General features: G+C 37.3%; 1 protein-coding gene and 3 long non-coding RNA genes across 4 annotated transcripts; 2 read left to right on the top strand and 2 right to left on the bottom strand.

Annotated features, from left to right (window-relative positions):
- Positions 1-3,442: 3,442 nt before the first annotated feature.
- LOC140002686 (uncharacterized) lies at positions 3,443-6,931 on the top strand. The gene is made up of 3 exons (XR_011809911.1): positions 3,443-3,665; positions 3,952-3,999; positions 5,089-6,931. It is a non-coding gene; the product is annotated as an uncharacterized lncRNA (long non-coding RNA).
- A 13,314-nt stretch (positions 6,932-20,245) lies between these two features.
- Positions 20,246-69,602, top strand: LOC140002680 (uncharacterized). The gene is made up of 8 exons (XR_011809901.1): positions 20,246-20,822; positions 22,639-22,780; positions 56,093-56,229; positions 57,410-57,495; positions 58,668-60,177; positions 63,942-64,052; positions 66,445-67,678; positions 68,290-69,602. It is a non-coding gene; the product is annotated as an uncharacterized lncRNA (long non-coding RNA).
- A 34,065-nt stretch (positions 69,603-103,667) lies between these two features.
- LOC140002688 (uncharacterized) lies at positions 103,668-106,538 on the bottom strand. Its single transcript, XR_011809913.1, has 2 exons — positions 106,160-106,538; positions 103,668-105,513 (listed from the first exon to the last, which is right to left on the bottom strand). It is a non-coding gene; the product is annotated as an uncharacterized lncRNA (long non-coding RNA).
- A 1,322-nt stretch (positions 106,539-107,860) lies between these two features.
- Positions 107,861-108,498, bottom strand: LOC140002607 (death-inducer obliterator 1-like; the record flags this gene model as incomplete). The annotated part of the gene is made up of 1 exon (XM_072038503.1): positions 107,861-108,498. A coding segment is annotated over one exon (576 nt), but the record flags the coding sequence as incomplete, so codon positions are not given.
- Positions 108,499-134,922: the final 26,424 nt, after the last annotated feature.

A 134,922-nucleotide genomic window follows, 5' to 3' on the forward strand; every position in this document is an offset into this window, starting at 1 on the left:
AAAAATATGGAATTTTGAGTCTAGGCAGCCAATGGTCCAGTAAAAGACTGCATGTAAGGACATGCTTTGATTTGCAACAGTACTCAGTTACTCAGTGGCGGAGGCTGCTTGACCTGTAACAAAAAAATTGAAATCTATATTTAATAAGTGTAAATTGAAACCTAGTTCAGCCTATTCCAAATCTTCTAAAATCTGATTGCTACATTTACTAATGAAGTTTTAATGCTCTACTCATCATATTTCACAAATAGTTATTGAATATTCAGAAGACTAGGTGATCAGAATTACAGTGTTTAATTCATTTTGCAGACAAGTAAATGAAACGGTCCTGATTGATTTTCTAGAGAAAAATACGTAAAACGTAATCTACGTTGTACTAATGAAACAGCAGCACTAGTCTTGGAAGACTAGTTCGGTTGTTAGCTGGGCCTTTTATTCTGTGGGTTGATTGTTTTTTGTCCAATAAGAACAGATATAAGTGGAGCGAACGAAACAGCATATGATGTGAATCTTAATTTATGTGACTGTGTTATTTCATGTTCTGAAAACAAATTTAGTGAGTATGAAAGAAGCTGGTAGGCCAAACAGCCAACACGTAAATATATGTATCTTACAAGCCTTTTGAGTTCTGTTTTACATAAGTATTTCTTGTCAGTGAGGCACAACTGATACAATTAATTTCTGCTGTTGAGAGGACTTAAGCTCAAGGTCTAGAAATTTGATCTTCAGTGCTTGAAAATCTTGACGAGTAAGCCTGCTCAATGGGCTGTCTCAGCTAGTAAAATAGATGTTGAATAGTTGAATAGATGTTGAATAGTAAAATAGATGTTGAAAGAGCAAACAGTAACAAAGCAGAGATTCTGACAGCAGTCAGAAGTTAATAGGTCATCCTGAGATCTCACTGTGAAAAAAAACTTTGGAGGAAGGTTTCTGTTTTGAGAGACATGGAACTTCACTGCGATGTTTTCACATTAGTGGAGTAGGAATCGTTATAACCTACAGATCCAGTGGAGTTCTCTGCAATTGTTTAGACAGTCATTTGTTTGCTACTTCGTAATCAGTGCATTCTTGATATGAACAGTTTTACACTTTCTGCAGCTGGAAAGAAAGCAGATGAATAAGCACTGATTTTTTTATTTTTTTTTCATCCCCAGTTATTGACTCTGTTAGTAGCTTTGACTTCCATCTTCATTCTTTTTTTTTTTTTATTTTTTTTTTTTATTTTTTTTTTTAATATTTTCATAGGCATGCGAAGGACTTGGAAGAGGTTTACTTGTATATATCTGTTTTCACTGATGTACCATTTAATCTGTTGTGAGCAAAAAGGCCAAATCCTGTCCAAATATTTATGGAGTTTTATGCATCAATTATTGTAAATATTGTCAACATGCAAGCATCCTGTGGTAATTTCAGGGCAGATTCTAGACTGAAATGTTTCTGTATATATACATTGAAATTATACTGTCACATATATTCTCTTTTAAAAAAACTTGTACGCAGAGAGGGGCTGTGTTTATTTTCTTTGAAAGATTCTCACTTTTTATAGAAAGGATTTTAAAATGCTTTAGAAACCCATTGAAACTGTCCAAAGTGGTATAAACCAGGCTTAAAAATGTTATATTCATGATCTTCTAAGGAATGAACTGTGTAAGGAAAAAAAAATTCCACTTAAAGGCAGAGAAAATGAGGAAAAAATATTGCACAGGGTGCAAAATGTAAAATGATTTGAGCTAGAACAGTAGTGAAATAATTTGCCTTGAATCTCATTTGTATTGTGCAAGAGGAGTGAAAGTTTTCTGGTACACCCTCTGTTGTCACTTATGTCTGAACTGTTTCAGGCAATGTTCACCTTAAAGTTTATAATATTTTCTGTATGTTCTGGAAGTCTCAAACCTGGCAGTGACATGTCTGTGGAGAGTGGAGCTCAGCCATGGCTTGTGCAGTTGGGATGCATATTTTGGGTATCTTACAGTAAGAAGTTAATCCGTGTTACGCTATTTCTGGTGTATTGCAGGCTGGATCTCAGGCTCCTGATGCTTACCTTACATAGGCAGTACTGAACGTCTATGAGACTTGCTGCTTCACCACTTTTGATCCATCTAGGGCATCTAATGATTTGTTTGTGGTCTTGATTTGACTAACGTGCCTGTAAATGTTAATGTAGTTTCCATGAACTTTTCTTTGAGGACCTGTTTGTAATTTACTGGGAAGTTCCAGCACAATGATTGGGAAGGGTTTTGCTAATTTACAAACTCAGCAGAGTTGGTTGCTAATTAAATTAAAATAGGACCTAATGGGACCTATTAAGATTGCTAATTAAAATAAACATTTGCTGTGGGGATTGATATGTCTATGAAATGCTTCCTGATAGCTTCCACAAACTGTGTTTCAGTTACTCAGTTTTAAAACTAATTGTCTATTTGCTTTTAAGAGTCAAATCTTGAGATGTTTGTCCAGGACAAAATACTATGTGCTGATGGCATGGCTTGAGACGATGACAAATTTCTGAAATCATTGCGTGTGTTTATTTGAATGGTCTTAGCCCGTCATATGCTTTTACTATGGAAAGGCTTCTGAATCTCTTGGCATGACTATATCATTATATTCTGTACTTTGGTGTGATTGTTCTGCTTTTGATCTGGTAGACTTTGGGGATTTGCATCCTTTCTCAAAGAGAAACTGTGGTGTTTTACTAGCTTCAAAACTGATAAACATTTGCAATGCTTTTTTCTGCATTCCTCTGGGACTGGTGGCCGTATGCTCATTAAAATACCGGTATTGGTTGTACTGCCATTGTCAATCAGAACGATCAGTTTTTGCCTGATAGTCTCTTCTAACATAGTCTTTTAATCATGTTAACTAGCAGAAGCAATATATCCATATTATATAATTCATCTTCTCAGTAGGTTTAGCTTTGTTCCCCAACCAGACCCTGTATTTCAGCATCAAAAATCCATGGCACATTTTATCAAAAAGATGCATTTCTTTTGAGCTGTTACTCTGTTTACAGTCCTTCCTAATTTAATTAACTCAGATTCATAATGCCTGTCACAAGTGACAAAAATAATTAATTCTGAAATTTGGACTGTGGGGCTTTATGTGGAATACTTACCTTCAGGGGATTGTCTCAAAAACATGTTGGGTCATCGTTTATTGTGTCTGAGTCTAATAGCGTGCCAAGTTTTGTGATCTTTCAGTTATGATATTTGAATGATGTAGGAAGCAAAAGAAAAGTAATGATTCCATTTGTATTATATTTTCAGTCAACAGTGAAGGAACACTTTGCACCGGGGGCTACAAACATGCTAATTACAATATGTACCATGAAGCCTGCTAAACAGAAATGGGTTACATTTCCAAAACTGGGTGAAAGTTGCTTATGCAAACAAGCAATTAAAGAAACCAATGAGACTGGCATGCTCAAATAGAATAAAGCCATACTTGCAAGTTGTTTTTTTTTCCTCTAATTCTGTATGAATTTTTCTGAGACCATTTGTGTATAAGGCTTGTGCGTTTTTCAGGTACTGATATTACCGTAATGCTTGAAATATGCGGCTAAAATGACGAAGTCCTTGTAAGCAAAAATGTGAGCATCTAATGTAAACCACTTGCTTCAGACACTGCTATCTGCTCTAAGTGCATCTCAGGAAAAAAGCAGTCTGCTGGTAATTTTCCTTCTCGCACTTCTCAGAAGTGGAACTGGTGTTTCCTACCTGTTTGTGCTTTGATCTGGAGTTCACATTACCTTGCTGTGTAATTGTGAATTCACTGTGAGGGTGCTATCTCACTAGGAGGGGTTTAGGACACCTTGTTCTTTTCTCTGCATTGGGATCACCAAGTGTGTTTGGGAATGCTGCAATATGACTGCAGTGCAATTTTTCTGCTTTTATTTGTTTTTAATAGCTGGTTTTAAATACTGATGGAATATAAAACCTGATTTATTTTCTTTAGGTAACAGTAATATAATATACAGATGTCTGGATTAATTGCTGACTGCAGGTGAGTATGAAACTGCAGATTATAGTTTGAGCCAGAGATTACCAGTGAAGCGTATTTCCTATGTGCAGCTTCTAAATCTGGAATAGCTGTCTGAAAACATCTTGCTTTGGATTCTGCCTTTAGAGTCTTCAATTTTGCTCATCTGCAATATTCAGTAGTTAGGGATTTATTTTTATTTTTATTTTTATTATGAGGATGACAGGAAAAATCCAAACTGCTATTATGTAAATGGTTATGCGTAATTAAATTAGTAACTTTGGGATGAATTTGGCCAGTAATATGCTTGAATGTGTGTCCGTGATTGCTTGTCTTTCTGGACACAATGTGCCAAAGTACTGTTTATTGTATCAAAATACACCATGGTTCATGAATTCCAGATCACAAATACTCTCATGTGAGAAATGCATAAGCTACTTGCTGTGGCTTCAAATGTAGTGTTGAAGTCAGAATATACTTCACAATTAATATCTATGGGAAGAAAAGAAAAGAGCTTCATTTAGATTACAGGTAACATTGTAAGTGAAGGGGAGGTTTGTAGATATTGAGAAATTATTTCGAGCCTTGCAGTAAATTAACTGGGCAAAGAGGAATTTATCTTGGGTTATTTGATGAGATGCTGTCTCTTTGGAGTATTAAAAATGAAACAAACAAACAAGCAAAGAGCAAAACAGCAAGCCCTGTGGAATTAGTTTTAAACAGAGCTTCACGTGAGGGAACGCACAAAATAATTACATGCTGATGATCATGGAGAGAATTTGCATTGGTTAAGTGGTCAAAAACTGGCTCCAGGCAAGGCTACCTGAAGTTCCTTTTTTTTTTTTTTTTTTTTTTTTTCTGAAGAATTATACCGAGGGTGTATACTTTGAGATGAGTAACTTTGGTTTAGGCAATTCCAAGATGAGAATGCCTGGGGCTAAGGCAGGGAAAGTCTCTCAGTGCCAGAATATTAATCTGCTGAAAGGGCTAACATCTTAACTGCTGCTTCTTCAAGGAGTTGTTCATGCATGTGCTTTGATTCTTTCTGTTCAGAGTAAACAAAAGCACGGTGCTAGAAAATATCTTGACTCTGCATCGCTGTTCTTCTTTCAGTTAACAGGAGAACTAGTTGAACCGCTGTGAAGGTGCAGCTGCACCAGCCACCACCATCCTCAGCAGTTTGTGAAGTTCCTGTGCCTCCTACTAAAGACTGAAGATAACTATGAGCTTCTGCCTAAAGGCAAGAAGCAAGTCACTTATGTTCTTATGAACTCCAACATATACCTGAGTATAAATTAGGTATTCTGTTTTCTTTGTGGGGTTTTATGAAATGATTATGGCCCTGTAAACGTATTTTTTGTTTTGCTTTGGGCCAGCTCTGTTGGCTGATAGAAACATTCTAGCTCCTTCCTTTTAGGAACTCTAATGCTATCCTAACCGGCTGTTGTTTGAATGGAGGGATGCCTTCCAATGGAGTTAGGGGAAAAACAAAGTTGCAGTTCCATTCCCTTGCCTACTATATATATACTTGTCCATGCTGAGCTAAGTGCAATTGATCCCATGGAGTCGTGTGGTAAAGTGAAAAATGACAGGGAGAAATCATTACTATGACAACCCCACAGTGAGCATAGGAAACATACGACTCACTGCAGCTTTTTGAGTTCAGTGAGTCAAATTCATAAGCAGCTGGCCTTTTTGGTTTGCTCTACGGGTGAAATGGAGTAACAGTCCATTTAAGCTCTGGAGACTGCCTTATGTGTTTATAGGAAAAAAATATCCAGTGTGTCTCTCAATTACTTTTTCTTCTTCTAAGCACATACAAGGAAAAATGACTGAAACCAGGTCATGGAATTTGTATTTATTTTTTTACCTTTTCTTTTTTCCTGAAGTGTTCTTTTTCTGTATTTTGGGGCATCTAGAACCTTTTCTCTCTGTTGTTATGTTTTATTTACAGCTCAAGTGATGGAGGCTATTAGCATTTGGCAGTGAGTAGCAGATGGTACACAAGGGGGCACCTGCAGACAGCTTACAACAGGAAGCTCTGAGGCAGCCTCCATTTCTTTGTTATTTGTACGGTAGAATTTCTAAGCATTGTGTGATGCAGATAAAATAATGACTGTGAAATGGGTTGTGTACTGCCTGCCGTAAAGAACTGCCACTTGATAGGTACTGGAATCCTGTGTCATTCCTTCCTATGTGTGAAACTTCTCCTTATGGAATGCATTATGATAAATAAGAAACTACCACACATGTAGATTCCTATAATTCAATTGTCACACCTAAAAGGTCAATAAGCACACTGTTACGGATGACAGCCCCTTAATTTTCATTCCTGAAAGTATACTTTGACCTCCTCTCAGGTGACCTTATCCTCAGCCAGAAGACAGGTTTTGTTCTGTTTGCTTTTAAACAATAAATAGAAACTTTAAAAGCACTTGATTACTGTTACAACTTGCCATTCACCTGACTTAGCTCTTTGTCATAACAGTCATTGTGGTTAATTTGCAATCAGCAAAGTACTCACTTTGAGATGCTACCTGCAGATTTACATTCCAGAGTGGTATGTCCTTGTGCAGAATAAAGGAACATGTAAATATATGTCAAGTTTTATTCATTCTCAACTACAGACCTGGGTTAAAACATGTTGATGGGATTGCTTTCTCCAATGCTCTCCCATGAATTAAGTTTATATGTGATTTTGTCTCAAGATGCAGACAATAGCCATTATATGAAGCAGTCCTTTGATAGGGAAACTTTCAGATATTTAATGACTCTTCTTATGTTCACAAGAGCACAACTACTTGCAAAGCAGGTTAAAATCATAATTGTGAATACAGAAGTTCTATGCAAAATCCTTAAATTTTAACATGCTGTAAAGAAAATATTAAACTGCAATGTTTATAACCAAAGTAAAATCAAATATGACTCTGCTAACACTCCTCATTTCCCATGCTGCTAAAATGCACGATATCTTGGCTCCTGTGCGTATCCCAATGCTATAGTGGCAGACATTACGTTATTACAATATTGGGAAACATTTAGGTGTCAGAGTTTCTGAGAGTGATTCATGCTGCTTGCGAATAAGTTCATAGTCCTCAATACACTTTGAATTAATAGAACTGAGAAGACTCATTCATTTGGAAGCATGTTTATAGACAGAAGCAAAGGCTGTTGTGCATAGATAGAATTACCTGGAGTTGTAGAGATGAGGAGCCAAATCTCCACTGTGACCAAGAGAAGTAAGAGGCTTTCCTCGATCCTAAGAAATCCTGAAAGGCTTTCTGTGGTTAGGTAAAGGCTAACTCCTTGGGGGACTGCGCTGATGACACTAAATGTTGCGCAGACTCTTAAAATGACAACCTCATCCACCTTTTGCTTTAATCTAGTAGGTATGGCACATCACAGGATGCCTGCTTTTAATGTAAAATCCTACTGAGAAATGTAAACTGAAGAAATTGTCAGTTAATTGTATCGTGACTGGCTGGGCTCCTGCTCTTGCCTCTGATGTTTCTGGCCAGATCACTGGAAGAGATGTGGAGTAGCTCACTCTAACACTTCATCCAGTTTGGTGATTGCTGTGAAAGCACACCAGGATGTCTGATGTGGTGCTAAGTTCTCTGTGGCTTTCCCTGGTGTATGCTGTAAAACTCTGTTTTGGGACAGGTTTAAAACAATGCTAATCTTGCATTACATGGAATGCTCTTCCATTTTACTTCTTTGTAGCTCTTTGAAAGTGAGTAAATGACTTGATAACATTAAATTTAGGAACAAAAGCATCAGAGAACTTGTCACCATTCCTTTTCCCTCACCGGAGTTATAAAAAGTGGTATTCAAATGTGATCTAATTATCCTTGTTTATTGTTTAATATGTTCTGCTGTCTGATTTTTGACAATCTTGCCTATGCAAGTATGCTTACTTAATAACAAAAAAAGCAAAGTCAGTGATGAAGAAGGCTTTTAGCAGTGTGATTCACACGTTTGGGATAAGGGGCTGAGATGCTTATGTCAGTTAATCCTTCATTGGGTGTTCAACAGGATGCCAAACAGGTATGCAGTGCAGTAGCCTAAATGGAAAATATTTTCTCCATTTACTATTCTGAAAGTAAATTAGTTGTTTTTCAGTGAATATGGGATTCATCTGAAATTTACATGCAAGGCCCTTTTTTGAATAAAGCAAGTCAAATCCTGAATTATTCATGGTTTTCTCTCTCTCTCTCAATCTCTCTCTCTTTTTTTTTTTTTTTTAACCCCAGTGTTTGGTTATCCTGGAAGGAAGGCAGCTAGTTTATTCCACAGGCGCACTCTTTTTGTTGCAATAACGGGAACATTGCACTGGTAATTATAGTTTTAGTAATTACATGTATTCATTTATTTAGTCCTCATCAGAAGAATATTTAAGTCTAGTTTGCTGTTTGTTGGTGTAGTTAGGTTATGAGCTGTAAGCAGGAAAGAGGTCAAGTCTGTTTGCATGATTTTGTCCTTGATTCTCTTTTAGTATTTTTGGGAAACCTTCTGGAGAAAGGCTCCGTCAATTTTAAAGAATTCAAAGTCTACAGACCATATGTTTGAACAGTGCTTGTACAGATATTCACATAACAGGGAGAAATTGTATGAAGAATTCTAGCCCTATGGTTGGTTGCAGCATGCTATCACAGTTATTGTTTTGTTTTATTGCTTCATTGATGATTTTAGTGCTTCATTAATGTCTTTCTGTCAAACTAATTCTCAGTGCTACACTTAGAGGACTGCCCTATTTTGTTCTACTTAGAGTTATTTTTGTTTGTTTGTTTGTTTGTTTTTTCCTACAGTAAGAGAAGGACTTGTTTTTTCTTCACAGAGAAAATAGAGACAGATTCAAAATGGTTTGAAAGGAAGAAGGCATATTCTTCACTCGTTTAAGCAGATCTGAGATCAGGCTTGTTACTATCAAACCTGAGAATTTGAACACATGAGCGATGTATTAATCCCAATTTCAGATTGTTATCTGACTGATGTGGATAGGTGAGTTAAATTATTTTACTCATGAAATATTGAACGCTGAACAAAATCCCTTCAAGTTCTTTAGGTTTATGTATATGCTTTTGACCTATTTGAAGAAACCTTCAAATATGCAAAAGTATGTGCAAGTATGTGCAAAAACAGAGTGGGTGACCATGAATAAGACAAAGGGCAAATAATTGTGCTACGTCATGACTAATTGTGTGAATTTTAATAATTTCTAAACACAAAGACCTAAAAGTACCTAACAAAGGTTCTGCTCAAATTGCCATTAATCATATACATAAAGACAAGAAGAGTTTCATTCATATAACATTGTTCATAGAAATCAAGTGACTGTTATAACTCATTGCCAACATTATTAATATTAAGTCTTTTATTGGATGACAGGAATTTATGCTGAGGCTGCATATAATTAGTTCCTGAACAGCCATTTAGCATAAGCAGTTTCAAATATGGCAACCACACATCAATTTCAGTGGTGACTTCTTAACCCTGAGAGCTTAATTTTGTATTTGAAAGTAACCAAAAGTTTTTAAAGGTCACTTGTTTATGTCTGGAATTAATATGAGCTCATAACATCATGGGCTGGATCTTTTATAGGAGTGACCTGGCAAGACTGCTGAAATTGGTGCTAGGATGCTAAGGCTTGCCATCTGACACTATAGGACCTGTGCTTCATAAGAATAAGACGCATATGACACTGTCATTACTCTGTTTACTCCCTATAGAAAAAAAATGCTTTATTGATGAAGGAAATTTTTGAAAACAAGAATAAGGAACCACGTCTCTTGATTGCTGTGGGTTGACAGTATTAATAGATGAACATCAGTCTACTCTTTTGGTGAAAGAAGACCAGAAAGTAAGTGCATACTTTATTACTTAACAAAGCACAATAGTCTCTTTCAAGAAGTCTTGAGGCTGATTCTCAAGGAGCTTGAATTCATCCACTGAATCTTTTCTCACGGAGAAGCTTGCCTCTCAAGGTAACAGGATGAATGAACACTGGATTGTTTGCTTTCTGCCAGTCGTAGTTCGCATCTTCCCCCAGTGGTGCATGTTATAGCAGTTATCTAATTGTCTGTTTTAAAATGGAGTATATTAGGCCTAAGATGTTAGTGGAAATACTTTGTGCACTGGTATTTGGGAATGTTCTCCCTTTACTTTCTTCATAAATGATTTATCAGCTGCATTACTGCTTGCATCGTCTTTATTATGCCTCCCAAAAATTTTTTACAGAACCCTGTTTTACTTAAGGGCCACAGAAAAGATGAATGAAGCTTAATATTTCACCATGAATTTACTTGAAATTTGTCAAGTAACTTTCTTATTTCGTAGCCACTGGCACATCCTTAATAGTACCAGAGGGAAAACAAAGAAGGTAGCTCATCTGAGTAGCATATGCATTTATCATCTTGCAGTATGCGCTGAAAAACAGAGGCAGAAAACCAAACACTTTTTCTAGGAAATCTTCAGAACGTGTAACAGCAGGGCTTAGACCTTCATTTAGCTTTGAGGCTCATGACCCTCAGATGCCTCTAACCCTCACTGGCTGGCGTATCTTTGGGTCCCGATTTGTTAAAGTTCCAATGTAACCTACATTTATCTCACTTTAACTCCTTCATGGTTGCTGTGCATGTATTTTTTGCCACCACAAGAAAGTACTACAAGCAGTGATGCTTCTAGGTCCTTCTGCATATTGAGAAGACCTCTGAGTGTGTGAAAAATTATGTATCTACTTAGAAGAGAGCCATTGTTTTCTCAAGACCTATCAAGTAACAATTAATCTGCATGTACTTCCTACTTCCCTTCTTATGGGGTAATTACTTCTGTTTTACCAGGAGAAAGCTGAAACATTTATTCATTATACCTTGTAGAACAGATTGGTGTCAGAACAATGCTTAAAATTTTGGATGTTTTGTCATTTGGATTGATAGGTGCCACCTCTCCTCACAGAAATCACACTGGAAATTGTGCTCAGCATGCCAAAATGTCATGGCCTCTGTCTTTGATGGTGATGTCTATGATGATGAGAGCTGGGGGGGGGGGGAACTGCAGGTTGTTAGGGGGAGTGATGTGAGCTGGAGGGGTTGTTGGGTTGCAGATTCGTGTTGTTGCCTCCACCAGACCTGCTGTATACACTGGAACACATCATTGTTTTCCCTTCTGCTGGAAGCAAGTCTGAAGTCCGGTTGCTGGTGTGCTGTTCAGGCTACCCTGCATGTAGGGTTGAATGAAGGCAGCAAACTCTTTGTGCAGGCACAGTGTGTGCATACGATTGGCAAGTGGTGTGAACTTCACAGTAGGTAAAGATATGTGACCATCAGAGAAGTGAGATAGTACCGCTTGGCATCAGACGCGTTTGCCTGAACTGTCATGCTGTGATTTGCCAGAGCATTTTCTTGTTGTAGACCATCCAGTGTAGTTTTAGGAGCTCTGAGAAAAAAGAGAAGGGTCAGTGGATTCAAAGGCCTGCTAGGATGTGAGAAAGGTAATGGAATCTAATAGAATCTTTCCTATTGTATAGTACGCATGATTTCTGAAGGACAAGCAAGGAATGCCCCTAGCTCTGTCCTGCTTACAGAATGTTCATCAAACAAAAAATCATTCCACTTGCAACCAACCAGCAATGTGAGGAAATATTCTTTATTATTGTCTAATGTTTCCACATTCCAAATTCAGATTTTTTTATTTTTTTTTAATATCTTCTACAATTCTGCTGCACTATGTTCTGGTACTCTGCCTCAGATTTCATCTGTGGTCCTCTTTTAATTTCCTACTTCTGTTTTTTTTGTATGCTCTAAGAGGAGATAACTTGTACATCATGGATGAGGCTCAGTACTAATTGTAAGTGGATAGGATCCTTTTGAACACCATTCCCTATCTAGATTTGCTAGCTTTTTCTCTTGTAGTAGGGATTTTGAGTGCTACACAAGCCTTAGAAGAAATTCTGCAATGAAGCATTTGAATTAAAAAGGATTATTAAGAATAACCCACCTAATGGATCATTAATGTTGATTACTTATCAGGACAGCTGAGACTAGAATTAAAGCAGTCAAGTAAACTGTGCAAGAAAGATAAAAGATCCAAAAGAATGAAATTAATGATATTAAAAATGAATAAATAAGAATTCCAGCTTGTTTCCGGTGTTTGCCCATAAACAAATTCTATCAATGAAACAAGAGGGTGGAAAAGGGTAGTGTTTCCAATATATCTGCTTGGATGGCTAGCAATGCTGCTGAATCCTGGGAGGGTAGAAACTATTTCTTTCACCCTGGACCTGTGGGCTCTGCTCTAGTGCGCCAGGATTACTGAGAGATTGGAGGTTTTTGGGTACCAAACAGCTTAGGAATCATTTCTGAGGTGCCCTTTAGAGGCCTCGATTACAAAATGCTTGACTGATAACATTCAAGAAAGAGAAACAAATGGGGCTTTCTAGACAACCCGTTAATAGTATATTGGTCATGCTTTCAGTCAGAGCTGTTCTAAGAGGAAGTACCTGATGATGTTGGTTTGGTTATCAGGTGTACAGCTGTACACCTATAAAAATCACAGCATCTGCTGCAATTCAAAAGCAAGGTATTATAAAATTAAATGGCATTAAAAGAATAAAGTGTCAAAATATTTTCATTTGATTACATTTAAAATGCCTCAAAATGGTTCATATTATATTTTTTGAGTATTTCAAAGGGGCTTTTAGGCAGGTAGATTTATCTTCTGTTTTTAGTTATATTTTGGGGACTGATGGATGGAAATGTGTATTTGTATGTCCAGTTTTCTGTGGTGCCAATTAATTGCGATTTCAGATTTAAGTACGTCTTTTCAAGTAGTTCATCTTTCATAAAATGGTAGAAAATGCTAGCTCTGTACTAATGAAAGTTACACATTTTATTATAGGTTTTCAAGAAAGTAAAATGTTAGTATTTTATATGGCTTTATTAAGGTGTAAAGTCAGATCTAACATAGCTGCAGCATAAGATCAGATTTTTTTAGCTGCATTTTTTAAAGTACTTGGAAGATTATCTGTCTTCATTCAATAAAACTGGGTTAGTATTGTGGAGGAAAAATAAATGTCTATAAATATTTAGGTTTATACAAGTGAGATTAATTATATATTGTAAATGTAGAGCAGCTGTTCTGAGTATCTTCTTGTACTTGATCTATATTGAGAACTACTTTTCCCATACTGACAGAACACCAGCATTTCCAATATCCAGCTAGTGCTCTCCATCTTTTCTGCTTCATTTTCATGGGCAGTTGAGTACACATAAGTATTATTATTATTATTATTATTTATTTATTTATTATTTATTATATGAGACTGCTAGGATGCAGACCCGAGACCTGAACTTTTCTACAAACATCTGTTTTGTGCACTCTTGGGAACTAAGTCTGTTATAAAAGCTTCTGTTATTAATGTTGCTTTAGAATATTTTAGAAACATCTCTTCATTGGAGCTGTATTAGAGTAAAATTGAGAAAGATTTTATTCAGTCAGTCAGCTACAGAATATGTACTAAATCTAATTAATTACTTAGATTTTATTGCATAATAAAAATATCTTAATGGCATAGTTTGTCTATACCTACTGTATCTGTAATGAAATCTAAAAATACTTGAAAGATTGTTTAGATCAGCATATTCTTTTGGAATATGAAGGAACTGTCTATACTGAAAGCTAAACTGATCATTGTTGCTTGAAATAATTTTTTCTGCTCTGTAGAAATTCAAAGGTGTTTGTATAGAAAGAGCACGGATTTTGGTATGAGCCTGTCTCCTGAAATTCTTGGTATCTTTTTTCCTGTCCTACTGAACTAGATATTTTTTCACCTTGCACCTTACCTCCACCAGCCTGCAGGCATGTGGTCTCTACACGACTTGTTTCTGAAGTAGTGTAGTCAGTGTTGCCTGTCCCAAAGGGTGTGTGAGGGGAAGGCAGTGAGGGCAATCTAAAACTGGTGGAGAGACAGGAAAAAGGGATTAACAATCTCTATAGCTCTGTTCCCATCAGTTTGACCCCCCTTCACCCTCATGATGCCCATTAGGTTGTTTAACCATTGAGAAATGTTGTCTGCTGAGTTTGTCTTTCCTAATGCACAAGAGCTGTTTTCTTTTTCCAAAGATATGCAGTGATTGTAGGAACTTGCTTTGTTTTTCAGATAGGCAGTGAGGAACTGAAGTCTCAATGAGCAATGGCATTTAGGCTGTTAGTGCAGTGTCCTGTAAAGGTACCAGAGTTAACTCAAAGCTGTCTTTTCTACTGATAGTAGTTGTGGTGTTTGTATGTCAGCATTTGAGCAAACTGTCCTAAGGAGAAACTTCCTTCGGGTGCCATGGTTGTTGGCTCTTCTGCTTCTAAAACCTGGCAAAGTATTTTGGAAGCATACCAGGAAGTTGGGGTACTTTGACAGATGGATTGAGTAAGTTAGTGGGAACAGTTTTGAATTTTGCTGTCGCTCTTTTGCATCCCAGTCCTTTGCTAGAAGGTTCTGCCCCAGAACAGTGAGTTGTGTGTCAGCACTTCTGCCAATCTCATTCACAGCTTAGTATTTAAATTGCTACTGATACATAAGCTGTGAACTTGAATAGTAGGGTTGCATGCATGTATGTTGCTATGCTCTGGAGTGGGGGCAGTAATTTCCTGCAAAGGAGTGAGATGGACAGCTAGGACACTTTCAATGTCCTTTGAAAGTGATACTTACCCACATCAGTTATTTAGTTGGAAAAACTTTACAAAATGTTTTCGAAGTAACTATATCATAGTGTTCCTTGTGTTTTCACTATTGCTGTCTTGTGGGTTAATAAAGAATAAAAGAGAGAAGAATTGGAGTGGGGGAAAAGATTGGGACAAGATAGAGACTGGAATGCTGGTAAGGACAAATGCTGCTGTTGGCAAAGAGGTGATATGTTGAGTGCATGTTGATAAGTGACATTTATGGGTTAAGAAATATCTGCAAAAAATGTCAAAAAAAAAAATTGAACCAGACATCTTCCAGTTCTGGTGATCTGTGAGCAAAACATCCCAAACCCTGTGATTTACAAAAATGAGTCCATGCTTCATTGCATGATACTGATCTAATGATGAGCTTTCAAATTATACAATGCACACTTCTGATATACAGCTGTGCAGACTGAGGGATTTTTATTCTGAATTTCAAATTTCTAGTAGCCTTTATTTCTTCCCATCCCTGTCCCTGTCTAATTTGTGTTCTTTCTTCCCCCATGGAGACTTATTCCTTATTAAAGAAGATGCAAAGCTCAGAAAGACTCACAGGACTAACTCCTTGGAGATGATGAAATAAGAACAAGGTAAGCGGAAGGATTTCTTTGTCCAACTGTAGCCAGTAGCCAGAGTCAAATTAGGAATTGGAAACTACTTTCTAGAAACTTGCTTTTATGAGCTGTTGGCAGTCTGACCCACAAGATCCTTCTCATGGCCAGTAATAGCAGCAGGAATTTGAGAATAATTATCATGAATGAAATGAATATTTATAACCAGTTACTGGAGAAGAATGGAAAAACACATGCCACTTTTCCATCTTCATTGTTTCTAACTCATTTGTTGTGTTGATATACCATTTCCATTTTATTTCATGGTAACATGAATTGTCTTTCCCTTCTCTGCTTATGATTTGTAGTTAATCCTGAAGTCATAATTATACTTCTTTTAAATGCCTCTAGAGAAATCATAGTGATTTGGATGAGGATCAAATGCAATTGTTGATGAACTTAGTCTGTGGGAGTATATAAGGTTTTATAATACATGCTTTACTGATAACAAACTTGATTATTTTTTTTTTCCGTGCTAATTGTATTTGAGGACAGCTAGCTGGCCAAGAGAAACACTGTTTCTCACCATTTTCAAGAATTGTAATCTACTTGTTTGCTAAGGGATGAAAATTATAATGATATGATAGGTCTTGAATATCGTTCTATGTGAAGTAAATTTGTACAAGGGAACTACAGAGTTGTGGACAAGCTTTTGTGAAGGCCATTTTATTCTATGCCATTCCTAGTTTCTGTGATATGTTTAAAAATAATGTGCATCTTCAGCCTTCTGTTCACTTAAGAAATTCACATACTTCTGTCCCAAAATCTGAATATGATCCAGAAAGCATGTGTTCCCTTCACAGACATAACAGCAGGAACTCATTGTAACATTTCTACTAGGGCATTCAGTATTGTTTTGGAAATGTAGAGGAATTATCTGGGTATGTGCCATTTTGATGATTATGCCATCTTGCTTGTATGGCATATGTCAATGTCTATCTTCCCTTGTTGTGGTTTCACTTTATTACTCTAATCATGAACCTTTCATTTTGCCCCCGACAGTGCTGAGAAATGCAAATACTCATACTTGATGTGTGAGCTTAGTTACCTTCGTGTTGCTGACATCTTAGGATACAGCCCAAAGGTCTGCCTGAATACTGAGAATAACAAGGGAGGTGGGGTAGAAATGCAGGTGTGTGGAGGGCACATCTGGAGAGTTCTGGAAGAGTCAGTACTGCCATTTGCCACTGCTTGCTGTAACTCAGTATATATTCACAATAACTTACTTTTTGTGTTTAAACCTTGCTCATGCTCTACAGCTTGGTAGCTGCTTTCCTTTACCCGAGAAAGCAGTTCAGCTTGACACTTTTCTTCTTCATGAAGTGATCCTTCTAATACTTCTAAGATATTTTTTCCTGCTTTTTCCTAAGCTCTTGAAAATTGATCCATCTCTACTTAGTGATCAGATCAATAGAATGGATTATAACTAAAACTGTATCTGGGTGTTCAGAACGGAGCCAGTTTATACGTTTTAAAGAGCTGCAAATATCTTCCATTGACTTCAGAATCATTGATCCTGATGCACTTCCGAGAAGAGTACTATCAGCTTCTTATTTTTTATGTAAATGACTATAGATAGTCAATATATGCTTATTTTGAGGTAAAGCCATGTGTGTTTTTTTTTTTTTAAGTGTCTGTGTTCTCAGAGTTTTTAGTCATAATTTTAGAGGAATGAAGGGCTAAGCACATTAGCTCTGTTTCTAAATATGTTAAAAGTTTGCCAGTGTGTGAAAGAAAGGGTAAGAGCAGTATAATCTTTGACATTAATTGGAATGATGGAAAAATATAATTTATTTGAATGTCACCAGATAGCAAGGTGCAAGACAAAGAGCATGCAATGTAATTCAATATCTAATGATCACAACAAGGCCACAACAGTACAGGAATTATAAGGATTGAATGAAATCATTTTTTATTTGAAGGAAATCATGTTTGTTCCTAGCACATGTTGCAAAATATACCTCCTCTGTTTTCCTGTTGATGTGGATCAGCAACCTGTGTCTCTGAACAGAATGGCAGCTCCTGCAGGCAGTGGTATAGCAAAATAGCTCAAATACTGTATAGTTTCTGGTTGCTTGCTTCAAAAATGATGTAGAAGAAAGCTACTGTCTACCAAAGCCAGTGAAAAGAGATGAAGCTTTCAGGAACTGTAAATACAAGTTTTAAAAAATTAGATTTCTGTGTTTTAAAGTGAGTAGATATTTCAAATCTCTTTGGTTTGCATGCCCTTGTGCTGATTAGTGATATTGTAAATGGGGAGAACAGGGAATGACCCAGCAATTCAAGTGAAGGATCGTGCAAAAGGTCACGGTAATAAAGTTTACTGCCATTCTTCAGAGGTAAATGAGGTATTAAAACACCGGCTCCTCTTCCTTGTGGCAAAGATAGAAACAAGTGCAGGATGTGCCTTTTCTTGTTCACATTTAATGTGAACAACACAAACTTAGTTCATTCTCGCCTTCTAATCATGTACTTATCAGTGACTTTTTAAAAAGAAAACTTTAGTTAAAAAAAATCATTTTTCTGTCCTTCAAGCTGTGAAACTGCTAAGACAAGAAAGACAAGGGAAAGCTGCTTAGATTTAAATTTATTCATGAAGGAAAAGCTAAAGAAACCTGGGACTAGGAAGTTGACTAAAGGAAACTAACACTTAGTTAAATATTCTTATGGCTCCTGCAGATTATTAAAAAGCATATGGCTTTATGAGCTAACAGTCTGGGTCCTGTGGATTTGTGCTATTAAGCAAAAGAGTTCTGGGAAAGGAAAGGGAAACTGAAGGCTCTTTTCCCAAGACTGCAGCTGCCTGCTACTGAGCCAAGCTTGATTTTATTCAGTCTGAGTGTTGTCGTAGATTTCTGAAAAGTAAATCTTGGAAGCCTGCCTAGTTCATCAAAAATAATTTAAGGTGCCATGACAGAGGCAAGGGAGCTTCTCATTATTGTTTCCTGTATTTTATGACGTTGGCACACTTCCTGAAATAATCTGAGAATTGCAGACAATAATATTTTGGAGTGCTGATAAATAGATCTCAACAATGAAATTCATTTCTTCTTTCCTGGGTTTTGGTAATATGCATTTTCCTCAGTAAATACCACTTTTTCTGGAAACTATCTCCTTACTCCTAACAATAACATCACTATTTCAAGCATTTCTGTACAAAGAGAAAATATACCAATTAGCAAGACATGGAAAAAAATGTTAATACTCTTAGAAACAGCTATGGACTGTCAGCCAGGGATTTTAAAAGCACAACCTACTGAGCTGTAGATTCTTAAAATAAATAATTTGAACATTTCTTTGTAGTAAACACATTTTTTTTGTTCCCTGCAGACACTTTCCAACTGAACTTGCCAGTGAGAACTACAGGAAATATTTAGGAAGTAGGCAGATTTGTAGCTTCATCCCTAGACACGTAGCTTCTTTGGGGAGAAGGAGTCTGAAGAATGCAGTCTTTTTAAGTGCTTCCTTTTCTGATTCTACAAACATGAATCATACTAAGAAATCTAATTTGATATTAAAAATTAAAAAAAATTTGCCGTGTACTCTGCAACCACCAGTACTTTGAAAATAATGCTATTTAACTTGATCACAATAGATCTGAATATTTTTGTTACAAGTGGTCATCACATAAAAGTAAAGCATGGAAAGTAACACACTTGAAATTCTTTAAGCTTAAGTGGTAAAATCATTGACTCTATCATCTCATTGAAAATGTCAACTGTTTAAAAATTGAGCTGAAACTAGAATTTTGGGAATTCAGGGAGTAAGGCACATGAAGATTACTCATTCAGAGGTTCTGTGATGACTCTTACAATAATAAGAGAGCAATATGTTCATTCTTTTTCTACATTGTTTAAGAAAATAAGAATGGCTCTGTTGCATGGGTCCATCCATGACCAGAGGAGGGATGTAAGAATAAAGAAAAGCTGTAATAATACCATCTCTGACTACTCTCCCTGTCTCCGGCAATTTGACCAGACTTAGATAATTTCAGTAATCTTCAGTTGTGTTCCATTTCAGGAATTTGTCTAATCTTATGGAAACCTTGTTCTGAACCTGTAATGTGCAGTATGTTTGCTAATTGTTGGCCATTATCTGAGGCTGATGGTATAAATGAGAAAGATTACGTTTTCATTTAAGTACTGCACCCCCTTACCTAAATAATAAGCTTTCTTCAGTGTTCGTAAAAGGATGATCAATCAAAAGAGATCAATCAAAATAGTTACTTTGACTTGAGAAGGCCACATCTGGCACCTGATGTAATCTTTCTGTAAATTACATGCTCTGGACCTGGTATGTTGACAAATCTGGAACTCTTTGTTTTGTGATTAATTGTACAGAAAATCAAGTAAAGCTCAGAAATTCTTCTGAGACAGAGTAAAACAAATTATCAAGAAATTGTTGCAGATATCTGTTTGGATCTCTGTTTTAATTTAGTTTTAAGTACCATGCTTACCAAGAATACTAAGGAGTCCTAGGTAACCACCTGGAAGTAGCTAACAGTGGCCCTCGTATTCTTTTTGGGTGAGGCAGTTTGCCAGTCTCCCATCTGTAATGGAGCCACAGACAAGGTCTGTCTCTAGAATTACTCTTCTCTCTTGCACTAATAGTGCTTTAATCTTTGTATGCATTACGAACCCTGTGACTGTCAGGTGTTGTGTTGAAATTACCTGGTTTAAATTTCATTTTTTTGCAGGTGACATTGTACCCATTGTCTTTCAGAGACTCAGAACTCACGTGCAGCTGTGTAGAAAGCTCTGTGGTGGCTAACTTATAAAGCTGTGTATGGTCAAGTGTTGAATTCTCATCGATTAATCTGTAGGTCTAGAGCAGTCAGCATTGTGGTGCAAAGCTCTGTGAAATCCCCTTGCTGGTATCTTTGTCAGAGAAGTGGGTCAGGCAGGGACAGAAAAAAGAGTATTACATATTTGAAGGATGTGAAGACCAGGGAGTGCAATTGTTTATTGCATTCACTTCGCAGTATACTGCAGGAAAACTTATACGGGAAATGTGGTTCAGCAGGGGAGTAAGGAGCACAGGGTAGTTGCCCACAGTGCTGTGCTCTAGAACGGAGTAAGTTCTGCCAAGTGGAAAAAAAGATTCACAGGAAACGCCTAAGTCTGCAGAAATACATTTAGAATGATGTTTGCGTCAACCAAAGTCATTTGCCATTTTGAGTCCACATCCAGCAAAAATGTTTATCATAACATAAACTATTTGTCAGTGTGCTTCCTGATCACTTGTTGTGGGTAGTTAGGGCCTGGCGGCCGGAAGATGTGGCGCTGTACGGAAAGGTGGAGCCCCTCCCTTGATGGACAGCAGCGTGTGGCCTGTGCTGTAAGCAAGCGGAGGTGACGCTCTGGGCCTCGGCTAGATAACCCCATGGGACTCGACAATAAACGCCATTTGCCATCCACCACATTGGTGTCTGTGAGCCGATGGACCGAGCGGCCTGGGGTTGGCCGCCCTGCCGTTCCTGAACCAGGTCGCCGCTGCCCCCTGAAGGCAACACTTGTGCAGGTTCTTCTACTGCTTCTTTCTTTGCATTTAATTCCTGTGCTTCATGTGTACAAAGATTTCCCAACCCATGAAATTTTAATACAAAGTTTTTTTTTTTTTAATAAAATAGGGAGAATTGTAAAGTTTTCAAGAGAAAACCATAACGGTACATTAATTAGATCTATCTCAAAAGCAAAACACATGCTTAGTTGTTTTTAAAAACTGAAATTAATGGCATAATTTATGTGTTTGACATTAGATTTCTAAGTAAAATAGTAATTCCTGGTCAGTCAGTTATATACTCTTGATGGAGTCAAAAAAAAGTGAAGAAAACAGCCACACACACCCCCCAAAAAATCAAAACAAATCTATTAGCTGTTATACAATCAAGCCATGTGGCATTAAATATGTCATTAAAGACTGATAACTTCTTGTATTTCATATATCAAGATTCCTACCTTCCTTTTCAGTGGCAGCCTCTGTTACCATTGCAGTGCTTAAAGAAATCTCTTCTACACCTCAGAGACATACGTGTAATTACATTTAGGCCTTGAGCCAGAGATAAGTCTGTGCCAGCAAAATGTTTCTTTGTATCCTGAAAACATAATATCAGAATGGTATTAACTGTGATGTGTTAACTGTGCTAACTACATGTGATAGAAGTAAATCTAGTAGCCTTATTCCTCCCCAAAGCAAATGGTTATCTGATTGATGCTCCAAAGAATTGTCAGATTTGATAACCAGAGAAGAAGATCTTGATGACAAAAGTAAATTACAAGTTCAAGCCACCAAACCAACGAAAGATGTTTAACATTTATAACTAAAATAAATGAGATGATTCCTATATTGTAAACTAGATTGAGGTCTAAAAGCTTAAGCTAAGTATTTTGGAAAGACATGGATTTTACTTCCCATTTACATAAGGATGAAATGCTTCTATCAGGGGAAAAGATGGAAGTGACCTTATTAACTTGGCCCTCTTGTGCATATATTAAACTCGCATATTTTGATTATTCTTGTCAACATTATAACAGTATATTGCTAATTAGTTTATAAAAATAAGACATCTCCTTGCTTAAGCTTTTGTTTCTGTTTTCATCAGGAAAGAAATTTTCTGTTTTCATCAGGAAAGAAATTGGGTTATAGTGAACTATACTGAGATTACAAATGTCAGCTATAGAGTTTCTTCTCTGAGTACTTACAGAAGTGATCAGACTTTCTGCGTGGACAGTTCTTTCCAAATACAACTTTTCCATCTTAGTTATAATAAAAGTGATGGATGGACATAATAGAGAAGAGAACACAGTTTTCTCCCATGTACTCACTGAGTTTTCTGTCCATCAGACCAGACGGAGGAAAAAAATAGTTCAGACCATCATTATGTGAGTGTTCCCAAAATGGAAGGTGGCACATGAAAGGGAAAGATGGACCACATAAAGCCTGCTCTGATTTTTGGATGCTATATAGTGGGAAGATGGGAGAGGGAGAAGAGTGGAAGGCAGAGAGCTTTGATTTTAGTTCTACCAAAAATAGGTAAACTTTAGGCACCTTGGCCTGACCTGTTTTCCTTGAATGTAGCCTAAAGACATAGTCTGGATGAATGTCACAGCCTTCAGCTAGGAATGTTATGAAGTTTCTGTTACCATAGTAACAAAATTTTTTAGGCAAAGAGAAGCATATTGATATAACTTAAGTACGCATATAAGTTCTTGTAAAATGTGTGTTTTTTGTTTTTTTTGCTTTTTGTTTTTTGTTTTCCTTTCATTGTGTTTCCCAACTAATATGGTAATACTTATCTGTTCCTTAAATTTAAAAAAAATACTTTATTTGCTTCTAGCTTAGCCTGGACTGTGTTTAGAGTGATTTCAGAACAACCGATCGAACCTGAAGTGTTCCACTCCTTCCGGAACTGACTAGTGTGACTATATTTTCTTGAGATGGCTGGCTCTCACGTTTCTCTTCCTCAGGACACCTGAATGGTAAGCAAAGCTATCTCCACATAGCTACCTGACTTACATGTGAAATTGATAATTTAGGGGTTGGTAAAGAAAGTATCTTTCAATGGTCACTGTTAGCCAGGAAGTCTAGTTAGTTAGATTCAGTGTACCTTTCTGGTGTCACTAGACTTCTTGTGACTAAGACCATAATATTATATCTAAATGAACTGGGATTACTAGAAAATACATTGCTCATATGTATGATTAGTATCATTGAAATCAATGCAGGAGTTTTGATAATCTGCATACGTGTATCAGTGCTTCATCAGAGTTACATTCACAGAACTCAAATGAAAAGACATGTTTAACTGTCATGGGGGAAACCATGATCCCAAGGTTTGTAAGCTGAAAGCCTACAAGATAGAAATGAAAGCCTTTGAGAAAGACTGATGGTATTTGATATTTTTATTTTGTTTTGTACCACTAAAAGTGCACATGGCTTGTAGTAAAATTTGGGAAAGGAAAAAAAATAAAATTCTCAGCCTAAAATCTCCTAATGCTGCAAACAAAATACATAGTATAAACTGATCGTGCTTTGCTCTGCTTTGCTAAATCTTTGAAATTGAACATACATGTTTGTGGTTTACATGAAAGAGTGTGTGTACATATATATAGAGAGACAGAACATAGATTATAGACATGTGCTCTTTCTTGCTGGAATAATTTTCAACTAAAATTGTGCATGTTCTTGTTTCAATATACAAATTGGATTATATTTCCATTCAATTTGAAGAAATTAGTGCTGTTCCAGCAGTCATAGAAACAACAAAGAACAGACTGAGTATAACCGCCTGCAGAAATTCTGAATATTGAATACAGTTTTCTTAAGTTTCAACTTATGTAGGAAGGTAAAAAAGAAAATTTCAGAAGAAAACTTGGTTAGCAAACTACCAAAAATATCTGGGCAACAGGGTAGCAAATGATTGGAATTAATGAAAAGGGTATTCTGTGTTGTTGTCCATCCTCTTTCAAATAAATATTGAAATACAATATGTGAAATTAGTAAAAATAACTCTGATTTGTAACACTCAACCATTTATAACTTACAAATGAGACAAAAATCCAATTTGCCTTTGCTCTTCTGCAATTAGATAAAAACTTCTGTAATGAGCATACGGTCTTACCTTGATGTCTTCTATTTATCACCAAAGTGTAAAGATTAAGTATTAAACCACTATATTAGGTATCTACATGGACTCTGCAAATGTATTAGCTATAAGCATAAAATAAATTAACAAGCATATTTCAAATTTGTACTTCTAAATGCTGCAACTACAGGTACTGCTGAAGTAATTGCATATGAAATTAGTAATTGCATGATTGTGTGGAATTACTTGATTTGGTTTGCATGCTTGACTGTGAGGAATTATGCACATGAGTCAACCTTAGTAAATAATTCATACCTTGTCCTATAGGTAACTAATTCAATATCGTTGTTCTTTTTTTATTTTTTTTTTGCGGTCTGTGTAGGAACACAGCATTCTTTTGAAATTAGCTGTCTTTCAATAATGATTACCGACATCTAGGAATAAGTTTGGGTTTGCAAGCTTTTCAGTGCATATTACTCATTCAATATTTGACTAGTGTTGGTTAGTTCTAAATGGCACCACAAACCTCCTCTCATTTTTCTCAACTGATTCAAATAATCCTTGGGTGCAGGGTACTGATGCGAATACACTCTTTAAAGACTTGTTTCCTGCATATATTTAATATGCTTCCCCTGCCTCTAAATCACAGGCCTTGATGTCCCAGGGGGGTCAAAATAATTAATAATGGGATTAAAGATCAGCAGCTTGGTTATTGACCATAGCAAGCATTTACAGTAAGAAGTAGTACTTGAAGAAATGTTTTGATGAGTACCGTGGTAGAATTTGGCTTGAGATAAACAATTAGGTGCCTGTAAGGTTCACAGTATTTTAGGGGATCTGCTGCTATAAATTGGGCAATTATTGATATCTAATGACATTGCAGAAACTGCAGCAAAATTATTAATAGGGCATAGGGTTGACTACTGGGACTTGTCAATAATAGTAATATTATTGACAATATTAGTAATTAGTAATATTAGTAATTAGTAATATTGTTAAATTCAGATTTGACTCCTGTTCATTCTGGTCTGGGAGCAGGCTTAAGACTCTACAGCTGTAGAGTATTAAGAAATGTATTGTAAATGAATGTATTAAGAAAAATACCCAAAGTTTCTTGACAAACATAGCTTCCAGTGCTGAAGTACCTGCTTTCCTGTGCGGCAAAAATGGATGCACAGACCTGTGTCCTTAAGAGAGCTTGGATGGAATGCCTTTGCAGTACTGAGTCCAGAATGCAATGGGATACACTGGGAAGGATATAGCTGTATATCTACATCCAGATATAGAATTTTCTTTTAACAGCTGCTACAGTTACAGTACTTTCCCTAATTAATAGTGAAAAAACAAACAAACAAACAAACAAAAAACAAAAACAACTTAAAATATTATTAATATAGAATGGCTCTGAGACTTTGGGCTTTACTGGGAGAGATATTTCAAGTGAAATATCAAACAAAATCAGCATTTGCATAATGAAATGTTTGTAGGCTTCACTGAGGAATGATGAAATTAAATCTAAGCAAATTCTGAAATAAGTTTCTAATTTCAAAATTAGAAGGTGAAGGAATAATCTCAGAAAAGTCCTCAATTTTGTTGCTGCAGTTCAGATGGTGAAGAGACCACATCGTTGTGTATCAAAGGACTGAGAGCTTGCTGCTCAGAGAGCTCTCAGTTCTTATATAGGGCACTAACTACAAGCTATAAACACACTCGTTTTGAGGTAAAGAAATATTCTGTATAACATGTGAAATAAAGGAGGTCATAAAGATGCAAAGTGTCAGGTATTCATGGTATACAATATTCTTGAAACAGTGGATGCCTGCAGCTGTGGCCTTATGTTTCTCTTACTTAAGTACTGCATGTCACTACCTCATATTCTCTGTAAAAAAATAATAGAATTTAGCATTTGCTAGTGCTTTCAAACTACAAACTGCTTTCTGAATGTTACATTAAATCACATCAATTCTCTGTGATGTGACACATTTATTTATTATAATCTCATTTTTACAAGTAGGAAGGTTTAGTCCCTTTTCAAGAGAGAATAAGGTAGAATAAATTGGCCAAAATCACAGTAAGATCTTGTGTCAGTGGACAGTAGCAGAGTGTGAATTTTCAGTTTGATCTCTGTAGATTGATGCTCAGCTTTATAAAATTGGGATGTATTTTAGTCCATAAAAATCCTATGCATAACAATGTAGAAATTTATTTTACATTTTAAATTTTCTAAAAAATAAGAAAGTATCTGATGCAAAGTCATCCAGTAAAAGATGGGTTTTTGCTTTTGAGTATGAATTGGTCTATTTGTGAAGAAAGTTGTCATGTATATTGAAAATATCTCCAAGCATTTTGTTGTCATAGCTGCTTAGCTTGAAAATGTGCATTTTATTAACAGATTTTATCAACTCTCCAGGCTGCAGTCAGGAAGTTCAGCATAATGCAACTGACAGTTATAGGTACTTTTTCTTGAGGGAACATACTCCACCTATGCACTTTCTTTCAAGGTGCCATTTAAGAAATTGCTTTAAATGTATGAAATGTTTGAATAGTTTGAGTCCTAGTTTACCCTGAGATTGCTTTCTTTCCTATTGTATAGTGTCAGGTTGTATTATTATGAGTATGGAGAATATCTAGCACAAGTGGATCTGTAAAAATATTTCAAATATTACAGTGTAAAGTTTTGTTGTTTGGGATTCCCACAGAGAAAGACATCTAATTCCTTCCTGTAGTTTAACAGGGAGGAAATACTTTCCATCTTCTTGTGTTTCCCAATTTAGTCAAATTGTGTTTTCTTTTTGTTTGTTTGTTTGTTTGCTTTCACTGAGTGTTTTTATTTGAAACATCATGAAACCATCCAACGCTTCTGTGTGCTCTTCATGTAGATTTTATTACCAATACAAGTCTAACACTTTATTTATGTTACCTTGTTATAAAGCATCTTGAGGAATAAGAGCTACGTAAGCTCAGTGACAGTCCGGATTGCTGGTTTTGAATTTGAACCACTAAAGGGATAAATCACATAAACCACATAAATCAGTTTGCAGGCCCTCTTGGTATGAAAATACTGCAGTGAAATTATTCTAACCTGCTGTAGATAAAGTGAAGCAGTTTAGAGAAATCTTCACAACCAAGGGAATCTTAAACCCAGTGAAGCAGGAGGCTATGAAATAATCCCCAGGTTAGGAAGAGAGGTACGTAAAATAGGATTTTCCTATTAAAATAGGAAAATTCCCTCTCCTACTTTTTCTTCCTCTTCTACTACCATTAAAGCTATACCTTTCTGACCTTTCCCAAACACAAACTAGAGTATATTTAGTCTGGATTACTTTGATCATCTGATTTACGATATGGCCTCAAATAAGTGTGTCAGTGCTACTGAAGAGGAGGGAACTGAAATGCAAAGGGAGAAGTGAGTGCTCAGGCACAGGAAAATCCAGTGAAGGGATGAAAGACACGGAATCCTGATGGCCCTTGAACAGGAGACCTTTATTGCCATTTTTCACCACTACATATCTTTCCCCATAGCCCCATGCTCTGTCCATGTGCCCGAATGTGGCATACAATTGGTTAGAGACCCTCAGACACACACCTTGAGCCAGCCAGCATTTGGCCACTCCCCAAAGCTCATCTTTAACACTGTAGCCAAGTTAATTTATCTCAACCTTGCTCAAATTTTTGTTTCTACTGCCTATTTCTTCATAATCTCTAATTCAGGGACACGTGAAACAGTGCAAAGCCACCTGCGAATTCCTTTCCCACAATCCAGGGCTTGGTAATCCAAAGTCCAAACACTGGAATCAACATGTGAAGATACTACAGCTGTGATGGTTTGTATGTCACTTGGTTTGGCACTACATCTCTATCCTTGATACATGCAAGAGGGGCAGGTGATGACCCATATCCTGTCCTTTCTCCTACAAACCATAATCTCCTTAGAGAAGGACTTTGTTTCACTGTGTGCTTAGAACAAATTGAGAACCTAATCTTCTCTGGAGCCTCTGTGAAATGTAACAGATCAAGGAAAACATCTAGGATGAAAGATATTTGGGAAATGTTAAATGTAATTTTAATAATCCAGGTTATAAAAATTCTAATTTTATGGAAAAATATCTCATAAATGCCTTCCCATTCACATTTCCCATTCGATTTCTGCTACAATGTTTAACTTCCATTATTTTGAACTTACCTGTTCTTAGAAAGTAGCATGACGAGTGAATATAAGCTTGTTTTAACAAATGAAGTTTCTGTTGATATCCTTACATCATTTTCTTAGTTTGCAGAAACATGCACCAATGTTTTATGAAATAGTAGGTACCTTGTTACCCAATCTTTTGTTGACTCTACTCCATAATGTGTATAAGGAACCCAGCAGAGCTACCTATGTGCTCTGCAGAGAAATCATTTGATTTCTATTAGTTTGCGTATGTGTTTAGAAACAAGGCTAGTATTCTGCTCATCTTTCTTTGAGCTCTGAGGAGAAAATAATATATGCAGAGAAGCTTTTCCAATTACAAATTATTCCAGTTTTTCAGCTGACTGATTTGAGGCTTGATATTCTGTCATGATTCAAAGATGAGGTTAAACAAACCTTTCTTTAACAGCAGGTAAAGTGATAAGCAGTACAGTTGAAGTGAGATGATACCTGCAACTTCAGTGGGATTTTGCATGTAGTGAAATAAATTTTGACAGTTACTATGAATTTGAGAAGCAGGCCAGAGAGAGAGTGAGAAAGACACTAAAGCTTTTAAAATTTGCTTTTTTGAAGTTATTCCGTACCAAAGTTGGAGAAGGCAGGGGGTCAACTTTATTTTTTCCCTCCAAAATTACATGTATTTGAGATTGAACATATTTTGAATTAAGAAACATGCAAATGCTTAATCTTAAATAGAAAATCAGCAATCCTTAGCTTAAGTAACTGAATGTTTGCAATAACTACTATATTCCAGCCTGTAACATGTTTTCCTGCGTTATGTTAAATGAGCAATGAAATGAGAGAGATGAAATAATTTAGGACCACTGGTAAATTAAAGCGGACAAATGTTTTTAATATTCCGTGAATATTTTCGAGATGTTAAAATATATCTTGTTCTGCATCAGGCTGAGACTTTCCAGGTGAGATTGAGAGAGGATAGCCAGAAAGTGTCGTGGTGGGGATTTGAACTCCACTTCGAGAGGGATTGCTCTAAGGTAGCCCAAGGCTTCTTTTAAAGTGTTCTGTTTGTTTTTTTCTGGCTGTCCCAAGGGAATCAAAGGGACAAGGGGAAAGATAGCACCTGACATATTCATGTTAGTGCTGAGGCATGGGATGATAGGAGGGGTAGCTTTTGCTGGTGGAAGAAGTCTGTCTTTCTATCCAACTGCTTCCCTGAGCTCCTGTTTCACCCAGCCTAGCTTTCCCCTCCCTGGCAGTAAACGCTGGAATGGTGGAAGTGATTCTGTGACCGTGATAAACAAGGAAACAAACCAAACCCGACTGTGTACATGGCAATTCTCCAATTCTCACACCTTGAAAAATTGCTTTTGTAGAACATGAATATAGTAGTGCAAGTCATCAAGAAGAGGTATATTTTAGGCTGAAAATAATCAGTGTGGACCTGTGTTGTAAAGACAGTGTGCCCTTGACTGTCTGTAGAAGTGATCAGAATGTTTCATGTGAATGTTTTCTTTGTCAGTGGCCTTTTTGTGAAAAACGTTAGTATTTAAAATTTTAACTGTTTTCTTTTTTTTATGTAATATTAATTGAAAATGCATTCATAGTCATTGCCTCAACAGTCTGGGACTGTGATTTAGTGACAGTCTGAGCATTTCTTTTTCAATGTCATTTTTGACTTAGTAATAATTCAGGTCATAACTATGAAATGAATTTTCATTTGAAAATGCAATGTAATTACAGAGGAAATGTTTCAAAATGTCCATTTTTTAATCTCTTTTGAAAACAAACATTCCTTGTTGGTTCATATGAAGCAATTTAAACAATATTACAATACTTTATGGAATATTCCCCTCCATTCCACTGCATTAAGGAAGGCCCCTACATTTAGATTTGAAAAGAAACCTTTCTTTTGAAGAGACAATAGGTGACTTACTGAGCACTGAAACAGATTGCCCACAGAGGTTGTGCAGTCTGCATCCTTGGAGATGCATCTAGATAGGGTCCTGGGCAACTGGCTCTAGGTGACTTTGAGCAGAGGTGTGACAAGGAGACCTCAAGAGTCAACCTCAACCATTCTGTGAAAAGTCAAACTGTCAGCATGGTTTCAGAGTACCCTAAGCAACAGTGCCCAAGTATACGCTGAATTTGTGGTATAGTTCCACTCTTAGCTTTTTCACGGGACACTTAAGATTTCATTTTTCTCCTTCTTTTTCATTTGTCCATCTCTTTTTCTCTTCATCTTTCTATATGCCCATTATTTCCTTTTCCTTTCTGCTTCCTGCTTTCTTTGTTTTGCTTTTTATTATTATTATTATTTTAATTCACATGTATCTTTCATCTTGTTGTGAATGCATTAAGGCTTGTGGCTGTCCTCTGGTAAAGAATTTCAAGGTCTGCTGTTATGGAAGATCAGTCCCATCCTTGCAAATTTCATTCTTGACTGTGAAGAGCTTCAGGGTTTGCTGCTTTGGGAATTAAAGTTCTGTCCCAAGCCCAGTGAAAAATACTGACAAAGTTTAATGACTTTAAATGCAGGATTGAGTCACCACAAAAGACAGAAAGAGGGAGTAAGACAAAGTAGCGATCACACTCCAAAAAGCAGATTTTGATGAGTGTAAACGCCCTTCCTCCTCTCCTTTTTTCTTTCCTTTCAGGTCATTCTTAAAATGAGAGACATACAGTGGTGAACTTCCCAGAAAGCCTGATGAAGCTTGTTATTGAATAATTAATGAAAATAACTGGTATCAAAGCTTATCAAAATCAAAGCCTCTATTCCAGGCACAGTATACCTTCAAATAATGTAAAATAATATCAGACTTTGCAATTGTAGTTTAATTATGCTATTAATATTACCATAGTTTTATTGCTTTATCAGTAAAGACTTGTCGGTCTTAGAGGTAAAATTAATCTTTTGATATTTTCCTTCTGATTATATTTGTTTCCATAAATTGCAAATTGTAAGCCTAATCAACCATCAGGCATTCAGCACAACTGCATTTCATTCTTTTTTTCAGTAGAGCAAGCACCCTATGATACTCGATGGGCCAAAATAAACATTTTATTAGTTTACATTCTGAATGCTCACACATGACAAATCAGTACAGTGTGAAATGACTAACAGAAATTGTTGTTTCCCAAAGAATAGTGGAAGAGGCATTATAACACCCTTGCAATTTATTCCAAAAATTGCTTTTTTTTTTTTTTTTTTTTGTTGTTGTTGTGTACTGTAAGAGGTTGAAGAAAGCTCTCTGGGAGCTTTAAAAATTGCTCCATATTTGCTTGCCTTCTCCATGGATGAGCTGACAACACAGCATACTCAAATATGAAGAATATATCTTGAAAATGATGTAAGCATAACCAAACTAAGGACATCACTTTAAACAAATCTGTGCTTATTTTCCTTAAACTGCTCTGCATACTGGCACAACATGCTGTTGCAGATTATATAAAATTTCTGAAATAGTTTTTGCAGTGAAATCTGTGCAAAACTGATATTATTTTGACATACATGTATCAGATAATTTAGTCTGCTGGTCTTTATATCTTTTAATCATAAGCCTGTTCTAACTTTTAGAAATTTACTGTAGACTGTTATGACATTTAGATATCTGATTATCAACAGAGGATCCAGTGCCATTTTTAATGATGAATTGTTTCAGCATTCAGATTTCCTTTATGCCATTTTACTGTCTTTATGAACTCATTACTTGCTGTAGAGAAGCACTGAATCACCTTTATGCCATCCAGAAATGGACCCACTAAGGCCACCCTAGGCAGCCAACAGGTGTTTATCAGCATTGAGGAAGTATTTACAAAAGCAAGATCTTGCTGAAATAAGGGTTCAGGGGCTGTTGTAACTCCTCATTCTTGTGCCAAGAACTTCAAGAAGTTTCAAATGTCAGGTCAGGTAAGTTAAAACAGGATGGGCTGAAGTTCATTTCATTCAGTCTTGCTGTTCTGGGACTATATTCTTCTGTACATTTTGTTTTATCTTTCCTTTGTTGGAGGAAGTAATCTATTTTCTGTAAGTCTACCATCTGTATATTTGGGTCGAATTTGATAAATAGCAGGTGTTCTGACTTTGAGACTGGAAGGAGATGGGCTGATAAGGACTTTCTCTAAGTGTTTCCCTCAGTATTTAAGACCAGATCATTTACATGCACAGAAATGGATATTAGCTTTCAATACAACAGATACATTTATACTGCATCAGTTAATCAATAATAACTATGCACATACATACTCTGACCACTGGTGTCACTGTCTCTGTGGTTGAGTCACTTCACATTTTCTGTGGTACTAGAATACTGTACACAGACTGTTACTGTCAAGTGGCTGGTATGCTGCCTTTTGACATCCTGGCTTTCCCTAGGGCCTCAAGTCCACTATATGTTTGGAACCCACACCCATACTGATACTAGGTTAAAAGTAGTTGAGAGCTGATCTGACTTGAGCTGGGATAGGGCTGTCACCATCAGCAACGTGCTGTCAAAGGTTTGCTTACAGTTTTAGCTTAGTAATGGACCAAACAAATTGTGTCCCTGTTAAAATGAGAGAAGGTTTTGCTATTCACTTAAAAGGATCAAGATTTGGTGCTGTGCAAATTATCCAATAACTCTGGAGCTTTGTTTGTGGTGGGGCTTAGCGGAGGAAGAGTGAGTAAGGTCTTTGGCATAACAAAAATGTAGTAGCTATATAAATATCAGAGGAAAAATTACTCTGGGTACTTGTCTTTACTCTTCCTACTTGTCTTTACTCTTCCTGTTCTCTAAAGAGACTGAATTTTTCAAGTCACCACCATACAGACACATGTACCCAACGCAGCCTTCATTGTCATCTTCTGAAGTTGAATCTTTACCTAAGTGACTGCTCTTGTACAGTTCTTGGTAGTGTTTCAGTTGATTTCATCAAAGTGGTTTCTTTCTTTTTCTTACAAAGAGATTGATATATTAAATCATTTGAATTGATCTCTTTGTCATAGGGCTGGAAGGTTTGGATTGGACAAAGTAACAATAAACAACGTACTGTATTTCAAGCAAATAGTTTTAGTATGTGACATAACTTCATAGTTTCTAAAGTTCGTGCAAGCAGCTAAGGCAGTAGGTAAGTTTATATGCATACATATTCTTAGTTTCAATCTGGTGCTTTGTGCATGAAAAACTTTTACCACCGTGGTTATTTGTCAGATTATGTATGTTGAGATTGAAAACACCATGAACAGAGTGTTTTCTTTTCCTTTTAGAAGTGCTTACAGCATGAAAGATACTGTAACTAACAGGTGAAGTCAGTGCAGGGCAAGATGCAATATAAAACAAATCCTTACCTATCTCTAGATCCACACATCTTTAGTACTTTTATGAAACTGCAGCATCGTGTTGCGTGCACCTTCAGAGAATTAAGACAGAAATAGCCCCTCAGTTACACTTTGGCTGAATCTTTTACAATGCATTTATAAACTGTAGGGGAACAAGGTGTCTCTGTCTTCTGTTGCCTGTATAAAAGCTGGTAGAAATGTCCTGCATTATTAGCCACTCTAGTATTGCATTTTATGCTGGAATTTTTTCAGATGAGAGAAAGGAAATGATATAAGGCAGGATTTTATTTTCAATTTGTCTGTCTGAACGGTCAATTTGACAGGGGGAGAAAATTTTCACGTACTGTCTGGTATCAGCTTCAAAGATTTATGGTGAAATAGTGTTTTTAATGCAACTAGAGTCCTGTGCATTATGTTCATGTGTCCCATTAAGGGGTGTAGCCGATTAACCGTTATGTGTCTGGTCAGATTCAGGGTACCGAACTATCACAATCACACATTCACCAATAATGCATTAACCGATGTGAGTCTGGTCGAATTCAGAGCACTGAACTACCACAGTCACGGATTCACCAATAACATATAACCATCCTTATTCTAGTTGCGTTCAGTGAGAACTATCACAGCCAGGAACAATGCAGTTAAGTGCAATTTATTACAGCAACAGGTACCCAGGTTCTTTGGATTGCCGGCGATAGTTTACTGTCTGCAAAAGCAAACTAGCATGCATGAAATACACAGGTGACACAGGTGTGCAGCCTGGAAATTAACACGTTAAAAGGCACAAAGACTCTATAGTGATTTCTAAGTTTCCGTGGACACACACAGTATAATCAAGTGTTCAAATCTCACCCAAAGGCATCCCAATGGGGTTTGAAGGGAGGCTCAGCCCGTCGACTGATCCCAGGAGTCAGGAGGTCCTCGAGATGATGTATTCCCTTGTGATGGTATCTCCCTTGACAGTGGTATCTTTCCTAACATCCCCTCTCTCTTAGGTCAATTTATATTGTTTTCTATCTTTTAGGTGGAGCTTGAGTGACTCTAGTCAAGCATATCTTAGTTATGATTAGTGAAAAGTTTTCCCGTCTCTGTTTAAAGGAATGGGCTCCAAGAAATTCAGAGCGCATGCTCAGTGAGGGGTGGTCGCACCTTGGAGGTGGGTAGCTTTTGGCATGGAGGTGTGTTTTGGTATTATAATGATATTACAATGAGGAAAAGTACATTGGGGTACAGCATTTGTCAAAACATGACAGGTCCTTGGCTTGGGGTAGCAAAAAGTGTGGTTTATCGGTCTCGGTGTGCACGAGAACAATCGAGTTCCCACCTGGTACAGAGCCTAGCCATGGTGTCTCCACTCCACTCTATGCTCTATACTGTTCCTTAGAGCTAGCACACCAGGTTCCCTTAGCATGATAACATCTAAGGTTGGAAGCCTGGGGAACACCCAGGTAATGCAGCTACACCCTACCCTGAAAGCCTCTTCAGTGCTGTACATTTTCTTTAAAATGTGAATATTAGTTCTATTTTCCTAGTTACTTTAGGCAATTACACCACGTAATATTATATTTGTTTAATTCCTTGATGTGAACTGTGGTTAGAACCTGGCTTTCCTGTAAATCAAAATGCTGTTTTGTTGCTCAAGGTGCAAAATATCACTCATCCTGGATATATGTCCTCTGTGGCATTTGTGTAGGCATCTATACTTAAGACAACCTTTACAGTTGAATAGAAAGAGCTTATGATTATAATTTGGAGTTGCATTCTGTTGCTGAGGAGGACAAAGCTCTGGAAAATTGCCATCTCATCATTACTGCCTTCCACGTGCAGGAAGGCCATGGCCAAGCATGCACAGCTGCACATTGATTTTCTTTTCTTGTACTTTGCAGCAGCATTCCATGGTTCTTGGCTGCCATTCTTGAAGCAGATCAATTTCATATTAAATTTCTTATTAAACATAGCTCTCAGACTGCAAGTGAGAAGAAAACTCTGCTGTTCCAGGATGTTCACAAGGCATATGCCAAATTGATTTCAGAACAGCATGCATAGATATAAAAGCAAAGATATTTTTACTTTTCCCTTTTTGTTTCAAAATACTTTGTGCAATCTATTTTAGAAGGGTGAAAAGTCTTTGAACTTAAAGACTTTTTTTGGAGAGGAAATGTTCTTGTAAGGAGGAGTAAAAGTAAACATCCAATGGGATTTCTCAGTGTCAATGGTTTTAATTAAAATCTTGAAATATTCTGTCTTGGTCCGAAGGAGAATTACGACACTTACGCAGATGAAGTAGCACAGAAGTAATGATAATGTTCCCTGGCTAACAATAAGGCTTCAATGGTGTTTTGTGCATGCTTGCTTAATTATACTTTTTTGTAGCTTGCAGTTTCACTCAAGTTGCTAGTGTAAATTTGGCGTTCTTAACTGAGTATTAGAAGACTACAGCAGTAAAACAACTTTCAGTCTCATGAAGTCAAAAAGAGTTTATCCTAAATGTTTGAAGGAACTTCTTTTTGGAAAAAGTTGCTTTCAGAACTGAGTTCTGCTTTTCAGTTCTGTCATTTTAGCTTCAGAGTCATCTGAAATCACAGCCATTATTGATTTGTTTTTTTTTTTTTTTTTTTTTTTTTTTAATGTTCTTTGTAGTTATAAATACCTAGATTTTCTAAATCTATTAGTTGTTGGAAACATTCCTTAGTTTATTCCTTACTTCTAGGAAATATGCTGAACAGTTTTTTAAGCAATGTGTGACAAAGGCTCATACACACTGAAAAGATAGTAAAATTGCCAGTGTTGTATCGTCTTAGCTTCTATGTGTCTAGAAATGACATCTAGAAATCATATATCATACTTCTATACTCTAGTGCAGGATCAGCTATTCTTACAGAATTTGTGACAGAAATCTGTGTGGTCTGCTCTGTAAAAGTCTGTGGCTATGGAGAATCACAACTTTGCTGGGTAGTCTCATCTTATACCCATCTATTCTTTCACTTATCTTCTATTCTTACTAAGTTTTTTGTTTAGTCTGATTTGAAATACCATCCCCTGCCCCCCACCCTGCAATTCCCCTTTTGATACACATTCTTTCCCATTCTTTACTGCCTAAGGAGAACATGGAGATTTTTAAATTTCTTTTTGCTGAATTTGAAGAGTCAAGTCTTGTGTTCCCTTGTTCTTTCCTGTCTAGACTGTAAAAAGCCCAGTACATTCAGTCTTTCCATGTGTGTCATCATTGCAGGCCTCTTAGAATTCCGGTGCTCCCATCCATTTCTTTACTTTTTTTTTTTAATGTCTGGTTCTCCAAATGTGACACCTTACTGTGAACATCTGCCTGGATTTAGCTGCCCCTAGCTCCCTGGATTTAGCTGTTTAGTGTTCCAAAAAAAGGTCAGCTTAAAATTACATTTAGTGGAGTACATTCGATAGCTGGGGCAATGATTAATGAATAAAATGTGTCTGAAATGGCAATATTCCTTATTGGATTCTTTTCCATGCATTCAACTATTTTGTTGCTTCTTGTTTTGAAATTCTTACTTTTAAAAAGTGAAGTTTGGGGGGATATTTAAATACGTCTTAAATTTTTAACAAACACTTAGATTGTTTATATTTAGAACTCCTTTAGAACAAATATTTAGAACTCCTTGTTCTTTGTGTTAAAATAAATTTTCATTCTAGTCCCTGTGAATCTCTCATACTCTTGTTCCCAAACAGACGGAAGCATCCTTTTTTTGTGTGTGTGCTACTGTATGCATCTCTGCAACCAGAGTATTTGATATTAAAAATTGATTCTGTAGATCTTCCTAATGCTTCACAGCTACTATACCTCTATTAAGCTTTCATACTTGTTTCATAAAATCTTGCTGGAATATATTTGCTTTTTCCCCGGTTTGAGCTTAACAAGTAAATTTCTGAGGTTACCTGGGGGAAAAAATGCAAATGTGTTGAAGTGTTTGACAAATATCATACATCAAAGCAGGTACCCTCCCCCCCTCCAAATCCTAAATAAGGCTTGAAGATTGATATCACTGGGAAAAAAAAAAAAAAAAAAAAAAAAAAAAGCACTTCTATAAAGTTACTGTTCCATACAGTTCCGACAATATGCAGAAACAATGAAATGAATGTCTGGTGTCTTCATTAGTTTTTTGTAAAATGCAAAAGCATTTTCTGCCATCTCATTATTCAGGGCATACATGCACTCTCTATCTTGGTGGCAGTGCTATAAGAAAATGAAGAGCTCTTTATTAATATTTACATGGGCAAAAATCACAGTAGAATCTACAAGCCATGTTATCTGGTACAAGAGCAAACAGTTGTGTCAAGAATTATTTCAGCCTGTTGCTTCCATGGGTCTGTCTGCGTTGCATGCTGGATGATGTTCAAAGGATGTGTTTTCCAACAGCCAGCTACACTCCAGCTCTTTCCTCTTTTCTTACAACAGAACAGTGAGAAAGAAACAAAATGACCCTCCCATTCAGAGACCAGCAGATGGGTATATTTTCTTTTGACTTTGTCTTTAACTGTTTCAAAAAAGAAGCCAAGCATTCTGTACTAATGCTTTCACCTCTGAATACTTTGCTACTTCCAAGGGAAACTTTTATGAACTGGAGTTCATGAAAAACAAACTTCAAGTGGAAGGGAGAGATGTTTCTGTTAAATAGCGTTTCAGAAATTGCACATTTTCAGAAGGTGGGAATTACGTTTTCTTCACTCCTTGATTTTTAAGCTTTGTTTCAGTCACTCTGGAATTAAAGGAAAATTGGAAATGTTGACAGACTGGAACAAGGTGGATGTGAAATGTGTCTCCTTGTTTGTATTATTTTACTCCTCATTTTCCTTTGATTCTTCAGTAGATACTTATGGAGGTGTCAAATATTTCTGAATTTATGTGAATGACAGAACTAACAAAAGAGGTACAGAGTAGATACTTGAGGAATTCTTTCTCTGCTTCGCTGTGAAATAGTCTTGTTTATCTTGATTAGTAGCACATTGAGTTCTAACACCAAAGACAGGCTATGTTACGAAGAAATGTTTATTCTTACTTTATGTATTATATCATCAAGGTGACTTAATGTGTTTTAAAGCAAAAAAAATCATATAAAGCAGTAATTATTCACTTTAAATTATCAGACACTTAATCATGTTTTGCCTGCTCTTGGATTTCTTTTTATAGTTGTTAATCCAATAAAATAGAGGTACTTCTGGACATAGGCACTTATACAGTTGTTTATCCCTTTTATTTATTTCCAAGAGTCAGGTCTCTATTGATCAACAGAAAGAATAGACTTAATAGTAGATTATGTCCACCAGAAGCTTAATAAAACATATTTTCTTTGTTAACCCACACCTCTAGATAATTGAAAGTTGTCTTTCATTCATAGAAGCATGTATGTGTCTTTCAGAGAATAAAGCAACACTGCAGTTTTTAAAGGTAGTACGTATTTAGGCCTACTTCAGAAGTGGATGATATGAGTCACCTTCTGCTAAGGTCTTTTAGATGAGGAAGAGATATTTGTAATATTTAATTTAATATTAAATTAAAGACACCGTAGAAATAGAATCTAAAGGTTCTAATGGAAAGAAATATGTTTATTGTATTTACTAGCATGGGCAGAAGCATTCCATTGCTCCATTTAAAATCCCTGTGAGTGCTTAAATAAGCCAGATAACCATGCATTTTCACATCATTGTGGTTTAACCTGGCAGGCATCACGCAGCCGTTCCCTTGATCCCAGTGGGATGATGGGAGAGAATTGAAAGAAAAAAATGTAAAAAAAAACCCACAAACTAGTGGGTTGAGATAATGACAGTTTAAAAGGATAGAAGCTGAAGGGAAAATAATAATAATGATGTTAAAAGAATATACAAAATATGTGATGAACAATGCAATTACTCACCACCCGCTGACTGATGCCCAGGTTGACCTTGAGCAGCAGTACCTCCCAGCCAAACCCCTTCACCCCGTTGTATCCTCCAGCACGGTGCCATGTGGTTTGGGACATCCCTCTGGCCAGCTGGAGTCAGCTGTCCTGGCTCTGTCCCCTCCTGGCTCCTTGTGCACCCCCAGCCTCCTCGTGGGCAGGGCAGCACCAAAAGCTGAAACGGCCTTGGCTCTGTGCAAGCTGAAACACCGGTGCGTTATCAGCGTTATTCTCATCCTGAATCCAAAACACAGCACCATACCAGCTACTGGGAAGAAAGTAAACTCCGTTCTAGTCAAAACCAGGACATACATCTATTTTGACTTCATTTACATTTCCATGGCTGTTGTGTAAGTACCGTATTAAATGTTTCTGGCATGCTATTGGCTCCTTCGTTGAACAGTTTTTTATATGGTATATCGGCTGAACATATTGGCTGGTTTGATTCAAAACTTAAGAGCTTCTTGGTTCAAGATATTTCATATTCAAGTTATTTATATATTTAAAAGACTAAATATTATAGGAGTATAGTTAAGAACAATGGTTCTGAAGAGAGAAAAATGGTTCTCTTTAAAGCAGCCCATGTCAAGAGCTGCACATGCCAGTTGGCTCCGAAGACTAAAGAGAGGCTGCAAGAATGAATTTCTTTAACCCTTTAAGCGGTATGATTAATGATTTTTTTTTTTTTTAGCTAGATGTCTCAGACCTCTGTCCATGTGAGGGGCCTGTATAGTTGAGTGCTAGACATACGTAAGAAAGAGTTTCCACACTTGAGTATATACAATCTAAATGTGACTAGGCAGAGCATGTAAAAGAAACCAACAGATGGAAGGAAGTGTGGGAAGAGAACAAGTAACAGAAATAGCTGCATATTTTAACATAAACAAATAGGATTCACTATTTTTCTTCACTTTTTTTTTTTCCGCTTTTTTTCACTTTTCTTCATGTATCACATATCTTCTTTGTCAATGACTACTGTAGTACTGCATGTTCAATGTAAGTAGTTAGCATCTCTTCAGCTACCAAACCAAAGTTCATGTGACATTTCTCACTGAATAGCATCTTTCAATTTTATATTTTGAAACACTGCTCTGTCCCCAGTGCCAACACAAGTTGCCGACTTTCCAATATAAAACTTTCCAACATAAAAGGTAATGATTGTGAACATTTTTAAGATTAGCTTTTGATTTACTTGAAAATGTCAACTTGCATTCAGAAAGGCATATTGACTGTGTCTATTTCCAGCTGAATTTGCAGTTCTGCTTTCAGTGGAATAAGATACTGTCACAAGAGGCTGGATTCTTGACAAAGTTAAGGGTATCTTCAAAAAGAAAAAAAAATCTGAACTAACGACAATAGTTATTGAATATGTTCTTAGTATCTAAATGATGAAAGAGCTGTAAATCATATTGTCTGATAAATAGGAACTCTTTAGAATGACAGATATTTCAGCGTTGTGTCAGTGTATTGTAACAACATGAAACAAAACAGCATATGAAGAGATTGCATCCAAGAAGTTCTAGAGATAGGGAATACTGTTCTGATGGAAGAGAAAGTGGATAGGCACAGTGTTTGATAAACATACCATGCTTATATATAGCAGCTAGTTTTCACTTGCCTGTAGCCTTATTATTCTTTCTGAGAATATGGTAGTGTCAGAGAAAACTGGCATTAGACTTGCTCTGGAAGTTTTCTTCTTTTTGCTTAGAGAGGGAGCTCTGCCTCCCTAAGCAGGAGCATCCAGCTAAATGTCCAAATTGTAGGTGTCAGAAGACTGGTCAAATGAATCCCTCACTTCAATTCAGTTTATGAGTTCAGCTGAAGCCAGTTCTAGATGTTCTTTCATTTCAACTATTAAAGATTAATGAAGCAGAAAGTGTAAAATCCTTAGATATTCTGTGATTGCTTTAAATGCTCTATCTGAAGAAAAAAAGTCCAAGCAGGTATTTCAGAGTTTAGTCTTTTATGCTTTTCTCATAAACCATTAAGAATATAAACTCATGCAGGAAGCTGATACTCTTGTTTACAAGCTCTTAATTTCGAGAGCAGCATGTGTGTTTCGTTGTTTGGTTTTGCAGTTTTTGCAAGAGGCACATGGCTGTTTCAGAAGTAGCCACAGCATAAGTGAGTAGAACTGGTCTTTACTCAGTTGCCCAGACTGTTTTAAAAATGTTATCTCTAAGATTTTGTCTTCTTCTAAGTCTATCAACTAATCTGGACATTTCTCTCATTGAATCTGAGGAATAATGAGTTGATCAGAGGATGCCTTTTAAGTTATAGTTAATGTGTTGTCAGTTAACAGTAGCATCAGATGAATCATGTAATTTAACCACAGTATAAAGGACACAATATATGTAGGAAGTACAGCTCTTAAAATTTATAGGCTGAAATAATTTTGCATGAAAAGTGGCTTTGTATTACTTGATTTTGTTGTTCTAATAAATAGTTTGGAGGCCTGCAAGCAGGAAAAATGAGAAGATGGATCTGTTCTTTACAAAGTCTTTTTACAGATCTTAAATTCAAAATCCAATAGATAATAATTCTTCATGGGTGATAACAAAATAAAAATGTTAAGTAGTACTCTAATCATAGAAGTAGTTGGTTAGTTGTGCCAAAGTTAATTACAAGAGAGTCCTGGGCAGACATGAATCTCACATGCATGGAAAAGATAGGAATGTTTCAACAGAAAGAAAATGGAAGTATTGTGTTAATAAAAATCTAGTGGCATAAAAATGAGGAATAAGAAAGTGATGTGTTTCTGGTTTTCTTTAATCTGTTAAATTCGCCTCTCTTAATATTCAGCCCATTTTCATTTGGTCTGACCTTTCTAAGTTTTTCATCCTCATCTTTTGAGCTAGTATTTTTTAATTATGCTCACAAATAGTATTTTTCTTTTCAGAGTAGATGCTGCATTAAAAATAGCTTGCATCAGAGGCTAGTTATTCTTCCTAAGCCTTTGTTGGAAGCTATGGGTGCAAGTGGACATGAAAGAAAGGTGTCTCTTTCAGTTCATTTTTTCCTTTTTAGAAACTCCATCTTCATGGGTCAGACTCTGTTTGGCTGGCAGCACTGTGTTGTACATTCTCTTATGTCTAGATTTTGGAATAATAGGTTTAAAAAAAAAAAACAACAGTAAAAAATAGGTGAACTTTTAAATATATAGGATGATGCTCTGATGTTTGTGGAGATTTTTGTTTATTAAGAATTCAAGGTTTTCAGAAGGATTATGATATGTGAAAGTTTTATCAAGGAGATATGAGCTAGATACACACTGACTAAATTAGCTTAAAGAGCAAACAAAGAGAAAGGTCTATTTAAAACAGTTGTCAGAAGAGGAAGGGAGAGGAAGAATGGGTAGTGTACAATACAGTGATTAAAGCAACATCGCAACTTCTAAGCACATCTTTGTAGCAATGTGATACATGCTGTTCTTCTTCTGGCTCTCTGATATCTTTGAACTGTTGAGACTGAAATTTCCAAATGAACAAAGCAACATCTCATCCTTTCAGAATAGGAGTAATGACATTGGATGTAAGGAAGAAATTCTGTACTCAGAGGGTGGTGAGATACTGGAACAGGTTGCCCAGAGAAGCTGTAGATGCCCCATCCCTGGAAGTGCTCAAGGCCAGGTTGGATGGGGCTTTGACAGAGCAACGTGCTCTGGTGGGAGGTGTCCCTACCCATGGTGGTGGTGGAGGGGGGGGGTGGAATTAGATGATCTTTAAGGTCCCTTCCAACTGAAACCATTCTATGATTCTATGACATTAAGAATATGTTTCCATTATGTTTCTTGAAGTTTTCTATTTCTGTTGAAATGCACATAGAATCCTCTAATTGTCTTGATCTTTTGTCTAAGGAGGTGTATGGCATTACAATGATATTAATAAATAAATTAAAAAAAAGTAATGAAACATCTAATATCCCCTTTAATGTCTGCTAGATCAGTAGCTTAACAGCAAGACTGTAATCATAATATATTAAAAGAAAGGTATGCAGTTAGGTACATAGAGTGCTTTTTTCTAACCACTTCACTTATCCTCCTCATTCTTTCCTCTGATACTGATTTATTTTGATCAGCGTGCCATTAAAACTCCTACCTCAGCTATCTTATTAAATGCCTAATTTTAGGTAGCAGGCTGTATAAAAGGTTACAAACCAAATTCTCAAGTTCTTTTGAATGATATAGAATGAAATAGACTGTTTAGTCTTGAAAGTCTTGCCAAGTATCCAGCATATTTGTGTGCCTTAAATACCTCTTGAACCATGTTCATAAATAAATACGACTTTTTGAAAATACAGCTTAGACTTTGGAGTCACAAACGTGCATTTGTGCAATTACAAGGTCACAAATCCTTTGTAAAACACCAATGTATACTGTTTTTCATGCATACAGTATCAGGAGTACACTGAAGGACAGTGAAAATATTTCATTTTCAGGGGTTTCTGTCTGTTGACATGGCTTCCAAAAACTGATATGCTGTTAATTAGGACCACATAAAAATGTTAGAATTCAATTAGAAATATAGCCACGTAAGTAAAAGCTAGGATGGAGAAGTAATGCCCCATTTCTGCTGTCATTTCTTCACACAGACATCTTTATGTCTATGCTAAGATTCACCGAGTTCATGGAGATCCTTTGCGTATTAAATAGCAACAGTCTCAAGCTCAAGAAAGCTCTTCTGTTTAGGTGTTTAGAGAAAAATTGTATGTGCATATCTTCGTTCCTTAAGTTAGAAAACTAAACATAAAACCAATTCTTTCTACTTCTGAATCAAGTCAAGCAGCGCAAACTTGAAGTTGAATGAATTTTCCATATAATTAGCTTTATCTATAAGAGAACAGTGTAACTTTTTTTTGTTTGTTTGTTTTTGTTTTTTACTTAACACGAGAATGTACCCAGTTAGTACACAGAAATTATCATGTGGTTTCAAAATGAATAGGGATAACCTAATTTTACAGAAATCATGCTTTATTAGTTCTGTTTTGTGCAAGATGGCAAATGGTACTGCTAATTAAACGCTTCAATGTCAAATAATCTTTCTGTTAAATTTCATGGAAATAATTTCCTCAATATATATTTTATGTAAAAGAGATGCGTGCAAGCTAACAACTATTATTTCCATACTCTTTGCTTTTTTGAAAGTGTCATAAACCATACAGTTTCTGTTTTACTAAAGTCATTGGTATTAAGCAATGAATAACTTGAAGCTTGAATGTCTTTGAGAAATTGAGGCTTGTAACATCCTTTTCTAACTGTCATGATAAAACAGATAATGAGGAAGCAAATCTGAGAAAGGGTGTGTGTATCTGAAGATCTGACATCTTTTTTTTTCCGGTAGTTATCACCTGATAAAAGAAAATATACTGCCTCTTCTAATAAATTTAGCCTAACATTACAGGTATTCTAATAAATAAATAACACTTTTGGACAAAGGTATTATAAACACTGAAATATTGCTTACCCAAAGATAATGTGTGCAACACCAGTAACATGAATCACGTTAACAAAAGAATAATAGGTCAGCAAATTATCTCTTTCCACAGAGATGATTTTATGCTGACTTGTTGGCAGTATTGCTACTATGGACTCAGCCATTGTTGGAGCATATTAGGGGTAAAAAGATGGATCAGGATTACAAACATCTATGACTTTTTCTCTACTGCAGTAGAAGAAAAAGCTTTTTTTGCTGTGTTGTTCCACTGTATGTCAAAATCTCATAGAGTGGATCTTCAGTAACCCTCAAAAAGTAAAGAAAGGGATTCTCAGGTACACTTCTTACACCAAATCTGAGGTATCACTTAAATGATATAGGAGCCTTTTTGTGGCATAGACCACACCTTCTTCTAGTGATGTGGGTTCCATTCAGGTGATTGTATTTCAGAGTGTTACAAGTCCGAAAACAGATTTTTGATTTCATATTTTGTTTACCCAGGATAGTTAATCTAAAGTAATACTAACTTTTAAAATGCACCAGCTGTATACACAGAAGTATAAAATTGAGAATGGTAGCACAAAAATATGGTGCATGATTTAAAACACAGCTGACTACGCTGGTACTGTCTGATCTTGCATGCTTTTAGTGCCAATTCTTAGGTGCTGCACACCCTCAAAGACTTCTGAATTGTCATTGCCAGGGAGAAGAAACAATCCTCACAGAGAACTGACAGTTTCCTTGATACATACAGCAAAAACTTATTATGTTTGATAACTTCCATTTCTTAATTTTGCTTGTGTTATTCTACTCTCTGTATATGCAATCTGCATTTCTACTTATCTCCATTATCACAACATGAAGAATGCCTTCTGAAAGATTGTGCCTTGCTGAGCTTCATTGTTCATTCCTAAATGTGAACACAGCCTCTTCAGATAATCTGTGACTAATTGTTCAAGAAAGACAAACACCATATTCTATCATTTTTGTTTTAGTGATTAGTATATGTAAATTGCATTGTTCACAGGAATGAAAGACGACAGTGAGGCAAGCTTACAATAAAAACGTTCTTACTAAAAATAAATGTGCTTATATGGAAGTAATAAAAATAGGGTAGAACAGCACAAGACTCAGAGTAAATTTGGGCAGTGGAGTTGTTTATGCTAACATTTGTCTTGCTGTATCATGCATGTATGTCTACATGGCATTGTCTGAAAAAGCAGTGACAGGCCACTAGCGTGTAAGTTAATGAAACAGGTACATGTCTGCCACAGAAAACGGTTCCACAGAAGTGGTTTAGTAATCATTTGGATGCTCATGTAAATTGATGTTGTCAGTGTAGTAACAAAAGACAGCTGCCTAGAACAAAGAGTCTGCTACCGAGTCTGATACCATCTGGCCTTTTGTTCAATAACTTACTGTTCAGGCATATTGAAGATAAAAAATGAACGGTCACTTCTTTGCACTATGCTTAAACTGAAGCCTCAGTTATTCAAAACTGTCACTCATTACTTGTTATCACTAAAAGATCTATGAAAAAAAGAGATAGTATTAATATGAAACGAGGTCACAAAATTAATATTCTTCTAGTATGGTGACAATAATAAAATCGTAAAGCAGAAGTGTTTGAAAACAGAGCTGTACAAATCAATGTGCTCCAAGTAGGAGACCAAATGAATGTTGTTGTTTCCTGACCTGCAAAAAAAAAGAGTCACAGACAAAATCAAACTCGAGTTACAAACAGCATAAACAGTATCATATAGCTTTCAGAATGGTAATATGCCATAGTACTTTTATACTTCTCATCTCTTTTGTGATGCAGCTGTTATGGCTTACAGAGTATATCAGAGATTGTATGGAAAATGCATTTTCCATACTTTTTGGGTGACAAGCTAGTAGGTGGAACAAGATGTTGGGAAATTTAAACAGGAAGTGTTGCATCAATTAGTGCTCAAAAACATGTTTTTCTTTCTTTTTATGAATAAAATATGAGATAAAGAGCAAATTCCTCAAAATAAGACACACGCAGCAGTTTTGTTAGCTGCAAGGAATGTCCCCGTTAATCTCAAAGGAATGACTTGACTGTCTATATAAAGTTGAGTGATTTATTTTTTTCTACATAAGGCATTCAGGCCATAATCACCTAAATAGAGTACGTTGCCATAATAATTAATAAAAATCTTGTTCTGCTACGAGATTAGAAAATAGTTGATCGATCTTTATTCCAAATTTTGAGTTTGCTTTTAATGCTTTATCCATCAGGTGGATAAAGCTTTTGATGCTTTTAAACTTTTTCTGTTTCCTTTGTGGAAATTTTACTTCACAATTTCAGAATGTTAATGTATGGAGAAGAATAGAGGCCCCACAGAAGTCATCATGTAGCATGAAATAAATCATCCTTCAGACTGCCTGTCTGCAGTGAAAGAAACAATGCTAGATCTTCCTCAGGTTATGACTCATATATTATATATATAAAGTATATATACCTGTGTGTACTGATCAGTATTAGATATTTCAGGGAGTCTGAAACTTGTGTTAGATGATTGCCCATAACACTAGCATTCTTCAAAGAATTTTATGTTGTTCATATCATTGACGTGCTTCCAAAATTCCACACTTTCTTCAAGGGTCATGTTGTCTAAAGAATAAGTATTTGTACAAATGGAATTCTTCATCATCTTTTGGGATTAGACAGTGGCTACAGCAAGAATGCCTTGTATGATATTTGTGCAAGGCTCAATGTCAGGTGATAATAAGCAACAAAACCCTTGCAGACCTTGCCAGAATGATCGAGAACTAAAATGGTTCTTATTCTTGCACCTTTTCCTATAGGTATGGGGTAGCAACTTATGTAGACTACCTGTTACTGGATTCCGAAACTGGTATTTTGAGTCCTGTGATAAATTTCACCATCAACCCAGTGATCTGAAAACTTTCTCAGGTGTAACAGACTGGGCACCCAGAAAACTGAATAATGTTACATAATCGGGTATGTAGTTGGGTAATGTACGTTTTGAAATGCATGCTATTTTTGAAAACTCTCTCAGAGCTAAACTGAGAAGAACTAGGTTTGTGCTTTTTGTTGAACTTTGAAGCATTTCCCTAGTGTATACTAGATCCTAGTTTAGGTCCTTTGACCTACAAAGGTCTTTCCATTCCCAGGTTAAAAAAATATGGTCTGGCAGAGGAAATAATGGAGTGCAACAATGAATTAATTTATTTCCAAATGGCATAAGGCACTTAGAAATAATTGCCAGTACTAAATTAACTGTTTTGTAACATTTGGTATTCAAACTTTTTTTTTTTTTTTTTTTGTGGTAGAAGGTAAAGAAAATTTGATATGTTCTTGTATTTCATATATGAGTGTGTGTGTGTGTGTGTGCAAAATATACCCTTTCTATTTTCTGAAAAAGATCAGAACATCAGATATAGGCTGAAAGAAAGTAATGAATATATATTACTAATATGTACCCTATAGAAAATGTTATGTTCTGAAATGTACTGGACTCTTCCAGAAGTCCTTACTGAACCCCACATTAATAATTAATACGTGTGTCCAAAAGCTAGTCAGAAGGAAGAACTCCTCTTCTCTGGGCTAACCAGGCCCAGATTGCTTAGTCTTTTCTCATAAGACAGATGCTCCAATCCCATAATCATCTTTGTGGCTCTGCGCTGGACCCTCTCTACAAGTTCTATGTCCCTCTTGTACAGGGGAGCCCAGAACTACAAACAAGACGCCAGGTGTGTCCTCACCAGAGCTGAGTAGAGGGCAAGGATCACTTCTCTCCACCTGCTGTCCACACTCCTTCTGATGCAGGCCAGGACCGCATTGGCCTTCCTGGCCACAAGGGCACAGCCCTGGCTCATGGTTAAATTGTTGTCCACCATGAAGAGTACCTCCTCAGCAATTTTTCTGATGATACAAAACTGGGTGAGTGGCTGATACCCCAGAGTGCTGCCATTCAGGAGGATCTCAGCATGCTGAAGAGAGGAGCAGAGAGGAACCTCTTGAAATTCAACAAAGGCAAGCGCGTGGTCCTGAACCTGTGGAGGAATAACCCCATGCACTAGAACAGAAAGGGGCTTGACCTGCAGGAAAGTATTTACATTTTCTTCACAAAAATAGAACATGTTTGTTCTATTTTGAAGGAAACTGACACTCCTCCAAGATTTCTAACATTTTTGAAATAGACACTTTGTGTCTAATCCCACTTAATATCTCTGTTCTGAATGTGGAGCTACCAAATAATGTAATGATTCTATGTGTTCTGCAGTTTTAGAAGGTAATGGTAAAAAATAAAGATTAAAAAAAAAAAAAAAGATGATTAAAAGCCTACAATAAACACAATAAGCTACTATGGAGTTTATGTATTTTTGAGAGAAGTGACTACATTCAACATGCCTAAAATTGCTACTAACATCTCAGTTTCAAGTCCAAAACTTGACTGGTCAGAGTCGATTGTCTAGATATTTAGTGGGAGATAGTAGAAGAGGTCTGCCCTCTGTTGTTTTGAGTGACGCTTTGTGTAATGAATTTGTCAGTACAGAACAAGAGAGAGAGAAAGAGAGAAGGAACAGGACAACCAGGTGTTGACAGCATGAAGAAACATTCAAATACGGTAACTGCAAAAAATGTTTATGGAGACTGTATGAGTTGCTACTCCAGAGCTAAAAATATGTTTGTAATTAGTTTTCTAGGTACAAGAATATTGTGTAACAGTGATTTTTTTATTTATTTTTTGTAGCACTTGCTTGCTTAACAGAAGAAATTAACAATGGTAAATACAAATGTACCGTTGGGGACCCACAGAAGTTCACATCTAGTGAAAACACTTCTACTGATGCCTTTTCACCTCTGGAAGATGAACATTTAGATTTTCCTCTGAAGGGACTGCGATTCCTTAGCTCTATCAGTATGATATAAATGGCACACAAAGTGTTGTACTGCCTCAAAAGCTTTACAGTCCTATCACTCTCCTTGCAGACAGTATAAATATTCTTTTCCTGAATTGGGTTACTGTCATCCAGGAAAGAGAAGAAGCTACCCCAGCTACCATTCTATAGCTCTATAGCTCTTTATATATAATGTTTTTTATATTGTAGTTCCCATTTTCTCTACTTTTTTTTTTTTTTTTTTTTTTTTTTTTAATCTTTGGATCTTTCTCTCTTGCATCTTCTGTTTTTCTTCCTCATACAGATTTTCTTATAGGGATTTTTCTCTATCTTTATCACCATAAAAAACCTGCTGTAATTGCAGCTGGTAGGTACACAGTAGTATCTCTCATTCTGTGTTATCTTAGATACTGCTGTGTGATATTGAGGGTAGATGTTGAGATTTCTGAGATCATTGTGCCTTATGACAAGCTACGAAACTGGAGTTTGAGAAAATTTTGACAGATGCCTCTGTTTCTTCATGTGGTTGTCAAAGCTGCAGGTATTCAAATGAGAATCACTAGAGGAGTCAAGCCCCATTAAATATATTGGGATCATTTCAGAGGGATCCTCCCCATGTTAAGGAAGGAAAACAAACCCATTTCAAAGTGTTTTTTTTATTTTTTATTTTTTATTTTTTATTTTTTATTTATTTATTTTTACTGTTTAGATAATTGTAACAGTTTATCCTTTCAGGGATGGTCAAAGAGGGGATTTGTGAAGTGTATTTCTAGAATTCCAGTAGCATTCAAAGTATTTATACAGTAAAACTTTTGGTATCTCCACATTATGGCATCCTGGGACAGGTCCACAAACTTCACTGTGTTTATCCATTAATTACATTGTCATCTATCACACACAAAGAAACAGGATGAGGATATATCTGTTAGCCAAACAAAACCCTTTCCCTGAGAGGAAATACATTTGGCAATACAAACAATAACATGGCACTCAGAGTAAGCAGAGCACACATTTCTCAGCATAAATCAGCCTAAATATAGATAGGCAATTCATGTTTGAAATGTAAGTGTTACTGTAGCTGTGCAACCTATTATGCAGAAAAAGACAACACAGTCTCACTGCAGATTGAAATAAACCATTTACTTTGGCTGCATGTAAATAAATGTTGCTAGATTTCCCCAATGCATTTTCAGAATTTATTTCTAGGATTATATTTTTTTTAACTGATTATTGTTGATAGTGAGATTGGAGATGGTAGCTTATTGTAACAGAAAAATACCTTGAGAACCCTATAGTCTGAGACTGCACTGATGAATTGGTGTTTATCAGCCTTGGAATCTTCTTAATTATTATCCACTCTTTGGCCTCAGTAAATCTATTCTCTTCTGTTGTTTACATTATGCCTGTTTTTGCTAATTAAGGAGAGTGAGGAGTATTTTCTGCTAGATGTTAATGTATTACATAACATCTACAGAGCAATGCTCATCATGGTTGTGACCGTAATGCAATAAAATAGACAATAATCAATTAATCAGTCAATTTACCAGGTAGTTAAAGTAGAGGGTCACCAATTAATGCTGTTACTTCTGGTCATTATCATGCTGCAAAACTCGGGAGACCATCCATATTCTGATTAGTGTAGATGCAACGCTTAAGGTACAATAAGAGTGATAAGTACTGAAGTCTAAGTTATAATTTTGACTTGCAGATTGTTGAAGCATCCTGGCTTCTGTTTTTTTAAAGTTTATCATTCTGATGGCTGATGACGTGTGTAATATAGGTACTCAAATGTACCTTCATTCTTAAAATAAACATGCAGAGAAGGAAAATGGAGAGACCAGAGAGGAGAATGTTATTTTAGAGTCTCTGGCTTGAGACATAAAGCCCACAAATGACTGAGTAGAAATGCTGAGGAAATAGTTTAATATTGTATCTTTATGTTGCCTATCATCATTATTGTAATAACTATAAAAATAAGTGACTGTGAATTTTAAAAATGGGCAAAACGGCGCTGATGCTCCAGCTGCTGCTTAGAGCCTTTTGTTTTATCTCCCTACCTATTTATTACCATTGACTTCACTGGGAAGAGATGAAGAGAACCCTGTCTTTATACCAGATGCACTGGCTCTTAGCAAAGCAAAGAAAAAAGCAGAAGTTAGAATGAAACAAAATGTTCTGTAGCTCAGGAATGCATGGGCTGTCTTTTTCACTCACAGTATCTGAACTGTGCTCCTAAGCTTCTCTGCATCTTTATTTCTGTAATGGTTTTAATTGGCAGATACTAATACTTTCCTGCCCACAGGAGGAATATAAAGATTTTTCAATATTTCTAAAAAGCTTTGAAGAACAAAGTTGCCCCTGCAGAGCTGGCTGTAATTTCATTAGGAAAGTGCAGCAAGGCTGAAAAACTTACTGGTTTATTTTGCTGGCAGTTGGAATAATTTTTGCTGCTCACTGGAGAAGAAGTTGGTTTTCCTCCCTATTTTATAGGCTGGATTGCCCTGTGAGGCTTGAACTAAAGCACAAGGTGTGTGTGATGCACAAGCTGTACTAACAGCAGTTCTGCTGGACAAACTGCATGTTCTCTGCAGAGCCATTCCTGGCTCCCTATATCACTCATTCATTCTTGGACTGTAACATCAGGAAATTAGGACATGTCTGTACTAGGCCATGCAATGGGAAGATGAAGACAGGACTCTAGTCTTTCCTTTTCCAGACTGCTAGTCTGTTCTAGGGAAAGAGTTAAGCAACAATTCATATCTAACTATTCCTGCAGAGTGATACACAAACTCCACATATGGAAAACTTTATTAATATAGATATGTGTGTGTGTGTACATATCTTTTTTTACATCAAGAGATAATCCACATTATAATCAGAATCAAAGTGATTTGCAAATATATTTTACCCATTTTTAATGGTGAAAATTACCACCTGAGTGAAATAATGTCCCTAGAATTCCTGCTATAGGCTGTACCAGATAAGCTTGTATTTACTCATTCTTTCTTTGTTTTATAGAACTTCTGTGCAAACTTTGTAAGGTGTTTCTCATCGTCATTAATCCAGACCTGGATCCATCAGCCAAACTAGCCATACTGGTTGGATTGGTGTCTACTTGGAGATATTTTTTATAATTGGTCTGCGAGACATGAATGCTGCTACAGTTTTGTTTGTTTTGTACTTCAGGTAGTTGATGATTATTACTTGGGTAGATGCAAGTGAAGAGTGTGAAGGAGCAGTGCAGAAGAATGTAGTACAGAAAAATATGCTAGCACATAGAAGTGCAAGCAGCTGTTGGTTTATGGATATGGAAAGGAGACAGCCGAGTTAACAAAAAGAGTTCTTCAAGGATAATACTGAAGGCTATTCTGGTTGAAGGTAAACTTTAAATTAACATTTTGTGCTCATAGCTACCAATAGGCAGTAGTGAAGTGCTGGTGTTGAGAGTATCGGTGCTGGTGTTGTAAACCTTTTTCAATGGTAGTGGTTTAGTTTGTCCAAGAGGCTTTGGATTAGAATGAAGCCACAGACCTGCTCAAGAGGTGAATATCACTTTGCATCTAGTAAAAGGTACATACCAGTTGTGCCTGTACAGACAGTCTTATATACTGGAGTTGTGCTCATCTGCCACTACTCTGGACCACTATACATGAGGCTAAAGGACTTACAGTGACAATAGTGATTATTCCATCTCTTGTGAGACTTTTTGTGTGGGGAATAAAATAAATTAATCTAGTTGCATGTTTTTTGTTTTGGTTTTGTTTTTTTTCATGTTTCTGCATTCAATTACAGTATACATACTAATTTAGAAATTCAGTGTTCAAGAGACAGCAGCTTTTACTACAGCTTTCACTAGAACTGCAGTGTTCACAGAATCACAGAATTTCTAGGTTGGAAGAGACCTCAAGATCATCGAGTCCAACCTCTGACCTAAAAAAACAATGAGGTAGCATTTATTCTACACTTCAGTATTTTTACTGAGCAAAATATCAGAGCCTGCTTGCTCAGAATAATGTTGTGTTCTAGAGTTTGAGTAATGTTACCACATAAAAACATGCATTAACAATCAGTTAGCTTACAAGTGTGGAATGAGCAGAGATCCATTAGTATATTAACTCATAGGCAGTAATAGCAAATAATTATTCATTATTGCAATCTCTTTTTTTTTTTTTAGTTTCTGCTTCTGAATTTTTTAATGGAAGTACACAATGTTGTCAGATATATTAGAGGTCTATTGAGGGATGTTCAGTTGGTATCAAGCTCTTAGAGCAAGCTGCTATTCTGGATTGTTTCCTAGTTAATCAGTGATTAATGAAAGCTTCCATTTTCTATGTGAATTTGGAAGCTTTTGTTCTTGGCATTGTTGAAGTATGTAAATGTCTACCTCAGATAAAACATGACAGACAAACACCTAAAATACAGGTGCTTGTTCTGCTACCTGTCAGATCAAGAAATAGTTCTCTACTCTTAAAGCTATGAATTTAATTGTAACAGGAGATGAACTGGCAAATGCTCTGTACACAGTTCTTTTTTTTTTTAAATCCTCTTGAGTCATTTTGCATAATGAAGGACATAAACAACATATATGGCAGTGTCATTGCTGAAAAATAATAGTGCATTTGTAACTAGAGACCTGCAGACTCTCTGCAGGTAAACATTTTTTTTTAATCATTTTACTTTTAAAAAGTAAACTTTTTTTTTTTTTTTAAAGTACACAATTTTTAATTTTTTTTTTAATGAAATGACCTAGTCAAAGTGCCCCACCACAGGTATGGCTGAGTATCTGAAACTTCAGGAGAAAGTATTTGCAGTTTGTTAATTACTTTTACTGGGTAAGATCCTAGGAGGTGATAAATTCTGGCAAGATTCTCCAAAATGAATAGGAATGGTGGGTACTTAACACTTTGTAGAATTTGACCCAGAGTCTGTGTGAACTGCCTCTTTTGCCTGCTGGTAATTAAATGGTTATTTTTGCAGTGGAACTGCAAGCTGCGCTAATCATAGTGCTGCAAACATTACTGTGCAATTAATTCTTTTTTAGGGCTTTCAAAAGTAGCTCTTGAAGCTGACAGCTGCAGCCTGCAACGTATCAATTGCTTTATATAGCAACTTTAATGAAAACTCACATGAATGTAAGGTCAGTCTCTCCACAGTATGTACTAATTAAATTTCCACTTTTCTTTAAAAAGCAGATCACATCTGGCCCAAAGACAGGAGCCCCTTGTGCCAGACATGTAATGGAATAGGTGTTGTTTTTTACTTCTCATCTCTGAAAGATAATGACATGGAAAATTCATTCTTTTCTACTCTTTAGTAATCTTCCATCTGCTATTGTAGTTGTTTGTAAAGCCGAAAACAAAAGCTAATCACAACCTACTTTAAAAGAGGTTTTTTTGTGAGCTCCCATTTCAACATTAGTTTATATAGACAAGGTTGTTGAAGCAGAAGTGTTGCAAAGCAGTGTGGAACATGGTTCAATGGTATTTGCAAGACTGGGTTATTAATATTGCAGCATCCATGTAAACTAGTTGCTAGAAATTAGATATTTAAAAAAAATATATGGATATTTTCATTGCTTGTTGTCCACTTTAATTTTTTAGGTGAATCTTCTAGTTCCTTGGGAAGCAGTCTTTAAACTTAAAGCACAACATCAATATTTTTCTCCTGGAATTCAATCTGAACTTAAGGAAGAATTTGGCTAAGTGGATTTCTATTATTCCTTTCATGATGAAAAATTAGATATTTCGGTACGCTGTGGTGAAATCTTGGATATCTGCATGTTCTGTGCATACCCCAAAATACACTTTCACATTATATTGTAGGTAAATTAATTTACACGCCTTCTACTAATTCCTGTATGAGAATGCAATCTTTCTTGTCTTAAAGATGGACAGTAACATACAGGAATCTCATTGTGATGTTGAAGAAATTTCTAGCTATGTTCTGGCATTTCTGACTGCAGTATAAGATCCCAGACTGTCTGAAGATGAGGAAAAATATCTTAAAAGGAAGTGGGGTATCTCGGCCCAGATAAACTCTAAACTGTGACTCAAGACATACAGAAGTCAGACATCTGAGATGAGAAATGTAAAGACACTATTTTTGCCATTTTTGGAATAGCATGTTTTCTAACCCAAATCAGAACAAAATCTGCTTTTCTAATTTTGGAGGGGATGGGTTGAAGCCTAGCTGGAGGTGACAACACAGTTGTGCTGGTGGATCCTGGCATGTCAGTGCGAAAAACGCGTGTTCCAGACTTTTCATTCTGTAACATGCATGGCCAGACAGTCTGTGGGGGTGGAGGGAATGACTGTGTTAAGTCTTCACTCCTTTAAAGTGCCATTAATTTCAGAAGGACAGAATTTCACTATAATACAATCAAAGAAATAGAAATTACTGAAGAGGGGATGACAGCTGTAGAGGAAGCAGTCAATCCCTGCATTATTTTTTATGTAAAATGTAACTTATACTGTTCCTCATTTATTTTTGCTTTGTGTCTTAATAGGACCAAAGGTAGTTATTTCTTTCAAGCTGTTTGTCAGAAAGGTGATTCCAAATGAACTTCCAAGAAACTGAAGCTGATGAGCAGATTCCAAGAAGAACAGTGTTACCATGGCCATACAACAGGCATACCATGACTGGGTGAGCATTTTCTCTTAAGGGTTGCAGAACACAGAAAAACTCTGCATTTCAGCCTGTTCTTCTGGAGTTGATTTGATTGGAAGAGAACAATGTTTCCAGATACCATATGCTATGGTACACTGTTTGCTTACCTATCCCAAACTAGGGACCTTGAGACTTTGTATTCTAAGTAGTTAGTAAATACTGTCTTTCCTGAAAAAGGTGTCCTGTGTCACTGCAGAATGTTTTCTAATGCACACAAAACATGAGAGAGCTAATTCCTCTACATGAAAGAAGCCAACGTGAGAAATAGGTTATATGCTGGGAATCCAGTCATAGTGTAACTGAGCAAAAAGTGTTCTTTTGCAAATAAAAAAATAAAAAATAAAAAAATGATGATAGGTAGCTTTAAGCACTGGTGGGTAGATTGCTGTATGGCTCTTTAAGATCAGCCAATTGCAAAAGCAGTATCAGCAAAATACTAATTTAATGAGTCTGTTTTGTGAACAATTGATTCTCTGGAAGGCACTGATTTTCTTTCCTATTACTTTGTGTAAACATACTTTCATTCAGCAAGCCTAATTGAACTATGTGAATAGTTCCATTGAAAGTAATAAGATTAACCATGCTGGAAGCCAAGCACATTCTTAAATATGTTCATAAGCAGTGACTGCAAATTTTAGTACAACAGGGGCCCCAATGAAGCCTAAGCTATTTTGTTTGGCCATATTACCTCCAATGGAAAAAAACATGCACAGTAAATTACTAATTCTGGTAAATCTTGTTTCCCATGAATGTCAACCATAAGTTCTCAAAATACCAAAATTTCATTTGCCTTTTGGATTTTGTTCCTCAACACAGCAATGTCCTCCATTATTTTTTCTATATTTTAAAATTAATTTCCAAGCTTATAGTGAATTTTGTAGATAAAGCATTATTTATAGGTTACAGTAGAAACCAGTGTAAGGTATATCCTGTGCATTCTGATATGCACATACAAGTAAAATGAATGTGTTTCTATCCGTTAGTTGGGAAGATAAATACACTTTTTACTCATTCAAAGGTATATTTTCCATAACTTTTGCCACAGAATATATGTGAATTTAACTTAAGATGTCAGTGTGGATAGTTTGTATCCTTTTGTGGAGGAATCTTCTGATCTCTCCTATTCTTTTTAATCTTCTGTCTCTGTGCATGGTAGAGGAGATTGCTCTGCAAAGAACAGACTCTTTGGAGAAATACCATAGAACCACTCATATTGATGTGAAACATGCTTTGCAGATGCAGGTAAGACAGAAAGTCTTTAAGTTGTCAGGTTTAGCGGAAGCTGGATACTTTTGGCTGTAGCCATTTCTTTTCAAATCTTAGTGTGTTGTGTGTGTGTGTGTGTGAATGTGCATTTTTGTTCTAATTTTGTGTCACATGCTTTGATCTGTTTCCTAGTCTCCCACTTAGGTTAATTTCATTTGTACTGTACTGACCATTTCATTGAGAGAAAATTTTATATGCATGTAAAGACTACAGAGTTTTGGACTGCACTGAAAAATTCTAGACATGGACTCTGTGGGGAGTGTCCTCTTCCTTTTATGAACCACTGCAATAACAATGGTGTTCAATAATACTGTACATTCCTCATGCTTTCAGCAGGTATAATCACAGAATCACAGAACCACAGTAAAGCTTTTAGTCTTTGCATATCTGCTAGATTTTCAAAAGAAAACATATACCTACTAAAATACGAGTCTCGGGGCTTAATGGACCAATGAGGGGCATCAGCTTCATACTGTCTTTGAGGCCAGTGATCTTTGAGTACTCAACAGTTTCCGATCTGGTGGACTGCAAGTCTCAGACTCAGGGTAAGGAAAGATATTGAAAAATGATTACACATATTAAATGGAAAAGATGCCCCTCTGTTTCTGGCAACTTTTATACCTAAATATCATTTTTTATCACAAAAGAAAGATTATTAAAAACTCTTAATTGACTTGTAGTCCTGAAATCTACGCAAACCAGTGTCTAAGCTGTACAATGTATATGCTTTTTAGATTAAATATGATTTCAAGTGAAAGGAAAGCCAGCAGCCAGTTTGGAATTTGCATTTTGGCAGCTTCACATAAGAGTTACAGAACGTGGTCTGGGCTGAGTTCTCCAGAGGAGACAGACTGAAGGCAGGGTCACGTTTTGTGATTTATTTAGTTTCATGACATTCTTTTAGCCACATGGAAAAAATTCTTATGTTCGTTGTGCTTCAGTGTTCCTTAATCTCACAGTGAGAGACATACCGAAGGAACCTTCTGCCCATATTAAGTGTAATATTTAACTGGCACACAAGCAATATCTGAACAATTAATTTTGATTCAGTAGTAGTTAGTCTATAGGAGAGAGAGAATATAATTTGCAGCAAAGGTTTTCATGTCATCCTGAGAATATTAAGTAGGAGTTCTATTTGGCACTTTCAGAGGTCTCCCAGTGCAAGACTAATGTTCACAATTCAACAAGATTGTTGATCATCAGTGAGAAGAGCCAGCAGGTTATTTAAAGCTTTGGAAAAAAAAGTATTGAAGAGGAAGAGTTCCAGGAGCTCCATTTACTTAACCTATCCAATGAAAGGTAAAAGGGTGGTTCTATTATAATTGTATGAAAAATATAATAGTCTCATAATATATAAGAAATAAAATTTTCCTATGGAGGGCTTCCCAAAGTCTGTTAGACAAAAATAAAGTTGTGACGTTTGAAACTGACAAATTGAGAATCAGAAGATTAAATATTTTTACTAATTGGACCTACATTTACCAAGGATTGCCATGGATTATGCTTCCCTGGAAACACCTTAAATCAAGAATAGATACTGCTTCATAAAGTATGAATTGCTTGAATGAGTTTTGACTTTGATTCAAATTGATACTCCTGTTTTTTCAATATTTGTTTTTTATTCTTGACAAGTAAGTGTTACAGGTTGGTTACAATGTTTTGGCAATTAATACACGCTTGTTTTCCCATAGGACCTACTAGAATTTTAAAAGTCTACATACAGAAACAATTAGCAAAATGTTCCTTTTCCTACTTACGAACCAAAACACAATCTCACACAGTTATCTCTATTGACCAGATTTTGCTAGATGTTTGACAATTTCAATTTAAAGTGGATTAAACATTTGTGTATTGTTTACAAATCAGGTTCTATAAAACATCCTGAGTACATGAAAATGACAGTGATAGATGTGAAGTAAGATACACACAATTAATGCTGACTGAATTGCTAATTACAGGATTGACATCTCATTTGAAATGAGATTCTTCAGGTCTTTTGCAAAAAGAATTGGTAGTGTTGTCATGTAATTTCTCCGTTTTCCTCAGCTTGTAGTTTGATGTCCTGTAGTTAAAGTTTGACTAAAGATCCTGTCTCACCTTGTAAAAGTCTCTTGCAATGTAAGAAAAGCCTTAGGATAAAAAACAAAAGAGTCACCATTTGGCAAGTATTAAATCATAATCCTCCCCCTCTCCCCCCCGCCCATGCTTTCTCCTACTAAAGTAGATAAATTGTGCCACACTATTGTTTATTGTTAATTGTTTTACTAGCTACACTAGCATTCTTACCATTTGTGCTTTCTTTCCCTGGCCCTCAGGAAAACTAAGTAGTGCTATTACAGTGGTAAATTATGCACTAAATGCAGGAATCTGGCCTGAAAGGAAAGTGCATTTTTGGTGTTACATTTTATAACATAAATTCTTATCTGGAAAAGGTAAAATGCTAAATTTCAGAAGCAAAGTTGTAGAGTGCCCCTTAAAACAGTAGTTACATGTAACAAATGGTTGGTTTGGCAGAAGCAGACTGACCAGATGTGGTCTCACAGCTTTAGAGCATGTGAGGATCTCCTGGTTGAAGTAATCACGTTCTCTTGCCTGGCCACATGTATACAAAGATCAGCCTGGATATTCAATGACCAGAGCAGGATTATTTCTTGCAAGGTGAGTGTAGTTTTGAAAGGATTTTAAAAATAAATCCTGTGATCTGGTACGTGCTGATTTGGTGGTGTGGGTAGAGAGGCAATCATAAGGAAGCAGGAACACAGAATAGCAACGCTAACACTGAGAGTAGAACCAGAGGCTACAGGGTGTAAAAAAGCGACTGCATGGAGCGTTCCCAGCGCTGCTGAGCTGCCACTGTTTGCCAACTGACTTCATAAATAAGGCAGCCACTGAGTACATACAAGGGGACCCAGCAGTTTGAGCAGGCTTTGCCTAAGGCTTTTTCAGGAACAGAGACTCCATTTGTGCAAGGAAAGCGTCTCTTGGCTTAGGTGATTTCAGAGTGAGGTACATGCATGCTTCTTGATATCATTCCACTCTTTATCTGTTAATGTAATTAATTTACAAGAGTGATGCATTATCTCTGCTCTCTGTGATCTGTTAGAGAGGACCAAAAAGGAGCTCACTCAAACCAAGCAGATTCCAGAAATGTGTAGGAGTTAGACATGTGAGGAGGCATGGTAGAAGCACAGAGGAGGCTGAGTTATGCATGGATATCCTAAGGCAAAATCATATATTTTACCTCCAGAAATAACGTAATGTGCAGAGAGGACCTCTGCATTCCCTCAGGCATTCTGCACACCTGCCCTGCTTGCAAGGAAGAAGATTCAAAAGCAAGCCCTACAAAATGACAATAGTAATTTATTATTAGTAGTAGTAGTAGTATATTCAAAGGGTAGGAAGAAACTGCTTGGTATATTGCATGCCTTATCTGAGATGTTTGGTTTCAATGAGAGGTGTAAATGTACATCACCAAGCAGAATACAGATACATTTTTTATCAGCATTTTTGTGGCCTGTAGCACTGCAAACTTATCTTGTAGAAGGACACTCTAGCTCGGGCTGCATCCTCAACTTGCATGCCTCAGTTAAATGGCTGAAATGACTTGGAATGAATGGGTAACCTCACTAATAGATTAAAAATCAACCAAACAAATGAAACAATTCTGAGGGATCCTCACTGAGGTTATTATAATTGAGATTAGTGTCAGTAGATGTTCAAGTTATTCCAGGCCTTGCTGGGTGATAACACTGGGGGGCAGAAATTTTACGTTGTTAGAAATTATTCAAACAGTGGGGTGATGTGGTAACAGCACTATCACTCTGATTGCCCTGTTTGACTAAAAGATCCATCCCATATGGAACCGTACTTCATACAGGAAACATTTGTGATGTCAGTCTCCCATGTCACATAACCTTCTACCTTTCAGGTTCATAAGTGACTTTGGTATTTGGAAGATATATCATTATTGTCTCTGACAGAATCTTTGTAACTTCAAAGTCTTTTGAGACAGAAAAGTAACTTGAAGTATTTATAACAGATCAAACTTTGAAATAAGAACAGTGTCTAACAATTGTTATCCTTTACCGGTCTTTCTAATAAGATATTATATGGCAGGAATACTAAGTGCCTTCAGCTCAGCAAATGGACCTTTAATTCCTTCTTCAAAAGTATCTGGTTTACTCATTCTGGCAGTTAAACTGTGAAAATAGCTAGTAGTTCATATAGCCATATCATTAAATAAGTGTTACTCTCCCTAATAGCCAGAGTCTGCCAGAAGAAGAACTTGCCCTGTATACTTCAATTCTTCTACTATCCTTATTAATAGATAAGAAATGGAAATGCCATGGTGTTCAGTGAATTTTATAGATTAAAATATATTTAGATAGCTGACACATACAAGGGATTTACTAACGTCAGTAGAAGAAATACAAGACACAGAAATCCAGAAGTGTTTCTGAATAATTTTGTGCTTATTCAACTTTGTGTCCAGTCTTTCCCCAAATGAAGTCCAGTGTTTTACAACCAAGCCTTTTGCTTGGCTTTGAGATTGGAAGCAGGAGGGTAAAGTACTTACCTTTGCTGTCTAGAGACACAGACATTTTTAATGTGATAGACTGCCATATTCTAGCTCAAGTAGTGCATAGAGGCTCTGCTTTCCATACATTATTGTTGCTGAACGTACAAAAGCCATTCAGGCCTGTCAGGGAATCACTACTTTTCTTGTTCATACTTTCACAGCAGTAACATGTCTTTCTTTTAATCCCTGTAGGGGATAATATTTTATGGCAGATTAGCTAACATGACATGCCTAATAAGTTACTAGGAAACTAGGTCTGTGGTTGGCAATATTTATGCAAAGCATGGTATGTGTTTATGATAATGAAAGCTCCCAATGGTGGTTGGCCCACTGCAAGGAAAGTTACTGTAAGGCTAGTGATGGATGAAGGTGAGAGGGATGATGTTTTAGTAAGTAGTAACTGATTGCTTGATCTTTCCACTCCATGGAAGTGAGATGTTTTTCTGCTGGGGCCAGCAGACATAATTGGATAAGGTTTTCCTGGTAGAGGCAGTTTATTTAGGTGATACAAGGAGCATGAGAATAACAGTAGAATAACAGTAGTAATAATAAGAACAAACAGACAGACAGACAAAAACAAAACACGTGAAATAAGTAGGTGATTTGCAAATAGCAGATGTGCATGTGCTTGTTCTTCATGTACTTTTTTTTTTTTTTTTTTTACAAAAGACTTGTAGCATTACATGTATGCATTACATTATTAACTTAGACATTATACATTGGTTTAATAGGCCTAATTTTCCTAAGAGTTGTGTTAAAAATACGTGCCCATGAGGATCACACTCCTTTGCTCTTTAAAATATAAGGCCTAATCGTGAAGAATGACTATGGCCTAGGTCATTAACTGCTAAATCATACCTGTTTGCATTTGATAAGGAATCAACATATTTTATAGAAATAAAAGAAAAATTAACACAATTTAAAATGATTAAATTATTAAAATTACTATAATAAAATGTATATTTATTAAACTATCAGTATTGAAATATTATAAACTTAAGGTATTACTACAATTATTTTATATCGAGGTAATGGTCACACACAACTTGATAAAAGATATTCCTGATTAGACTCTGGAAAAAGGGCATTTCTAATAGCAGGTTTTCTTGGGCTGCATACTTTCTGCTAGGGAACAGATAAAAGTTTCCAAAGATTAAAAGTTATGGGACAAGCAAATGGTAGGATGCAGCAGAGAGGGCTGCTGTCTACCATCACCAGTACCTTCTTTGGTAAAGAGACTAGGGGCCAGTATATAAGAATGATGGGGAAACTGCTTCTACATGTATAATATGGCATTAAATAAAGCACTAGGTTCCAGCTCCAAACTTTGGGGAATAAAACAAATTTCCTTCATACAACAAAGATGAACTGTTAGGATGTGCATGCCAATGAAAAATGAACACTTGGGTGAACAGATTTATTCCTGAAAATAATTTCATTATACATACTAAGTAATAGAAGAGAACTGAGAGACAGCACACTTCATCAAGCAGTATTAAAATATGTATTCATCTAGCTGGGAGTTTGAGATGTATTTTTATAATAGTTCTTCCAGTATTTTATCATTTTCCTATTGGCTAGTTTCATTTGCCTAACAGGTTTAGACTTGATCTTTTTCTCTTTTAACAGGTTTTCTCTGTATAGTTTTGATCTGGAGTCCTTGAGATAGAGGAAAGTTTTTATCAGTTCTTTTTGTAAGTGGTATTTCTTTACAGATACCTTATTAATAGATATATAAAGATACCATTTTTATTAGGTCTGTTCACCCAAAAGAACAGGAAGTGCACTTACTCAAACTATAAATTAGGTAGATTCAAGGACCAACTTTTCTTTCCAATTTCAGAGAATGACTGTGTTGGATAAGAAGAGTAAATGAGCCAGTGCAGCTCACAGGAAAATGCACTTAGCTACTTGCTATGAGGAGCTATGTATATCCATACATATAGGACTTCAGGTATGTGTTTGATACCCATTGTCCTCAGTGAGCCAAAAGCGTATCCTGGAGTGTTTTGCTGAACTGAGCCCAGGTTCATTGAAGTATTTTTATTTTTCATCAAGTAGTACTACTTGACCACGATTCTGTGACTATTTTGGGGAGCCACAATAAATGGGAGCAATCCAGACAATGATTAAGCAGTCAAAATTGAGCTGTTTCTCTCTGACTCCTTCCTTGTTTTTTAGTTTACTTCTATTTTTACTGTGAAGGAGGCAGAAGTGGAAGGGAGCTAGTGCTAGTGTATCAGACGTGTTTCTTCCTTTCAGAAAGGAACTTGACAGCTAATGCTGTGAAGTCTTGTCTCTGCAGTGTCTCTCAGAACCTGGTAGGAGAGGTTGGGCAGGATGGATACTGATATTGTTCAGTATGAACACACAAATGACATGCATCTTGATGTTACCCTTTTTTCAGAGCCCAGAGGTTCATGGGTTTTTCAAGTGCTGTCACACTCATTGATTTGAAGGAAGGAAGCCCTAAAGCAGGGAGGTCGTTTAAGTTGAAAAAATAATTGGGCAGTATGTCAGGATTTGCATGTAGCCATGCTGCTAAGTTGTTTAGCAATGAATTAAAAAAGATGAGTTTGTGAAATGATACCACAAAACACACGTGACAATTTAATCATCTTAACCTTTATTCACGAGAAGGTTGTACCAAGGTAACTGTATAGTTACAGTAATACTAACCTCCCCCTTATCCTTTCTGACTAGCCAGTCATGTTTGTGCGTGCGTAGTCATCTGTGTTGTGAGCTGTTGAGGTTGCAGGAACTGTTCTGTAGCAGTCAGACTTTGCTTGTAGAAAGAAATGTTGTGTAAAGTATATTTTATATCAGTCATTATCATTGTGGTCATTATTGAGCTTTGTAGCAGTGTATTGGTGAAAAACACATGTCCTGACTGGAGAAGTCATACCGGTCCCAATTTGTAGGTGTAGACTGCTGTGTTCGCAGAACTGCCCCTAGCACCTCCATGGCAGTTTTTGTCCAACATTTCACAGGCAAAAAGTGGTTAACATGAGGATCTCAATTATCTTGTTGCTGGTGCATGTCTTATATATGTGTTAAAAATATGAGATAAGAGTTTGTCTTCTGAGAATTACAGATTGTTCCTTTAGCTGAGGAAATGAGTTATACTGCCCTGCACTGTTGCATTATGTATGTATTTGTTGCTTCAGGTAGGTTAGACTGTATCGCTGTATTATACGAGCTTTTAACACTTAAAAAAATGTTTTAGTTCACTATTTCATTATTTAGAAAAAAATGCACTATCTTCCTCTTTAGAGAAAGAGGCCTAAACAAATATCAAACATGTTACTTGTATTTTGTAGTTTTGTGATGTTAATTCTCTGAATGCCTTAATATTTGTTGGGAAGGTTCTAATTTTACTGTTCTTGTCATTTATTACCTTGAGAATTGTTGTTTTATTTTTATGGCAAATCTATTATGAGTTTATATAATATTATGTTTTTAATCAGCAGTGCTTCAGATGATACTCCAGCTCAGTGGTAAGAGCTTGCTTTAGCTCAAATGATATTTTCCCAAAGCACGTAGTAATGCATCTACTTATTCAAAGTCATTGCCACACTAAGAAGTGTAATTACAGACTGTATGGAGACTCTTGATAAGAAAATGGAAAAAAATGTATCAGCAAGATCAAAGAAGCACCTGAAGTTAATTATAAATTAGCAGTCAAGTGTAGCCATCAAAATACTTTAATTATTACTGGAAGTTTAAAAAAATCCAGCATTATCTTGCATGTTAGTTAATTTTACTGCTAAGTCCTCTCATTGTATTCATTTACACCTAAAATAACTGAAAGATGAATTGTTTCCAGCCTAAGAGAAAGGTAATAGAGATACCATGTGTCAAAGCTTTCTACTTGTACAGGAAGGTTAGACATCTCAGATATTTTCTCACATTGTCAGTGCCTCCGTATTCCTACAATGAAGGTGGTTAGAGAAACCTCATTGAAATAGGGTGTATGACTCATGCATAAAACTGAATTATGCTGTTAAATTTACCTGCTACTAGTGTGATAGTTTTTTTTGTCTGTTTGTTTTTTCCCAAATCAAGAAGGTACATAAAGCCTTATTATCAAATTAGTTTTGAAGACATAGCCCATGAGGGAACAACTGGTTCTGGCAGTCAGAGAGGTGCGTAGGATTATCCAGACTCTATTTAAGGTCAGAGGGCTTGGTCATGAGCCAGCCCTTAGGTCAAGGCTTAGCAGTTGCTGTCTGATGCCATGGTACCTTCTCTAATGTCATTTGGAAAGCTCATGGACATATAAGGAGTGATGGTAATGGGGACAAAAGCTATTACTTTGTTTTGTTTTCTCTTTCTTTTTATAAAAGAGATTAAATCTTTGTCCATAAGGCGTGCTGTTATCCACACAGGCCAAATAGAAAGTGGAATAAATCCAAGCGATCTGGTTTAGAATCCAGCTTGTCAAGAAATAGAGGTATTTGGTAACTTTTTGTCATCTACATATTCTAAAACTTTAGTTTTCTTTCAATTTAAAAAGCATGTTTTTATGCTTATGCTAAATGAATTACCCAAAGGGAATAATTTAGCTAATGAATTTGGGATTTTTTTTCTTGCTTCTGAATCTGTAAACAGGTTGTAATTAGAGACAGCTGAAAGATTGTGGAGAATTCAAAAGATAATTTAGTCTGTTCTTTAAAACTGGTTGTGCAGTATAACTATTATTGGTTGTTTTGCTTTGTTTTGTTTTTAGCTCTTACACATTAATTTCTATACATGAAATCAGGTCAAAAGGGAAGCAAGGATGAATAATAAAAGAACATGTAAAAAACATCTGGAATCTTAACTTCATTTTGATGAAAGATATACGTGTATCTGTTTTGTCACAAGCAGTTTGTCAGTTACCTTACAGATCGACTGATTTGGAAAAGCTCAAAACCAGTTGCATAATTCAACCAGATTAGTGTCATTCCATACAGGAATTTATCATCTTTTCTGAGATGACCTATAGACATCCCAGAGTTTCCGCAGGAAACAGAGCAGCTCTTTTGCAGCTTCACTATTAGAAAACTTCTCCCAAAGTCCAAAATCAATCATTCATGAAGAAATTTCATCTCACTATTTTTTGTCATACCCGCTGTACAGCTGGAGTTCTTTTTGCAGCATTTTTTTTAAATACTTGAAGATAGTTATGTCACAGAATCACAGAACTGTAGGGGTTGGAAGGGACCTTGAAAGATCATTGGGTCCAACCCCCCTGCCAAAGCAGGTTCCTCAGAGCAGGCTACCCAGGTAGGCGTCCAGACAGGCCTTGAATATCTCCAGAGTCTTCTAAACCTATTTTCCATAGGCTAAATTGTGCTAGTTCTTTCAGTTTTTCTCAAAGAATCTGGTGTGTGGGTGTCCATTCTTCATGTTATGTTCTGTTTTATTCCTTATCAATCTACGTGAAAAGCATCAATAATGAGTAAATTATGAGCCTAAATGCCTGCAAAGTGAGAGAAGTTCAACTTGCTGTGAGTTTTCACAACTTCAGTGTCTTAGAATAATTACTTCCTGCATTGTGAGGGGACAAACAAGAAAAATGGCATTTCACTTAAGAAGGTATGATGTGAAGTTTTGATTTGAGACTCTGAAATTGCAAGCCTGTGGCAAAATTGAGGGCCAGTTTCTCTATTAATTCTGAAATCTAGCTGTATAATGTGTAATGGGATATTATAGTATTGGGGCATAGATGTAGCATATTCATTGGATAAGAACAGTTTTGAAACAAAGTTATTTTTGTTTTGTTTTTTAAAGTACTGATAGTGGAATCCTAACCATTAACATCAAGTTAGTTCTAATCTTGGTAAATGCTAGATTTTTCAGATATATTTAAATGTAGAATTAAGGGAAAGAAAAAATCAAGAAAATCTATAGCGCCTCTGCTTAAGAGGCATTTCCAAGATTCTGGTAAATGTATTTTGCTACTGCCTCAGAGATTGCTCTTTTGCTTTGATGTTAGTATTACAGCAGATTTGAAATAGGTAACTCATTTTGTAACAGATGTGCCCATTGAGTACGCAGAAACATTTCTCTGTTTTCGTAAAGAAACAGTAGGAGAAATGGATTGAGAGTGTGATTACTTTTAGTATAAGCTCTTGGTATTTTTCGTTACCTTTTTGTCAGTCCTATGCTACTCAAACGCAGCAAAGCTTTTTTTACCACCATGCAAGGTTCGACTGTGGAAGCAGTACAATGTCATCCAGTGTATCCTGACAAAAGGGGGAAGCTCGGCCAGTGTGACAGCTTACTGATCTTCAATTACAAGATGCAAGTTACTGCTGGAGTGTTTACAGAAGGGTTGTAAGTTTCTATCTAAACAGTGCATTTAAACAGATCTACTGTAGAATGTTCCCACGTGCTATTGGCAGTCAGCTGCTTCAAATGCATGTGCATGGAGTGCAACCTGAAATGCAGCATGCTGTAGGAGATGGTTAGATAATCTAATGTACACTCTTTTTTAGGCTAATACATCTGACCTTCTGACTTAACACACTCTCTTCTAGTCCTGATTTTCTATTTCCAACTCAAGCAATCCCAGATAGTGGTGTACAATATCATTAAGCTATGCCATAATACTCTTAACAAGCAATTGAAGTGGAATCTTGAATCTGATGGAACCGTATTGTAATGCAAACTGAACAATGTATATATAATGTTAATTCTAAAAGCTGAGCTTAATTTTTGTTCTGTTTGACCAATATTGCTAATAGAGAAAAACATTTTAATTTCTGTGGAACTGCTTATACACATTTTTAAAAGTCTCATCACTCTGTTACTTGTTCCTTGCTTTGATTTTGTTTCTGGCTGTTGCAACAACAGTGAGTATAAATCTTCCAAGTGCCCACCTGCTGGCTTCATGGATCACTTGCGAAGTTGTCACTAGCAGATATCAGACTAGTCAACTGCAAAAATGCTGTGGATCAGAATGAGCTAGCTACCACAGAAAATGTTGGTTTGATGACAGTAAACATGAAAACTGATAGCTGCTAAAGTATGCGAACCGGAGTTCTCTCATTTTTGCTAGCACAACACTCTTGCAAAGTGGTAGTCCAATGTCCAACCACAATGAAATGGGATGAAAATCTCCCCAAAATACTTGTGGATTTTTTGTTGTTCCTGCTTTATTTCCTTGCAAATACTTTGCCATGGTGAAGAAATGGAGGCTAATATGATTAATATTTCAAGCAGAAAATATTTTGTCATCTGCCTGACTTTCCATCCCAAACTTGTGTGGAAGGATGGAAAGTAAATGAGTTTGTCTTTGTGTCAATTGATTCTCAATACATACTCAAATTTGTGTATTCTTGTCTTTCTGAACTAAGCAAATAAACACACTGAGAAAGGGCCTTCTCAGTATGTCTCTTTAAATCTCTCAGCATTTTTGATATCCCCAGGGTATGTATCTGTGTCATCACTTTTGTTTTCAGTTTGTGCTGAGTTTGTTCAGTCTGCATCTGTAAGTGTTTTATAGTTATTCTGGCAATACAGGCATGGTTATTAACAAAATATATATATATATATATATATATATACGTATATATATATATATATATAAATATATATATATATAAAAGTTACTAAAATAAGATGTTTCTGAGGCACAAGATGTGCTGTTCATGGCATAAACAAGGATACTATACCAGTCTGTTGCTAGCTATTCCTTCTGTCTTCTCTTTTCTTAGGTCCTGTAAATTTTCAGTCTCTATATATTGTTTCCTGGGGGAATTATTTTAATCAGACTCCTATGCGCATTCCTCTGCCTACCCAAAGATAAGCTTTGCGTGACAGATGGCTTCTTTCTCAATGTGTTCAAAATCTTTTCTTTTCAGGATGATTTGGTGGATGAAGGTCTGTACTTCTGTAATTAATCTTGACATTTGCTACTATTATTTTGGTTGTTGTTGCCAAACTACATATAATTATTTCTATGGTCATGTTTTATTTAGCTTTTTGAAATTTGTCTATAAGCTTACTAGGTGTAGCAAGTTTTAATGCCACTGAATTAAGAGACTTGGACATGGTTTCAAATACATCACGCTTGAAATATATGAATATATATATATTTTTAATCCCCTTCCAAGTATCAATTCATTAGAATTTTGGTGGTATTCTGTTCACTTTTCAGTTTTGAGTTTGTTTTTTTTTGTTGTTGTTGTTCTTTTTTTTTTTTTTTTTCAGAAAGAATTTACCTTCTTAATAAAAGTCTTTAATCTTAGAATTCCAGGATATGATCAAGTTTTAAGCAGTGTAATATATTTAGTTACACTAATATTAGGCAGTTACATATAAAAGTCCTATTTTTTTGCTTTTAGCGGTAGCTTGCTGTACTTCTTATGACATGTGAAAAGCAAACTATCTGAAGATGAGTACAGACCCCTTATTGATATGCATCCAATTTGAACTTCAGCTGCCAAATGCCATGTCTGCAATATCTCCTCTTAGAATGGGCTGCTGAACTGTTTTCTGGTAATTCAGTGCATCCCTAGTAATTAGACAGGTCAATTTAATTCTCCTTTTGTTGTACAGTACAGCTGAAAGCTGATGAGCAACAATCAATAATACTTTCTTTAGCATAAATGCTTTTAGTGTAATTACTCTGGAATCTTAAAGGTGTTTGTTTTTTTTTTGTTTTTTTTTTTTTTTTAATTTAAACGTGGTCTTTGATAGCAGGGAGGTTCAAAAGAAATGTGGAGTGTGCATGTGATGTTCTGGTAGGTGGGTTTGATATGATTCAAGGTATGGTCAGGATGTAGTGAGCTCTTTGCAGAAACAATTGGCTTATGTGAATCATAAAGACGAATGCCTTCATTCAAACTGGTCAACTTTTCTTTCACACACACTGACAAAGTGATTGTCTAACATGGAACAAAACAGGACTATAGTATTACTGCAGAACTGAACAGTATCTATTACCTATGTGTTAGTTTGCCGTTGCACCTAGATGCCCTCAAATCGGAACCCCTGTTGGACTTGAACATACGTGTAGTTCCAGATTCAGGTTACTTTTTTCAATATCTTGAGACGGTGTGAGTCTTGGGTGATGACATTGGAGGTAGTCCCTGGCTGAAGGAGACTACAATCTAAAAATAGATTTTTATTTGTTTTGGAAAGCAAGTTAAAGAATTAAAATAACTTGTGTATGGATGCCTAGTGGGTATGCAGTAAAGCCCAAAATGGATTCACAGCCTATTGACACTGTGGCTGTTTGATTGAGCTCCTTGACCAGGCTTTTTCAAAGTGGATTCATCAAATAATGAAGTGTTACCTACTACATTTGTAAGCAGGTACTTGTACAAATACTACATGGTAAACTGCTGCTTCTTGCCAGCAGGACACCAGATTGGGCTCTTCTATTTGCAGGAACCGATGCAGGAAACTTTTGATATGAAAGGGCTACAGCTAGCTTCCCATACTTCCATACGAATTTAAGAGATGCTCTCCCTTCCATTTCTACTTCCCCTTCTTGATTTCTCCAGCTGACTGCTGTGGCAGAGCTTGGTTAACTGGACACAAGATGAAATGTCACTATGATGGTGACCCACTTTACACCACTTGAAGGACAATGTGCATGCTGTCCTCTGTTTCAAAGTGGTACAAAAATGTTACCACTTCTGGGCATGCTGACTACTGGCAAACTCTCTGCTCCTTTTGCTGCTTAAAGCACAACTGAGCCCTGCATCAGTATGTGTTTGCTATTATTTGATAGTGCTGGCCATTTTCTTCCAGGAAGATACTGCACCATTGCTGGACTGGTATATGTGTGTCAGGCCAGGAGGGGTCATGTGTAGCCTAAAGCCCCTTACACCAAGTCTTGAAGTAGTTTTACCTAACTTGTCTTCTGTTAATACTTCAGTCTCTGTTGTTCTTAAATGTGAGGTGAAGGAAGTTTCAAGGAATGGCCTGGCCTGATTTGTGATCAGTTAAATTTCTTGACTTGAGCCACTGATGCTGCAAAGGAATTTCCTTGGTAATAAACATAATTTCTGGATGAAACTAGGTAGCTCTTCATGAAGACTCAAATCAGAATTTCTTTCTTTGTGGAAGGTCATCTGTAATACTTAGATTAAACTGTTAAGAGCAGAGAATTAAGGGGATGTCACCTTGTTTACTTTGGCACATACTGAGTTAGTATGGGAGGAAAGATACAGATTGTCTAGAGAGAAAAGTGCAAAATTTGTTTTTGCATTGAAACTGAAAAGGAAAAAAGTCTAAGGACAGGAAAGGCCTAAATAACTTTTTTATGAAATCAAATTATTAATTGAAGATTCTATTTTTGGTGTTTATCAAATTGATGCTGTAAGTGTTTTCTGACTTGATTGTTCTCCAATGTTTTATTGTGAACATTAAGTGGAAAAAGAATAACTAGGTCCAGTTATGTAACTTATAAACAAAAAACAATACTAGAAAATTAACACAGGAGAATTTTCCTGATGTTTTTCTAATCCTTAGGGCAGAAATCTATTTTTTTCTTTTTTCCTTATTTTTTTTAAATGAGCTTTTTAGAAACTACATTCAGAGCATTTTGCCTGAATTGTAAATCATATGTGCTTATGATTCATAGCTTTCCATAGAGAAAATTTCAAAATCCTCTTAATTGTGAATATAATGAGTAAATTCCTTCAAACTTTACTCTGTCATGTCAGCAGAGATTTTAATTGCAAACTAATGAGGATTGGTGCAGATTTTAATTCTCAGCAAATTTCAGATGTAAAAAAGAAAAAACAACCAAAATATTCATTATAAATCATTGAATTCTTTTTCCTAGAAATGATTTATACTGGCTTTTATTTTCATATAAAGGAAAATTATATGTTTTCCTTTCATGTTATATATTTCGTATAAAGGAAAGTATCTGGGGCCATATTTTACAATCAGTTTTTTTTGTTGTCGTTTTTTTTTTCAGTACAGAGGAGTTTGTTTTAAAAAACTAAATTCAAACATAGCCCATTCTCCCTTTTATTTAGTATTTTTGCCAGCATGTTTTTTACCCAGTCCTTCAGCTGAACTGGCCCAAGTGACAGCCAGTTATACTGTCCTTAAGTTATAGTTAAGAGACAGTTATACCGTCTCTTAAGAACTTTTACTCAGGAGCTTTTCATTTTGAGGCTTACTGGTTTTGAATGCTTTTCAGTCCTTGTACTAGGTTTTACTAATTTATTTCACAGTTTTCTATAGAGATCATAGGTAGTAAAGTCAGGATCAGAGGAATTCCAGTGACCTAAATTAAAGATCTATGCTTTGACTTTACTCAAACTGGTGGCATTGCCCGTTGAGTAATGAGCACATATAATGCACTGGATGCTGGATTGCTATCTATGAAACGCTTGTCAAGTCCAAAACCAAACCAAACCAAACCAAAAAAACCTACTGCTGAAGTAAGATCAGAATTTTTGTGGTTTATCTGCTGCTTTTTCGCATGTTGATAAATGTTAGTTTTCCATAGTCAGATAGTTCATAAAGCATAAATACTAGGACAAATTAACTTTGCTTGGTATTACAGTTGTTTGGTCAACCTTTAATGCTGATTACAGGTACACAGAAATTAGCCTTTGGAGGTTAATGTTTACTATACCATAATGGTATGGTTGAGGTTGGTTCATAAACTGTGACTCACCACAGCCTACCTGATCTAATTACAATATCAAACAGACAGAGGTATACTCGAATTCTACTCTTAGCTCACAACTATTACTGCCATTAACAAGAATAAATCTCTGAATGGCTTTTAAATACTTCAGAAAGCCAAAGCTACTTACAGCAATTGACTACTTTGGACAATTAGTGCATCCTCATCCTAAGCTAATGACACCTATCTGCCAGTACAAAGTCAATTAACTAGCTCTCAAGATAAGCAGTAATTTCTGTCACCTCAGGAATATTAGTGTTCTTTAAAACTAGAAGGGACCTGAATGAATGAGGTTATTAGTAAGTGCTTAAATTTTATGTATTCAAAACCAGTTTTATGTGGGTTTGTACCACTACAATGTTGTAGCTATACATTAATAGCAAGTTGTTTGCGCAGTTTTACAATGCCAGTGCAAATCCAGAAAGATTACATTACAGCAGTGTTGAATGAAGATTATATGGACTTGGTTGTAAAGCATTTGAATGTGAAGAGGTGGTACTAGGCTTATAGCATCCAGACAACTGGCAAACATATTAATGTTAACATAGTAGGTTTACCAAACACAGTGAAGTAGCTGGATAATCGTGGTTCAAGGGTGCTGGTACTGTAGCTGGAGACAGGAATAAGATTCTACACATCCCCAGTATGTGAAGAAATTTGGTAACTTGTTGCAGGGTGCCAAGGAAAATTATTTAGGAAAGAGAATCTTGGAAGATGGCAGAGAGTCAGTACAAACAGGATAGGAATTGAGAGTTGTGAGGTCAGTGAAAGTTGTTGCTGATAATCACGATGTCTAATTTGGGAGAGGAAAACAGCAGTTTACTGAAATATTCTTTAATCTGGGGAAAGACTATGGGATTTCCAAGTCCTACAAATGGCCTTGCTCTCAGCTGACTAAGGAATGCTTTACAAGCTGGAACCTGCCCCTTCTGAACAAGTCACTTGCTTGTGGCAGAAACAGCTTCTTCAAAATAGATGTGTAAAAGTGAGAAATGAGTGCTACTTTAGACTCTTAATTCTCTTGAATGTGAATTTTATTTCTGAGATAGCTGAGAAGAGAGCAGGAAGACACAACAGTTACAATGAAGAGAATGTCTTTCAGTGTGATGGGGAGCAATTATCAGGAAACCTGAAGGCTGGGTAGTCTTTTTCCCCCCTCTCTCTTTCTCACAGAAAGTATGTCTTAAAAGCTTTAAAAAGGAAATGGAAAACTATTCACTGGGCAACCATAATTAAATATTTAAATTACAAAATAACTGGCATTACTATTTGGTACTTTACTATGTTGAGCACTTTAAGGAGTGGTAATGAGTAGCAAATGAGGTTGAAATGCAATCAAGGGCAGACTAGGAGGATGATGGGAACAAGATGCAAGAGATAAATGCCAATGTTAGGAAGTGGAAAATATGTTGTGTAGTAAAAGCCAAGAGAAATAGCAGAGGAAGGGTGCTGGTAAAGCAGGAGGGAACAGGTCATCCTAATTTAAAGAGAAATCTAGTCTAATCCTAATGGCCTGTTATGTATGATAGTCACCAGATTTGCAGAGGTACAGCATGATCCTGAGCTTGGCCTCTGCTGTGGGATGCTAATGTACCATGAAGGGATCACTGTTGGATTGAGCATTTTTATTTTTCATCAGAATGCAATCTGAAAAACTCTTGTTTGACTGGACTGTGACATCCAGCAGATGGTTATGTGTGGCACGATACTTAATTTCAGTGCTTTCTTCTTAATCAAAATGAACATGAGGAGGAAAAACAAAGTTGTGGCCAACAGTGAATTTGGTGAGATTTTCTCAATAAGAGATAAAAAACAGGCAGAAAAACTGTATTTTAAGGCTACATTCTTCATATACTTCACACTTCCTATCATATACAACTGTCAGCTTACATAGTAGTAGGCTGCAGTCAAAGTCTGTCCAGCTTACTGTGTTTGTGAATGTATTTGAGTTTTTGAAGTTCCTTACCTCTGAAATTTTCCTGCTGTTGGGCTTAGAAGACTAACATTTTAATCCACTCAAAGGGTTATGGAGGATTGAAACTTGCATGCAAAGGTAAAGATGTTGTTATATAGAAAAACAAACAAAACCAAAACCAAAATGTAATTAAAAAAATAAATTATATATATATATGTATATATATATATATATCTTGGACCTGTTTCCTAAGAGCTTGAGGTCTGAAGTGAGTTTATACATCATTTGAGCATTTTAGGAACTTCAGTGGAGTAGAACAAATACATAGAGAATGAGGGCTTTGGCTAGAGTACATCTGTAATCTGCCAGAATGTGACCACAAAGCATGAACAACGGAAGCTGTAGCTGCCAGTCTTTTTTATCATCTTTCTCTTTTCCTCACATAATGTTTTCTTAAGAGTATCAGGTTACATGCTATCAGAATCAGACCTCCTTTTCCATCTTTGAAACTGGATGCCAGACAGTTTTTTGTCAAGTGAAGAAGGAGGCAAGGTAATGATAAAGACAAGGATATTGGTCAGAAACAGTGGTAGTCTTTCCTGGGTTTAAATCTTTTTTTTCCTTTTTTTTTTTTTTTTTTCTTTTTCATTTTTCCCCCCTCCTCTCGTGTGCTAATTCAGCTGCTCAGTGTCAGTATGGCAAAAGGGGCGATGTTGAAACTTTCATTTCTTTTTAAGGCATATAAGAACATTCTTTATGAATTCTATATTCCCGTGTTAAAATTTTCCGAAGTATGCGTAGTAGCAGACAGGAGGAAAGGAGGGAGAGATGTGCAGGCCTTTAAAAATGCATAGCAAGGCAATTAGGATGTAGAATTTTGTCTCTGTGAGTCAAGGGAAGAGTAAGAGAAACAGCACTGATTCAAGAAGGTTACCCTGGTGGCAAATTCATGTGTCCCTTACACTGGTGTATGCATCAGTGCTACAGACAACTGTCTGGTCTATTCAGATTCACAAACGCTGGGGCCATTGTTCAGCTGGCTCACTACTTAATTCACAAATCCTGGCTGAGACTCCTATGAATCTTCTGTATACCTGCTGCTCTGGAGAGTGAGACACGTAGTACAGATAAGATTTTGCACTACTTTCTTTTTATTGCCTGTTTGAAGGGGTGGCAGCATTACAGGCTAATAGGATAGTATTTTGTGGAATATTAGTTACACCATTTTTCGGCTTGTTGGGCTTCTGATTTTGTACCAAACGAAGTAAAGTGGTACTGAGGACTATGCCCAAAGATAGCAAGCTACATACAGTGCTGAAATCTGGTAGGCAAGAATTGTTTATTTTCTGAGAATCACACACATTTCAGTAAACTTATGCCTTCGGTTATGCCTTACAGCTGAAAACCTTTCATTCATCTGATATCAGCTAACCATTCACTTTCAATCATACTCTACATATGCCTCGTATTCTTATGATTTGTTTATTGCTTATTTCTATGCATTGCACTAACTAAATATTCCTCTTCATTTGTCAAGTGGCTTGGCAGTTAATGCTACTGTACATATGGGAGATGTTCTTGTAAGTAAATATTCACAGCAGCTCCTATATTCTGCTGTATTTTGATGTAAAAATATTTATTTTGTTTACATGCTGTTTAGGATACACTCACTGGGACACCATTTGGACATTAAAATACTACATCTGGGAAAATAAAAGCTAAAATATACAAAGCTGACAATGGTACATACCTAATAGCTATTGCAGTTTTGACAAGGGACATTAAAGTCACTAAATGAGAGAAATTGTGTGTACTTCATTATTCGTTTATGAATTTGACCTACTGATGTGTGGGCAGGGATGAAATTAAGTTAACTTTGTTTTTATGTAGGCTTTTAAGAACTCTTCTGATACGTGAAAGTGAACAATATTTATGTTAAGTTATTGTAGCCTGTTACAATCTTCTGAGTTGTCTTTCTTCAACCAGTTGTTTTAGCCTGTATTTATATCAGCCTGATTGCCAGCATGAGTCTTGTTGAACTTATTTTTCAAGACAGACTCAAGCTTATCCATAGAATTTCAAAACATATGCAGACCACACACATGCACCTTGTTGCTTGTTAAGTTGTTCCTCACCTTGTTGCTTGTTAAGTTGTTCCTCACCTTTGGTCTCTGTTCTGAGCCGAGAGAGATTTCACTTTCGTGCTTGGTATGTCTTTAATGATACAGGTGCATTGCCTTACTGCAGTTGCAAAATCCCAGGAAGGAATTATCAGGAAGCAAGATCAAATGAGCAGTAATTATGGGATATTTGAAAGAACCACAATCATTTTCAACCCCTGCCTTCTTAACTGTAGTTTCACCAGAAGGAAATCAGCATCAGGGTTTTAGTATTCTATATTGTTGTGGCATTCAAACTCACTCAACTGTAAAGACCTATTAGTATCAGTGGTAGCCTGCTTACCAAGATGGCTAAGACGCTGTTAATGTGTTAATGCCATCACAGTGATAAAAAAGAAGAAAAAAAAAAAAGTGTGGAGTAGGTCCCCGCTGCAGTTAGTAGTCCAATGTCCTTGGTGTGAATTGATTTCCCTCAAACTATTGCAGTTAATTTTGTGACTAAATTGCTGTCTCAGTGAGACAATATTCTTCAGTCATCTTTACAGTAACTCTGAGACACATACAACATGTATCTGCTCTTTCCAAATGACCTTTAAGGGGATGAATTTTACACTAATGAACCATCCTGAGGCCAGGTTCCTAGAGGAGATCTTTTTACTGCAAAAACTGAGGCTGCAAAATGGTGTGAAGAGCTACTGGCTGAATTCAGGCCAGAGAGCTGTGTCCTCCACATACTCCTGCCTAAAGCCACCAAGACCCATGGGGCACCTAGAACTGGTCTTTTATTTCTTGTCAGTAAGGGAGCAGCCAGAAGAACTGCAGTATTTTTCTCTCCTTGTCGTACATGTTGTACAGCCATTTAATTTTATTTTTTTCTGCATTAACGAAGTGAAGCAGGACCCCTCTTTTTATTTATTTATTTTTATTTATTTATTTATTTATTTATTTTTAATATATAACTTCCATGCATCTATGCTACCTTCAAGAAAATAATTTTGAAAATTGTCTTATAAAACAAGTCTTTTCAAGCCTAAATTGATACTGGGTAGATAAACTCAGGTGAATCAGTCGGTTATTCATGAGATGACGCTTTCTTGAAGGGATCCAGGCTGCTTCTAACCATCCACTGATGCACCCCAGGATACAGCTGGCCCTCCTGGCTGCCAGGGCACACTGCTGGCTCATATTCAACCTCCTGTCAACCACAACCCCCAGATCCCTCTCTGTGGGGCTGCTCTCCAGCATCTTGTCGCCCAGTCTGTACATATAGCCAGGGTTGCCCTGTCCCAGGTGTAGGACCTGGCACTTACTCTTGTTAAACTTCATGTGGTTGGTCAAGTGTTATATAAATAAAGCCTCTCTACAGAGGGTCATTTACTAGGAAGAAAGGCAACAAGTTTTAAACAGAGTATGTTTCTGAGGCCTGTATTTTTACAGTTTGTTCAAGACTTCAGTTTTCAGAAATGATTTCTTCTAGTTCGTTCATACTGAAAAATAGGACAAAGCTGTGTTTCTTATTTGACTGTGTTAAGGATCTACCTTTGAAAATCAAGACCTTGTAAGGGCATTTTAAGTTAGTAATCCAAAATCATGAGTCCTTGCTGACAAGGACACACTGCCTTATTGGTTGTCATTTGGTTATTCAGCACTTACGCTCTTAAATCTCAAATATGCCACTATGTGCCCAAGAGCCGCTCCATGTAACTCTTTTTATGTAGTTGGAAGAGAGGACAGAAGTTGTTTTTGAACTGGAAACACCAAAAAGTCACATGAATAAAGATAACAATGTGTCTACTAGATTGCAGTAAAAGATGTTTCAGGAAGTCTAGATTTTCATAGCAGGTATCCAATAACTTGCCGCAGAGTTTTAAGAGCTTCTATGCTGTCAATGATTTTAGACATGGCATGTTCTTTTGGTACCACGATGCTATCTTCATGTGCAACAGCATTTGTAGACTTTGACTTACAGATCCCAGGTACAGGATCATCATAAAAAACTGCAATGTGCTTGCAATACAATTGACTTCAAATGGTAACATTCATTAAGAGTTCTCTCTTGTCACTTGTTACCATATTACAAAGGTCACATTTAACTTCAAGCAGTATTTTACCAGGTTAAATGTTACAGATCCTGAAAATAAAATATTGATTCTTAATATTTTTCCAATCTCTAGGTATTCTTTATGTCAGTATGATTCTTGAAGATGCCATGTTTAATATCTGAGAATTATCACAGCATATCTGAGAACTGTCTTTAAATTGCTCATAGGCTTATATCACTGCAGAAACAGGCTTTTCATAATGTAGAGGAATCTCTGTGGAATATGATATGAAACAGAATCTCATTCCTTATTTAAAGTATATAAACTCTTAAATACATCCATACGTGCAGCAAAAGGTAATGTATACCACGTGAAAGATTTCTTCAGACAGTTCTTTGTCAACATTATATAAGGCTCTGTAACATATTAATGAGGTTTGATTACCACAGTATTCTTAACGTATGTTACTGGCTTAATAGCAGTATACTCTTTAAAAAATATTTTTACTTGAACCTATTTTTGGATTAAATAAAGAGTTTGTTTCAAGTCAGCCTGCAGGAATACCAGTGTACGTGTATTTCTCACATAACTTATTTGCAGAGTAATAAAGGATGAGACAGAATTGACTAGTACTTGCATATCTTCAGTATGGTGGTTTGTGCTGAAACTAAAGAGAGGAAATAGCAATTCTGTTGTATCGCTATTTGCTTTGTTCCTCCTAAGAGTGTTGGTTTTCTTTCTTGAAACATATCCAAACAGGAAAAGGAACTAGACAGGTGAAGTCCTGAATGTACTTACACAGGTAATCAGTAAAGGATAGACAATTCTATCAGATGGATCACAATTTGCAAAAATAGCAAGTCTCAGACATTTCTCAAATCAAAGTGTCTCAAAGTGTCAGTCTTTAAGGAAGATAAACAAAGTGCCTTTAAAGTCTTGGAAGTAAAATCTCTAACCAGCGCTTGCAAAAAAAGAAAAAAAAAAAGGGGGGGGGTGGGGGGGCAAAAAAGCAGGGCAGCAGTAGAAGCACTTGCACATTTGTATTATGGCCTGTTAGGACCAAATGATCCCTCTCTGATCCAAAAGTGCCGTTCTTCTCATTTCACAGGCATTTTCTAACACAATGTACTGCTTCAAGTGTTGCCTATGGTTTTCATTTTCACAAGCTTTCTGGATTAACTCTAAGTGTAATTCCACCAGGTGGTAACACCAGTTCCACTGACATAACAGTTCATTGACATGAAAAGGGAAGGCCTAATTTGTCTGTACTGTTTCTTTTCCCAATACCTAACCATTTCTCACTCTATGCTACTAGTACTTCCCTTGTGCCAGCTCTGGAGTTCCAGGTCCCATTCCTGGACTGATAGAACTCACAACTGGTGATGTGGTTTCCTTCATTGCACAGGGCAAAAAGTAACAGAGAGTAGGGGGGGAAAAAAGCAAAAACAAACAAACAAACAAAAAACCATTAACAGTTTAAGAGCTGTGAGGAGACCCATGGAAAGCTTCTGTATCCACTTGACCCTTCAGGTTTACTTCAGGCATTTTGTTAGTTTGCAAGGGACACCTTCTAGAGAAGCTGTACTATTCTAAATCAGTACAGATAGGAATTGGAATAATGGTTCAGGACCTGAGACGTGCTGAACATCTCCCAGGATTGGATATCCTGGTCATAAGATAGACAAGTACCAAAAGTTGCCAAAGGAATGTATATTTAAAGTGAGATCACTTTGAAGTATGAGGGAAAAAAATGCTTTTAATAATCTGTAATGTTGTCTGCTTACTTTTTTGCTGCAAAATTCTTCCTTTATGGGAGATGCATCTCATTAAGTCAGCATGTCTAAAGTCAGGAAGCAGGAACTTGTTTCTTCCCAGAAGAATAGACCTTGAGCAAAATATCAAAATGCAGAACTTTTTCTTTGCTGCTAATGAGTATTCCTCATGGAGATAACATCACACTTCTCTCACCCGTGTTCCTCTTTTCTTTTGGAAGGTTTCCCACAGTTCAGTGTCTGTTTTTCAATTATTTTTCCTCTGATTGCCTTTTGAAAGGTGAAAGAATTCCATTCTTTGTAAGCAAGTAAATTACAGTGTGATCATCTGAATACTGACTGGACCCCTGATCTTCACTAACATATGTCTTCCTTAGTATGCCATATTCTTTCACCAGAACTGAAATCATAATAGCATCTGATCATTTTGACTGCTCAACAGACCGTGCAGGAAAACAGTTTTTTTGCCTTCGGAAACATGAACCTGCCTAAGTTATTCCACAGTTCTCTGTAATGTCAGTTCAGGGTAATTGAAATATTATATGACCAATGATACAGTCTCTCTAAAAGCCTCTGTTAGCTATATAAGAATTGGCAGATTACTTTTTTCATCATGTCCTAGTGGTCTACAACCATTTCCATTTCATTTTTTCCACCATTCTGTCTGTAACCTTAATCCAAATTCTCCAATGAAGTTGGTAATTTATATACGTCATTTTTTATTAACGTGTTAATGTCCTCCTTCACTTACACTGATGCTTCCTATTCCTTTAGGAGTCTGAGTTTTAGCTAATATATATTGAAACTAGAATCTACTAGGCAGTTTTCCAATTTTGTATTTGACTATGTAACCCATTTTAAAACAATAAAAATTTTGCGGTTTTATGTCATGAGCCAGTCACTGTCATAGAATTCCTACATATATCTAGAATATGTAATTTTATTCTTTGCAACTCTGCAAAGTTTTATTCTCAGGTATCGTAAAGGTATTGCATTCATGTATTTCATTTTTCTGAGTGCTTTTGCACTGTCTTTGCTTGCAGCCTTGGAATGCTCTTACTGTTCTCTTTCATTTGAGAAAATAAAGCTCACCTTTTTAGAAATAAAACAACTCTTAATTATAGTACTCATGAGGAGGGAAGACGGTACAGTGGGGAATGACAATTCTTGAGCTATTTGTATTTCTGTTCTCCATTTGTGTAATTTTTCGGCTTGGATTTGTGGACTTTCTTCTTAAAGGATGAGCCCAGAAAGAAATAGGTGGAAGAAATGATGAGTCATAACTGCTAGTTGTTTAATGAGCAGAATCCTAATGGAAACTGGATGCCTGTTCTCTATTCTCTGTATTTGTATACACTAGCAAGCAGTCTCAACCAAAAGAAGCCGATTTTTAGAGCAAAGCTTCGCTGAGGACCTGACACAATACTATACAAATTGCAGGGTACTTCTACATCCAGCAACTCTATTCTGGTTCCAGTAGCTGAATGTCCATTTTCTTCTATAGTAAGCTACGTGACCTTCTGAAGTACATCTCCCAGTTTAATTGTGGGGCAAAAAAAAAATGTCAGATGTAGTGGTGAATTCTGGCTTGAATACATGATAATTTTTGGAATAAAATTGCCTTATTTCCTAATGCTAATTATTAAGTGTTCATTGATTTCTCAGACGTTAGCCAAATTATCAACTGAATTGTATCATCTTGGACAGCACCCTTTTACTTCTGAATAGTCTGCAGAGAATACCAGAAGAGGTATAGATGCTTCTAGAGAAATAAATAAATAATATAGGAAAATGGGGAAAAAACAGATCTAAAACATTTCCTGTACCAATATGTCTCTGTAAAAAAAAATAAAAAAAAAATCGTCTTTTCTATGCGTGTGTTGAATTTCAAAGTTTATTAATGCTTAGGGTGAAAAGATAACACTTTGTCAGACACTTCTGATTATTACTTATTTTATACGCACACACAAGAAACAACAACAAAAAAGCAAATAAATAGTGATTTCAACTACTAGCGAAATCCCAAAGCTACAGGGAAAGCTATTGAAGTTGGCAGACAGTGAAGTGGGAGTCACGTTTTGCTTCTAAATCCTGTTCCATGTCCACTCCCCTCACGCACTAAACCCTGCATATATCAAAAAGCCCTTCACTTTTTCTCCCAATATAAAACCCTTCTATCCCAAAGTAATTTTTTGAGTTTATTCAGTGGTTTTATGGTGCATAAACTGTTTGGATTTCTTTAAATATTTTTATGATGCCAAAGAGAATAGTGGAATAAACTGAGTGAATCTATTCGCCTAGCTGAATAGTGTAGCAAAAACAGGGTGAGCACTGTGTAAAGTACCGCCAGTATATCAGAACAGGAGCTGAACTTGAGGTCTGAGCTCACAATTTTATCCAAGATCTAATTCTGTGCCACATGTCTCTTAGAATCATTGTTGCTTTAGTATTACTGTTCATGTGATTTTAACATGAAGGAAGGAAGTTGTTCGCACTGATGAAATTATGGTTGAGCTTATTTCTGTCCAGAGATAACCACACAGGTAGTAGTTACTTATCTATGCTGTCTTCCATGTGCACAAGTAAACCTAATCTTTTAGTAGTTTTTTAGATAAATGATCTTCCAGCTCTGCCATTTTTTTTCTTCCATCTATGAACTAAATATATGATTATTTATACATCCTGAATTGAAAGTTCAAAAAGGATAGGACATTCTTAAGGTAAAAAGAATGAGATAGGTGTTGTCCTCTGAAAAATTCATGTTTTGATGCCATTAATAATTTTATTGCTATTAACCTTAAATGCTGGGATCAGATTTAAGACCACAGGTAGGGTATTTTAGGAACTACCAGAGTGAAGAAAGTATCTAGCAAAATATGGAGCTAAGGAACAAAGATGAACATGAGGAAAGAAACAGAAAAAGACACAAGAACAGAAAAAATTATGACAGGGACAGAGCAGAACCATATGGACAATGCAAGTATATGTGCTTGTTGGTCTTCAAGTGTCCAAATGTAAAATTGTGAGAAACGTCACAAAACCATAGCTGTAGACCATCAAATCCAGTTACTGGCAAGTTCAGATCCACATTTGAGCTTTTATGTCAGATGTATTTCTCTCTTGAAAAAGCTCAAAAATTAAGCCTGGAATTGAACATCAAAAATGTCTCATCAGAGGTTTCGTTTGGAGCCAACTCTCGTTTTTTTCTCCTCTTTGATTTTCAGTATTCCTTCACCATTTATTATACCTACAATTCCCCCAAGAAAGAGAGAAATGCTGATTTCTAGTAGGCAAATAATTTTTTGCTTTAGAACATTTATTCAGTAGAAGGTAAGCAAAATTTAAAATGAACTGTATTCTTAAGCACTTGAAATAAAGCCTGTACTTAGGTACTATTATGACTTTTTTTTTTTTTTTTTTTTCTCATCAAGGAATAAACACATAATTAGGGCAGAAATAGTGATTTGGGATTGGACTTTGTTGGCTGAAGAACACTGCTACTACTATTAACAGTAGTAATAGTTGAATAATATATTGTTTCTGGATGGCATGAATACTATGCTTACACTGCTTAGGAGATGTAACTACTTACTGTTTATTTTCATTAGTCTCTGTTCAGGAGATTTCTTCCACCTCTCTCTTTTCTACCCCACCCAGCCCCCATTATGTTGATGCTTATACATGTATATCCTTGTCTTTGACAAACTGTCTGCAAAAGGACACTATTCCTTTTCTGAGAATGACATCCTTTTACCTAATAAATGAGAGTGTGGGAAAGACGTAACTGCTGCTGGAGGTTACAGTAAGATGCAGAAAACAGCAAAATTTATGTTTTTACAAACTTGAAGGAGCTTTCCAATGCTATTTCAATTGTTTTAGTATTTCTAATATTTAGCATTTTACAATACTGTTATTCAGACCATTAAAAATCCAGTAGAAAAGTAAGGTTCACAAAGTAAAGCAATATGCTTTGAAAGATAATTGTGAAGCAGGAATACAATGTTCCATTTTAGATTCTGTGGTAATTGGTTTGATATGACCTGATTATTTAATACATCAAAGGAAATCTTCCTTGCTTGCTCTAAGTTTGAAGAAGTCAGCTCTCTCAGCTATAAGACCTATACAAAGTCTTACACATTGTTAGAAAGCCACAGCAAGAGGTATTCGTCTGGGATGAATGTGATTTTTACCATTCAGATATTGAACAGACAGTGACAGAAGATGAATCCAATTACTGCAATATGCCACTATCAAGCTCTTCTGTCTGCATTTGTAGCTTTTGTACTGGTTTGGTGACGAGAGTCCTTCAAAATACAACAGAGGTGCATTTTATATAATTGTGCATTTTAAATGCACAGTAGATATTGAGACCAATTTGATTATTACGATATAGAATCATAGTTATTACAGTATAGAAACAGGAAAATAGTGGGTAGTTAGGCAAATTATAATATCACTGCTTTGCAAGGTAACCCACTGAAGATGTTGAATTATATGTCGTGAATTGTATGTGATAGTGCAATGAAGTATTGTTCTGTGATAAGTGTGCAGGCAAGACAGGGTTTTGAGTGCAGCAATACAACAATTATATCTTTTTATCTGAGAGTTCAGTCATGTGGCTTTAATGTTGCCTGAAGATGTTTTCGTGTGGTATACATGCTCTTGTATTACATATGTGAGAAACACTCAGTAGCCAATAACATAGGCTCACGTGAGGATCTCAGTGAAGTAGCAGTTTTATTCGCGATTGCAATGGCGGGTGTCCCACAAGCAAGAACGTGCCTACTAGTCACATAGTACAGTTTATATACTTTCTTTCTCAATGGCCATGACCCTCCCCTGTTTCCCCATTGACTGAGTAGTCCAGGTTCACAACCTATCCGATGCTTCACAGACAATGCATGGCCTTCAGTCGCCGGCCTGTTATCTTTCAAATTTCTTTTGACTTTGTTACTGTTAAAGTGGTAATGTTTCTTCACTTACCTGACTTGACACCTTGATATTCACCTAATTGCTCTAAGGAGTCTGGTTGTCTGCATTTTACAAGTCATCTGCTAAGCCTTCTTATCACTGCAAGCATATTTCAATACCACATTCCTTACCTTTAAACACTGTAACTCTGTGCAAAAACAACATTTTTGTTCCCACGCATACAATACATAGAGTCGGATCTTTTGTTGTGTTCCAAGTTAGGTTTTAGCATCTGTTTCCTTTTGATCTCTTATTATCTGCCACTATAGTAAATTTAACAGTGGTGGAAACCTTGATATACTTTATTATATTTAATTTTATTACACAAAAATGCTATTTATCTACAATGTTTTAGTTACTTTCTTTAGTGTCAAGAGCAAAGTACAGCCCTGGGACAATCCGTGCTGCTGTTAGTTTTGCTATGCCAAGATTCTGTACTACAGAATTGTATTTTTTGGAAGTGGACTGTACAAGAGGCCAGAAGACATTTTCTTTCTTGGAACTCTCATTAGAATAAATTCTAAGAGCTATTCCTTGGAGACTGGTTTTCACAGACGGAAGGCATTCTGGACAGAAGTCTTGGTAGGATGAAGTATTTCAGTCCATAACTTTTATTTATTTGAACTTGAATACAAATGTATACGTTACTAATTTCTGAAGTTGTATACAGTAAAAAAAAAAAAAGTCTCTGAATCCTTTAGACAGTCTTGCATAGGTTCTGTCCATGCAGTTGTAAGACTCCTGTAGCAGTGCACTGCATTTCTGAGGATTGGCACTTGGATTTGTTTTACTGGTATAGGAATTATGTAAGTACTTATACTAGTTCTACTGCTGCATCTTGTGATCTTCCCCATACCCTCCTCTCTACCTGTAGGGAATTATCTGAATGTTCTATATACATATATTTATATTTATTTATTTTATTTTATTTTACAATTGGTGTTAACTTCTGCTTCTCTACTTAAAAAGAAAAGTCTTATTCTTTCTGTGTAACTGATAACTACACCTACAGTGATACAAGCAGCGTAAAAACAAATAAATAAAACACTACTAGTCCTTTTTTTTAATAATCAGTTGTGAGTTCAGAAGCAGATTAGAAGGGAATTGTGAGTAAATGAGGTATAGGGAAGGTTTCAAAGATTAAAAGTGGGTTTAAGATTGACACTAAAATTACAGAAATACTCCTTCAAAATTGCTCTTGAGATGAAAATGATAATAATCTCCTTTGCAGAGTTACAATGTAGTGCAGTATGCACGTGAGTTGCTGAAGTTAATGGCATTTGCAGTCATAGACCTATCAGAAGTCATTGGATGTTTAATTTTTTGATAACCAAAAGTATGATTTTGTCAGATTATTTCACCTGAAAGAAGGTGAAACAAAAGCTTACAAGTCTCTTCAAGCTATTTTTGAACTACTCTCAAAGTGACTTTTTAATTACATTTTTCAGTAGAAGTGATAGCCAGCTGAAAATATCTTCGGAAAGAAAACACATTGTAGAACTGAGAGGCTGTGATGCTGTTTGTCAGAATAGGAGGGTGTAGGCCCATACTTCCTAGGATTACCATTTTAACAGTAAGTTTCAACAAACACTCAGCTATTTCAGTTGCTGAATGACCAGTATACATTGGTCTGGATGACTGAAGTCCCATTTGTAACTGTTCTTAGCAGATAGTTGTAGCATCTGTAAATTGCATATGAGGTCGTGGCATTTTGGACAGATTTGATCAATATGTTATCTGGAATAATAAGTCTCCAGTTGTGTTTAAGTTGGAAAACAAACTAAGCATGTTTTGCAGTAACCTAAGTTATTGAGGTTAATATTTGTTAATATTCCCACAGATGGACCTGAATGTTGCGGTAGTTCAATACAGAAGCTGGCATATCTTTGTTCTGATTTTCGTAGAATACCACTTGTTAGTTCTTTTAGAGGTGTTAGCAGTTGCAGTATTGACCGATTTACTTCAAGGAGAGTAAACAGATAAACCAGCCATATACTTTGATGAGCAAGAGGATTAGTTTAAACCCTGAAGAATACACAACAAAATCTTGAAGGCTAATATTACCATCCCTGTATGAATCTGAAAAGCCACAGTAGTTAATGCATGATACCTGTTGATGTGAATATCATTGCATTTAACCAATTAACAGCAGTATATATTAAGCATTACTAGTAAAATTACTAGTAAATTTACAGCAAATATTTGAACCAAAGGAATTCAATAGCTGGCATTAATTTATTATAAATGAAGCTACTTTTCTGCAAGATTTGTGAACAAATGTATGGGATTTAATTTTTTTTGGTGGCAAAACTGATAGTTCTCTTTTTTATGTAGTTGCTTTACAGTCATGCTTGAACACAGCTGGATCAAGAATAATTGTGTCAGTGACTGCACACAGATTTGATACACACAAAGTCTTTACCCAGAAATATTGTGTAAATACATGAATCGAATTGAAATTGAGAAAATGGAAGAATTAGCATTTCTGTTTTAGAAAAAACACAAATAGAAAAATTATCATCATGTTACTTAGATTCGTAAATCCTAGTGATATTACTGGAGTGTTCTGTGTGGGTTGCTTTCAATGGGTATTAGGTGTTTACTGTCAGGTGCAGTATATTTTTTAGTCACCCTGAATACCTATGACAGTCTGGAGCATAAGTGAAATCTGTTGCCTACTTGAGTGCTTTTCTGAGGTATGAAATCATCCAGCTGTGAAACAAACCTGATATTTATAAAGCAATGCACAAACGGACAACTTGGTGTTGTTGAGGGCACCACTGGCATGAAGATGAAGTCATAGATTTGCTCTGAGAAAAGTAATAACTGATCTGCTTCAGGAAAGAGCTGTCCACTTTCTATAATTTTGCAATAAAATGTTCACAGAAAACTGAAGAGGAAGTCTAAGAGTGCGGTCTGTGTTGTTTCAGAAGGATAAGTAAACTTCGGGGCATGTGACTTTTTTTTTCTCTGTAGAGGTATGTTCAAAATTTTTGGTTTAAATCAGAGAAAATTAAAAGAAGAATTTAATGAAAAATGTAATTTTGGGCTTACGAGCGTTTTTGAGAGCTTTCTGCATTTGGTGGTTCTGATCAATTTTTCAAAGAATGGTAAACTGAACTAAAATAAAAGATAGGTGGAACAAATTTTGAATTTGGTTAATCAAAATGTGTGATTAACTATTGTCCCTTTCTCGCTTTCTCATCGTTGAACTCTCTAAGGTACTTCTTGTCTTGCATAGTATATTTGCTAGTACTGCAAAATACGTTGTCTACTTCAAAGACACTTTAGTCAATATGTGCCCATTATTTTGACCTTAGTGCTAATGCAATAGGAATACTAATATTTTCTGTGATTTATCACTCGATCTTTTCATTTATTGCTCCACATTTAAGTTATAAGCTCACATGGGAATGCCTGTGTTTATTTTGTCTGCAAAGCATTCAGAGTTTTTTGGCGCTGAATAAGTAAAAAATCAACAAGTCACAAATATTTGCAAACCTTTTAAGGAATTCTAGTAGCAGGAAAGCTGAACTGCAGCTTACAAAATCCATGGCTGATAAATAGCTGGTTCCTCAAATTTGGAACAAATATATGTAATTTTCAGTGTGGGCTTTTGAGAAGATTATTGTAACCTGGCAGCAACAGTTACATGCTGCAATTTGTATTTCAATGTATGAATAATGGATTTTAAATATCTGCAAAAAAAATTGATCTACTAAAATTTTGAGCAATACCTTTTCCAGTGGTGAGCAACAGCAGCATTTTAACTACTTTAGTGTCACTAGCTTTGAGACCTTGATTTCTGTGGTATTCTCTTGGTGGCAGATTTGACTTATTACTTTCCTCAGCAGTTAAATGTTGCAGTGTTCAAATGACAAACTAGATAATGAAGTCCTTGACTACTTTTGGTCATTTAAAAACATGGACAAGTAAATAATTATTTTTGAAATTGTCTTTAGGTTCAGGAAATGATGCAGTGTGTCTAGCTTGAGCTAGTAAAACCTACACAGTAAAATGATAGAGTTTTCTTAGTAGAAAGAGAAAATCTTGGACTAACACCTTGGAAAACTACAGAGACATTCTGAAAAGGTTAAACTGAAAATCATGCTATTTCTTAGCACCACTGCGACATCTTCCCTAAAGTCTTGTGTGAACAGTTCCTTTGGGTAGAGTGTTCATACGAGGAACGACAGTGTGAAAAAGGATTGCAGACCTGAAACTTGTTTGTAGTCTGTTCATGTTCCATTAAGCTTTCTGGTGCCCTTCAGTGAATCTCATATTAACACACTTGAGAAGGAACAATGCCAACTTGCTTGCCCATAGCTGTCATTTTAAATATATATTTAAATATCTCTAAAAGCTTTAAAGAGAACTTTGGATCTTGTTTGTTTTATGATCTCACCTAAGGCAATGATGTTCCTAATACAGCTCTGAGACTCCTCTGTTTCCTAGGTATCAGAATATCTCAGTATTCCAAACTGGTCAGAGGAGGGAAAGAGAGAGCTTAAGCATTGGCAGAAAGGGGTCCTGCAAAAGCAGGAGCTACATGAGACTGATATGGTATGGGAGGCTCCATCTGGGAGATGTGAATCTTTTTTTATCTCATTAGGTGGGTTAATCCCAGGCAGCAGCTAAGAACCCCACAGCTGCTCACTCACTGTCCCCCTCCTCCACCCTCCCCCCAAAACAGAAAACTTGTGGTTTGACATAAAAACAGTTTAATAAAGAAAGAAAATAGGAAGAAATACATAAATTCAAAACCAGTGATGCAAAGGCTATCACTCACCATCTCCTACAAAGTAGACTAGCAGGCCTGGCCAGTCTCCAAGCAATGTGTGCCTCCCCCAAACCCCCTTTCCTCAGTTTGTATTGCTGAGCATGACCTTGTGTGTCACAGAGTATCCTGTCGATCAGTTTGGGTTAGCTGTCCTGGTTGCATTCCTTTCCTGCTTCTTGCCTGCCTCTGGCCTACTCATGGAGGGGAGAGACTAGGTGTAGTGGGTTTACATGGCAAGGTTTTGGTAGCAGGGAGCCATAGGGGTGGTTTCTGTGAGAAAGATCTAGAAGCTGCCCCATTTTTGGGAAGGGCCCCATTGTTTTCCAGATCTGAGCCAATAAGCGATGTTGTTTTGCGCCTCTGTGAGAGCATATTTAAGACAGGGAAAAAACGCTGCGCCACACAGCAGCCGGGAGAGTCAAGGGAGTGAGAAACAGCCTTGCAGGTGCCAAGGTCAGTGTAGAAGGAGGGGGAGAGGTGCTCCAGGCGCCGGAGCAGAAGTCCCCTGCGGCCTGTGGTGAGGACCATGGTGAAGCAGGATGTCCCCCTGCAGCCCATGGAGTACCACGGTGGAGCAGGGTTCCACGCTGCAGCCCGTGGAGGAGACCACGGTGGAGCAGGTGGCCCTGCACCGACGGAGGCTGCCGCCTGTGGAAGACCCCTGCTGGAGCAGATTCCGGGCCGGACCTGTAGCCCGTGGAGAGGAGCCCACGCAGGAGCAGGTGACCTGGCAGGAGCTGCTGCCCGTGGGGGAGCCAGGTTGGAGCAGTTTTCTCCTGAGGGATGGACCCCATGGTATGGACCCATATCTGGAGCAGTTCTGGAAGAGCTGCTGCCTGTGGGAAGCCCACGCCGGATCAGTTCATCAAGGACTGTATCCCGTGGGTGGGACCCCACAGCACAGGGGACGAGAGTGACCGAGAAGGAGCGGCAGAGAAGAAGTGCTGTAGACTGACCATAACCCCCATTCCCCCGTTTCCCCTGCGCCGCTCGGGGGGAGGAAGTGGAAGAGGGTGGAGGGGGGGGAAGGTGCTTTTGGTTTCTTTCCTTTGTTTCTCACTTCTCTCACTTATTAGTAACGAGCAATAAATCTTACTATCTATCTTCTTATGCTGAATCTGTTCTGCCCGTTACAATAATTATTGCGTGATTTTCTTGACCTTATCTCAACCCTAGAGCCCTTTTCACATATTTTCTCCCCATTCCTCTTTGAGGAGGGGGAGTGAGAGAGCGGCTGTGGTGGAGCTCGGCTGCCCACTCGAGCGGAACCATGACACCTACATATGTTAACAACCTCATCTTAAAAAAAAAAATAAAACACCCTCATATCCCATTTTGACTATGACAAAATGGATAGGCCCTGACAGATTTTTTTGGTTTACTGACAGGATTAGTGTTCTGCCAGACAATCCAGCTGCACCAACTCACGCTGTCCTTGCACAGCTCTTGTATCCAATGCACAGGAGGGCAGGAGCACACAGCCGAGCGCGGGGAAGGAGCAGGACTGCCTTTTCTGGCAGCAGCTCACTGCCTCATATGAGTCCATTGCCTCAGCTGCAAGGCGAGCATGCCCCCCAGCCAGCACCATCTTCTGATGGGCGCTGTTTCTGGTGCGCGTTTGGAAAAGTTACCAGAAGTGAGTACTCTTTTCAGAGAGCAGTATGCCAACACAGGAGGGTCCCCGCCACCCCTTCAGCCCACCCTAGCGCTGAGGGGACCGAAGGCTCCCCCCGGGCAGCTCCAACCCCGCAAGGCCTACCGAGGAGTTGTCAAGTGGTATTAGCGCATCATGCCATGAAAATGAGCGAGGTGCATTTACGGTTCCTTAACGGTGAACAGATTCTCCAAACTAATCTGTGATAAAAGAGCATTTCCTTTCCTACAAGGAAGTATCAGTTGGGTGTGGTGGCATCCTCTAAAATACCTTTTGTTAAACAGATGGAAATGAAATTTGTGTGCCATCAGCCTCTTGTGGTGGCATGTTGAGAAGTAGCAAAGCTAGTTAGAAAATAATACACATGTACAGATTTAAGAAATGGACAACGTTTCACTGTAGATGTTTATTCTACTTATAGTAACAAAAACCTGTGAAGTCCCATATTTTAATGTACAGTGATATATTTTGTCATATAAAATACAATTTACAGAAATTTCTATCAAGTAAACCTAACAACCTAGGGCTAGCTTGTGTTTTTGGGCAGCTCCAACCCCGCAAGGCCTACCGAGGAGCCGCCGCCAACAGCCGCTCAAACGCCCCCCTCCCGGTGCCTGCGCCCTGAGGGCGGCTTCGCCAACCGCCATGAGGCGGCGGCTCGGCCCCTCGCCGTCCTGCCGGGCACCATCGGGCTCCGAGCCCCGCAGGGACGGGTGCTGAGCCCTCCTTGCTGGTCCCGGCTTCGAGGGCTTTGCGTTTTGTTTCAGTTTAGGCTGTGGAGAAAGCGGCGGGGTGGGCGCGGAGAGCGCGGTCCGTGAGGGACCGGCGAGGGGAAGGAAGGGGAGCGCTGAGGGGAGGAAGGGCTGCAAAGGTTTGAAGTTTATTGTTTGGTGTTTTTTTTTTTTTGCTTTTTTTCCGCGTCAAGCCTCCCCATTCGATGCGAATGGTGCAGGAATGCATCGCCTAACACGAGTCGGAGAACCTCAAAGCCTTCGCTGAGGGAACCGCAGCCGCAGAGCAGGCAGCAGAGCTCAGCTGCTGAGCACAACGAGGCTCGCTCATTTCGGCGGCTGTGTGGCCTCAGCCGCTCCCGGTGCCTAAAAATAAAGCCAAAATAAAAATAAAATAAAGCCAAAATAAAAATAAAAGTAAAAAAAAAAAAAGCCGTATGGGAGCTCAGCGGCCCCGGCCGGGGCTACGCACACGGTCCCGGGGCTGCGTCAGCTGCCCACGCGCGCACCAGCCATCAGGAGGGGAAATCGTGGGAGGAAAAAAAGCCACGATGTTTGGAAATTAACACGTGTGTTTTGTTTCTTTGTCGCAGGGTGCTCTCTCCTCCCTTTCTGCCTTCCCCCCCCCCCAAGGAGCACGTCTCCGCTGCACTGGAGGCAGGAGCCTGCTACACGCAGGTACGGTGGAGGTAAACGCCTTGGGAATGCACCTGTGTGTAAAAACTGACACGGTCGGTGTGTAAACCGACTCAAAAGCCCCTTTCCAGTCTTCTGGAGTTGTCAAGTGGTATTAGCGCATCATGCCATGAAAATGAGCGAGGTGCATTTACGGTTCCTTAACGGTGAACAGATTCTCCAAACTAATCTGTGATAAAAGAGCATTTCCTATAAGGAAAAATAAAACTTTCACCTATCTATTTCACAACAATGAAAGGTTCGGGAATCTAGTATTTCCACAGCTCAACGCCAAAATAGATTACTTAATTATTCATTTCTCCAGATCTTTTTGGTGTAAAATCTGAAAGTAACTCAAACAACAAAATCTTCAGAATAAATATGGGCATGTGTTAGAACTGAGAGAAAAAATCACAAGAACAGACTTTCACATGTTTTTCAGAACACCTACAAGGAAGTATCAGTTGGGTGTGGTGGCATCCTCTAAAATACCTTTTGTTAAACAGATGGAAATGAAACTTGTGTGCCATCAGCCTCTTGTGGTGGCATGTTGAGAAGTAGCAAAGCTAGTTAGAAAATAATACACATGTACAGATTTAAGAAATGGACAACGTTTCACTGTAGATGTTTATTCTACTTAAAAGTAACAAAAACCTGTGAAGTCGTCATATAAAATACAATTTACAGAAATTTCTATCAAGTAAACCTAAACAAACACACTTGCTTTTTGCATACTTTTACGTATATCTTTAAATTAAAAACATCTCATTAAGAAAAATCTTACACCATAGTAGATGTTTGCATTTAATACCGCCTCTTTGCATTTTAACATTTTGTCTACGGGTTCAGAATACAGACCAATATTACTAATAATTAATATTACTAAATAATTAATATTTGATAATTATTAAAATTACTAAATAATTAATAATTAATATTACTAATAATTAATAATTAATATTACCAATCTTCTGTTCAAACTTAATGCAGTTTTATACCTTTTTCAGTGGACAGTCTTATATACACTACCAGCATAAGCAGGGTCTGACAACAGTGACACTTTTTTTTTTTTCTTTTTTTTTTTTCAGGAGCAAAACACTTTTAGAGTGGAAAGTACAGGAAAATGGAGACATTTCTTAAATTTCCAGCAAGGTTCTGCCAAAAGAAAACCCAAGAAATGTCCCACATAATTAATTTAAATCGAAGAAATAAATTCCATGGCCCATTTAATAAACTTCTTTTATTTAACAAACTTCTTTTTCTTTCCTTTGGTATACCAATTCATTTGTAGTCTTAGCTCTTTGCCAATAGATGTCTGATTTTTTTAATTTTTTTGCTGGTTATAAAGGTGCTACTTTTATATACTCTTTAATTGCAGGTTTGTAAAAATGTGAAATTAAAAACCCCTCATCCACATGAAAAACTAGGTACGTTTTTTTTCGTTGTTGTACACTTAACAGATGGATTTCAAAACACAAAATACCTGTATATAAAAAGGAAGATAGTGCACTTTAAGCTTCTAACATTCCATTTTCAAATCCTCCGTCCAATAATCAGTAACACTGTTCTTCTGCAGCCTTCTCCTAAATACGCATGACCCTTCCATTGTAAAATAAACAAGACAGCAATATTTGACTCCTTGTTTAAAGCGTGTGCTGTGGGAACAACTTTGACACCAAAATATCACATACATGAGATGTAAAGGTATGGCTCCTAAGGTCTTGATTAAATTCTTTTACAAAATTACAATTCAAGTTACTGGAAAACATAACTTTATAATTTTAAAAAGCAATATGGGCTCTTCTTAGACTTTTTCCATTTCTGTACTGTAAATGGAAATTTTAAGATAAAGATGCAAGTAGAAAAAACAAAATCTCAGAACAGGTAACGCTGTGAATTTTTATAAGAAAAACATTATGCACAAAATGCAGCAAGTGAAAGTCCAGTATGTTCTTGCCTTTTACCTATTTGAATATTGTCGTTCTCAGTTGTTCAAAAATTGCTAATTTGTCAGTACATTTTGTAAGGCTAGATTTACAACAGCATTTTTGCAAAGGTGAGAATATACAGTATATACAGAAGACATTGACTCAGTCCTTGCAGTGGTGTATATTATCTATGGGAAATATAACAGCAGTTGTAGTTCTATGACTGATTAGTGGAAGATGAAGCTTCTGCTTCTGTTGGTTTCTGACCTTCCTTAGGTGTTTCTGGCTTCATCTCTTTACCGATCTCTCTACTTTTACTCCGATCTTTCCGATCTTTTCCTCTTTCACGATCTCGATCTCTGTCTCGATCTCGCTCTTTTTCCCTGCTTCGATTCCGGTCTCGGTCTCTGTCACGATCTCTGTCTCTGCTTCTTGATCGTTCTCTGTCACGTTGGTTTCTGTCTCTGTTTTTATCCCATTCTTTGTCTCTGTGTCTCTCCCAGTCCCTGTCTCTGTTCCAGTTTCTGCCACGGTCTGTTTCACAAGGTCTGCCATGTTCTCGATCCCTTTGTCTTTCCTCAAAGGGTCTGCTTTGTCGATTATCTGCTTGCTGAGGCTCTGGCTGATCTAAAACCTTGTCTTTACTTCCTCCTTCGTATCTCTCTCTCTGTCTCCCTTCAAATGTCTGGCCTCTAAATTCAAGATTTTTGCCTTCTCGGAAGTCAGATGCTGACCACTGTCCTTCTGACTCGGGCCCTTGCCCAGGAATACCAGAAAGAGGTGCAGACGGCCCAGCTTCCTCCCACGTCTCCTTTCTGTGGCCTGGTGGATGACTGGGAAGGTCCAGGAGTGGTCTTGGGGTTGGCTTCATATTTTGTGGCGACTGTGGTCCATGCTGTGTAGAAAATAAGGAAGGAATGGGACCCTTTTGACTTCCAAATCTTCCAGGGGCAGATCCTCTTTGTCCATCGTTATTTGGAGAAACATGCTCTTCTGAGAACTGTGGCGCTGGGCCTCTAAAATTAGCTCCATGAGGTCCTCCGTGTGCATTGAGCATCAGTGGTGCTGGAGGTCCTCCTTTCTGCCCAGACAAAGAAAACGGACCTCCAGCTCGGTTCTCCTCAAAGTGCTGTGGGAGAGGTCCACCCTCACCCTGAACTGGTGGAGATTCAGTTTGTTCTACAAATTGATGAGGCTGAGGGTTTCTTTGTTCTTCGTATTGCACCGCAGAAAGACCCCTGTCTGGTTCAAAGTGACCAGGTCCCTTTTCCTGAGAAGTAAACATTGGATTTGCCTCGTTTGACCAGGATACTTTGTGCATATCTTGCAAAGACTGACTGTCATTAGATGTGGAGAAATTAGGCTGAAAAGACGTACTTGGAGGTGTCGGAAGCAGCACTTTACGTAAAGGCCTGGATGTAGAAGGTTCTGCAGAAACTGCTTGACTCACATTTTCCAAAGTAACTTGAACAGTATTTTCAAATTTGCTATTAGGTGCCTCTTTTTGGAGCACTGCAGGAGGCTTTTCACTGGAAACCCAGTTATCACCACCGTAACTAAGCTGAGTAGCAGGAATTAAAGTTTTATCTTCCTTCCCAAGTGAAGTCTGCAAAGTGTTTGGAAAACTCGCTTGAGGGTCACAGCTCTGGTTTAAAACTTGTGCTTGCTGATTGGAAGATGAAGGTAAATCTACTTTTTGCGCAGCCTGTTGGTCCTGATGGAACAATTCAGTCTCTATTAGGGAAGATTTTGGTGGAGGTGACATTAAAGCATCAGACACCGAGAAGTGAGCCACTGAAACACCAACAGCTGCTCGTTGTTGTCTGAGGGCTTCTTCTTGCTCCTCAGTTTGTCGTTTCTGCTCTTCTAATTGTTTGTTTAATTCTTCTAACATTTTTTGCAGTTCCACCAAGGATGAAGACGCAGATAAATCTGGCACATACGAGGCAGGTGTTTCCACGGAAGTGTTTTTAGTGTCTGTATACATTTTGTTAGGTAAATCATCAACCGTAACTTTTGCTTCCTCCAAGATAGTTTTGTCTTCCAGATCATAGGCCTCGTCCTTTAGTTCTGCTGTGTTACTGGGCTTCTCCACACTATACAGTTTTTTGCTTTCACCGGTCTGCATTTCAAAAGCTTTCTCTGGATCATCTTCTTCTTCGGTATCGTATGGCCTGTCATCCTCCTCATCTTCTATAGCTTTGTCTTTTGACATCTGTCCAAACTGTTGTACAATGGGATCTAGCAAAGGAACAGCTGACACACCTCCATCCACAGCTGCTTTAGCTTCCTGATTTGAAGACTGGACAGTTTCAGTCTCCTTAGCAAGAGGTTCAAAAGTCTTCTTTTTACCAAAAAGTGTCTGGGGCATGTACTCAAGAGGTGTGGTAGTTTCTGAGGATGAAGAATGCGTAGCAGTAGCACTTGTAGAAGCGGTAGCTGAAATTGGTGGTGGTACAGTACTTGTGGTTCCACTCTTAGTTGAGGACGGTATTTTTAATACTGAAGGTGTAACTGATGAGGTTTCTGGAACGGGAAGTGGGGGTGGAGGTGGAGGAGATCCAGGTAGTGTTGTACTTACAGCTGAGTCTCCCGAATACAGTGTGTATTTCGGAGTTTTCTTTTCTTGTGAAGAAGCTACTGGCCCCTTAGAGTACAGCGATGTTTCTGTTTCCTCTTGCACCTGAATTCGGCTGCGCTTTTTCTCTATTTTGTCTGTATCCATGGTAGTAGCAAGACGCTTCCCTTTCTGACAGATAACCAATCCAAGAATTAAATTTGGACGTGAAGACTCGAGACCTGAAAGGAAACACAAAGATTGCATGTGTAAAAAAACTACTATTTTTTATCTGTGTTCTCAATAGGGACTTATCATTTTATATAATGGCAGCTATGAGTCATAACAGTAACAGTTCTTCTAAATTTCATGCAGTGACATTATCCCATAAGCCTATGTGTCTATATTTAATTACTATTAAATATATTTAATAGTAATTAAATATATGAAAATGAAAAAGATTCACCTGCAGTAACAGGTGAATCTTACTGAAAGATGTCCTTGTAAATGTCTCTGCTGTTCAAAAATTAAAGAAAGTTTTCCTATTTTTGTATTATTACTTTCTACTTATTATTGTCCACTTCCTCCCCCAATCAAATATTTCCTTTCTAAATGCTTTGCAAATACCTTATATACACAGAGATACTGATAAGTGAGAAAACCTGGACAAGCAATCTAACTTTCTGTAGGGCTACGTTGGAATTGAAGAACTAGAAATAAAGAGAAAAAAACTAATGCTATTAAAACAAACAAACAGACAAACAACAACAACAACCACTTCACTTTCTGTTACAAAGAAAGCACGAGGCATTGTTAAACTTAATAATTACATTTCTGTTCTAATCTGTGCTAAAATACCGGACTGACATTTACACCATTCCATCAAGGTGACTTTTAACACTGTTGTAGAATTGAGTTTGATGCCACAGACCCTTCCCTAAGTAAGAAATGTGAGCAGAATTACTCCATTGTGAAAGCTTCAGGCTTGAATCCCTGGAGAAGCATTTCCAGAAATGACCAGAAAGTTTCCCATAAAGAGGAAAAATGCAAACAGCTGAAGGTCCGTTTCACATTATTGTATTCCTTCCTTGTACATTCACATTTCCCACAGGCACTCGTGGAAGACAAATACAACCAGAATAAAGAGCAGGGAATAAATCCTTTAACATACAGTCAGTGGCAAATGTAGAAAAAACATATAAAGAGAGGATTTTAACTTCTGGATTTAGTGACTTGAGATCCTCATTTGGGAGCCATATTAATATTTGCATCCAGCAAGGAACCAATAATACAGAAATGAAACTAACAGCAAAGAGATTTACTGTGGTTATACGATGAGGACTCTAAAACCTACACTGTCCCTTATATTCATGACCCTTAAGTAAGAGTTTCAAAGAGGTGTAATATATGAATTTATGTATATCTTTAGTCTCTTACTAAACAAAACCAACTGCTCACTAAGGAACAACTTATAAATAACTAATTATTGCCACTGAAAACTTCTTGATACCAGCAAAAACCCAAACTTCCCATAGTTGCAGATAAATTCTATTTGCCATTACCAGTCATAAGTATGAACCTTTGCTGAAACAACGGAATTCAAAGTTTTAAGGGGGCTCCTAAATTTACTATCTTATGAGAAAATTACATCAGCTGTTTTTATTTGTATAGCTGAAATTATATTCACGTACGCTAAGAAAGAATGAAATGAGGTAAGCCTATTTCTTAAGTTCAATGTGAGGTTTCCTCAGCAAGAGGATTATAACCAGGTAAATCAAGACGATGACTTCTTCAACACAGCTTCATTAAGCATAAATATTTCATTAAGCAGTAACCTGCCTAAATTCTGAAATTCTGTGTTCTTCTGACTGTGACTGGTAATAGTGCAGCACGCCTGTTTTAGCCACAGAATGGAGAGACCAGCAAAATCTGGTTACTCACTAGAAGGTCTTTGCAAAAAGACAGAAAAAATTGGGGCCAATGCAAAATCTACTTGAAGTTTCCTATCAGAAGCAGCTCTCATTTTAAGTATTTTGAAAAAAAATAACACTGAAATTTGATTGAATGCATTCTAGTTCCACAGCTGATTTCAGATTACTTCAAAGTTCAGTGTTTGAGTTTTACATAGTTCTGTGGTTGAGAGGATGTTGGCTATGCTGGTTTAAATAAACTTCTATTTTTCATTTAGTAGCACATATTATTTCCTACTTGTACATTTAAAATTCAGTGCCAAGTTTTTTCCTCCAGATAGAGTATTTCAGTATTTTGTGTTGCCAATTTTCACTTTCTTCCATGGTTAGAAATATATATATATATACACACGAATTATCAATGCATCAAGAAAATGACCTAGCTATACTAACCAAAACTAAGACTTGCTTATAATTTAGTTTGCTTATAATTCTATACAGATTGCCCTTGTGAGAGGGCAGGGACGGCAAGATGTACAACGAAAGGAGGCAGGACAGGAACTAAACAAGTAATTATCTTTGGTGAATCTAAGATTATTTGGAAAGGATCACAAATCCTTGATTCACCCAGTTAAAAACTCCTTTCAACCCACTGCCTAAAAGCAATCCTAGCAATTCTGATCACTATAGTTTACTACCCCAGATGAAGTTACATTAATACGTAACATCAGGGCATAGCTCAAAAGACAGCTTACTTGGGAAGACTGTGTACACTCTGAAGAGACTCAATAGTTAGGTATGATTCACTCTGAGTGACTGCTTTACATTTTTTCTTTATCAGCAGGTGAGTAAGGACTCCACATTTGGTCAGCATCGACCCGTGCAGAGGATCTCTCAAATCTGTGTTCACCCTACAACTCCTCGTAAGCATTCACTGTTCTTCTGTCGTTAACGTATTGGTTATCTGCCCTTCTGCAGAGACCTGTGATTTATCCAACTAGTCACAACATGCATCTCAAACACTGACTAATTGAAACGAGCAGGTTTCAAAAATCTATTGGACTGTGTATCTAAAATTAACAGCAAAACGATAGAAAAACAGTTCTGAATCCCTGTAAGAGACAGAGATCATCGCTAATAAAATCAGAGTCAAACTTAAACACACGTTCAAGATAAATTCCAAAGCTAAATTAACAACGGTTATAACTGAATCTGTTTAGTTTGGTCAGAGAAGAAATCCATTACAATTTTACATTTTGATACTGTAGTTTTCAACAGATGCCTAACCCAGTTTCTAAATTCATTCAATCCAAAGCGATCACACAGTAAGTGCTTCTTTTGGATGGAAATATACAGCCAGACCAGCACTTCAAAGCTCAGTCCCATTCCATTTCCATATCCGTAAATAGGTTTCAATATCCATAAATAGGTTAAGTGCCTAATTTTAGGTAATAACTAAATGAAAATGTTGGCTGCAGTCTCCAACTATTGCTCAATAACTATCTTTCACAAGCAAGCATTTTAAGTGCTGCAAGCTATGTTAGTAGCTTTTGATGCTAAATTATTTATAAAATATTGTTAAATGCATTCTGCATTTGAAGACCACGATGGTGTTATCAAGTTACATCCTGTAATTAAATCTATTTAAACAAGATGTATTAAATATTACTATGGGATTAATATATTTTTTTTTTCGTTAAATACGTTTTTTATTTTCATGAAATCAGTTTTGCAGTATTTATCTACGTAATGGCCACATATTGTCCCTACCATCCGCAGCTGCTAGGAAGTTAACTGTACCACTAAGGATACATCCCTAATTTCTGTACACTGATGGCAAAACTTAGGGAACAGACCTATGCCACACTTTTAACTGCAGAGACCAATACAAGCAAAGCTGTAATCATTATCAACACACCGTTTAAATACTTGTCCCAGTTAATTGTGAAAGCATGATTGAAAACTATCAAGTTGGTGTATCTGGATTCAGTGATAGAGATCACTTCCACCGCTGTAACACTGCTGCACATTACGGTACATTTGCTGAATGGGAGTGGCTGACATCAAAAATATGTTGTTCTACTACTGCTGCTTTCCATACTGGTATGAGTACTCTAAATATCTTGAAGAGATTTCATGCCTTCATACTTAAAAACACTTCCAAGCTTAAACTAACGGAAGAGATACTGCGGCATGCCCTCTGCTGATACACTTTTTAAATTAAAATTCTTCTATTTTAAATAGGTATGGTACCCGATACATTTCCAACATTGCCAATAAATCCCTCCATAAGTGCGTCTTCCTAGTGCTAATAATGACTGATTATACCTTTTAATTTTTTTTCAAAGTGTTTTCAGATCTACAGATGAAAGTGCTAAATAGTGTTGTGTGTATGTGAAACGAGACAAACAAATTCACATACAGTAAACTACCAGAAAAAAAAAAAAAAAAAAAAAAAACACAATGCTGAACATCCCACCAACAGATAATATCTGGTAATAAATATCTGAGGTGGTTGAAGTGAATAAATGTGAATATCCTTCCACGTTCCTCTATATTTATATCACCCATGACAAAGTTTTGTAGATCTTCTAGGCACTACAGCAGGTCAGAGGTCCTCAGTTGTGTTCCAAATCCAGTCCATCAGAAAACAGGATTCATAACAGATTCATAATCCGTATGCACCTGATGGAGCTGGTTGATACAGCTGGAATATCTTCCAGCTAGGACTTCTGGAGTGATGGGATTATTGTCCTCCCCCTCCTCCCGCCCCCAGTCATATTTATCAAAGTATCTTACACTGTCATGTTTTTTGAGTACTTGCTAAACTCTATTTGAAGGTACACAAATTTAAGGAGACAATGACCACTTTCCAAAAAATATCTTTATTGGGTATAAAAAACAGTAAATTCCGTCAGATGTCAGTAACAAGTATGTATTACAAGTCTTTTACGCTGCGGTATTAATACATGCCTGCAAGTGTTTATACCTATGTTTCTTCTGGGCAATTACCTCCAGTTTTGAAAGAACTTTTCCTATTTACATTTTGTAAAAACCAGCCTGACATTCCTCATTTCTATACTAATACTAACAAGTCTGTCTACTTTTGCCAGGCCTCCACTTTAAAAGCTTCATTTGAAATGAAATCTACAACAGAAATATAAAAGATAATGTACAAGGACAGCCTATGTTTGCTCAAGAATGCAAGGAGGGGAAGATCATTTAAATGCTTCCCTAGAGCAGGTTAAGACAGGCTCAGAGTGTATGAGAAAAATCTTGTCCAAGAACACAAAGCAAGCGCCCTTTGCAATTTCATGCAGGAAAGAAGAGTATTTTCCTAGCATTACATTACTTGTTGGTGGTGTTTTTTTGTTATTGTTTTTTGAGTCGTATGCCATTAACATGTGAAAACCTGGCCAGGCAGAACACACCTCTGTTTATGAATATAAGCCCTGAGAATGCTTTATTGAGTTTAGTCCTAAACTTGTATTTGGGTAGCAGAGGACAGTCAGCTTGTCAGAAAGGTCAGCTCCTTACATGTTTTAGTGTGTAATTATTTTGCGCTGTTTAGTATTTTGCAAACCATCCTTACAACAATGAAGTATTGCCTTCATTATAACCTGTAGCTCTTAAGCTCCTCAACCTGTTACTCTATATGAAAAAAGGTACTTATTTGGAAACTAAGCATATGCACCGCCTCCATCCTCAGATGAAGGTGACTTCAAATTTTGTAATATAAAGGTGTTTCACATCTGAATTCATTCTCATTTCTTCTGTTTCCATGTTCAATGCACAAAGATGGAGCAAATTCGAGCCATACATTACTGCTGATAACTCTAACTAAAAATAGAAGAGCGTAATATATACCAACCTATACCACCTACTGTCTGCCACCTACGCAAAAGGAATTTGCCTGCTCCCAGGCAAACCAATGTTCTGAAGTCAGTGATTTGTCTGGAACTTGATCCAGGTAGCACAGAATATTTCAGACCCCGTGTACATGCATATTGCATGCACAGCGTAATACATACCATGAGATAACAACAATGTAGTGAAACCATAAACGTTACCTTTGTCTTCAGAGATTTCTTGACTGCTCCGTGGGATAAGAGTCTCCTATGTGATTTAGGGGACAGCACATGGCTTGTAGGGACCTAAAACTTGGTGGATTTATGGGTTGTTGAAAGTAGGGTCGGTTGAATGTTCTGATAATGTTTGCTTGTTTGTCTCAATATAGTGGCTGTTCTATGTACTCCATTTGATGGGTAAACAAATCCTCCTAACAGCAGAGATTTATCTTGTTGGAAAGGCTATGTGAGTTTCAGACCATGTCACCTTGAGATGATTGACTTTGCAATTTTTTCCTATATGCACACTTTTAAAATGTTTTTATAAAATTATGTATTTTTTAATTATGCTTACATTAAACATTCAAAACCAATTGGTCTCTGATTTACTCGTTTTGTAATTTTACCTAGCAGTTAACCTCCCCTAAATTTTGTGCTTACCTGGTCCCTTAAAGGGCAAGAGGTTGGAAGGAATTGGGTCCTTAGAACTCAGTGGGATCAGGTAGAGATTCTTGACATGTCTGTTGTTATTAGTTACAACACCAAAACAACGACGACTGCTAAAATAGGAGTAGAGAGAGATATAGGCAACTTCTTCTTCTTCTGTGGCAGGATGGAAACGAATCAAACGAATCAAAAACAATTCCTGAAATACAAAATCAAAGTGGAAAAATTCAACCTGTAACACATCAGCAAATAAAATCGTTTTCCACTTTCATCCAAGATAGGATGAAAGTCTGGAGCAGCTTTAAACCAAGATTTAAGAAAATACTGTCATTCAATTGGTAATATTAAACCAGAATCAATTTTGTCATTTTCAGAAAGACCAACTATTTACGTATCTCACATCAAGCTACACCTCTTTAGGTTCAGAATATTCAAATAATTATGAAAGAAATGGAAAATTCTTAGATTATATTTGCATACTGTGCTTCATTTTTACTAAATCCATAAGGGTTTTAGTAGTAAAATTTATTACATACGCTTACTAATAATTTCCTAGTCTTTTAAAATTGAATTTCTATCTTCAGTAACTGAATAAATAGATTGTTTATATTCAATCATTAAAAAACAATAGGTTGTATGAATGTTTAACTACTACACAGGGGAAAGATGATTGGCAGCTCAACAGGCAAACCTGTTTCTTCAATAAATCAAAAATTTCAATGGAATAAGTGGTAGCAGGAGTTTTCTAGGTATGATCGACATCAATATAAATTAGTAACAAGGAAATTCTATCAAAAGCTGCTGTATATTTCTTCCTGGTTTTCCAAAGGATTTTAAGTAAATACCTTACAAAGTGAAGATTGGAGTTTGCCAACATAATCCCAGACTGCCTTCGGTGAGATCTTCCCACCAATATGAATCGTGTCTGGTAAATCCTAAACAAGAAGCATTACATGGTCGTATAAGAAAAGGAAAGAGAGGCTACAGTTTTGAACCAGCACAGATTGCCCCATCCCAGTAGCTTAGGCGATAATACAGTACTATGTTTTACTGAACTTGCACATATACATTCCTAATTTCAGACAGGCTGTTTCCAAAACGCAAGGAGTTCATTATGGCATATTACTGGAAGGCTGGCAGTACACACAAAACGGAAAAAGCACTGCCTGACGAAGATAGCAGTGGAAGGTCAAATACTTTTGGATGCCTATCAGCCGATTCTATTTGTTAGCTTTGCTTTTACAGGGAACCTGTTATATGTAGTATCGCTTTTATCTACGCTTTCAATTGATCTGAAATTTTTGCACCCATATGAATTCTAGTTAGCTTCCTGTCATGATGACAGTGAAACCTGTTTTAGCAAAAACAACAAGAGAGCCACCAACCCTCCTAAGAAAAGACCTAAACTACACGCCTGAAACCCTCAATCACAACAAATACACTTCTTCAGAGAAGTTAAGTAACTGCTCAGTTGTTTCATCACAAGCTGTCATACTACCTAATTAGTTGAATGTACACCCTCCCAAAATATAAAAGCAGTTGCATCAAAGTTAATCAAAGGATGATATTTTTAATAAATGGCCAAACTTTTCTAATAGATCACATCAGTGATCCATCCATCTGTTTGTGAGCAGAACAAGGCATCTCTTTCAAAACACATGCTGATGATGCTTCTCGTCAAAACCTGATCTTGAAATCAAGCTATTATTCTATGTTAGATACTAACATATATAGAAACATATTAACAGACATGAGAATTCTTCACAAATACGTGAGGAATTTTTTTTAAAAGGCTTTCTCTCCTCCCCCCTGCCTCAGGCTACTGTTCCTATTACTAAAGGAGATTACTAAAGGGATGCAATTTTTTTTTTTGTTACACGTCCAATATAACACCATACACAGTGACCCCAGCCTTTCTAACAACAGGAACTGCAATACATTCTAAACGCATAAACATGTCAGTGCTAACCTCACTAAGATAATCAAAGCACCCGGAGACAGGATATGCTTTAGTGATAAATTTGGCCACACTCTGCAGATTAATAAATCCTTTCCAAATGGTGTTGAGGCGAGAGAGGAAGAGAGAAGTATCGCTGCCTTGAGGTGAGCGTGGCTCAGCAACACTGCAAAACAAATCCAAAAGAGAAACGTTATAGAGCACAGTAAGAATGCTTCCTTCTTCTTCTTTTCTTCCCTCCTCTTATTGATCAATTACTTTATTTTAAAAAAGCAAGTAACAGAAGCCTTAGTAAATGCTTTGTTAATGTTTTCCACTTTCATCCAATATAGGATGAAAGTCTGGAGCAGCTTTAAACCAACCCTCACAAACACTTAATAGATTTGAATGCACATGCAGATTTAAAGTCAAATATCTTATAAGTTTTATTTATCTGTTAAAACACATTGAAGAATTTTTACTGTCAATATATAACGATGCTCAGAAAATTTTACCAACTAGAGAAGTTAAACAAGGAGATGACAAATTAAAAATTTAAAGTTCAGGTAATCGCATTTAAAGTTGAACATGCCTTTTGATTATTGGCAGGGGAGGGTAAGAAGCAAAGGGGGACAAACAAACTGAACATAGCGAGACCAGAGATTCAGTGGCTTAGCTTACTATTAAATATACACACCTGATATTGGGTGACTGATGAACAGCTAAGTATCTTGGATCTGCTGAGGACGATGGCTTTGTTACTATTGATTTGGGGACAGTCATAACTGGTTTTGACATTTCCTGCTTTGTCTCCCCTGTTAAAACTTCACCAGATGCAGTACCAGAACGCAGGGCTGTGGTCGTAGTACCAGAGGAGCCGCTCATTGGTGTTCTAGGCTCTCGGCCAGAAACTGTTACAGTTGTGACAACTGCACCAGTGCAAGAGGCAGGAAAAGTCGAAGGTTCTTCAGATGAAGTATCTGTGTTGTCATGGCCTTGGGTTGTAGGAATGGAAGTTCTTTCTAAGCTTGACTGGGAAACTGCTTCTGCTGCAGGTGCAACTTTGGTTTCCTCTGTGTTTTCAGAGGCTGCCTCTTTAGCAGGCTCCGCTGCTGCTGATGGTGCAGAACTTTCATATTTTCGCTGAACTTCTGGTTTAGATTTTGACACTGCTTTTTTAGCAGAAGCCATTAATTTTATCTTCTTCGGTGGTAATTCATCTTCAGATGCTGAAATCTGACCTACAAAATTAATTTTAAAGTGTTTTTGATTACTGTTTAACAATGAAAAGGTCTGAAGAGAAAAACAAGTAAGCAAGCAATGCTCTTAATAATTCTTTTACTTCAGACAAAGTCAACACTGTAGATACCTGTACGGATTTTGCAGTTCAGGTCAAAAAGATGGGCTCGATGTTCATTTGTTGTATCCTTCAACATACTGCTAAAAACGTCTAGAGAAGGAGCACTATTTACATTTTGTACAGTTTGGGTTGACTTCTGCTGCTCCTGGAAATGAACAAACACAGAAAACATTCTGGTTGATTGCTAAATTCAATCATAAAAAAATACTTTTGAAACCGTTAATTCCAGTTCTTTAAAAAGATATTAAGGGCTGTGCAGAACTACTGCTCTGAGCAGCACTGACAAAAAGATGGAATTTTGAACTATTCTTCCCCTTTTATCATTTGTTTAAGAATATCATGTCAAACAGAGTTCTCAAATAGTATTTGTCCTCATTTCATTTCATGTAATTCTGAAGTAGATACTATCACATTAACTGCTTCCTGAGAATACAGAATTGTAATACTGATCACATTTTTGGGGGGGGAAACAATTGGCTAAGATTTTGCTGTAAACTGAGGCAAAGGTCTGAAAAACACGCATCATCTGATATTTTAGAAGCACATGCGATATATGCCCGATATTAGGTTGTTGCATTCCTTCAAACCAAAAGGAAAATGCTCATAGCGCACCTACTAGGTGATATTCTTACAGTTCATTGAAACAACCTGCATTTCTGATACAAAATTTGAGGCCCTAGTTAGCATTTATCTCCCTTGGCACCTCCATGCTAAAGCAATAGCTAATACTTACATCAGAATCAGACACCGGGGGAGAGTCTTCCATATTTACATCTGGCACTTGTTCCCGTTTTACAGCTGCTTTCTTGATCTCGTGTGATTTGTTTCTTGACTCTAACATCTGAGAGAAACAAAAACACTTTAGTAACAAGTCTGCATACTGATTTTATAATTTTATTTTGTATTTTCTTATCAGTTGGCTAGTGGAAGAGAAAAAGCTTACGTTATTCATATTTCATTAGGAAGAAAACAATATATTAATTATGGGTGGTAAGGGCTGGTGAAGTTACTGTTAGTTCATATCTAAGGACACACTGGAGAATTGTATTGCTTACCGCTTTGGCTGGTTTCTCCTTCCATACAAACAGTTCTTTAGATACAAGTTCTTCGGGTTTCATTCTCACTAGTTTTGACAGTGAGATTTCTCCACGAAGAACACGATGAAGAAGTCCCTAAAAAAAAAAAAAAACACACTTTGTTGCCATGCTGAATAACTTAAGCAACTAACATGATTTGCAGTGCTGGACTGTCAAAACCCTTTCAGGTTTCTTAATTCCCTATTAAAAATGCCAGTTAATCTTAAGAAAACTTAGCACGGTGCAGCAACCAGAAACTAATGATGAAATCATCATGAAGTATGAATTTTCCACATTACCATAAAATATACTATCAATTCTACTGAACAGGAATTTCGAGAGATGAACTGCCACTCCTGTTTCATATCTATAGTAGAATTTTTTTTAAAGAAATTACGTTGTCTAGTCACTATTCCCATCTGCACCAGCTTCTTTTTCCTTTAAAAGATAAATTATCATGTACACAAGTGGTCTCTCATACAAACCACAGAACGTCACAGAAGAAAAACATTTATTTTTTTTCTAAGAATGCCATTCAATAAACAAATATTTCGCTACAAAGGCCAATCTTAATAAATACACGCCATCCAACTGGACTTCCATTCCAACTGGATTATTTAATATTTGAATGGCTTTCAAACAATTTTTTAGAGCATAATTCATAAGTCTCTCTCTTGAAACTACATATTGATGTATTATTTAAAAAACAGAATATATTTCAGTACGTTTACTGTTTAAGTAAATTCCAAACCTGATTTTTTGGGTCGTCGAGATCGAACAGGATTCTACGGTATCTACTCTTGTATCGGTTGTCCGTAACTTGAAACAAATTAAACACCTCCTTTTCAATATTGAGTGCTACTTCCCCTACTTCACTCTCTGTCATGACCAGATCATCACTATCATTGACTCTGTTAAAAACAAGAAAGGGTATGCGCATTTATGTTAGGCACAAATTCTTCAGGCAGCATTCATAAAAACTAAATTTTCAGAGGAAGGAGTTAACCACGCTTTTATTCACTCAGTGAGGACTTCCTTAAAACACATTTCAAAGCCAAAGTCTATCTCAGGACCTCAAAATGTCAACAATGGCAACCTTTTGCTACTGTCTACAGAAGACCACGGAAGACAGCCTTAACGAACTGAAGCCAGGTCAGTCCTTACAAATCCTCCTACTCATGACACTGCAATTAGTTTTTTGTTGTTGTTTTTTGTCATGAGCTACTGAGGGAGCTAGAACACTTCAGTTTTAATCTTAGACCCTCCACTGTGAACAGCATTTCTATTTCAGAGACACTACCAGAGCACAGTGGCCTAAGTCTTGACAGCTGACAAGAGCTTTAATATTTGTGGGACAATGTTTCAGCTTTTTTTTTTTTTTAAAAAAAAAAAAAAAAAGTAATACAGTTGCTAACTTTGGGAGAAGAAGGAACCTCTGCCTCAGCAAGCCCTTGCAACCTTTCACTGTGATATTCCCTACACTATGCTTCGTACAACCCCTACATCTCCAAACACCACCATTGCCAGATATCAGCTTCAGGTCACCTGCATTATAAACATCTCTATGCTGTGATTTAATTCTTCAACTGTAATTGTCTCTCACTACAAATGGGATAGTGACGTTTTTTTAAAGGCTTTTTCACATGCCCAATTATTTGGCATCAGATTTTTTATTTTTAATAAAGCTCTAATGCTAAAAATACTTGTAGTAATTTCTAGCACAAATTAAATCCCTTAGTATCACTTAGCAAGAAAGAAACAAAACTCTGCAGGCTAACCCTTTACTTCTAGTTGTAGTTTCCTATATAAAATAAGTGCTTTGAATTCCCACCCACCTCTTCCATAACATTTCTTTTAGGGACTGACGAATATATTGTCGAATCTGTGAGTTGGGCTGCGACTGGATAGGGCTAGCTTGTGTTTTTGCTTGACTACTTCCAGATGCAGTAGCTGTTAAAACAAAGAAGAAAATGCAGTATTAAATGCTTAACATTATAACTTCCTGTTTATGAAGACCAGCTGTCAACCTATAAGGAAGTCTGTGAAATACCTCTGGAGAACTACCAAGTATATAATTTAAGCCATCCATTTTTAAAGCCTTTTTAAAAAATGTGTAAAAGTTGACTTTTTTAAGAAGAAGTTTGCCTTTGATCCTGCAGAGAGCACTTCTCAGAGACTGTCTGAAGAGTTTAAAAGAGTTGCATTTTGGTTGTAAAGGTTGAAAATCTCAGTCACAAGCTATGCAAGAAAATTAAAAAAAAAAAAAGACACCACCTTCAAAGATTCCTGAGTTGGACTTCATGATTAAACTTCAAAATAAACAAACAAACATTTTCACAAAGTATATATACGTTCAAGCCATTTGGTTGCTAGTATGAGTATCACACTGTCGCTATAAACTATCAGATCTTCTCATTTACTTTCCAGTTAAACTCTAGATTTAATACTATAATATTTAATAATTAAATATTAAAACCATTGCTCAAACTGCGGCTATTTAATTCCCACCAACTATTCCATTCACAATATCCCAAACTGCCATTTAATGTTTTTTCTAACATCAATATATTGACAATACACATAATGCACAAGAAAATTTACAAATTACAAGCGAAGACTCCATATACTGAAGTTATAATTGCACGGGACTTTAAAAACAAGCATTTCTGTAGGTTGCATTTCACCTGTCCACATTTTGGCACTGATGGGAACAGTTCAGCAAAACGTAATAAGCCAAAACACACTCTCCATCCAGCAAACGTGATGTGCTCCACTTCAGTTTGCCAGAAGTATCGTTTACAGGACATCAGAGTTACCGTGGGCAGAGTTACCGTGACACATTCGTTGTCACAGCACAAAGGTTCCGAGGGAAACCAAGAAACAACTCCTGAGATGAAGTTGTTCTGATTAGAAAAGCTAAAGTTAATTCCCCAAAAGTCTTTTTTCTCCTCATAAATCTGCATTTGACTACTGACCAGTTTGTGATTTCTTAATTTTTTAATTATTATCTGATGTTTTTAGCTAGCAAGGTCTTGTAATCAGAATTAGTCCCACAGCCCCATCTGCAGAGAGCTATGTGCTTCCCGGGAAGGATGCAGAAATTCAACTCTGGTTAATTTCACCACAAACCAAATGGACCCTTTTGGTCTTCCATACCTGCTACAGTGAGAGCAGACATTATCAGGAAGGGTCTAACAACCGATTTTTCTCAGACTTGAGGGGGACAAAGGTAGGGAGCGCCCTTCTGAAGCCCAGTTCGCCCAGTTCAAGAAATCCTCTAACAGCATACTGTTTGAATAGAAATACACCTCAGAAAGGGGAAGATTTGGATTACCTGAGAAACAATGTCACTACTCATTTCTGAGTGAAACAGCCTTCCCACCTTGGCCGGTCGTTAAATTCTGTTAGACGCTGAGCATTTGTAGTAGGCACCTCCAGCAGAACGCAAGCTTGTAACGAGCTGCACTACACTGCCTCTTACTGCCAGCATGTTTCACCACCAATACACAAGCTGGTGGTTAAGATGAACCATAAAAACGATGCTGTACCTGAATTTTCATAAGGCTAGGCAGAGAAGCAGGTGCTAAACATTGCCTGGAATACAAAGTGAAGAGGAGGATGCAGAAGCACTAGCTATGTGGATCCACTGTGAGTGGATGCCTTGCTAAAGCTTTCTGAGTGAAAATTATCTGAAGTGTAAGATGAAACACACTACATTAAATCATTCCAAAGAGCGTGAAGATCTTACTAGAGATTGAACTTCTTGTTCACCCACTGTTCCCGTACTTTTCCCTAGGGACTGGTCTCAAGTACTGACAAACTGAACACAAACCCGGGGGATGTTGAGCTGGACTCACACGGACTTCTCTTCTGTTTCTATTATCTCCCAAAGCCTACCCCACTAACCTTACACTATCCGTCAGGAGGCATTGAGCTATCCCAGGAAGGAGAACAGGGATCAGAAACTATCAGTGACATTTTCAGTTTGGTCTAATGAGGCACCTGGAACTTAAGACACTGAGGTAAAAAGCTGAACTACTTTGAATGAACAGTCTTGAAAAGCTAGAAGATGAATATCCAAAATATGTGTACAATAAGGTTGTGAGAATTTCTCTACTTCTGGTTCCTGGTTTATCTTCTGCCCAGACTTGTCTCTTCAGGCTGGTGGGACAGCGCACCTCTGTCTCACTACGGAGCGACAGGACAGCACAGCTCAGGGTTCAAAATGACCACAGTACAATTCGGTCCTCGGTGCTATGATTTTAGTTCTTTTGGGTTGCAGCAGAAGTACAAAACATGAAATACTAAGCTTACATTCCGTACTTACAGTTTTATCATCTGTTCAAATTAGTTAACAAGCACGCTGATAGAACTAAGAACAGCAGTTAAGATATTGTGTGTATAAAAAATATATCCGTGCCCCAAACCTTCCTGTGTTCCAATGGCTATATCATGGTAAAACTATATACATGTAAAATAAATAAATAAATGGCACTAGCACAAAGGTAGATTGAAGTTCCCAGGGTTGATAGGCAGTTTAAAAACTAAATCTTCATAGGAAGGAGTTAACCACGCTTTTATCCACTCAGTGAGGACTTCCTTAAAACACATTTCAAAGCCAAAGTCTATCTCAGGACCTCAAAATGTCAACAATGGCAACCTTTTGCTACTGTCTACAGAAGACCACGGAAGACAGCCTTAACGAACTGAAGCCAGGTCAGTCCTTACAGATCCTCCTACTCGTGACACTGCAATTAGTTTTCTGTTGTTGTTTTTTGTCATGAGCTACTGAGGGAGCTAAAACACTTCAGTTTTAATCTTAGACCCTCCACTGTGAACAGCATTTCTATTTCAGAGACACTACCAGAGCACAGTGGCCTAAGTCTTGACAGCTGACAAGAGCTTTAATATTTGTGGGACAATGTTTCAGCTTTTTTTTTTTTTTTTTAAAAAAAAAAAAGAAAAAGTAATACAGTTGCTAACTTTGGGAGAAGAAGGAACCTCTGCCTCAGCAAGCCCTTGCAACCTTTCACTGTGATATTCCCTACACTATGCTTCGTACAACCCCTACATCTCCAAACACCACCATTGCCAGATATCAGCTTCAGGTCACCTGCATTATAAACATCTCTATGCTGTGATTTAATTCTTCAACTGTAATTGTCTCTCACTACAAATGGGATAGTGACGTTTTTTTAAAGGCTTTTTCACATGCCCAATTATTTGGCATCAGATTTTTTATTTTTAATAAAGCTCTAATGCTAAAAATACTTGTAGTAATTTCTAGCACAAATTAAATCCCTTAGTATCACTTAGCAAGAAAGAAACAAAACTCTGCAGGCTAACCCTTTACTTCTAGTTGTAGTTTCCTATATAAAATAAGTGCTTTGAATTCCCACCCACCTCTTCCATAACGTTTCTTTTAGGGACTGACGAATATTTTGTCGAACTCGCAGGAGTTGGGCTGCGACTGGATAGGGCTAGCTTGTGTTTTTGGGCAGCTCCAACCCCGCAAGGCCTACCGAGGAGCCGCCGCCAACAGCCGCTCAAACGCCCCCCTCCCGGTGCCTGCGCCCTGAGGGCGGCTTCGCCAACCGCCATGAGGCGGCGGCTCGGCCCCTCGCCGTCCTGCCGGGCACCATCGGGCTCCGAGCCCCGCAGGGACGGGTGCTGAGCCCTCCTTGCTGGTCCCGGCTTCGAGGGCTTTGCGTTTTGTTTCAGTTTAGGCTGTGGAGAAAGCGGCGGGGTGGGCGCGGAGAGCGCGGTCCGTGAGGGACCGGCGAGGGGAAGGAAGGGGAGCGCTGAGGGGAGGAAGGGCTGCAAAGGTTTGAAGTTTATTGTTTGGTGTTTTTTTTTTTTGCTTTTTTTCCGCGTCAAGCCTCCCCATTCGATGCGAATGGTGCAGGAATGCATCCCCTAACACGAGTCGGAGAACCTCAAAGCCTTCGCTGAGGGAACCGCAGCCGCAGAGCAGGCAGCAGAGCTCAGCTGCTGAGCACAACGAGGCTCGCTCATTTCGGCGGCTGTGTGGCCTCAGCCGCTCCCGGTGCCTAAAAATAAAGCCAAAATAAAAATAAAATAAAATAAAAAAAAGCCGTATGGGAGCTCAGCGGCCCCGGCCGGGGCTACGCACACGGTCCCGGGGCTGCGTCAGCTGCCCACGCGCGCACCAGCCATCAGGAGGGGAAATCGTGGGAGGAAAAAAAGCCACGATGTTTGGAAATTAACACGTGTGTTTTGTTTCTTTGTCGCAGGGTGCTCTCTCCTCCCTTTCTGCCTTCCCCCCCCCCCAAGGAGCACGTCTCCGCTGCACTGGAGGCAGGAGCCTGCTACACGCAGGTACGGTGGAGGTAAACGCCTTGGGAATGCACCTGTGTGTAAAAACTTACACGGTCGGTGTGTAAACCGACTCAAAAGCCCCTTTCCAGTCTTCTGGAGTTGTCAAGTGGTATTAGCGCATCATGCCATGAAAATGAGCGAGGTGCATTTACGGTTCCTTAACGGTGAACAGATTCTCCAAACTAATCTGTGATAAAAGAGCATTTCCTATAAGGAAAAATAAAACTTTCACCTATCTATTTCACAACAATGAAAGGTTCGGGAATCTAGTATTTCCACAGCTCAACGCCAAAATAGATTACTTAATTATTCATTTCTCCAGATCTTTTTGGTGTAAAATCTGAAAGTAACTCAAACAACAAAATCTTCAGAATAAATATGGGCATGTGTTAGAACTGAGAGAAAAAATCACAAGAACAGACTTTCACATGTTTTTCAGAACACCTACAAGTAAGTATCAGTTGGGTGTGGTGGCATCCTGTAAAATACCTTTTGTTAAACAGATGGAAATGAAACTTGTGTGCCATCAGCCTCTTGTGGTGGCATGTTGAGAAGTAGCAAAGCTAGTTAGAAAATAATACACATGTACAGATTTAAGAAATGGACAACGTTTCACTGTAGATGTTTATTCTACTTATAGTAACAAAAACCTGTGAAGTCCCATATTTTAATGTACAGTGATATATTTTGTCATATAAAATACAATTTACAGAAATTTCTATCAAGTAAACCTAAACAAACACCCTTGCTTTTTGCATACCTTTACGTATATCTTTAAATTAAAAACATCTCATTAAGAAAAATCTTACACCATAGTAGATGTTTGCATTTAATACCGCCTCTTTGCATTTTAACATTTTGTCTACGGGTTCAGAATACAGACCAATATTACTAATAATTAATATTACTAAATAATTAATAATTGATAATTATTAAAATTACTAAATAATTAATAATTAATATTACTAATAATTAATAATTAATATCACCAATCTTCTGTTCAAACTTAATGCAGTTTTATACCTTTTTCAGTGGACAGTCTTATATACACTACCAGCATAAGCAGGGTCTGACAACAGTGACACTTTTTTTTTTTCTTTTTTTTTTTTCAGGAGCAAAACACTTTTAGAGTGGAAAGTACAGGAAAATGGAGACATTTCTTAAATTTCCAGCAAGGTTCTGCCAAAAGAAAACCCAAGAAATGTCCCACATAATTAATTTAAATCGAAGAAATAAATTCCATGGCCCATTTAATAAACTTCTTTTATTTAACAAACTTCTTTTTCTTTCCTTTGGTATACCAATTCATTTGTAGTCTTAGCTCTTTGCCAATAGATGTCTGATTTTTTTAATTTTTTTGCTGGTTATAAAGGTGCTACTTTTATATACTCTTTAATTGCAGGTTTGTAAAAATGTGAAATTAAAAACCCCTCATCCACATGAAAAACTAGGTACGTTTTTTTTCGTTGTTGTACACTTAACAGATGGATTTCAAAACACAAAATACCTGTATATAAAAAGGAAGATAGTGCACTTTAAGCTTCTAACATTCCATTTTCAAATCCTCCGTCCAATAATCAGTAACACTGTTCTTCTGCAGCCTTCTCCTAAATACGCATGACCCTTCCATTGTAAAATAAACAAGACAGCAATATTTGACTCCTTGTTTAAAGCGTGTGCTGTGGGAACAACTTTGACACCAAAATATCACATACATGAGATGTAAAAGTATGGCTCCTAAGGTCTTGATTAAATTCTTTTACAAAATTACAATTCAAGTTACTGGAAAACATAACTTTATAATTTTAAAAAGCAATATGGGCTCTTCTTAGACTTTTTCCATTTCTGTACTGTAAATGGAAATTTTAAGATAAAGATGCAAGTAGAAAAAACAAAATCTCAGAACAGGTAACGCTGTGAATTTTTATAAGAAAAACATTATGCACAAAATGCAGCAAGTGAAAGTCCAGTATGTTCTTGCCTTTTACCTATTTGAATATTGTCGTTCACAGTTGTTCAAAAATTGCTAATTTGTCAGTACATTTTGTAAGGCTAGATTTACAACAGCATTTTTGCAAAGGTGAGAATATACAGTATATACAGAAGACATTGACTCAGTCCTTGCAGTGGTGTATATTATCTATGGGAAATATAACAGCAGTTATAGTTCTATGACTGATTAGTGGAAGATGAAGCTTCTGCTTCTGTTGGTTTCTGACCTTCCTTAGGTGTTTCTGGCTTCATCTCTTTACCGATCTCCCTACTTTTACTCCGATCTTTCCGATCTTTTCCTCTTTCACGATCTCGATCTCTGTCTCGATCTCGCTCTTTTTCCCTGCTTCGATCCCGGTCTCGGTCTCTGTCACGATCTCTGTCTCTGCTTCTTGATCGTTCTCTGTCACGTTGGTTTCTGTCTCTGTTTTTATCCCATTCTTTGTCTCTGTGTCTCTCCCAGTCCCTGTCTCTGTTCCAGTTTCTGCCACGGTCTCTTTCCCAAGGTCTGCCATGTTCTCGATCCCTTTGTCTTTCCTCAAAGGGTCTGCTTTGTCGATTATCTGCTTGCTGAGGCTCTGGCTGATCTAAAACCTTGTCTTTACTTCCTCCTTCGTATCTCTCTCTCTGTCTCCCTTCAAATGTCTGGCCTCTAAATTCAAGATTTTTGCCTTCTCGGAAGTCAGATCCTGACCACTGTCCTTCTGACTCGGGCCCTTGCCCAGGAATACCAGAAAGAGGTGCAGACGGCCCAGCTTCCTCCCACGTCTCCTTTCTGTGGCCTGGTGGATGACTGGGAAGGTCCAGGAGTGGTCTTGGGGTTGGCTTCATATTTTGTGGCGACTGTGGTCCATGCTGTGTAGAAAATAAGGAAGGAATGGGACCCTTTTGACTTCCAAATCTTCCAGGGGCAGATCCTCTTTGTCCATCGTTATTTGGAGAAACATGCTCTTCTGAGAACTGTGGCGCTGGGCCTCTAAAATTAGGTCCATGAGGTCCTCCGTGTGCATTGAGCATCAGTGGTGCTGGAGGTCCTCCTTTCTGCCCAGACAAAGAAAACGGACCTCCAGCTCGGTTCTCCTCAAAGTGCTGTGGGAGAGGTCCACCCTCACCCTGAACTGGTGGAGATTCAGTTTGTTCTACAAATTGATGAGGCTGAGGGTTTCTTTGTTCTTCGTATTGCACCGCAGAAAGACCCCTGTCTGGTTCAAAGTGACCAGGTCCCTTTTCCTGAGAAGTAAACATTGGATTTGCCTCGTTTGACCAGGATACTTTGTGCATATCTTGCAAAGACTGACTGTCATTAGATGTGGAGAAATTAGGCTGAAAAGACGTACTTGGAGGTGTCGGAAGCAGCACTTTACGTAAAGGCCTGGATGTAGAAGGTTCTGCAGAAACTGCTTGACTCTCATTTTGACTCACTGGGAAAAAGAGAAAGCCTTGATGCTGTGCAAGTACTGCTTACAGATAAACAAAATACTGGTGTGCTACCATCACTATTTAGTAACAAATCCAAAACGCAACACCATATGTGCTGCTATGAAAAAAATTAGTTCCATTCCAACCAGGCTGTGTACTGTGTACTGTGAACTCAGTTTCATGAGTTAGCACATATTGGAGTGACATTCACAGTCATCAACAATGATGATGATGATAGATGATGGATGGAGGATCACTGATAACTGAGTCCAAAGTGGAATGAAGCATGTGTTCTGCAAGTTGTGGCGTTTTCAGGACTTGAATCACATCTGTTCTTTGTGGCATTCTTGTGAAGCAGATAATATAGTATTGATATTTTCTCTTTTAAGCTGGTTGTTTTCTAATAGAAAACAAAGAGAAAGGAAACTTCTGTGTCACTTGTTTGTAATTTTATTTTATTGAACAAGAGCGTTTAAGGGACAAAAGTCATTTGCTGCAATTCATAGTCTAAAATCACTTATGCTAGCAGTTTCCAAATCATAGCTCTGGGTGTTGCTTGGTTAAACATTTAGGTTATTTGATTGAATGTGGAAGGAAACATTGTAAGGCAAGGTAGTGAGCTATGAAATGAGAATTATGATCTCCAGGTGTTTTTTTTTTTGTTTTGTATTGTGTTTTTTTTTTTTTTTTTGGTTATAATTAAATCACTAGAGCATACTGTTGGGAAAATCACAGAATCACAGAATTTCTAGGTTGGAAGAGACCTCAAGATCATCAAGTCCAACCTCTGACCTAACACTAACAGTCCACTAAACCATACCCCTAAGCTCTACATCTAAACATCCTTTAAAGACCTTCAGGGATGGTGACTCCACCACTTCCCTGGGCAGCCTGTTCCAATGTCTAACAACCCTTTCAGTAAAGAAGTTCTTCCGAACATCCAACCTAAAACTCCCCTTGCGCAACTTTAGCCCATTCCCCCTCATCCTGTCACCAGGCACATGGGAGAACAGACCAACCCCCACCTCGCTACAGCCTCCTTTGAGGTACCTGTAGAGAGCAATAAGGTCGTCCCTGAGCCTCCTCTTCTCCAGGCTGAACAAGCCCAGCTCCCTCAGCTGCTCCTCGTAGGACTTGTTTTCCAGACCCCTCACCAGCTTGGTTGCCCTTCTCTGGACTCTCTTCGAGCACCTCCATGTCTTTCTTGTAGCGAGGGGCCCAAAACTGAACACAGTACTCGAGGTGCGGCCTCACCAGAGCTGAGTACAGGGGGACAATCACTTCCCTAGCCCTGCTGGCCACACTGGTTCTGATACAAGCCAGGATGCTGTTGGCCTTCTTGGCCACCTGAGCACACTGCTGGCTCATATTCAGCCGACTATCAACCAATACTCCCAGGTCCTTCTCCACCAGGCAGCTTTCTCACCACTCATCTCCCAGCCTGTAGCTCTGCTTGGGGTTATTGCGCCCCAGGTGCAGGACCCGGCACTTGGCCTTGTTGAACTTCATGCAGTTGGCCTCAGCCCATGAGCCCCTCCTACCCAGATCCTCCTGCAGAGCCTTCCTACCCTTGAGCAGATCGACACACACACCTAGCTTGGTGTCATCTGCAAACTTACTGAGGGTGCACTCAGTGCCCTCATCCAGATCATCGATGAAGATATTAAAGAGAACTGGCCCCAGCACCAAGCCATGGGGAATGCCACTACTGACCGGCCTCCATCTGGATTTAACTCCATTCACCATGACTCTTTGGGCCCGGCTATCCAGCCAGTTTCTAACCCAACGAAGCGTGTGCCAGTCCAAGCCAAGAGCAGCCAGTTTCTTGAGGAGAATGCTGTGGGAAATGGTGTCAAAAGCCTTGCTGAAGTCAAGGTAGACCACATCCACAGCCTTTCCCTCATCCACCAGGTGCATCACTTTGTCATAGAAGGAGATCAGGTTCGTCAAGCAGGTCCTGCCTTTCACAAACCCATGCTGACTGGGCCTGATCGCCTGCTTGCCCTGCAAGTGCTGTGTGATGACTCTCAAGATAATCTGCTCCATGAGCTTCCCTGGCACTGAGGTCAAACTGACAGGCCTGTAGTTCCCCGGGTCTGCCCTCTGGCCCTTCTTGTAGATGGGTGTCACGTTTGCTAGCCGCCATTCCACTGGGACCTCCCCCGATAGTCAGGACTGTTAAATGGTGGTAAGCGGCTTGGCCAGCTCCTCTGCCAGTTCTCTCAGTACCCTTGGGTGGATCCCATCCAGCCCCATCGACTTGTGCACATCCAAGTGCCGTACCAGGTCACCAACCAGTTCTTCGTGGATAGTGAGGGCCACATTCTGCTCCCCATCCCCTTCCGCCAGCTCAGGGTACTGGGTATCCAGAGAGCAACCGGTATTGCCACTAAAGACTGAGGCAAAGAAGGCATTAAGCACCTCAAGCTTTTTCCTCATCTTTTGTAACGAGGTTTCCCCCTGCGTCCAGTAAAGGATGGATATTCTCCTTAGTCCTCTGTTTTGTGTTGATGTATTTGTAAAAAGATTTTTTGTTGTCTTTAATGGCAGTAGCCAGATTGAGCTCCAGATGAGCTTTGGCCTTTCTAATTTTGTCCCTGCACAGCCTCGTAACATCCTTATAGTCCTCTTCAGTGGCCCGCCCTTTTTTCCAAAGATTATAAACCCTCTTTTTTCTCCTAAGGTCAAGCTGCAACTCTCTGTTGATCCAGGCAAGTCTTCTTCCACACCGGCTCGTCTTTGGGCACGTGAAATAATGCTAATAGACTAGTGTACATGCATCCTTTATTATTTAGAGGGTATACACAGCTTTTGCTAATCATATTAGAACACGTTCTTGGGAGATAAACCCTCTCTCAACACTCTCAGACTTCAGCAGGAATGTAATGCACCCAGGATCTTGTAAGATGGAAGTCAGCAGAGAGACCAGAGACTGTACTCAGGTGGCAATGTGAACAGATGTGTGGTAAAATCAGAAATGTTTCACTGGTTTACATTTGCTTTAACTAAATAATTTTTCTCCAAGAGGCTCATAGCTGGTGTTTCTCAAATGCTTATGTTTTAGCATTTACAGGGGATGAACCTTTTTTAGATAGGTAGTTGACAGTCATCAAATGGATTTTAGGATTTTCTGTCAGAATAGAGAGCTTTATTTCTAACATTAGCTCTATTCTTGTTTGGTGCTTGATTCAAGGAGTGCTTTTTCAGGATCTGTGTATAAGATTTACTGCAAAGAATCTCACTGCCTGTGACATTTTGCAGTTTATTTCAACGAGCTTTGTGTTAGAGCTGTGTAGAGTCTTGGTCAAGTACTGTAAGCACAATTGAAGAGGATGCAAGTTTGATTCTGACTTTTTCCTTTGACTTGCTGCAATGATTCTTACTGCTTGGAAACTAGCTCTTAGGGCTGTTTCTCTCACTGGAAGCATGAATGATAACCGTCCTGTAACGTATTCTGAGATTTACTGATGTATTCCTATTGAGGTGACCTTGGTGAATTTTACCCGGATATTTTCATGATGTCTTCCACGGAGTTTGGCCACTGCAGTCAGAGGGCCAGCTGGAATGTTGGGGAGGATTTTCCTTGTGTTCTCACAGCCCTGATATCATAAAGTTGTGCTCGTGGTACAACCAAATACCCATTGTTTTTCCTCAGCAATGGAGCACTAAATCTTGGATCAGAATCATGAGTATTGTTGATGCATTCAGTTTTTAAGTTTTTGTAGTGCAGTGAGTCTACTGAACTGTCATCTGTATTACATTACTATAGAAGTGTTTAAAGTGCTAAACTTTGCTGAGTCATCAAATCTAATATGGTGAGAATTAAAACAGATTAAGATCCACTGATATTCATTTGTTTACTTGTTCCAAATAATGGGAAGCTTTTGCTATTGTGGGCTGGGAATAAAACAGTGTTTCCTGAAGTGTGGCTACTGTGATTGTCATTTTTAATTTATATTATTGTACTATTTAGGCTCAGGTTATGCTTAGAGAAGTGATTAAGATGAATAACCTTCTCTACCAACAAGTAAGTCAAGCAGTTTGCATAATTGTTTACATCTCATCAATAACAATTTTTCACAATCATCTACATGAGATGAGAAGGTCCAACCTTGTATATGATTTCTGTATTGGTCGTCTCATACAGAATTGAGCTTTTCCAAAGCACATAGCATCAACCTGAGTTTGCTGCCCTTGAAGCAGATGGGACTGAAATGTCAGAGCAGCCATATTCTACAAAATTGAGAAAAAACAACTCCATGTATGCACAACCAGCAGAGCAGGGTAGAGGAAGTAGCTGTTCAGTGTCAGGTATGGCTGAGGCAAAGTGTCTTTTCATTGCTACTACTGACCTTTTGTGGAGGGCCTTCACCCTCTAAGTTAGTTGCATGAGCTGTCCAGTTTCACTAACAATCTGAATGGTAGCCTGTGAAGTCATTTTGTCTCTGTTTAGCTACTTCATCCAGACAGGGGAGCAGAAACCTATGTTTGTTCTTACTTCAATTTGCACTTTCATGTAGCTGTATGTGAAGTAGCTTTCGTGGCTGGCTGTGATGGATTCAAATTGTGATGAGTATTGGATGAGCTGCCAGATCCTATACATTGTTGAAGAGTTGTTTTTGGTAGTCTAAAAGGTAGATGCATGCTATATGACTTGTTGTTTCAGTTAGCTATGATATTGTACAAGGTTCTGGAATACCACTGGAAAAGGCCTGAATGCTGTATTTGAGCTCACACAATAAAATTCAAATCTGAATTTCATGACTGAATTTTTTGTAATGAGTTGGTCCCAGAAAATGGTGTGAAATCTGCACCTATAGACTTGTTTATAATTTAGTGTAGAGATTTTCCTTCCTATTTTTTCCTGCTTATCCTGGCAAAGATTTTGTGTTCTGTTTAGATGCTTACCGAGGTACTATATCCTTGTATGTGTTTTGCTTACTGAAGCCTTACTTTATTCATTTTCTCAGTTTCACCTGAGTCATTAGGCATTTCTTTGTGTCACATTACACATAGGATGGTGAGTAGACTTCCACTTGACACTTGTCATGTGTATGTACAGTGAGAATTTGCAGGAGCACCTGAGTCTGTATTCTTCAACTGCACTTCAAATTCTTTCCATAACACAGAGGCCTTTCTGTTGCATGTATTTCTTTATAAATATTTTATATTTTAAAATTATGCACAGGAAACTTTCAGGATTTCTGTGTGCAGAAGAGCAAGTATGTGAAACATTATGAAGGGGTAAAATGTATATCTTTGCCACGCGTTAGAATGTTTTTTTCTTAAATTGAAAGGTATTTAGATAAAAAAATCCAAACCATCTACTGCCTGAATATATTTGTTCTTTTTATCATGCTTATCTTGCAGAAATCTTATGCTGTGAAAGATTTTATTTTTTTTTTTTTCTTAATTTTAAGGTTTTGATTATCTTACTGAGTTGTGATCTGAATTGAAATCTTTACTTAGGTAATAAGTAAATTAAAGTTTGTTGAATGTACAGTAAAGGAAAGGAACTAATCTGTTTGAGAATAGAACAGTGTCTTCGAAGAGGCTGTTAAAATGATAATGGGTAGGTGACAGATTAACAAAATAGGGGTATGGATTTGTTCTGGTTGATTAAAATAAGGAGAGAAGCATTCACCTTTACAAGTTTTACATTTTTCTACTGTAGAACCAAGCTTTACTTCTAACATAAAACATGTTTGCCACTGAATAAAGGTAGTGATGTTGTTAAGGCACAAGGCTGGGATAAATGGCTAACTTTCCCAGCTGTTAAAGATTTTCTGTAAGAAAAAGGCAATTCCTGTTTTCTTTCTGTGTGATTATCCCATTTGTAAAGCAAGACATAAACAAGCCATTTGTTGTTGTCATGAACTGTTAATATAAGGGAGAATCATTTATAATATGTTTCTACAGTTTTTTTACTAAGGCTGATCTGGCAGCACTTGCAAGAAGATGGTGGTAGCCCCTATTCAGACAGCAGTCTGTGTCCAGAGAAGTGAGCTCTACCTCTGAATAACTAAAGTAACTGAATAGGAAGGGGAAGCACTCTGCTTAAAGGCAACTGAATGCTAGTGAGCGCTTTGAGAGTTAACTGACTCTGTCATTATCAGAATTGTCTCTGTGTTTTTTTTTTTAGCAAAACAAAACAAGCAGTTTTTTGTTTGTTTGTTTGTTTTTTGTTTGTTTTCCTACTGGCATATCTGAATACTACATTTTGTGAAAGTGCCTTGAAATGTTTAATTTCAAATCTGTTAAATAACAGATTAATAAGACGATCCCTGTGGGAATACTCCCTTTCAGTTCAAGTTTACGTCCCTCAAACTTGAGCTGTTGCAAGGATCCTCTGATTTGTGTGTCCTTGTTTTCTGCAGTCTGTCATAGGATTCAAATTAGTTAGGTGTAGCATATTTTAATCGTGAGATAGATAAGCTGTCCTTGAAACCTGGCCTATATAGAGAAAGGACACAAGAAATTTACTAAGTATCCAGTTGTAATACATTACATCTAGAATATGCAGTTTAACAACTAACTGGATCACAATCAAATAAGCAGATCACTTGCTGGAAGGTTAGTTTTCATTGGAAAGGTTGAAATAAATTATTTAGTGTTATCAAAATAATATTTTTCAAACTGTCATTCACTAACAGCTTTGATATTTCTAAATAATTGGTGATGGAAGAAAAAAATTAGAAAAAAATAGGTGGTAGTCCTTTTGGGAGAGATCACACAAAGTAAGCAGGTGTGCTATTTCTCATCTTTTTTTTTTTTTTTCTTTTTTTTCCCAGTGCTTGCAAATACATCTGACTCACAAGAGATGCCTTCCACAAGGAAGAGTATTGTTCATTACTAAAATGGACATGATTTGTGTTAGTAACATGTCTTGACTTAATGCTATTTACATCTTCAGAATAATCATTTACTTAATAATCAATTACTCTTACTGAAGGGTTTTTAAGCTTCTGACTGTTGTTACTCTATGCAGTTACCTACAGTATAGCTGTGCTCTCTTTTCTTTGCTTTCTCATCCCTGCCCTGATGTCACAGTCTGTATGTTACAACATTTGGAATAAGTTAAAAGTGTGTGAGCGAGAAAACCTGAATTTAGGCATGCCTAAGGTAGAGCTGCATGGATATGTCTACAAAACTACCTTGACCTATTAACAGGAAATTGTGTTTATAAGGATAAATGAGTAATTGTATACAGGGCTTGGCAGTTTCTTGACCTTTGTAGGACATTTTCTTGACATTGGAGGTATTGCTGTTTTGTGAGAAGTGCTATGGCACAGTGCCAGGCTGTGAACTGTGCAAGTATCTAACAAGATGTAGACCTGAGGGAATCAGGGAGACAGTTTTAGGGCAGGCTTAGATTGAATCTTGCCTCATCCCTTTGAGCCACCAGTACAACAGCTAAATAAAAGACTTTCTTTGAGGCCCTTCCTTACTCAGAAACACTTTGTGAGATGTGACTAGAATCTGTTATTTGGTAGGTCTTCCTTTACCTTGTTTTTGATTATAAAAGCAATTTTTACACATTGAAGACTGATTTCAACTTTTTAAAGTTTAAGCTTGGCACATTGAGTTACCAGAGGGTGTTTCACATCTTCTCTGCCCTGTAGGACCACATGAGGGTGAGGGGACAACAAGAGGCTGTGGTCCAAGCGGCAGACTACTCTGAGGAATGACATCTTTCTTATTGCTGGACTCCAAGCTCCAGACGCAGCTGAGATGCCAGAAATGTGTCAACTGATGGCGTCATTACACAAAAAGTAGATGAAGGGCAAGTAAGTGAACGATTCTCCTTTTCTGTTCAGGTGTTTAAAATCCAAATATATGTTGCATCACTGAACAGACCAGCTTACATGAATGGATCCCAAAAGATTCACATTAATTAGTAAACTATTTTATTGAGGATGTTATTTACACTGCAAAAACTTTAATTGTTGATAAAGAATGTTATTAAGGCATACATTTAATGTATATTATTGTGATCACCTTTTTACATACACAAAGTCATTTCTAAATGTTTCCTTTTGTTAATTTTTAACATTCTTACAATAATTAGTCTTATACATCTCCAGTTGTCTAGCAGAAAACTATGGGACTACCATGGTTTTTATTCCTTGCTACTAAAAAAAACAAAGCATGAGTCTTGGTCATCATTTATGGTGCACAGCTATTGAAATGGATGAAACAAGAGAATGGGAGGAGTTCTCTTGGTGAAAAGGATCTGTAAATAATTTAATCTAAAAAAAGGCAACAGAATTGGAAGTGGATATTGGGGTTTTAAACATTTATAACAGCAGCCTAATGAACAGAGAGTGGAAGAGAGGTGGGAAAAAGGAATAACTTTGCTTATCTGGACATCCCAAGTGCAAGTTGAAATTATTACTTCTTAATCCTTTGTGTTAGCTTAGGAATACAAACATACAGTCCAAAATGACTTAAAAGTCTGTTACCTGACCACAGAAAGAAGGTGCAGAGGAGACCTAAAGATCTGAGTTCCACAGTCTCAGGTGGCCCAGAACTACTCACTCCCTAGCCTTTAGTCTGATAGAGGTCCTGTGCACCTCATCTGCTTCCAGATCAACCCAAGAAATGTGATATTGCACAAAAGGTTCCTGAGGACCTGCAGTCACCAAACTACTCCATCTTGTTTGAACATCCCATTTATTAACTGAGAAAGTCCAAAATATCTCCTGTATACAGTAAGAGTGAAAGGAGGAATTACATAGTAATGAAACTCTCAACAGGATCAGACCAGGGAACAAATAGTGTTTACCATACTTGGAGTAGACCATTCTGATGGGATAGCTGAGAACCTTATTTTCTGTCAAGGTCATGTCCTCTCTTCAACAGAAAAACAAATGGAAATTAATTATTGAGAAAGTACTCTGGGTGTAAGTAATTCCGGAAGGAACAAAGTCATAAATGGACAGTCATAAATGATTACTGGATGAAAAGCTTTTTCTGAAATACCCTTCCAGTGAAGTGCTTTAATCATCTTATGTCTTATGTGATCAAATATTTAGTATAAAAGCTCAAGTACTCTCGGTATAACAAAATGTAAAGTTCCACCATCAAAAGCTTCTATGAAGTTTGAGTACATTTTCACACTGGCTGAATGGACTGGTACTACTTTTCACTGTATGCCATATTAGTTTGAAGGAAGAAGATTTGTCAAAATGCTGAGTAAGATGCTTTCATCTTTAATGTCAAGAAGAATTAGAGCAGTTATTTCAGAAATCATTGATCCACTGAAAAAAAACTGTACAACAGAAAACGCCTGTTGTTATATGAATGCAGTTGTTGGTAAAGCTGCAGAAGCAGCCAGGTTGCCTTAAGATTATGGCCAGGTTCTTAGAACTTACTTGATGAGAAATATTCTTGTATGCCTATAGTATAAAACTTGAGATCTATGAATGACATCAGTAATTAGAGATTTCATGTAGATAGTAAGCAAAAAGAAAATGCTTATTGACTTATGACATTACTTTTGCAAAGTAGAATTGTGTATCATGGACTGTGTGTAACACCACCTTTCATCACACATATTTGTCTGGTTTTTGTACTGTGTGGAGGTACAGATTGCCATTTTTTACTGGCTCTCTACCAGCACCATGATGTTCACAGTGATACTTCTCAATTTGCTTGTCATAATAATGAAGGGATTAGGTCCAAGAGCAAGATACTCTAAACCCTAAACTGGTATCCAGTATCTGTAATCATTGCAACTAAAGAAGGAATTTTATTTAATAAACACATATGTGTATCTGCATGTATCTGCAGTGAGTCTCTGTGATGAGAAGGCTTGAGGCATTTTTTTATTAGATCTTTGGTTTGAACTTCAGTATTCACAGACTTAAAAATTAAATTCCTGTCTTGGTCGCCACTTGATGATTATCATCACTTGAAGTAAATTCTTACTGTGTAGGAAATAGATGAGAAAGCCACTTGACTCTAAAGATCCATTTCATGCCACAATTGCCAGTGACAATAAAATTGTAGTCCCTCTTGAAAGATCAGATGACTAGTGGAGTTACAATCTGCTGTCTCGGTGTTTGATATCTCTAGTTGTTCAGCAACATTTTGGTCTCTATGCTGTCAAAGTAGCTGACAACCATTATATTGCCTTATACATTTTTAAAGTGCATTCAAAATTCTTACCTAGCTAGTCTTTTCAGACCATTACTTAAAGTTTAGAAAAAGAAAAATAGCTATCACTGTAGTACTGCAGCCACAAATACAGCTGCTTAAACAAAATTTGCAGTGCCTGTTCTTATTCACTATGGTGAGAATTGTAAATACGAATCCCTTTCAAATGCTTTCCATCACCGTTGCAACTTAGAAGGCTAACTTGGCATCTGCATTACCCAGATACCGAGCTCTGGAAGATTTTTCAATTGTAGAAGCTGCATCTTGGTTGCTTAATAAAAAACACTAGCATTTTCTGTTCTTAAATTCTAATTGAAATGTATTGTGATGGTTTCCAATTATCGTGATTGTATGATACTTTTCTTCATAGTAAGTGCAGCCATAGAGTATTACATGAAGTGTAGTTCATAATGATTCAAAAAATCTCTCAGTTAAAAGTTTGTATTAGAAACTAATACTGTGCAAGACATTCTGCAGGAGGCTCTTCTGGCTTGGATCAAAATATGTAAAGGGATATGACATGGTGACACTATATTTCAAATGTCAGTTTGAATAGTCTTTGGCATCATTGATGGAGGCTGTAGTACTGTGCAATGCACTGAAATTAAGCAGAGTCAGTAGATGTTCTGCGGCACTCATAATATACTTCTATTGGCACTCTAAAATCCCTAAATCAGAAATTATGAATAGATAGTGAACAGAGTCTTGTTTCTTGTTTAAATTAAACCTAATATCAAGCACCTTCTTGCTGGTACTTTTGTTCTTGAAAGGACTTCCTCCTCAGTATATATTACCTGTTACCTAATTGTTGATGGTAGTGTGAGAAAAATCTCAATAATTTTATTCAGACAGGATCTTCTGTGAAGCTATTTTATTTGCAATTGCAATGGCGGGCATCCTGCCAATTAGGATATCATAACCTTTATATCATATCATATACATATCATAACCTTTTATTCCCTATTCCCCGACACCTGATCACCTCCCCTGTTTCCTCAGTGGCTGAGTACTACAGGTTCACAAGCTACTCGACGTTCCTCTATACCATATATGTACAATTTTTCAATCAACCCTTTAATTTCTTATTTTTGCTTGTGATCTTTTTTTTATTTTTATTTTTTTTTTTTTTTTTTTTTTTTTACTGTTTTTGCACTGATCATCCTGGTTTTCTCAGTCTTCTATCTTATTTTGGAACAGTGAAGCTTTTAACGGTCCACTTATCTACTTGGCATTTCTCTTTGTTATGACTACACAACTACCTTTGAATACAGAAGTTTTCTACTGCAAAAACAAAACTTAGTTTCTCACAGTGGGAAGTGGGAGACGTAGCTATTCATAAACTCCGCCCAAATTAGACTGTATTTAAGTGAAGAAAGCATGGGACATTCTCGGTAATGTCATACCGCTGTTGTATCTCCTTAGCACTACTGACGTGATTTGTGCTTCATTTGATGTACAGGCTGCCTTATTTATTAGCATTTCTGTTGATGTAACAGTTCTTATGGTTCAGCTGAATCTTATTAGATGACAAAGAACGGCACAGTTCATGAGAAACAGAATAAATTTAGCTGTGAAGTAGGTGAGGCAAGAGGAACGTGAAATTGGTGCAAAGTAAAAGAAGACTGGAGAACAATGTTTGTTTCAAAATAAAGCATAGTTTGATATTGCTTGCCTAACTGACATGACCAGACCTAAAGCTGAGCTTAGATTCAAGTATAGTAATAGAAGAAAATGTTGTGTAAGGGTGCACTGCCTCCAATGCTCTCTTTTTTATTACTTTTTTTAAGTAAAAATGTTCTCAATTCTTAGGATAAATATAAGAGATGTTCTGGGTCAGGTCTGTAATTCTAAAAAGGCGAGGAAAGCAGCTATTATTCACATGGACTTCATTAATAAACGACACCAGCAGTATCTGATCTGTAACAGAGAAATAAATCAGTGCACAGGGGCTCCAGCTCCAGACCTGGACACTCAAAACTTGAAGGTTAGATACCTTTCTGTGCGAACAATTAGCTTGATAATTGATAGTGGATGACAAAGAAAAGTTAACAGTCTCATCTGCTAAAAACCTTGAAATTTTCTAAACCGAGAACAGGTGAGAATAAGGATGAATGTATGTGGCTCACACCCACCTTTGGCAGAAAATCTCTGAGGCTTAAAATGAACTTGGCTTTTAAGAATGCTGGGACAGAATGAAATTTTTGTACAATTTTTGTTCCGATTGGAGAAAACACTAAGTGCTTTTAAAGCAAGTTTTTGTAAAGCAAGAATTGGATGGGCTGTTACTTATCAGAACCCACTGGCTCTTAAGCCTCTAAATACATTACCTTTGTCACTGAAACTTAGATCCAGACATTTTAGAAAACTTAGAAAACTCCTCTCTGCAGTGACCCTTACAGAGACAAAAGTCAGAGACCTTACAATGCTGTTCGGGATTAGAAATATTCAAGGTGGACTTAGTTCATAGAAGTTTAGTTTTGATCCTACTATATCCAGTGAGAGGTAAAAATAGAGAAATTAAAGGTGGAAGACACGTGCTGGGTCATCTATTCAGCTCTCTCAAGACAGAAAATACAATAAAAGTTACTGATGGTGTAAAAGTTCTGCATTTGTAGTCGAATTTGTTAGCACAACAAGATCTGTTCAGTAGGATGCCCCATCGAAGCAGCTGTAAGTAGTTTGCATTATTTCTGGGGCTCCTAAGTGCAATAAAAGACTACAGTGTAACAGGCATGCTAGTGGGAGCTGAGCCTGGCAGGCTGACGTGGGGTTGGTGCCAGCATGGATTCTTTGGAAGAAGGGGTTCAAGGCATTTTCCTTTGCACATTGTTCCATTTGCTAAGTGGTGCCTTCAAGGTGCCTTCCACACACAGAGTGGCTCTGTGGTACATGATGCACAAGACCACTGATGATGTTTACTCCTTTGTAAAGACAGAGCGATGATCAATTGCAGCCTGGGTGCCTTGCAAAGTCACTTGATTTCATTTTGTTCTTTGCAAATTACTGACCATTGCTAATTTTTTACTACATTTAGAAATGTAAACACATAGCCAGCCCTCCAAGAATACCAAGCTTTGGTACTGCTTGGAATTACTTTGCTTTTCATAATAACTTGAAAGCAGGGAGAAATAAATCCATTTGGGTATCCGAAAATGTTACTGGTTACAGGCCTACTAGAGTAAATGTATGTATGAGAAGGCAAATGTGACAGTTTATCATTGCAAGGACTTGGACATAAAGTCATCATCTTCTAAAGGGCCAGTCTGATTTCCAAGTAATTTTGGTACACTAAACAGTAGAAGAGATGTGATAAGCAGATCTAGAATAATCTGTAGTTTAGCTTGTTTATTTCTGAGAATGAACTGGAAAGACTGCTCAAATGTTTTTTTCTGTTATGCTATGTAAGTTCAGAGTTACTTGCTTAAAGTTAACGTGATTGCACTATTTTATCTCAACACAGTGCACCCTTGCTTTGTTTAAATACTGAAGGCACCTCCTTTTCTAGGAATGCTAGTATGCCTTTTGGAATTAAAAAGTTTCTAGTATTTGCCACCGTTAATTGAACTGCATCACTGCTAGAAACTGGATATCATTCACATACCTGAGATGGTATATTATTAGTAGGACCCATTAATTATGCCAATTTGTTAATAATTAAATGAAGTAATGTATGGCTTCCGAAAAACTATTGCAGTAGTTGACATAAACACATTCCGTGATGATAGCAACGCCAAGTTTAAATGCTTCCAAGAAGAATTACTGATACAAATACAAATACCCCCAGTGATCACTGTTTGTGTTTGACAGCTCTATGTAAGTGTGGCAATTACTAGTTTTATTCTCTCTTAACTATGTTTTAAATACCAACTTGAATACTATTAGTACTTTTCTAAAATGCTGCAGAAAACTGTTCCTGGGCTATAAGACTTTGCAGCACAAAATATAGGAGTTGCATGCTACATAATACAGAAAATCTCAGAAATTCCCATCATGCTCAAATCAAAGAGAACCACTTGGATTTATCAAGCCTGTTCACATACTGACATTGTTATGCACTGAAAGTGGTGAATTGTGCTTGTGAATTAACTTGTTCCTATCAAAAGCAGAAAACAAGAAAAAAAGAGATCTTGGTTTAAAAAGGGGGAGAGTGTTTCTTGCATTTGAATGCATAGTAAGATTTGCTTATTAAGTATTTCTGTTTAATCTCAGTGCTAGCAAGAAAGTTCTGCAACTGCAGAAAAACAGACATTTCAGAAAACAGCATTACTGCTTTGCATATGTCTTATCTACACTAGAAATATAGTTTCTCCACCTTAATGTCAGTTTACTTAGGTCTGTTGTATCGCCTCAAGAGTTTCAAGCTACTCTGTAACGATTAGTACTTTTAATTCTATTCTGCAAGGATCACTATGTAGGTGATGACTTATTTGCAGTTCATAGTGATAATGACATTTAAATGATAATGTAATATTCATAAATGAAATAATGACAAAATTGGTCTGAATGCTATAAATATTGCAACTGAGGGAAAACAAAAAATACCAGGATATAAATTACCAAAATTCCTGTTATTCTTGATGTGACAATATGAATACGAAGATGAATGTAGATATGAAATACATTTGGTTACTGATAACTAGGTTGCAGGCAGATTCCAGAGTTTATATAGTTACATGTTTAATTTTGGTTTGAATTTCTGTAAGGCATAAGTGCTGCTAATCATAGTGATTTTGAATGGATGTGCACATCACTGGCAGTTTTGAATGCCAGGTCACTCGAATCCAAAAGAAACACAGTTAACACTGCCTACAGGCAGGGCTGTGAAGCTAATGCAATTTTCTTAGTTTGTAGTTGTAGGAATTTCCAAGAGAACTGATGGAACATGGGGAACTCATCTGGGTCATTCCTTTAGTAGACTGGGTTTCAGTTAATGTATGTGAAGTTCGGGGCCAAAATTAGCTGTTTGTTGTCAGAATTTTCTTAACAACTCCAGGTCCTTCTGAAGAAAACTGAACTGAGAAACTTTGAAAATGAAGCCATTTACTTTGGCAACCTTATATAAATTTTGACTCTGTGAAAAAAATATTCATCCTAATTGATGTTGTTTAACACATGAATAATTCTAGCGATTTGTTTTGGTGACTGGGCACTTTTTATTTTTTTAGTGTTATGAACTAAGACAGGAAGCATTGGACATAATTTTTAAACAAATAGAACATCTAAATATATGCAAATATGATAGGAGGGATTTCTTTTCAAGTGAATCAGTACTAAATAGAAAGCATATGTCTAAGCTTTGAGAATGTATTTCTGTTTCTGTAGTTGCAA

This window comes from Anas platyrhynchos, chromosome 5, assembly GCF_047663525.1.
Source record: "Anas platyrhynchos isolate ZD024472 breed Pekin duck chromosome 5, IASCAAS_PekinDuck_T2T, whole genome shotgun sequence".
NCBI classification, from domain to species: Eukaryota; Metazoa; Chordata; class Aves; order Anseriformes; family Anatidae; genus Anas; species Anas platyrhynchos.